The sequence below is a fragment of the Miniopterus schreibersii genome (genome assembly GCF_964146895.1).
Source record: "Miniopterus schreibersii genome assembly, chromosome: 17".
Classification (NCBI taxonomy): domain Eukaryota; kingdom Metazoa; phylum Chordata; class Mammalia; order Chiroptera; family Miniopteridae; genus Miniopterus; species Miniopterus schreibersii.
This window is the reverse complement of record NC_138117.1, coordinates 32,917,488-33,036,811: the sequence shown is the minus strand read 5'-3', so window position 1 is coordinate 33,036,811 and position 119,324 is coordinate 32,917,488. Positions and strand designations below refer to the sequence as shown.

At 38.9% G+C, this 119,324-nt stretch overlaps 2 protein-coding genes across 6 annotated transcripts; one reads left to right on the top strand and one right to left on the bottom strand.

Moving 5' to 3' along the window:
- Nucleotides 1–35,071: 35,071 nt before the first annotated feature.
- NTAQ1 (N-terminal glutamine amidase 1) lies at nucleotides 35,072–49,637 on the bottom strand. 2 transcript variants are annotated; one of them, XM_081116768.1, is made up of 7 exons: nucleotides 49,318–49,611; nucleotides 44,632–44,731; nucleotides 43,606–43,656; nucleotides 39,972–40,120; nucleotides 39,492–39,533; nucleotides 39,205–39,329; nucleotides 35,076–35,923 (listed from the first exon to the last, which is right to left on the bottom strand). In XM_081116768.1, the coding sequence occupies exons 1-7, from the start codon at nucleotides 49,404–49,406 to the stop codon at nucleotides 35,814–35,816; spliced, it is 666 nt and encodes a 221-aa protein (XP_080972894.1). In that variant the 5' UTR covers nucleotides 49,407–49,611; the 3' UTR covers nucleotides 35,076–35,813. The 2 variants fall into 2 exon arrangements, with proteins under 2 accessions (XP_080972895.1, XP_080972894.1); XM_081116769.1 differs by lacking the exon at nucleotides 39,492–39,533 and having other exon boundaries at nucleotides 35,072–35,923; nucleotides 49,318–49,637.
- Nucleotides 49,638–57,477: 7,840 nt separating this feature from the next.
- On the top strand, nucleotides 57,478–111,870 carry ATAD2 (ATPase family AAA domain containing 2). 4 transcript variants are annotated; one of them, XM_081117046.1, is made up of 29 exons: nucleotides 57,478–58,036; nucleotides 66,419–66,567; nucleotides 70,429–70,478; nucleotides 72,627–72,792; nucleotides 73,090–73,192; nucleotides 73,441–73,528; nucleotides 74,915–75,097; nucleotides 75,696–75,813; nucleotides 83,704–83,811; nucleotides 85,705–85,813; nucleotides 86,069–86,184; nucleotides 88,880–89,054; nucleotides 89,921–90,009; nucleotides 93,650–93,809; nucleotides 94,761–94,851; nucleotides 95,471–95,785; nucleotides 97,126–97,258; nucleotides 97,606–97,792; nucleotides 98,428–98,613; nucleotides 100,567–100,702; nucleotides 101,924–102,120; nucleotides 102,679–102,838; nucleotides 104,885–105,007; nucleotides 105,159–105,302; nucleotides 106,827–107,213; nucleotides 108,743–108,876; nucleotides 109,719–109,847; nucleotides 110,552–110,603; nucleotides 111,480–111,870. In XM_081117046.1, exons 1-28 carry the CDS (start codon nucleotides 57,869–57,871, stop codon nucleotides 110,594–110,596), a joined length of 4,149 nt encoding a protein of 1,382 aa, XP_080973172.1. In that variant the 5' UTR covers nucleotides 57,478–57,868; the 3' UTR covers nucleotides 110,597–110,603; nucleotides 111,480–111,870. The 4 variants fall into 4 exon arrangements, with proteins under 4 accessions (XP_080973172.1, XP_080973171.1, XP_080973173.1 ...); XM_081117045.1 differs by having other exon boundaries at nucleotides 111,032–111,870; XM_081117047.1 differs by having other exon boundaries at nucleotides 109,770–109,847; nucleotides 110,552–111,870.
- The last annotated feature ends 7,454 nt before the right edge of the window (nucleotides 111,871–119,324 follow it).

The window sequence follows — 119,324 nt, the reverse complement described above, 5'->3', positions numbered from 1 at the left end:
TTGTATTTGCTTAGCCTTGTTTTTGTTTTTTTTGTTTTGTAAATAAAGTTGCCACCCTGCATGTGCTTGGAAAATAAGTGAAGCAAAATAGGAACTTGGTTCACATTCACACTGAGGATCCGTAAATCCTTAGAGGTTGAACTTGGGGTGACCTGAAGAGGGGAAAGAGGGTTAGGCATGTACAGAAACAGGCCCAGGGACGAGCTACTGATGCAGGGCCTCCTCACGCCCTTCCCTCAACACGCAACTCACGTACCAGCATTTGGAAGAGAAGCCAACTGCTAGTCAGTGCTTCTCACTTTGCCATGTTTGTGCCTACACCAGGGTTTCTCAATTATTTTTTCATTATCACCCTCCAAGAAGAAAAAATTAAGTTGAATTTAAATTCTTCCTAGTGAGAAAAATTAAATACTAAACAATAAAATCTTGTTGGGTAAGGCTGGGCTTTGGAGTGCCACAAACCATTGTAATACTGAGAGGGGTTTTTTGCTCTCCCCACCGAGTCAAGGTCACATTGAGAATGCAGGGCCTACAACTGTGGAGTTAAAAAGCTTCCATAATTTGGACAGCTTTTCTCAAATGCCTCAGCCTTCTTAAAGATGTGGGGTGGAGCTCTGGAAACTTGGACTGTCTACAATTTTAGGGTTAGGTGTTCATGGCCTTCCACACCTTCCCACCAACTCATGACCTCCACCTCCTCATGTTGATCAAGGAGGTGGAAGCTCCTGGGCACCTTCAAGTTTGCAGTCCCTGAAATGTCACCTGCTCTTGACTATCAGCACAAAGCTGGCAAACCAGCTTCGGTTGGACTGTCCACAGTGCTTGTGGTCGCTCACCTTGCCCTAGGCAGCAAGGCGCATGTGTGCAAGGTGACCCCTACTCCAAGTGACAGGGCTACCTAGATGGTGCCTCTGGGCTTTCCCATCTCCTCTGGTGTCATTGGAGGTGGTGTGTGACAGAGTCTAGGGGAATTTTTTTTTTAAAGATTTTATTTTAGAGAGAGGAAGGGAGAGGGAGAGAGAGAAAAGCATCAATGATGAGAGTCATTGATCAGCTGCCCCCTGCACGCCCCCAACGGGATGGAGCCCACAACCTGGGCATGTGCCCTGACCGGGCATCGAACCACGATCTCTTGGATCCTGGGTCGATGCTCAACCGCTGAGCCACAGCCGGCCGGCCAAGGGAAATTTTTAAGGAAAAAAAGAGAAACCGACACTTGTGGTTCTCATCCTTTGGAAGAGGAGAGTAAGAACGAAACTGCAGGTGGAGAGGGAGAGGGAAAGGCGGAGAAATGGCATCTCCGAAGCTGTGGTCTGTGTGAGGGCAGTGGGGTCGAGCACAGCTTCACACAGCATCTGCGTGGGTGCCACGTGGCAGCTGTGAAGCGTGGCCAGAGCCTCACATTCAAGTAAAGTGAGGTAAAAAGAAAATTCGTGTTCCCTGGGCACTAATCATCTATGGAATGTCTGGGCAAAGCCTCCCAGGACAACCCCACCTGAAAAACAAAAACACAGAATCCCTGTGTCAGAGCTGCTTGGCCCACAAGCCAGAAGGGCCATGGCAATGGAAACTGCTGGAAGAGGGAGAACACTCTACTCCCTTTGCTGTACTTACCCACCCCTACCCCAACCCTGTGGCATAGCATTTGAAACTGATGGGAAACATGAAATAATTTGGACTTCCAGAAAAGGAAAGTTTTGTCCAGGGCAGTGTAGGCAGATCAACGGGGATATCACCATGTGGTGCAACTCAAAGTTTATGAGCAATGAGCCTAGAGTGTCTTGAGAATGAACAGCATTTGAGGAGAGGAGAATATGCGAAGCTTAGGGGGGTTCACTTTGTAGCAAGATCCCGAAAAATGTCCAATGGCATCTTAAACTAGATTGCGTTATCACTCAGCGCTGTTACTTCGAGCAGATGGATCAGTCTCATGGGACTGCGAGTGGCAGAAACTTCAAGGTGTCAGTTGTGTGATGACATTTGTTTAGCGATGATGTTTTATATTGAAGTGGCTCAGAAGAGAGATTTTAGATGAGCTGGGTTTATACTGCAAGATTCCACAAGAGCGGGCCTTGCTTGGCGACGGTGAAGTAAGGTACCACGCCTGTGTATTGCATTATTGCCACAGTTCTCATCTTTGCGGATTCAAAAACTTTCACGATGAGCTTGCTATTAACAGAGGCTCTTTGTTCCTGTCATTTTGTGGGAGAAGAGAAAGAGTTTGGAGTTACATTTGTCTGAGCAAGTGGTATGATATACAAGAAGGTCAATCATTTCAAGACATGTTCAACGGTATGTCATCCTTAGTGTTCAATATAATATTTATCATAAAATATGCACCTGAGTTTATACTTTTCTGCCAGGCTATAGGGCAATAATGTCTTGCTATGCAAACACTCTATTTTATGTGTGAATTTTTTTAACTGTAATTTTATGTGTGAATTTTTTCTAACTAAACTATATCATCAGTTTCTATGTTGACATCTGTTGTTTTGGTGTGTTTTTTAATCTGTTTCCAACTCTCTGAGTCTGTGAACCATCCCTCTGACTGGATGCTGGCCTAAAATCCTATTAGTGTTTAAACAGACCTCAGAAACACCCTGAACCTCTAGGCAAATGCAGACACTGACTATTTGATATATCTTGGGCCCTTGATGTCTTCAACAAACAAGATCATAATTCCTTTAAGCTCGTTTTCTGTAGATGCTTTCTTCTCTGTTTCGTTAAGGAAAGTAAACCCTCCATCGTTTTCCAAGGGAAAGCTTTGGTGCTAGAAGGAAGGTTAGAGATGTTGAAGTCTGGCACCCCCTTTGCCTTTCAAGATGAGGTAATGGGGTCAAGAATATTCAGGGGCCATGCCTCAGCCTACCTGGTACTCAGTGGTGGACCTGAGCATAAACCTGTGACTTTCTGAGGCCTTGACTTTGTGCCCCCTACCCCAACACCTGGAGACATGTGACACCAACCTGAGTCTTCTCAAGACCTTCACTGTGGAAGGCAAGCGTGAGGGTCCAGTGTTAGGCATCTGGCCATTACTTTTCCAAACACTTTAAGTCCCTGATTCTTCCTGGAGAAATTCAGGAGCCTCTTAATATTTTTCCAGACCACTGACTCTAGTGAATATAGCATTCTATTGAGTGCAACCTGCTGGCTATAAAGTAAGCAACATGCTTTGACAAATTCATTTTTCCCTGGGTACTTATGTTTTAATTACCAAAGTGGCCCCTAAGAGAGATCATAGCTGAGCAGTCGGCTTGCCTTCTAAAAACTGAGGTTCTGATGATTACCAAGCAGATATTTCCTCTCCCCTTAGGCTAGGAAGTACATCCCCTCCATCGCCCTGTCCTGGGGTACCTGTGGTGGAACCCCATCCTGCAAGCCTCTATCCCCATGGAAGTTTGCTCTCTGCTAAACCTTGTCTTTATGAAGCAAGGGGGGATTATTCCATGAGGCAGCAAGGAGCCAAGAACCACGATATTTAAGACTTTGTCTACTAGACATTTTTCAAAGTGTCCTTGAATTCATTCAGCAAACAAAAGTTCCTAAAAAAATCTCTCAAAACTTAGGTCCTGCTGCATTTGGCCAAAATGGATGGCTGCTCCAAACTCGGAACTCCTTGAAACTCCATCTGCTACAACATTGCTTCTGGAGTTCGAAGGTGACTTTTTCTGTCTTCGGCTATAGAAATGTTTGTTTAATTAATGGTACACAAGTCTGTTAAACAGAAGGCTCAGAGCTCTGCCTTCTTGGAGCCATCTTTATTCTACCAAGTGCCAATCACCCTGGCTAAAGGGGGATATATTCAAGGCCAGGTCCTGAGCTTAGAGGCTTTACTTTTTAAATGAAAAATAGTATACAGGGTTGAACATTGTAACTAAAAGTATAAAGTTAGACCAATTACGTGCAAAGTTGTTTATTTAATATTGTGTGAGCTGAGTCCATCTGTATAAATTATTTGCACACTTTCCTTGCATGATGAACTGACTTTTTTATAGTTGTTTGTACCAGACGGTGGCATATTTTTGTAAAAATTTTTTGACACTGAATTGCAATAAATGTTTTTCCAACAACACACACTGGCGCATTTTTGGTATATATCGATTCAAGTTGGCTTTTTATCATACTGAGTATGTTTATCTTTTGCCTAGCTAGGCTTACATGCCTTCTCCCAGAAATTTCTCATTGTAAAATTTCTAGGCATACGTAGAAAAAGAAGCTACTGCTGAGTACCGACCTGAGTCAATAATACAGCATTATGCTTCAATGGGATATTTCTCTTACTGTTGGTATAGTACAAAGATTCGGGAACAACTAACTTCGAAGTCGGTATCAATTTACTCATCAGCAGGCATTTAATGAACAACTACTATATGCTAGACTCTGCAAGGCGCTAGGACTGGGAAGGTGAACAAGACTGGGCTGGTCCCTGCCTTAATGGAATTTAGGTTCTAGTAAGAAAGAAAGAAAAAGTAGGAAAAGTTTTGAATTTGTAATAAGTGCCATGAAGGAAATAAGCAAGGGGCTGAGAGGCAGATTAACAAGGGGGGGCTGCTTTCGAGAGGCTGAGCAGGCCTCTCCGAGGAAGCGATGCTGCAGCCGAGACCTGAAAGGGGGGAGCTAGTCCCAGAAGGGTGCGGGCACGAGCGTCCCGAAAAGAGGAAATGGCTTGTGCGAGGTGCAGATCATGGTCCTGCCAGACAAAGGTCACACTTAATTAACCCCTGTCTCAAATCCTCAACTCCAAAGTGGTGATGGTTGTGAGGGTCAAGTGAACTAATACATGTTAAGTGCTTGGAGCCGGTCACCTAATATGAGTTCAATTTGCATCAGCAATTACGATTGCCTTAGCAACGAGAGTCTGGAAATAGGGTTAAAAATTATACTGCATTCCCAGTTGGGTGTGATTTGCTCCGGTGACTTGCGTATGGGTGATTGTCTTACTCGATACATTGACTCTAGAACATACCCTGATCTTCCACTAACTCTCCATCAGAAAATGACATAAAATGTTCATGAGAGATAATTTTTTTAAATTTCTGCCAGGATCACAAAATTTCACCATTTCTGAAATATCCCAGGCATTCTTTGCTCAGGCTGTTCCAACCCACCTGGAACACTGTTCCCCTGCCCCTCTGCCTGGTAAGCTTCTCTTGCTCCTCTGGCTACCTCCTTGTTGAAGCCTTCTCCAAGTAAATCTCATCTCCCATAACATTCTAGTCTTATTTTTGGCTGTGTCTAGTACTTAGCACAGTGCCAGGGCTAAATGAATTAATAAACCCATACATCAAATATTCATTAAATGTTTTTAAAGTCTCAGTTATAACCACATATTTACCTTTGGCTAGAATGAGAATCAGCATGAGTTTATGTGCATAGCTTCTCAGTTAAAAATTAATGGTAGCTGATAAAGTAACAAACATAGAGACCCAGTTTTCACTGAAGTTTCTTTTAAGTTCAACTAAATCTTTATAAGTCTAGTAAATTTTCATACAAAATAAGAGGGCCTTCTTTTACTGTTTGATAAACTCAAACTGAACAGACTAAAATTCCTTTAAAAAACAAGTCCTTTAACAAACTTAATAAAAATTCCTTTAAAGATTTTAAAGCTGCAATTATAAATCTAATGAATTTGCTTTTTTTATAAGCACTTCAAATACCTGCTCAGAGAAGCTTTAATCCTAATAAGCAAAATATTCCCCAGTAAAATTCATAACTTTTAATAAATTAAGCAAAAATATATCTCAAATTCTCTAAAGACACTCTAGCATGGTAAAATCAGTAGAATTATTAGACCTTTCCACTTAAAATCACGTCCTACACTAATTATGTATTCTAAATGGAAATCATAACGCTGCTATGGTAGGCAGAATGGCTGCGGAAGATGTCCACATCCTAACCCCAGAGCCTGTGAATGTTATATTATGTGGGAAAGGGGAAATGCAGGTATGATTAAAATTAAGCACTTTGAGACGGGGAGATTATCCTGGCCTATGTGGGAGGGCCCAGTGTAATCACAGGGTCCTTAAAAGTGGAAGAGGGAAGCAGAAGGGTTCATGTGATGCGATGTGAAAAGTACTCATCCCACCATCGCTCCCTTTGAAGATGGAGAAAGGGGCCCGTGAACCAAGAATCGAGAGCAGCATCTAGAACCTGGAAAAGGCAAAGGCAAGGAAATGATTTTCCCTTAGGGCCTGCAGAAGGGAACGCAGCCCTGCCAACACCTTGACCTTAGCCCGGTGAGACCCATGTCAGACTTTTGAACGTCTTGTGAATTTGTGTTATTTTAAGCTACTAAATTCCGTGGTAATTTGTTACAACAGTAACAGGCAACCAAGACAGTTAATCTGACAGATTCTCTAGGGTGCCCAGCAACCCACCTCTTCAAAGCTTTTCTCTATCTATCCAAATTTCCCTCAGACAAATTGCCACTGACCCTTCTGTTGTGTGTCCCACACCCAAGCTGAGTGAGGGTCTGTTTGCAAATGAAAGACACAAGCAGCAAGAGTTATTACCTGGACCTGCAAAAGCTAGGCAGAGAGCTCTGCCAGCCAGTGGTAGGTGTCAAGTTATCTGCTTCCCAGTTTACATGAGGCTGATGCCAATCACATTTCTGCCCAAGAAACATCACAGAGAATCAGCATTTCAAATTCTCTCTGATAAGCAATGTTTATGAAGCAGCAGTCACCTGGACACTGGAACAGCCACTCAGAAGTGTGAGCTTAGTGCTGGCCCTCAGGGAACTTACCTGCCTGGTGGGGGACTGGAGGGTGCAAGAGAATGTACTGTCACCCACAACCCAAGATCCAATGTTCCAAGGGCCCTAGTGAAGTACAAAGTACCAGAGGAATTCAGAGAGGAGGAACTGAGTTCTTGCTTCTGAAAAGGAGGGATAATGTAGGTAAGACACAGACTCAAAACACCTACTGAATCAGTATGAACAGAGGCTCCTTCTTTGGGATCCTGGAGCTGAAGGACCAGAGACCAAGACTTGCCATTCAAGCCCATTTGATGGTATCAATAGAGTTCTTTAAACACTCTGAAGTTTGGGTGGATTTCCCTTTTGGAGGGAACTGAAGCTCTCTGTGTCCCCTGGGGTCCCAATGCCTGAGTCCACCAGTGTTCTAAAAAACTAACAGAAACCCAAATGAAACCCCGGTCCCTTCAAGGAGCCCCATGATGGTTATTTCATGTGTCAACTTGCACAGGCCATGATACCCATTCATTTGGTTAAACGCCAATGTAGAGTTTGCTGTGAAGGTATTTTTTAGATGTGATAAACATTTAAATCAATGGACCTTGAGTAAACCAGATTGCTCTCCATAATGTGGGTGGGCCTCATCCAATCAGTTGAAAGCCCTTTAGAGAAAAAACTGACGTCCTCCCCAGAAAGAATGAATGCTGCCTCCAGACTGTCTTTGGACTAAGACTGCAACATCTGCTCTTCTCTGGGTTCCAGCCTGCCAGCCTGCCTACAAATTTTGGACCTGCCAGCCCAACAACTGCGTAAGCCAATTTATTAAAATAAATCTCTATAGATAAATAGATTTTAAGGAATAAAACTGAGAGGGGGAGAGGTACTATATATCTATAGTTACATAGATACTTGATAGATAGATGCTAGATAGATAGATAGATGATAGATGATATAGATAGATAGATGATAGATAGATAGATGATAGATAGATCGATGATAGATAGATAGATGATAGATATAGATGATAGATAGATAGATAGATAGATAGATAGATAGATAGATAGATGATAGATAGATAGATGATGATAGATAGATAGATAGATGATAGATAGATAGATAGATAGATAGATAGATAGATAGATAGATAGATAGATAGATAGATAGATAGATAGATAGATAGATAGATAGATAGATAGATAGATAGATGATAGATAGATAGATGATAGATAGGGATACACAAGCTGTGGGTTCTATTTCTCTGGAGAACTCTAATATGAGCTCCTAGAAAGAGAACAACGGCAAGGACAGGCTAGAGGAAGGCTTCAGAGGGCAGGAGGGAACAGAAGAAAAACCAGAGGGGGAGCGAAATCTAGTGGCTGTAAGAGGCCATCAGCCAACTACCACATCCTGAGAAATCATATTTGGCAGATGCCAAAGAGTAAGTACAGCCAAACAGTCCTCTTAACCCACATACAAGTGTTTGAGTGGCTCCCCTTCTTTGTACTTTTTAAACTTGTATTCAGTTTTTATTACATTTAACTATTCAGTTTTTCTTAATTTCAAAATTATTCCAAGGAGCCCTATTTCCTTCAAAGAGGCAGCACAGCACGGGGATCAGGAGCGAAGACTCTGAAGCCAGCCTGCCTGGGGTCAGGCCCGACTCCGCTGCTTCCTAGCTGTATCGGACACTGTGCCAAACCTTGACGCTCCTCAGTCCTATACCTGTAAAACGGGGATCTGACAGTACCTGCATCGCAGAATTGCCGTGAGGAGTAAATGAGATGATGCATTTTATGTGATTAATACATTTTGTGTGGTTAGAGCAGTGGTTAGCAGATAGTGAGCTTTACAAAAATATTCCCTATTATGGATCACAACACCACTTTCCATTTTGTTTTTGCAATATGTGTTCTAGGTAGAAAAACCATGTAGACTTCACTGTCTATAAAGAGAAACATGAAGAGTAAATCAATGATACCCCCCCAAATTGTTTAAACCAGCAGTCTCCAATCATCCCATCAGTAAACAATTTTTAAGCATAAACCCAATATATGTATATTTACTTATCTATGCAGTATAGGCAAGAGCTATTATCATTAATATTTCAAAGCATAATGAACACTTAGAATCATTATTAGTAGTGATGGCTATAAATCCATATTTCAAATAGTTGTGATCATTTTGAACTTGCTGGCCAATTTTTGGTCAGATCTCATTAGCTTATCCTTGTTTTTACCTCACACCACAGCAAATGAGGAAGCGAGCTACAGATCAGATCCGAGAGAGACCTTATAAAATAAACAAGGCTGAGGCTCAGATGAGACCGCTAATAACCAATAGGAGCTGCAAGCTGCTGCAGGAGTTGACCTGGAGGTCATCCAGAAAGCCATTCCCAGGGAAGCCACAGCAAGAGCCATATAAGATGGATGGGAGCCAATACTGGGAAAAAAAATATTTTCATGTTTACACCCCAAACTGAGACTTCCCAGTAAGCTAGTTAGAGTCATCATATTTGAGGAGTCCACATATTTATGCAGGAGAGCCAGGTATATAAACCAGTTAATTTTCATATTCTATAATCAGGTATACATGAGTTTCAGCAGAGACACAGTAATATTTAAATTACATCAAATAGAATTTCCTGTGTTTCAACTTTCTCATCTGTAAAAAGGGAATAACAGCCTGGCCAATGTGGCTAAGTGGTTGAGTGTCGCCCCATTCCAAGAGGTCGGTTGCTGGTTTGATTCCTGGTCAGGGAATGTGCCCGGGTTACGGGCTCGATCCCTAGGGCGGGCATGCAGGGGCCAGCCGATCAGCGATGACCCTCTCTTCATTGATGTTTCTATCTCTCTCTCTCCCTCTCCCTTCCTCTCTCTGAAATCAACAAAGATATATTTTAAAAATAAAATAAAAATAAATAAAATGGGAATAATACTAGCACTGACTTCATAGGATGGTTGGTTGGATTAAATGAGCTGTTTTATGTAGAACAGTGTCTGGCACAGAATAAATAGGACACATGTTAGTGTTCAATATTGCAGTTATTATTGTTATTTTTATATCAAATAGCTAGGCACTCTTCTAAGCAAGCTAAATGCTTGATTATCCCAACACTTCTATGAAATTGGTACTATTTATTATTCCCAAGTTACAGAAGAGGCAAGTGGGCGCAGGAAGGATAAGCTGCGGGCTCAGGGCACAGCAGAAGTGAGATTCCAAATTGGACTGTCTACACCCAGAGCCTGCGCTCACTGTGGAGCAGAGGGGACAAGAGTGGCCAATTTTGCTGGGTACATCCGGGAATGCGAAGGCGAAAGTACTTTTTCCAAAACAGCAACCCAAGGGATAAAATGTAGTCCTAAAATAACTTGCAACCCAAAAGTCTGCCTCTGAGCTTTTTTAAAACGTTTGCATGATTTCTTCACTCTCACCACAGTTAGAAAAGACAGAAAGTCATCCTGAGGCCCTGGGCATGCAGATGTGAGGTCGCTGGCCGGTGCCATGGGCCCATCCTGACATGCTGATCCTTCAGCCCTACAGCCAGCTCTTCTGCAGAAAGCTGCGTCCCACTCCTCAGCCAAGGGCCTGGTTTGGTTTTGGATGCCATACCCTCCAAAGGGGAATTTCAGTTCCTCAAAGTGTAGCCTGGGCAAGCTATGCCTGCTCCCCGTGTTTATATAACCATCCCAGCCCCCAAACAAGGGACTCCAGCGCTGTGTAATGACAGGCGTGCTGGCCTGTCACTGGGGAGAAAAACATGGATAACAGCTCCATCTGCCTGTGAAATCCACTGTCTCTTTAGAAGCCTAAGAAAGCTCCTAGGAAAGGAAGCAGCCAGCCAGCTCCCTAACACCACCATTCAAAACATTCATTTTATTAAATAAACAGAATTTGGCTGCCCCAAACTAAGCATGACTATGGCCTTGTAAATGACATCATCGCATCTGGGTAGCATTTTATTAAATGAAGAGGCTCCTATAAAGTTCCCAGCCATATAAATCGCCCCCAAACGTGTCCTTTAATCAAGAACAGCTAGAGTTCAACTTGAGGAGCATAAAAAAGGCATGTTCGTTAATCTATACTTGTGCATTAATCAGGATTTCACATACCAAAACTGTGCTTCTCTTATACACACTAATAAATTGTGAGCTCCTGTCCACTATTCCCATGGAGGCCCCAGCTTTTAATGCTACGTACTCCATTTTATCATTTCTAAGATGAACATTCTTTTCACTTTTAATGTCTTTGAATTCAGGCTGCAATTACAATCCATGGCATCTTAGATTCAATAAAACACAGACCAGTGATTGAAACACATACAGCCCATCAATTCTACCCTTAAATCTCCCCCTACAGGCCCTTGCTCTCCTTCTCCGCTGCTTCCTCCCCCTCTGTATCTTGCCTGGAAGTTTGCAAGAGGTGCTTAACCTGTCCCCTCATCTCCAGCCTGACCCCCGCCAACACATCCACTTTGCTGCCCAACAGGTCTTTCTAGAACACAGAGTAGGGCCTGGGAGGGAGGGTTATGGGGATTATTTATGTTGCCTGCTTATGTTTTCTTTTAAACAATAATATACTCAGAGGCTATTTTGAGAGTTCAATTATGTTTATTTCAAGGAAATGCAAAGCTAATGGAAAATTACAACAGAAATATTTTTTAACAAGAGAAGACACCAATAATCAGCAGGTTACTACACATTAAAAGGTGATACCCTAGAGCCCTGGACAGGCGGCTTTTCATCCTGTACACCAACCAAAAAGGTTGCAGGTATGGGAGGCAACTGATCGATGTTTTCTTACTGAGTGATGGTTACCCTTCCCTCCCTCACTCCTTTAGGCTTAAGGGCTATGAAGTTTCCTGGAATCATTTCCAATGCTGCTATGATAAATTACCACAGATCTACTGGCTTAAAGCAATAAATATTTATGATTTTACAGTTTGTAGGTCAGAAGTCTAAAATGGGTTGGCAGGGCTGTGTTCCTTCTGGAAGCTTTAGGAGAGAATCCATTTCTTTCTTTGCCTTTCCATTTTCTAGAGGCTGCCCGCATCCCCTGGCTCTTGGCCCCACGTCACTCCAACCTCTGTTTCCATCGTCACGTCTCCATTTCTGTCTCTCACCATCCAGTCTTCCTCTTAAAAGGACTGCTTGGTCCCAACCACCACTGTCTTTTATACACAAACCCCAACAGCACTCTTATCCTGTCTCATCCATTCTCCATATAGCAGCAATTAGATCATGTCACTCATCTATTTAAGACACTTTGGTGGGTTTCCATTACGCTTTGAATAAAACCCAATTTCTTACCACGAGGTGATAAGGCCCTCCAGGATCTGGTACCGGCTTTCTTTCTAGTTTCATCTCATCCCACACTCCCTATTATGCTCCAGCCACACTCATCCTCTCTCAGGCCCTTGAACTTGTCAAGCTCTTTCCCACCTCAAAGCCTTTGTATTGTTCCCTCTTCTAGACTCTTTCTCACCGCCAGGTCTTAAGTGTTACCTACTCAAGAAAGCCTTTCTTTACTCCCCCTGCAAAGTGGAATCTGGACTCCTGCCCCATCCCAACTCCACTATTCTATATCTCAATCTTTTATTTCCTTGATGGCACCGTCACAATTTGTAATGATTTCATTTGTTTGGTTTTAATCTATTCCCTTCTAAATTGTAAATTCCATGAGCATGAGGATTATGTCTTATCTAAAGCAGGCCCTAAACATAATTGTTAAATGTAGTATATGGTCATTTCTTAGACTGTAAGAAGCAATAAGAAGGCCAAGGCCAAAGTTATAGACTTTATCATAGTGGCCAGTTCCCTGTACTTGTTTATAAATCTTCTAACCTGACCAGTTGTCACCATCATTGTGTTTCCAGCCCCACCATAACGCCACACATAAGTACACTGAGAAGAGACCCAAACTCATATAATTCTGAAATCAGAAATAAAAATCATAGAGGTATCCAATTCACATTTCCTAAACTGGTATTCTGTGGAATACTTTCCTGGGAGGTATTAATGGGCATATCATGATGAAAGAGCTCTGTGGTCCAATAACTTCGGGAAACTCAGCATGGTGGATCCCCCGAACTGTGTATGCAACACCGCCCATGGGTTGTTAGAGGACTTTAAAACTGTGTTTTCCAAAAAAATTATATGTTCAAAAGAAAATATCAGACAACTTTATGGAAGCAACAGATAGAAAAAAGGGTAAACATGTCAAACCTATATGCATTTTTTGTTGCATACATTTATTTGGGACTAAATATTGGTTTGAGCAATAACCTGAAATTTTAAAGCGTGACCACATTCCTTGTTAAGAGAAGCTAACATAACATATGTCTTCAAGTGACTTTTAAAATCTAGGGGGAAAATGGCATTAACTTTATCAAGAGGCAAATATATTCTTAAGTAAAAAGGATCTCTTCCTGCCATTGAAATAAAGCTTCACAGCATTTATGGAAAAGCTAGCAACAAAGACAAAAAATCTGGTTTCAAAGTAGTCATTTTGTGGATGAAGGTAGAAACCTACAATCTTTCCTTCACCACAGCATTTCATATTTAAACCTTCTATTTTTAACCTGATGGTGGGATTCAAGGCTAATGCTTATGAGATCTGTGTCTAGACAGTTGAGAAAAACAGGAAATGAGTTACATTGTTGTAGCTTAAGAGAATTTAACCTTTTGTCTTCTAGCTCCAAACTCTGCTTGCTTTTAAAAAAAAAAAATCCTCTCTCCCGAGAATTTCAGGGCATTTAAGGAACTATAATCATCCAGGGCCTCTTCAGGGAGCAGAGATGGCTATTTCGGTGGAAAAGGAAATGAGAACATGGGGTTACTGTGCTTGGACCATAAGGCCATTTGGAGGACCATGTTTGCTGTCTTCTTCTGAATTCTAAGTATGTGCTCATAGCTGTCTCTGATCATATGCTCCAAAGGGGCAGAGCTTCATTCTCCCTCTGTCCTGCATGCATAGTTTGATGCTGCAGGACTTAAAATGTTCCCTAGAAGAGCATGTTAAGAAGCGGCAGCTGGCATTCATGGAATGCTTTCTATGTGCCAGGCACTGAGCTAAGCATATGGCATATATTACCTCATTTAATCTTCTCAGCAACCCAAAGATGTGGTTACTGTTATCATTCCCATTTTACCCATGAAGAAATGGAAGCACAGAGAAGTTAAGGAACTTCACAAGAGTAGCAGGACTGGCATTTGGACCCAAATCAATATAATTCTACAACCTCTGTGCTTAGTTGGCATGCTCTGCTGTTGTAGAGCTGTTGTGAAGATTAAATGAGATGATGTACGTAACAAACATATCACAGTTGCTAGCCCATAATAAGCACCATAATTCCTGCTGGCTTTACATGTTTAAGTAAAATAATGCTGTCCTTCAGTATTAAGTAGATGATGCAACTCATCCCCCTATTGTAGGATACATGGCACATTCGCTTCTCGGCCTTTTGGCTAAGATCAAGTGTAGGATACATGGCACTTAGTGCTCCTAAGTAGCTATTGAATTGAAATGAATTGAATAGTGGTGGTGAGGTCTCTTCTCTGACAACCTCAGCTATCTGAATCATAACATAAAACTGAAAGTAAACAAATACTATTAACCCTGCAATATTGTAATGGACTGTTCTCTTTGTTATTGGAAGACAAACAGAACCCTGATTTAATGATACTCATGCATTTACCTTAAAATGAATGTATTCATCATGGCTTTTAGTATTTATACAGATACATGTTGAAATAAATGTATATATTCATATACATACAGATATTTCTTGTCCACTGAGAGGATCTAAACGCAAGGACTCTCCAGGAGCAATGAGCACATCCAGCACCAAGATCTTGATTTCTAAATCCATTCTCCAATAAAAGGAACTAGTGATTTTTAGAGAAATGGTTGATTCCAAGGTCGGGGCAAAGAAAATGCAAGATAAACCTAGAACAAAAAGGAAGTGCCAAAAAAAAAAAGTACTCAAAAATGATGGGGCATATTGAAAGGATACAGGAACCAACTTGATTACTCCTAAATGGCCAAAGCTAGAGTAATTTGAGCAGCAAAATAAATAATGATAATATTAGATTATAACCCATAATAAAATAAATATGCATAACCCCATTCTAATGTAAATAAATAAATAAATAGGAACAACTCTTCCTTACAGAGGAATTCCAATTAATAAATGTAGAAGGCATGAAGGAAATAGAAAGCTATCAATAAGTGAAAAACTGGTGAACTCCAAATAAAGTCTCCACCTTAGCTAATGGTAATATAACAATGTTGGTTTCTTAGTTTTGATAAAAGTGCTATGTTAATATAAGATGTTCACATTAGAGGAAAACAAAACTCAGCAAGGGATATAGGGGAACTCTGCAACTTTTCTGTAAATCCAAAATATTCCAAAGTAAAAAGTTTAAAAAAAAAAGGTTGGACCTACATTATGGAGTGAGAACCATACACAGGTTAAGGGGCAATTAACTTAAGCATAAATAATTTGTTTATAACACTGAATATTACACCTGGGTTTCTCATATAAAACTTGATACACCTCTATTGATATTGAAAATCCTTCATAATACAGAGTTAAGAGAAGTTGTGCAGAGGGAACAGTTGATGCAAAAGACACCCCAATTCACACATGCATACCCACTCCATTAAAAGAAATAAAACACCTAGCCAAGCAACTGTTGAACAAAGCATGCTGTGAACTCATACACAATTGCCATTGTTCAGCCCAAATGAGGTTGCTATTGAATGTCTCTGTCTGCTAGCCTGTGACTTGCAAAAGCAATATCTCTTTTTACTGTGTTTTCTTAATGCAGCATTTAGATCATTGAAACAACAGAACCCTTGGTTTGAACCAAAGTGGGATGTGTCTGGGAAAACACTGAGAAACAGCCCTACAGAGAGGAGCTTCAGGTGGAACACTGACTCCTTCAGAGATCTGGACAAAACTCTCAGCCTTTAAGGCCTCATTCCTTTCATTCTCTGGGCCAGGAAATGGGTCTATCTCATCAAGCATTAGCCCTTAGCAAAGACTAGCAGACACAGAAGGGGTATGGGACCATGATAAGAATAAGCTCACATGGCCCTTGAGGGCAAGGACAATGATTCTCAGTCCCTTATGCATCTCCAAACTCCCAGCAGAGGGAAGGCAGGCACAAACATTTTTGTTGATGCTGCTAAAAGAAAATGAGATTCTACACAGAAACACACATACAGGGACTTGTCTCTCATACACACCTGTATTCCCTTGGCCTGGTTCGTGCCTATGGAGTAGGCACTCAATAATCATTTGCTTGATGAATTAGTTATATTCACCAACTGCTATCCCTTGTCATTGATGACATCTTAAGAAAAGGTATCACTAGATCCCCATTCAATAGTCTCAAAGTTTTATTTACATTTTTGGGATTTTATTTTGACCTCTCCACCTCATTCATAAGGTTATTATAGGCTCTCAAATCTACCTTACAAAAGAAGAATTTTGTGACCTTGCTATTATTTTTCCATCTATAAAGGATAATAATATTTCATGATCTCTGACAAGGTTGCCAATACCATTCAATGGGGAAAGAGCAGGTTCTTCAATAAATGGTGCTGGAAAAAGTGGATATCCACAGGCAAAAAAATGAAGTTGGAACCTTATCATACATCATACACAAAAATTAACTTAAAAGGGATTTATAACCTAAATATAATACCTAAAACTATAAGACTCATAGAAGAAAACACAGGAAAAAGCTTTATGACATTGGACATGGCAATGGTTTCTTGAACATGACACCAAAAGCACAATTGACAGAAACAAAAATAGGCAAATGAACTATATCAAATTTAAAATTGTTTGTGCATCAAAAGATACAATTAACGGAGTGAAAAGACAACCCATGGAATGGAAAAAAATATGTGCAAGTCATATCTGATAAGGTATCCAGAATATATAAAAAACATCTACAACTGATATTAAAATAACCTGATATTAAAAAGGGCAAAGGACTTGAATAGACATTTCTCCAAAGATGATAAAGAAATGGCCAACAAGCATATGAAAAGATGTTCTATATCATTTGTCATCAGGGAAATGCAAGCCAAAACCACAGTGAGATACCACCTCACACCCTTTCTGATGGCTACTATTTAAAAACAACAACAGAAAATAACAAGTGTTGGTGGGGATGTGGAGAAACTGGAACCCTGTGCACTGTTGGTGGTATTGTAAAATGCTGCAACTGAAACAACACATAATGAGTCTGGGTTGGTGCCAGAATATGAAACTGGACACAGTAGGTCCAGGCTGCCTGTCACCACTTAAGCCAATTAAGCAGAGACAGGGTTGAATCATATATGAGAGTTTATTCCAATAGTGTCAGCAGTATGGGGAGAGCAACAGGACTTGTCCACATAAAATCCGCTCTCTCCTTCTATTAGCTGGTTGATTATACAGAGGTAAGGAAGTAAGGCTGCACGCAAAGGGGAAGGTTGAGGAGGATGGCTGCAGGGTCTGTGGTCCAAGTGTCTCCTTCCAGGATCTTGATAACAAGGTAGTTAATTTTCAATGGTGTTAAAACACAACTCCAGCCAGTTTCTGGGGCTTGAGAACTGTGAGCATTCCTGAGGCAAACTCCCAGAGGGAGATCAGGCTCCAGGCTCGGCAACCAAATTAAAGTGCATCCTCTCCTTTGTTTTCAAAAATGCATTTTCTTTTCTGAGCAATGGACCCATCCAGGCCCCAAGGTGTCTCTTCTCTGTTTACAGCTCTGTTTTTCTTCTTGCAGCACATCCTCCAGTTTCCCAGGGGCTGTAGGAAAACTTATCTATAGTTAGTAAGGTGAATAATCATTAAACAACTATCGTCCTATTCCAGTTAGGTTCCCTTCCCCCTTTCACAATCACTGTCAACAGAGCATGATCAACATCTCTCCCCCAACACCACCACTATGGAAAACAGTATGGAAGTTCCTCAAAAAGTAAAAAAGAGAACTACCATGTGATCCAGCAATCCTAATTCTGGATATATGTACAAAGGATTTGAAATCAGGGTACCAAAGACTTATTTGGACACCCATGTTAATGGCAGCACTGTTCACAATAGCCAAGAGGTGGAAGCAACCCAAATATCCATGACAGATGAGTAGATAAACAAGATGTGGTTTATACACCCAAAGGAATGTTATTCAGCCTTAAAAAGGAAGGAAATCTGTCAAATGCCACACAACGGGACTAACCTTGAGGACATTATGCTAAGTGAAGTAAGCCAGTCACAAAAAGACAAATACTGCATGATTCCACTTATGTGAGGTATCTCAAGTAGTCAAACTCATAGAAACATTAAGTATGAGGGACTGAGAGAAGGGATGTTGTTCTTCAATGAGTAAAGTTTCCATTTTGCAAGATGACAAGGTTCTAGAGATCTATTTCACATCATTAACACTATTAAACTGTACACTTAAAAATAATTAAGATAGACCTGACCGGTGTGGTTCAGGGATCAGAGCATCAGTCCATGCACCAAAGGGTCGCTGGTCTGATTCCCGGTCAAGGGTACCGACCTGGGTTGCAGGTTTGCTCCCCAGCCCCAGTCAGGGTGCGTGTGGGGGGCAACCAATCGATGTGTCTCTCTGACATCCATGTTTCTCTCTCTCGCTCTCTCTACCCCCTCCCTCCCTCTCCTCCACTCTCTCTAAAAATCAATGGAAATATCCTCAGGTAAGGATTAACAAAAACAAAAATAAAATAATTAAAATAGTAAATGTGTTTTTTACAATAAGTTGACAAAACTTTAATTCATTGATAATTGGGGGAGAGGGGCATAGTCCCCACTGCCGTGTTTGGGGCTTGGGCCGGGATCTGTCTCCTGAGGCCCTTTCCCACCTCATCCGCTGGCCATCTCCTCAGTCTCTTGCTTCATTTGTTTACCTCTGACTTATAGCCCTTGAGTCTGTCTCTTTCAGTCGCTGTTCTTCTGACCTTTACCTCTCCTTTTCTTCCTTGTCTGCAAGTCCTGCAGGACTTGGTCTTCTAAGTGCTCCAGGGAACCCTCTGGAAACCGGAAACGAACAGCCAGTAATTACAAAATCAGGCCTTTAGAAATATTCTATACTCAAGATACTAATGCCAAGTTTAGTAATGCTGAAACACCTAAAGCAGAAATTGTCATATTATAAAAGCACTTGAAAAATTATTCCAAACATCAAATGACATTTAAACCTCATTACATTAGCAAACAATCTTCTGCTATTATCCTGCACCATTAAATGTGTGATAAAACTTTCATGCAACATCTGGTGGGAATGTAAATTGGTACAAACCCTTAAGAAAAGCAATTTGGCAATATATTTTGAGAACCATAAAAATAGCCATGCCCTTTGACCTATTAGCCCCTTTCCCAGGAATTTGCAAAAAGGAAATTATCTATAAAAGAAAAAAAAGGTTTATGTATAGATGTTTATTTCCAGGTTATTTATGTTACTGCTGTGGAGACATAATCAAAAGACACTTTATTGGTTTTCTCCCACCATTCTCTTAAAATTTATTCAGCTTTATTTTTGCAGGGGGTGGGGGCATTAGGAGGAGAGAAGCCTGCCTCTGACTCTAGATGACCGCTACTGCAGCACCCTGCCCGCTCCGGTCCCTCTCAGATAATGACAGTCTGATGGGCGCTTCGAGTCCCAAACATGGTCCTCATAGAGTCATTCGATGGGCCAGTTCATTACATGAAAAATTCAGTTTTCATTTCAAATATTTCTGCCCCTTCTCAGCTACAGCCTGCAGTTCAGTGCAAGGCAGGGATGGAAAGGGGACTTCTCTGCAGCCGTTTCCTCTCTCCCACCGGCCTCCACATTTCCTCCCCGACTCACCAGCTGCTGTTCTGGACCCCATGTCAAAATGGACAGAAGGCAAAGACGTAAGTGGTTTGGTCTGGAAATATTGTTAATTGGCTTGTGACTACTACTGTTAGCATAGGTAGCTAGCTAGTTATTAATAAAGAAAGGAAGCAAATGGAATCAAATATTAAGCCCAATAAACTAGGGAGCTGAACTGGACATTAAGCCTGATTCACTAGGAAGCCAGAGCACTCACAGGCTCCCCCGGGGACAGCTGCATCTTCCACCAAAGGTACTTAATCCCCAAATGAGGCAGTCTCCCTGGGGGACAACCGGCCCAGAAGCACGATTATCAGAGGGAGGAATAAAACAGTGGGGGAAATGCCTTTGCTAGGGGCATGCACAGTAGAAGCCAAGATGGCACAGGGAGAGTTAAGCATGTATGCAGTTGAAACCAGATGACAGGAGCAAAACTTTAGGGCATGCTCAGTAAGAGCCAAAATTATGACATAGCCTGGGAAAATCTGGGAAAAGAACCGCATTGGATGGGGGACATCGAGCACCAGCCTGAGAAGGCTGAGAAGAGATTGGTTAGTTTGAAAGAAAGCCTGCTCGCTGCCAAGCCCGAGGTAATATAATCAAAGCTCAACAAAGGTCCATCTCAGTAGCATGGGTTTGCTCTTCCTTCGAGCACTCCCTCCCCGTAGCAGCCTTGTGGGCCTAGCAGGTGCGGGAGGGCCCACGTGCAGTGCCAGTCATGGCCCAAGCGCAGCCTTGGCGGTGGACATGCTGATGGAAAAATAAGACACCAAGAAGTTCTGCATGTCTGGGCCCTGCTCCACCTGGGTTTGGTGAGGACATGTGTGGGCTTACGGCCCCGGAGACTGGACTTATTCCATAGTGAGACAGAGCTGAGCCATCTGGTCATTGATGAGACACCAGGCACCTGGGGGTGGTCCTTTGTTTTGTTCCAATTAATCTCACCACCACCCTCTTCCTTCTATGCATGCGTCCCCAAAATGCTTTTCTCGTGACGTGTTAGAACCCTATTTCCACTGGCAACACTACAGCTGAAAGCTGACTTCACGCTCACTTTGCCACTGTTTAAAAAATGCTTCTCTCTTGTGGCACTTTTCATGGAATCTTCGGAGATTCCATCTTTGGCAACCTCTCCAGTTTTAATCCTCAGGACAAGGGAGAAGCATTTCATCCCAGCTGCCACTCCCCTGCTCTGCCCCTCATTCCCTGGCAACCCTCTCCATTTAGACATTGTTTGAGTTTCTCCTGGAGGGGCCTCTCGAGCAGGACTTAAGTGACTCCTGCTGGGAAGGGATAAACAAACTGCACGGGTATGCAGCTGAATAGAAATGAAAAAGAATGAACTACTGATACATACAACCACATGGATGGAACTCAGGGATGTTCTGCTGAGTAAAAAAAGCCAATCTCAAAAGGTTACACACTGCGTAATTCTTATAGAACACTCTTGAGATGATAAAATTATAGTGATGGAGAACAGATCAGTGGTTGCCAGGGGACAGGCTTGGCTGGAGGGTCTGACTGCAAAGGTGCAGCAGGAGAGTTTCTTCACAGTAATGGAGTAATTCTGTATCCCGATTGTGGTGGTGGTGATTATACACATCCACAAATCTATACATGTGACAAAATTTCAGAGCAACACACACATGCATGTAAAAATTGATGAAAATCAAATAAAGGCTGTAGTTTAGTTCATAGTATTGTACCAATGTAAGTATCAATTTTCTAGTTTTGCAAATGTGCTATAGTTTTAAGATGTTATTGGAGAAAACTGGGCCAAGGGCACACAGGAACTCTGTTTTATTTTTGCGACTTCTTGTAAGTCTTGAATAATTTTTTAAATTATTTTTTCAAATGGCTCGTCTAGTTCTCTTTCCCAGGGGGGCCATATTCTCACCATTTGCCCCAACAAACACTGGGAGGGAAGAACTAAACCCCACCCTCTGTGTCCTGCTGTCACAGGCCACTCTAGCCAGTTCTCTTTGCCACCAACTGTAGAAATTATTTTTCAAGCTCAATATGTGGTCCTAAGGAAGCCCCCATCACACACTGTCAGAGGAGGACCAGCACCCCCGCCTTCCCCCTGGGGAGTGAGGGAGGAGTCACAACATGCAATGCTCTCTCCAGTAGCATCTCCACAACCCCTCCCCATTAGTGTATTCAGTCTGGCTGTGGGGGTCCAAGACTTCGACAACAGGTTCATGAGAATGCCCTGATGTAATGGATGCTGTGGTCTCTGCCCAGATCTGCCGTCAAGACTGAGGCCCACATTGCCACTGAGTCTCTCTGAAAATTGCTCTAAGCCAAAGAGAACTATCTCACCCAACATCATGTCCCCTTCCCAGGAGCAATGTGCATCCATGACTGGTCCATGTACAGGTATAAAAACCTGGCCTCCTTGCCTCAGTAGGGGACAATTCTGCAAGACCATCTCAGCTGCAGAATTAGTGGAGAGTCAGCAGAGGCCTTTGTGGTTACTGCATTGAAGTTCAACCAGCCCAATCCTACTTCCTTTGTTCCCCCACAGGTGCTGATCCCCAGACACTGCCCAATAAACTTCCTGTACACAAGTTTCCATCACAGAGTCTTTTCCTGGGAACCTGGCCTGACACTTGGTGAATTCCATATATGATGGATGGTAAGTCTCACTCCCACTTTAGAATCTGATAACTACTGAATTGGTACCTCAGTCAAAATTGAGGGGGAAAAGTCCCACTTAGCACCGTGTTATATTTATAATAGTAACAATCAAAGAGAAATTGATTAATAAATCATGGCAAATCAATTTCATGAAATATTAAATAGCCAGTAAAAATTATAAACATTTTGCAGCTAAATATCCCAGAAAAATGACCATGATCTAATTAAGAGAATACAAAATTGATTCTGCATTAGAAAAAAAGCAACAAAGGACATCTTGGGGATATTTGGAGAAATTTGAATATAGACTGTGTATTAGATAATATTGTTGCATCAATGTCTTCTCATTAGGCAGAAAAATGTCTTTATTCTTAAGAAATCCTGCTTAAGTATTTATAGATAAAGTCTCGTGATGTCTGCAACTTGCTTTCAAATGGTTCACCAAACAATCATGAGTGACTGAGGAAGGGAGAGAGAGAGAAAGGGAAGGAGAGGAATGGGGAGGAGAGCAAGGGGGAGAGAGAACGCAGACTACTCACTCCCTACATGGTCTTATTCCCATTCCTGTGTGTAATGCTCCCCCTTGTGTACCAAGAGAGCAGAACGCAGTCATCAAAATGCTTTCTTTTAAAATATATATATTTTTATTGATTTCAGAGAGAGGGGGAGAGGGAGGGAGAGAAACATCAATGATGACAGAGTCATTAATCGGCTGCGTCCTGCACGCCCTCTACTGGGGATCGAGTCCACAACCTGGGCCTGGGCCCTGACCAGGAATCAAACCGTGACCTCCTGGTTCATGGGTTGATGCTCAACCATTGAGACACACCAGCTGGGCTCAAAATGCATTTTAAAACTGCCCTGAACAGTGGTAACACAAGACCCCAAGACATAAAGAAGGTCATCACAGTGTGGCATGTTTTAATGTACTCTTTCCCCCAGTTTGCTCTCCATGGTGTTAAACTCTGAGTTTCAGTTCTGGTGGAGGGAGGACATGGTTGGCCAAGGGGCGGGGAGGAGAGTACCTATAGCCTTGCCTGGGAAGGGCATAGGCCCTGGAGTCACACAGCCCAGGGGCTGAATCCCACTTTGTCCACTTATTAGCCAGGCGGCCCCTTTGAGCACCAGCTTCTCTGTGAGTTGAAGCAGGAATAATAATGGTGCCTGTGTGAGAGGGTAAGTGGCAGGATTAAATGAGATGATGTAGACCAAAACACAGCATAGGGACTGGCCATGGTCTCATTAGAGTTCGATAAGCATTACTCAATTATTATGACCTATTAACTCTTCTTCAGGAGGCTCCTAAGAGTCCTAGTGCTTTAGAAGTCCTAGTGCCTTGAGGAGCATAATTTGAAAAATACTGTCCTAGAATATCTGAGTTGTAGACTTTACTCTGGAGAATCCATCCAGTGTTTTTCCAACAAAGCTATTAACAATCACATATTAAAAACAAAAAATAAATTTTAAAATTACCCTTCGGGAATACATGCACTGAAAAGGACTATTTCACCAGATTTACCTTCCCTCATAGTGATTTCCAAGAAAATGGGCTTTTTGAGTTCACCAATTTTGCTGCTCAGATTGTGCCTCCTCTGGGCCTTTGGCTTTGGACACTGTAATCATGGTCTCCTCCAAGGCACCTCACTCTCACACCCACGTCAAGATGCCCAAAGCAGACCTTGCAACAGGGACTGAGGCCCTGTAGGGGAGGGGGATCGACGACACCTGCTATACCTTCCGGAAGCTATTTTGGCGGACAAATAAGACGACGAAAGCCCTGAGCAGAGTACCTGGCAGAGCATTAAGTGCGCCTGAAGGTAAAGGTAGGACAAAACGCCTCCTCAACCCACCCCTGGATGACAGAGCATGTTAAGCATTTTCTCCCTGCTTCCCTTTCAACCTTCATCTCCTACAAACCCTAACGAACCCTCAAAACAAAATCTGTCACATCCATCCTTCCCCCGCCCCCCTTTCCACAGCAGCCTCCCTAGTCCTGACCTCCATCCGTTTGCACGTGGAGCCCTTTTCCCTCTGGTCTCCTCTCTGCCAACCCCAACCTGCCAGCCCAGTTCAAGGACACTGCACAATGCTAGCTCTCCCCATCCCTCCCGTTTAAGAGCTTGCCACCAAAGCCCAGTTTTCTTATAAGTTTATGCCCTGAATCTCATCTGGTGGTTCGAGGCTCTCGGTGTTGAAGACGCCCACATGCCAGACAGGCCACCCACTCCTGTGCTGGGTGCTCACTTCCATATCCCACCCTGTTCCTCAGCTTCAAGACCAGCGTGGGAAGGAACGCCCTGATTTTGCCTTTGGACTTACTGCAGTGTGGCCATTCTGGAGTCAGAGCCAGGTTCAAAGCTCGTTCCTCTTTGTATTAACTGCACTCCTTTGGACAAGCTGCCCATGCCTGTCCTCTCATCTAAAACAAAGGTATAATAACCCCTATAGGGTTGAAGTGAAGATTAATAATTTTATACACAAGCAGCTTTAGGCAGTGCCTGGTACAAAATGAGTGCTATCATTCTGGGTTCTCACAAGCTGTCATTTTCAGATTCTTAAATCGAGAGATCACTAAGGTTTTGTCTCTTTGCACGAGCTCATGGACTTCCTGAACCTTCCTGCACCCAAACTGCAGCTCAAAGCCACATTCAGCCCAGAAACACGCCAATTACCAGCACACACAGCTCCTCGGCTGCTTAAAGGTCTCACTCTTACTCACAGCAGCCGAATCAAAGGTTAGACCTGTTGAACAAACGACTAAAAGCAGTAATAGCAAAACAACTGGGGCATGTTTTCTCATTCCCCAGCCTCTCGCCACCTGAACGTTCCCTTCGAGTTCTGTCAGTGTGGCCAGGCCCGTGTGGCTCAGTTGGTCACGCATCATCCGGGTACTGAAAGGTAACTGGTTCAATTCCATGTTTCTCTCTCACATCAATGTTTCTCTCCCTCTCCCTTCCTCTCTCGAAAAATTAATAAAAAATATATTTTTAAAAATTCTGTCTGTGTGTCTCACACATCCTGGCTTTTCCTGCAAAAATAAAAAAAAAGTTGTAGTACAACTGGAACTACAGCCAGCCTCTGAAGCTGTACCTGTTAAAAATTGTGTTTGTTACAAAATAAAAATAATTTTTTTAAGTTGTGTGGGTAAATGTGTGAGAAAAGGTGTGATTTATTCTTTTTTTTTTTAATTCTATTTTTAATAAGTAATATTTCCACAGGGCTCACAACTCTTAAAAACACAGACAAAGGTGTGAGGACATTTCCCTCCCCCCTCTGACCCCAGCCGCCCAGCTGTCTCCAGAGGCAACCAATGTTTCCAGTTTCTTTGGGATATTGGACATTCTTTTAGATATTCTGCACAATGCAAGCACACACATTTATAGTGTGTGTGTGATACGGTAGCTTTATTTTTTTTTCATTTTTATTTACTTTTTTATTGAACCTATTGGGATGACAATGGTTGATAAAATTTTACAGGTTTCAGGTGCAGAATTCTATGCTACATCATCTACATTCTGTTGTGTGTTCACCACCCCACGTCTCCTCCCATCACCACTTATTGCCCTATACTCTCTTCTACCTCCCTCCTGTTTCCCTTTAATACCCACTTTCTCACTTGCTCTTTAAACTTAACTTTACTAAATATTCAATACATGCAACAGAATATAACACAAGCTTAAGCCAAGAGAAGAGAAACACCACCATTCAGCATAAGAAATACAACCTTCATTTATTTCATAGTTTCTTCCCCAGTAGTAGCATAATTCATTTCATCAATTCCCATGGACGAGCCTCTAGTGGTTTCCAGCTGTTTGTCGTCCACAATGCTACATGATCAAGTCCTACCCGAGGCATTACCAGGTCAAAGGGGACGTTCATAGGTCATTTTTAGAGTTAAATATCTGGATTGCCCCCCATAGAGATTGAACCAAATTGACTTGTTCATTTTTATAAATCGCCAAGAAGCCTAGATATTCAATAGCTGGCAAAGTCATTTAAGCGACAGAGCTAAGAGGATGGGAAAGCAGAAGGAATCTCTTTAAAATGACAGTTATTGAGCTGTACACTTGAAGCCTATATGGTTTTGTGAACCAATATCATCCTAATAAATTCAATTGAAAAATAAAAAATGACATTTAAAAAATAAGCACTAGCTTTTCTTTTTAACCCTGAGGTAATCATATATAACAACCCTGGCTTCTCCCTCGGAGCTTGATGGAGTCCAAGTATACGCTTTTATTCTGGTTTAATTCCCGTAAAGACTGATAATGCTAAGAACTGACCAGAATAATTCTTTCCTGCAATGAGGTAATTATTGAATCGAGCTCCGTAATACTTCTTTGCAACTTTGTTTACTTTAAAATGTCTAATGCCTTAGCTATTTAAGATGTGTATCTTGGCTTCCCAGTTTTGAAATAAAAATCCCAGCCATATATAAGTTCACTCAACATTCAAAAGCATTAGGAGCAAGCAGGATGGCTATTCACTAAAGTGTTTATCCCTAAACACAGCCACTGTCGGATTATAGGACACTTTGAAACAGAATTTCACAGCCGCTGGAATTTGGCATTGAAGACTATGTAACAAGATACAGAGAGTAAAAGTAATGTACTCAAAGCCAACACTGCTCTGTTCACAAATCCACTTACAGCAAAAGAAGCGAATCCATGTACTGGTGATGACCCAGGATTCTCTGGTCACGTCTCCATAACCCAGAGTAGCTAGTCTCTAGATGGCAGAATGAATGGCCCATGGAAGGCTGAGGCACAGCACCAGCTTGGAGACAACACCTGGTGACACTGGGGTTCTGTCCTGTAGGATGTTCTCTGAGCCAGTGATGGTGCTGCCAGAATCCATGGGTCTGGGCACCAAGGGACAGGAGTGAGGCATCTCTGGCTGCTACACCTCATGACCCCTCTCCAGATGTTTGCTTCCCTTCTCTGTGACTTTGAACCAAATCCCCTTCAGCTTCAAGTAGCAAGAGTGACTTCTGTTTTCTGAAACTGAAGCCCGACTCGTGTGCTTACTGAATCAGCATCTCTCAGAAAGGGGTCTGAGCATCTGATTTTTGTTTTTTTAAACAAACTCTCCAATGAATCTCAAGTTCCCAAAGTTTGAAGTTCACTGATAAACATTCTTTGCAGTAACTACAAGGTAGTTACTTCAAGTGAATAGCTTTAAGGAGACTTCTCCCAGGCCCTGGGGAAGCTGGATGCTCCACTCCGGCTCCACAATAGAGAACACCACTCTAGTGATGGGAATTTGATTATGGAATGCAGGGAGGGGGCACTGGGAACTACGTAAAATGATTGGTGGCAACTGGACCAAGAATGGAATGACCTGGGTTCGAATTCTGCCTCACTATCTATGTGGCTTTGGATAAGTTACCTTAATTCACTGTGCCTTGGTTTCTCCACCCGTAACATGGAGAGAATCTAACTTATATTGTTGTTTTGAATATTAAGTACGTTAATACCCATAAAAGACTATCTGGCATATATTAGGCACACAGTAAATGTTAGCTACTTAAAACACTTTACTGCTCAGAGTAAGAAACATTCTCTCTCTTACACATACACACACACACACACAATCCCATTTGAGCTCTTTAAAATGGCTCTTGCCCTGGCTGGGTAGTTCAGTTGGCTAGAGCATCATCCTGATACACCAAAGTTGCAGGTTCAATCCTCAGGGCACATCCAAGAATCAACCAATGAATGCATAAATGAGTAGAACAAATCGATGTCTCTTTCCCTCCCTCTTTCTCTCTAAAGAAATCAATAAATAAAAATTTTTTAAAGTAACTCTTAAGGCAACCAAGGCCCAGAGAGGTTAAGTGACTTCCCCTAGGTCACACAGCAAGTAATTAACAAGAACACATCTATAATGGGGACTAAGGACATAAACCTGATTTTTCCTGTATTCTGAGTGCAGGGCCTAAGTCACACACAGCTCTATACCTTGTGGGCCTTGAGGGGGAAGTGATTCATCCATTGCCTATAGTTCTAGAAACAGCGTGTGCTAGAACAGTGTGCCTGTGTTAACATTTTGCCCCTCAATTTCTTTCCAATGTTCTTCCCTGAAATTGCACTAAGACTCCACGTCCCCATGGAAACCTAAGGAAAGACTGACTATTGACTTAACTGAAATTCTGCTACAACTGCTTCTTTGGTAACAAATGGATGTTATTAAAAGCCTGGCCCCAACAGACACCTGCTGTAGCTCAGGGCCAAAGGCACATTTTCCTTGGACTGAGAGGGTGAAAGAGACAGTTCACTCTCCAGTGCCGGGGTATAGTAGCTTACAGGAAAGGGGGGTAATGTAACCTGAGCCCCAGCTGTCAGGATCAGACACATGGCAAGGTGCTTTCCATACATACAACGGGAGGCTGGAGTAAGGTGTCCACTGAGAGTGTGAGTGACACTAATGAAATCATCCTGTGATCATCTTTGCCATCTGCAGAACTCGTTTGTAATGTGCTTTCCAGACCAAAAGGTGGAGAAGTGGGGCTTGGCGTTGAGGCTTGAAAGATTGCAAAAGAAACCTGTTTGAAAAAGGACAGTACAATCTAGTCAAAGGGATGAATTCAAAGAGCGAGAAATTTAGCAGCACTTTTCCGGCATGATCCAGAGATCCGGTGGAGGGAGACTCGATCTTCCAAACTCCTTTGGTGACAGGAATTGTTCCTTCATTAACTATTCGAGGGCTATTTGTTGAGTGCCTACTCTGTGTTCTCCTATACCAGGCACCAGTATCAGGAGGACACTAAGGCAGAGAGAGAGCTCCCAGTCTAGTGAAGGGAGCTAGAAGGCAGGCTTTTAAACAAATAAATACACAAGACAACTTCAGTTAGTGGTAACTGCTATAAAGGGGAAAAAAAAAAGGTAGTGAAGTAGCCTGATACTGATTGGGGCAATCAGCTTTCAATAATTGATCAGGGAAGGATCAGCTGAGCTGGAGATTACCTGACTGTCACGGAGATGTCAGCCAAGAGAAGATATGGGAAAGATCAAATCGAGGCAAATAAAACGTGAGGTCCCTAAGGAAGGAATGAGCACGCCCTGCTCAAGAACAGACTCCGAAATGGGGGAGGCAGGACAGGAAATGGGCCTGGAACAGTGGGGCTGGAATCAGAGGCAGCCACAGTCCAGGCCACACAGGGCCTCGTGGGCCCGGGTAAGAGCAGTGGATTTTATCTTTAGCACGTGTTGAAGCCATTGTAAAGTGGTTGTTGGCTGTTGTTGTTTTAAAGCAAAGGAATGAGATTATCGGATTTTTTTTTTTAAAGATCACTCTGCCTGCTTTGTGGAGAAAACACTGCAAGGTGGGAAAGGGACAGGAAAAAGAGCAGGGAGTCCAGGATGGTGCCAAGGCTTCTCCATGACCTGAATGACTCTGCAGGCTACCCAGCTGTCTTTCCTCCATGTCGATACTGAAGGACTGCTTAAACCAAGGATGGAGCTAGTCAAAGGGAGAACCCATAGAGCAAGAACTGAGAAGCATTTGTCCTGCATAAGAAGACTGGACCTGGAGGACAGGTCTTTGATGTCTCTGGTGCTCTCCTTGGAGGGGCAGAAACGTTAACTTGTTCATCATAAAGGAACAATTGCATGAGGGTCAGACATACACAAGTCTCCCTTGACCCATGCCCCCTTTAGCACTGCCCCATTTCTCTGCTCCTTTTACCATATCAGTTTCCTTTCTCCCATTCTCTCCTGAACCCATTTCACTAGCCTTCTTTCCTCTCCCTCCAATGAAATTGCTCTGAAGACCCCTAAAGACATTGCCAGTCAATGGTCATCTCAGTGCTCAGCTTACTCAACTGATCTGCACCATTGAACGTGCTGATCCCTCTCGCCCTTGAAACACTGTCTCCTCAGGGCTTTCCTTGTTTCTCCCCCTCCCTCCCTGACCGTCCCTGCTGTCCCCTTTCTGACGCCTCATCTCCTGACATCTAAATGTAGGAACTCTCAGACCTCTTCTCCACCTATGCTCATTCCCTCAGTGATCTCACAGGCCTGTGTCATGAAATACCATCTACTAACCGAGGTCTCACAATTTTATATTCCCAGCCTGAACCTCTCCCGAATCCATCTCCTTTATGCAACTATTTGGCATCTCCTTAGACATTTAGGTGGCTTCTCAAATTTAACATGTCCAGAATAAAGCCCCTGATCTTCCTCTCCAATACTGTTCCACCCACAATCTTTCCCAACTCAAAGGGCAACAACCATCCTTCCACACAGAGTTTAAGTCCATTTTCTGTCTGCTCCACCAAAATGTGAGCTCCATGAGTGCAAGGGGCTTGTTTTCCTCACGGCTGAGGCACCGGAGCAGGAAGAGTGCCTGGCTCTCCGCTTTACTTGCTAACGAGAGTGACGTGGCAGCTCTCTGTCCCCTCAACCTGAGCACTCTGCATCTGTCTTCTTTTAGGACAGTTCTGTCTTACTCATCAGGACCTAACTTTACAAATGGTAGGCATGTACTAGATGCTGGGTAGATAAATGGATGGATGGATGGATGGATGGATGGATGGATGGATGGATGGATGGGAAGGAGGGAGGGAAAATGAAGGAAGATGGAACCAGCTTCCTTTCAACTTCTCTGTTCTCCAAAATTTATTCAAGGCAAAGGAGAGACTTCCTCTCCCCTGAATTGTATGTAGCTGGTATGGCCCAGGCTTCCAGCCACCAGTGAGTGTAAGCCTGTCACGTTTATAGTCATCCCAAATCTTGATGATTTAAGCACACATTCCCCAACACAAAGTCCAGCTTCTTAAACAAACATCCTCCACGAATTTCTGCGAATCCCCAGCGGGTGCTTACTATTGTAAGCTGAATGTACTCAAGCATGCACGAGCATGTGAATCCTATGCAAGGTCATCTTCTATTTCAAAGTCCTGATGAAATGGGGATTTTGAGAATGGAGAATCAGAGCCACAGCCTAGAGTCCCACGCTTCTGCTCCACTGCTCTGAGCTAACCACTCAGCCACCAGAATTCTAACCTCTGTCAGACCACTGCTCTCCTCCTACTGCTCCAGAGCCCCAGGACAAGGTTCCCACAGAGACATGCCAGGTCCCTTGTGACACAGTTCTTTCCTTTCATTCCTAGAAGACAGGGCTTTCAAGAGGGTGAGGGAGTGAGGTCAAGTGTGCACTGCATGCAGGGGAAGCAATGAGGAGGCATGCCTCATACTGTACCTCCACCAGTGAGCCCTCTAATCTCCAGGCCTCGTCATCCAGTCCGACCCCTCAGCCAGATGTCTTCTATCCTCAGGTATCATTTTTGCTGAGGAACCTGTTTTTCTCTCATCTAGCAAAGCAGGCTTCGAGGAACCCTGGTGCATCAGACAGGACTTGATGTGTCTGAACCCTAAATGAGGACAAGGTTCATTTGGCTTCTTTCCCACAAGGCATTCCTGAACCTCAGGCAAAACAAGAGATACAGACAGGCATCTGTTTTCAGGTTTCCTGAACATTCTGTGAAGAACAAACATTGTGGGACTCAGGGGGAGGCTTGCATGAGCACACAGAGAACCTAACTCTACGTGGTACATCACAGCCTTATTTCCGACCCAGTCAAAATACCGTTACAAGTGTTTGAATGAGCACTGTATTATTTAGAGAGGGAGGGCTGAACTGCTGAATCAAGAATCATCAATAACTCTGTAACTTTAAAAAAATAAATTTTTGCATCTTAATGAACAGTTCCATACTCTGCTTTTCAGGCAGGTATGCAACTCGGCTCCATAGGGTCATTCAGGAATCCAGGCTGATGGTGGCTCTATCTTCAGTGGATAACTTCCTAGGTCATTCTAGTCATCACTATTCCACCCATTAGAAAAGAGGGGAAGGTGCGAAGGAGTAGGCGGGCAATGTTCCACAAGTCAGCCCAGGAAGTGGCCACATCTTTCCCCTTACAATGATGGGAGCCTGGCCACATGCCGGCCTAGCTGCAAAGGAGACTGGGAAATGTGGTACCTGGCACAGGAGCTGCAGACCAGTGTAACTCTTTACTCTAGAACACGGACAGCAAATTACAGCCCAAAGGTGAACTCCTCAAGCCCCCGGGTTTTGTAAACAAAGTTTACTGGAGCACAGCCACACCCATCATTTTCATACTGTCTATGGTGGCTTTACCTGAACAGTCAAGACAGAGACCTTAAGGCCTTCAAAGCCTAAAACATTTACTATTTGGCCCTTTATAGAAACATTTGCTATCCCCTTTTCTAGGAAAAAATACAAACAAGAATGGATTTGGTGGGACGACTAGCAGTCTACACTTTCAAAATGTCTCTCAGAAATTGTTACAGACACACAAGGACAGCCCTAGCTGGTTTGGCTCAGTGGTTAGAGTGTCAGCCCATCCACTGAAGGGTCTTGGGTTCGATTCCAGTCAAGGGCACATACCTCATTTGCAGCTCGATCCCAGCCCCGGTCAGGGCAGGTGCAGGAGGCAACCAATCTATGTGTCTCTCTCACATCGATCTCTCTCTCTCTCTCTCAATCTAAAAAGCAATGGAAAAAATATCCTCAGGTGAGGATAAAAAAAAAAAAAAGACACAAAGACAAAAATATTCCCTGAAGCATTTCATGCCATACCAAAAGACTAAAAACTTACAAAGGACTGTTAAACGATGGACCATGCATATCACAGAATACATGTAACCTTTAAAAAGTATGACAAATTTCAACATATACTGATTAGAAAAATACCCAAATATATTAACTTCAAAAAGTAAAATGTAGGACAGTGTATTTAGACTGTTAGCATTTGTGAGGAGAAAATAAAACAGAATTTAATACATAATACAAATATGCTTACATGGGCATTAAAAAATTCCTGGAAGGATATGAAAGAAACTGAAAACAGAAGTTGTTCCTGGGTAGGGAAGTCAGAAAACTGAAGGACAGAGTGGGGGGACGTTTACTTTTCACCATATACCCTTTTATAGACTTAAATTTGTACAGTGTGCACGTACCATCTATATTTTAATTAAAAATTAAACTGAGAAAAACCACATACACAAAAGAGTTTGTCATTATTTCCACTGTTCTGAGAGACATAATCTTTCTTAAAAGCCACAGCAATATCTTCGATCAGGAATAGTCAGTGCTGACCCGGGAACCACTTTATATTACTGTATCTGCATCCCTGCTCCACTGTATGTCAGATTCTCAGAGATATACCTAGCTTATTTCTCTTATTTTCATAGTCGACTTACAAATTCTATTTTAGTCCCCTGCTTTTCTTGAAAGTTCCTCTTTCCAGGCAGTATTTATTCAGTTCTCTCACACAAAGAGAAGCAAATCTAACCTCAGAGAAAAATTAAGCACAGAAAAACAAAAGTAACAATTCTTAAGCCTGATAAAATAAACAACTTTGAAGAAAAATCTTGTAAGAAAACCAACCCACCTTTCAGTTCAAACTGACAGTGATCCAATTCACACATGCTGAAGAGAAAAAGGAATCCACTGGTTTATGTAACTGGAAAGTTCAAAAGTTGGAGCTGGCTTGAAACACAGAGAGATCCAGGAATTCAGAAATGTCCTTGGAGCTGTGGCTCTGTTCTCAGCACTGCTGGGTTGCACTCTGCGGTCAGGCCCTTGTCCTGTGGCAGCAAGATGCCCACAGAATCCCAAACTCCCAGGCCCTTAGCTTAGCAATCCTGATGGAGAGAGACTGTCCCTCTCTGAACTCAACACAGCAAATCTGGAGAACACTGTACCAGTCCTTCTTAGACTTGTCCAAGGCTGGGGTCCAAGTCTGGCCCAGCTTAAGTTATATGCCTTTACCTGTGGGCCACCAGGACTATACAAAATGTGCGAAGAGGGGTTCCTCCAAAGGGCACTATAGGAGCGCTAGATAGAGAAAACAACAAACGTTCTCTATTGCTTCTAACAAGTCAAGACTATGGCCCCTGGATAGTTTAACAGGCTTAAAACATAAATCTTGCTCCTATCCTGGTTAGAAGATGGGGACTTTCAATTTCAAGGCAAGGTGGTTGAGAAGTTCAAACTGCCAGACACACACTGTCTGATTTATCTGCACTAGACATAATTTTGAATACCAGATAGAAAACCTGCTTATACATTAGCAAAAAAAACAAAAAACAAACAAAAAACTAAAAATGCAATTTGTAAATCAGATAACCATCCTTTGGTCCCCCTAAAACATTTTGCTCAGGACAAAGTATTCCCATGGTACAGCCTGCCAAAATTTACCTTCTTCATTTTAGTCACATACTTTTAAAATCAACATCTGAAGGTCAACAAGATATCCAAGTTTGAGGTCTATACTTAGCTCTAAATTATAAAATAACTTATTTGTATTCCTCTTACAAACATTCATTCACTTTCTCCCAGAATCTTCCTGGCCGGCTGAACCAAATGGATACATGATATTTTCTTACACTGGTTGATCCTTGAGTAAATGATTTCAGTTGTCCCTCCACAGAACAAGGCAGGAAATTTATATTAAATTAAAGTTTCTTAATAAGCAGAAAACTCATCTAAGATCCAAAGCTTGGAAACCCTTGCTGTAAGAAATTGCTTTTCTTTTTTTAAATTCCTCACCCAAGAAAATTTTTACCATTGCTTTTCAGAAAGAATATAAAGGAGAGAGACAATGAGAGAGAGAAATATCGATGTAAGAGTCACATCAATTGGTTGCCTCCCACATGTGCCCCAACCGGGGCCAGGGATGGAGCCTGCAACCGAAGTACATACCCTTAACCTTCCAGAATGGAACCCAAGAGCCTTTAGTATGTGGGCCAATGCTCTAACCACTGAGCAAATCTGGCTAGGGCAGAAACTGCTCATTTTTTACAGTAGAATAATGAAGGCATGAATGAGAGCTACTGCTATATGCTGGTTTAACGCCAAACATTTTATTTAGAATTATATGATTAAAGCCAAATTTCCGACACATCTTTAAGAAGGAAGGTTGATAAATGTATTTTAAAGCAATGGTTCCCATCTACAACTGAGATATTCTTGGGCATCTCTCAGATGATCAAAAGTGACACAAAATCTTTAAAAACAAAATTAATTTTAAATCCATTTTATTTATTTTTTTTAAAAAACATACAAATAGGCAAACAACACTCAAGCCTGAGAGGGCTGCAATCCTTTTAAAGAACTTAATAGTCCAAAAAGACTAATACTTACTGCTGATTCAGCTCACAATATCAGCCCTCTTCAAGCAGCAACACAATCACTAGCAAACATCGTATGGCCACCTTTTATGGGTATTAGAGATTCACTGTGCAATGAGCCACAGCCCTGCCCTCCAGGAGCTTACAGTGTAGCTAGAGAAAAACGAAACACCCAGAACAGACACAAAGTCTACACATCAATCACAACAAAAGCAATTACTGGCATAATTCATCACATTTTAACAAATGAGCTATAGGACCATCTTGGCAAATATACACTGTATCAAGTTTCAACCTGACATATAAAAAAGATGTTTTTATTTTTTTGTTCATTCATGTTTCAAATAAATTGAATTAAAAGAGGAAAACACAATTCCAAACCAAATGTACCATGAAGTTTACTGTTCACGTCCCAGCACTGCGCCACGGCTCTGGATCCAGATGTCAAGTTCAGTAGTTTTGACTGCCAAAACGATGCACAAATTCAGACAGCGAGTAAACGGCTCCCCACCCTACCTCAGGATCCATACTGATAAAGTCATTCAGGTTCATTTTGGAATCTAAAAAAACACATGAAAGAAATATCCACTGAAAGCACAATTTTGGTTTAACAGCAATAAAACAACCCAGAAGGCCAAATGGGTAAGGGTTCAATATCACTGCTGTGGTATTTTTGTCGCAAATGTGTAATCTCAATCTAATCATGACAAAACGTCACACAAACCCAAAATGAGGGATGCTCTACAAAATCAATGACCAGTACTCCTAAACCTAATACCCTGGGTCTGGGAAAAAAAAAAAGAGTGGGAAAACTTGCAAAATTTAAATAAAGTCCATCAGTTAATACTATTATGTCAATATTTTTGTATCATTTATATTATTTTCTTGGTTTCAATAATTACAATACAGTTTATTCAGATATTCAGAATCTGAGTGAAGTGTATATAGGAACTTTGTCCTATTTTAGCAAATTCTCTAGAAGACTAAAATTATTTCAAACTAAAAAGTTAAATAAAAAAATGCATGAATAACCAAACTGCCAATTTACAGGAAATTCAGAGGATACAAAAGAGATACAATTACAAATAAATTACAAGAAAACAAAAATGAGTTGGAGCCCTTGCTGGTTTAGCTCAGTGGTTAGAGCATCGGCCTGCGGACTGAAGGGTCTCAGGTTCAATTCCAACCAAGGGAGCCTCAGTTGCAGGCTCGATCCTGGCCCCAGTCCCGGCGCATGCAGGAGGCAACTAATTGGTGTCTCTGTTACACTGATGTTTCTCCCCCCACCCCCCTTCTCCTGAAAAGCAATGGAAATAGTATCCTCAGGTGAGGATTAAAAAAAAAAAATGAGTTGGAAAGGACTCTATATATTATAAAAGTCCATCCTTACAACAAAAACAGCTAGATAATCAGCAACACCAGAAGTTTTGCTGAAGTCATAGGAGAGCTGGGGATGCAGGCAGGCCAAGGAACCGGAGATAAAGGAAAGACAAGAACCTCCAAGGAGAGTCGGGGCGGAAGCTCTTGCTTACCTAGGACAGATGCCACACTCCACATAAGTTGGTAAGTAGGTCAGCTAAAATTTTTAACAAATTGCTAATGGAAACCTCAACTTCTGAAATACGATATATTTGTTTTCTAGGACTTTTCATTATAATTCAATAAAAAAGATTACTATCTTCAAGTATTCTTACTTAAAATAGGAACGTATAAAAAAATGAAAGTTTCAAAATTGTTAAAAGATCAATGTGCAACAAATAAGATTTTGCCCATAATCTCCCCACGAGGCCCAGTAGCTTTGGTTTACATAATACTCGCCCTCAAGCTCAGCTCCAAATAGCCAGTGTTACTGTAACATACCTGAGAGCAAGAAGATGAGAGGAATATGCAGACAAGAGGCAGCAAAGGGCTCAGGAAGAGAAGACAAAATTTGGTGCACTCTATATTCAGCCCAAGACTTGGGAAATGTCCTTAAAAATGAGTCATCAGCAGCTGGTGCTGGAACTGAGTCTTTAGGGCAAGGCTATAAGACTGTAAATCTCAGCTTCCTTCTTATCAGGAAAAGAGTTCCTGTCTTTAAAATACATTAAATGCTGAATGGAAAACAATGGTCCTGCAGACGCATGGCCATGAAAATTATTAAGTATACAGGCTTTCACAATGCACAACATGTTAAATGTACTAAATTTTAAGTCATAGGAGTCAATAAATGAAAGGGACCAAGTAAAGTCGCTAAAAAAATATCTAAAACATGCATTAATTTAAGGTTTGATATTTTCTTGAACCTTTTTTTAACATTTTAAAAAACACTATTAATTAGCTAGAAGTGATTCCCACTTCCTACCACTGGATGTATTCCTGTGATAAATACAAGGTTTGAAGTCATGAATTTACCAAGACAGAACATTACAATGTGGTTAAATTATTACATGAGAAACCAATATGTTCACCCCACACTGCAGAGCAAATTCCTTTTAGTTTCAATTTCAAATTCAGGAGGCCCTGATGAACCCCCTCCAGATTAAAAAAAACCTCCTCAAGCACAGTGTGCTGACCCGGCTACTTTCTAGCCACGCACCTTAGGCAAAGGGCTTAACCTTCCTACACCTCAGTTTACTCATCTATGCAATGCGGAAAATAAACTTGACTCGTGAGTTGTGGTGAAAAGTAAATTAAACTAATGTGTAAAAGGGGTGGCACAAAGCGTGACACATAACAGCACTTATTACAGGGTCATAGTCATCAAGCCCAAAGGAATGACTCGAAGAGGACCAGGGTTGATGGACTGGTATTTACAGAACGCCTACTACGCACAAGGCTCTGAATTAGTGCTCATGTCTACGAGATGGGAAGCTGCCAAGGCACATTGTCCCAGACCACGCCCTCTAGAGCAGGCTGTCCAAGACTGAAAAGTAGACCTATGAAGCCCTCTCCTAACCAAGGAGCGACCCACTTCTAATGCTGAGCGCTGGAAGCAGGCTGGTGGACCAAAAAGCAATTCCAATATAAATTTTAAAAATTACAAGAGCCTTTCACAGAGAACCTCAAAAATCAAGGGTTTGAATCCTCCTAGTTCACTCCCTTCAAAGATGCCAAATATATTGTTACTTTCTGCCTTGCTGAACTTTGAATACTTCTGTCCCATTTTTCCGGCTGTTGCACAGCTTATAGAGCACTTTCACACCGACAGCATCAGCCATGTGATGAGATGACCTCATCAATAAAAGGCAATGTTGTGAATTACTCTCAACCATGAATAATGTTTCAACCCATGTGAATGCCAAACAATAGTAATAGGGTGAAGAACCCTTCATCTACTCAAATCTCAAGAAATTATTAACTGGACTGATGCCTAAAGGCCCATAAATGAAATGAGTGGTACAATAAAAGCTGCTAGCTCGCACCTCCTCCATAATGCAGATTTTATTCTAGTGCCGGGGAAATGACATTTCATACGTCACAAGGATGCACTGGTGATTTTTTTTCACCATAACATGAAACCCTACCACAGCAAGGTGCTACTAGTCCCACTGTTAAATGACACAAACAGGCAGATCTCCTGAAGGCCAGTGTCCCAGCAGTATGTACATCCAATGCTCTAGCAAGTGTCACAGTCTACTCCTTAACAACTTTCCTCTTCTATGAGTTCTTATGCCTTCCAGTCCTGCTCTCTGTGCCTCAATTTCTGAATCTAATAAATACACAGAACTATAATTCATCTTACCTCCTTACTATTCAGGGAGTTTACCCAAAGAACAATGAGATTTTTGTCCTTGGTTAAGGGAAAATGCTGATCCGCACAGGGACTGGAAACCCCTCTAAGGAAGCATCTTTGGCTCACCTCCAGTTTGAATGCAGGGATATGATGGAGGAGGCTCTCTCCAGTTCCCACTGGAATCTTTCATGTGAGATCGGTCAGAAGCAAAATTCTTCAAATAAGAATCTGCACGGATAACTCTAAATTTCCTGCAGATAAATCAGCATTCATTTATCTCAGGGAGGTATCACAGTTGAAATTCGAACTCAATTTTTACATAGACTCATTTTCTATGACATGCTGACATGCACAAAACTATGCAGGCATTTTTGTACTATTAGTAATATGCAAATATATGTGCGGCTCATTACCTGTTAAAGAAGCCATGAGAAAGGATCAGATGAAATCCAGAACTACAAAGGCATGAAATACATCTGGTTGCCATTATTTACTCAATTGTGTATTGGACAAAACACATTATTTTCAGGGGCTGCCATGACAGCCTTCTCAATTTTGGTACCATAAGGCATCCCATTCCCACACCACAACCCCCTACACACACACCCAAAAACAAGAGTATGAGAGAAATCCCCAAGATGACTAAGAAAATGTCTGAGATCTTGTCACACATGTTTTTAAAAGACCACCAACCTTTTATATGATGGACAACCTTTAAAACGTTAAAATATTTTTAATCTTCTGAGTAGCACATCATTCTCAAATATCAACTCAATGGTGATGCCAAGACAAGTCATCTTTATAAAACAAATGCAAAAACAAACAAAACAACTCTATATAATTGTCAAGGTCTTCCTTCAGAAAGTAAGAAAACTCACCATGAATTTCCTCACCTTCTAAACTGTGGATGGATATCCTCATCAGACTTAAAGGCATCTTCCACATAAGCATCAAAGGGACAGGGAAACGGCAGGACAGTGTCAAGATCATAAATGAAGCTCTGTCCTCTGCTTGAAACATGCAGCAAGACAACATGGTAATCCTAGACGTAAGAGTTGCTGAAGTTAACCAAGTTACTTTGTGATGGTGAACAAGGCCATATACGTTACATGTAATGCATATATAGCACCAAAAACAGATACAAGACGAATGCAGCCCTTTATAATAGCAAAATAAAATAAAGCAAACACAAAACACTAAAAATAGACCAGATGTCCAGTGACAGGAAACAGTTAAGTAAACAGCAGAAATGTTCATATACATTTTACCTCAAGGAATCAACCCTACAGAAAAAAGGCCATACACATGGAAAGGTATATATTTATATATATTTATATTTATATTTACATTTATATTTACACTTACATTTATATTTATATTAAGAAAATCTCTGCAGCACTGTGTATAACAATGGAAATTCAAAAACAACCAAAAGTCCACCAAGAGGAATATGGTTAATAAACCATGATGTAGCCACAGGATGGAATACTATGCAGCTATTAAGAAGATTTTTGCAAATTTACGTGGAAAGTAGAAAAATGTCGATGCTATATAGCTGGATGAAAGAAGAAAAATTGCAGAATATGTGTATTATTTTTAAAACTACATGTATATAAAGACACACATGCACAGTCAGAAGGCCAGAGAAAGTCTGCAAGACTATCTTCCAACTCTTAACAAAGGGGACTGTCTGAGAATAGTCTGTAGAGGGGAAGGGGCCTTTAATTTCTTGTTCTATACTATATTTGTAGTTAAAAGAAAGAAAAATGTTGGGTTTTAGTTTTTCAGGAGTTTTTTTAGTCACCTAAAACCTCATGTGTAACCATTAAGGAGTAAAGAGAGCTTCATGCGCACAGTCACAGCGTGTATGCGAATTCTCTCTCACTCCCAGACACCAGGCACCGCTGGAAGGGATGTCAGGGAGGTTATCACGGGATGGGAGGGCAGTCTACTGCTCTGAGCTCCTCAGCACAAAGATGCTGTCACAGAGAACAGCACTGCGAGATAAAAAGTTCAGTCACATTATGCAGTATAACTTCATAGTATCATCTTACATTTCTAGTACTTTAGAGCTTACAAAGCACTTTCTCAAATGTTATTTCATTTGACTCTGTGAGGTGGGAAAGATAATTAATTCACTGAGACTAGAGATGCTGAACCATCAGAGCCTAAAGTGCTTCCTCTGGCTCCAATTCTATCCTCGTAAGGCAGAAATAGCATCAGAAATGGATGTTTATTCCCTGTCCTCCCCCTAATGGATCGGAGCCTCCAGATATAGATGAGCAGCAGCTCCCCTGTAACAGTCCAGTTTCCTTCCCCTGGGCTTGTTCATCCTGTTCCCCTCCACCTGCAGCAACCTTCCCCACCGCTCTCCATACCCATCGCTCAAGCTCCTCCTCAAAGGCTTTCTTCCCCGTAAGTCTGTTGTATTTTATCTTCGCCCATCCCCTGCCAGCAGCAGTCTCTGCCTTATCCAAAATCTGTTTCTCTCTTGACATCTCCTAACTCACGTTACAGTTGTTTAGCAGTGCACACTCCCTATTATTTGTGGAAACCATGCTATTGAAATATAGACACAAAGGTGAGAAAGACAGCTCCTCGCCTCCAAGGAGTTCCCAAAGAAGTGAGCAGGAAACACAAGTCAGCTGTTGCAGGAGTGAGGATGGCATAGAGCGGAGGAGGTGGGAGAGCACACAGGTTGGGCTGCCGATTTAAACCTCAGCCCTTCCACTTTCCAGCCTGTCTCCTCTTCTATAAAACGGAGGCAACTGTAACATTTACCTCAGAGTATACCAGGAGAACTAACTAGATTGTGTATGTAAATGTCTTTTTACTTTTGGTAAGTGCTTTTTAAAAAGGGAGACATGAGCCCAGCTGGCGTGGCTCAGTGGTTGAGCACTGACGCATGATCCAGGAGATCGCAGTTTGATTCCCGGTCAGGGCACATGCTTGGGTTGCAGGCTCGATCCCAGTGGAGGGCGTGCAGGAGGCAGCTGATTAGTGATTCTCTCTCATCATTGATGTTTCTCTCTCTTTCCTTCTCCCCTTCTCTGAAATCAATAAAAACATATTGAAAATAATAAATGAATGAATGAAAGAAAAGGGGGACATGACCATGAGTCCTTGCCCTGCGAGTTTCCCTAAAAAAGCAAGACCATGACTCAAAATCAGCTGGATGGGTCAGCAATGAGGATGACTTCTAGGGCAGATGACAGTTTGCAACAGCGGTTATGCACTGTTGCTAACAATAAAAGCTAACTCTTCACCAACACCAGTACCAGACACCTGGATAATGCTTCATGCATTATTTCATTTAAGCCTCACAACTCCACTGATCAGAAAGGACACTGAAAAAAGAGGGTAAATAACACATCCAGTTCACACAGCCCATCAATGGGAGACTGGGGCTTAACGCCACTGTGCCTGACTCTAAACTCGCGCTCCTAATTCAACTCTGCTGGATTTGGGCTTTAGTGTCAGAGCAACACATCATCTACTCATGAAAGAGGCAAGAACGTGAGCTCCGTGAAGCCAAGGATTTTAGCCTATTTTGTGCCTGGTGTATAATACATACCCAATAACCATGTTAAATAAATCAATGAAGCCAATTTAAATGATATCTTATTTTAAGTATCAGAAACTAGATGTCTGTTACATTATCATGAATGGAGTTTTTCTTTTACTGTATCTTCATGTTTACTAGTATAAACAATTCTGCTCTTCAGGGGGCCAGGTTAAGGTGACACACAGATGCGTACTGGAAAGGACCTGGGCCTGAGACCCAGTTCTGATCAGCTAGATGACCTCGAGCTGCTCGCTTTGCCTTTCTGGCCTTGCTTCTCCACCTGAAGAATGAAGGGGTTGGAGCAGATCTATGTTTTTCCAATGCCAGTCATGTTCACTCAGGAGTTTGCCAAAAACGCTAATTCCTGAATCCTTCTCTAGATCAACTAAATCAGAAACCTGAACACTTTTTTTTTTTAATTGATTTTGAGAAAGAAAGGAAGTGAGAGGGAGACAGAGACAGAAACATCGATGTGAAAGTGAAACATCGATTGGATGTCTCCTACACACCCCCTACTGGGGATCGAGCCTGCAACCTGGGCGTGCCCTGATGGGAAACCAAACTGGCAACCTTTCAGTGCATTGGATGGTGCCCAACCAAATAAGCCACACTGGCCAGGGCCCTGTACAGCATTTTTAAGTTTCCAGATAATTCTCATGTGCAGCTGGACTAGATGTTGCTAAAGTTCTTTCCAGTGCTAAAAGAATAAGAATCTGGGAAATCACAAATATATCTGCCACACAGATCATTTAAAACCATTCCTGTAATAATTTCAAAATTAAAATAAACATGCCTATAAGTGCTTCTACCTTAGGCCAAATAACATCTATTCTCAAGTGAATTTATAATTATCATAGCCTTTCTCTACTGCCCTATCATTTCTGCTCTACCAAAATATAGAGACCACTCAGGGGTTACAGTCCTAATAAGGCATCAGACGCTCTCTGTGTTGACCATCTTACCCAGATCACAGGTCCATCTCCAGGTCTTGCCTGCTGCTTCCAGATAGGTATCTACAAAAACAATAAATTTCATAAGCCACGATTTTAATTAAACCACTACTAAATTCCTTAAAGCAAAGCATACATGAAAAATAAAATATTTTGAAGGAACCAACAATTGAAGTGAAAGAATGAATGGGTAAAAAATCCAAATATTTCTAAGTGTCCTTAAAAATGAAAAAGCAAAAATTAATTATATGATGGTCTTTGGAGCATAGAAAGAGACCTGAATGAGAAATGAGAGGCCTAGCAGATTCAAGTCTTGCTTTACCACTTAATTATTCATGAAACCTCCCTGAGTTTCTATTTCCTCATTTATAAAATGGAGACAGCTGTCTGAAACTTCCTAGGGAACAGGGTTCCCATTATGATCAAATGAGGTTAACCTTGCGAACGTGCTTTATAAAATATGAAAGGCTTACTATATATATATATAGATATAGGTAGATATAGACAGATATCTATATCTATATATATATAGAGAGAGACAGATATGTTTTTATTGATTTTAGAAAGAGAAAGAAAGGAAGAGGGACTGATAAATACATCAATAAGAGAGAAACGTTGATCAGCTGCCTCCTGCATGCCCCCTACTGGAGATCGAGCCCGGAACCTGGGCATGTGCCCTGACCAGGAACTGAACTGGTGACCTCTTGGTTCATGGGTTGATGCTCAACCACTGAACCACACTGGCTGCGCATGGACTTACTTTTTTAAATACTTCATACATGTTCACTATAGTTCCATTTAAACTTCTAAAGAAAGGGGATTTAATCTGTGTGAACATACCATCATACATTTCCCTACCTACAAGTGAGGGACTAAACTCTACTAACTGAACTGTACCCTGGAAGGAAAAATAATCTCATCCACAAACTTTAAAATGTTGATATATTTTATAAAGCACATTTAAAAATAGTATTAAGCCTGCTCTATATTTAGCTTCTAAATTTCTTGTTTTCTTTCTGCAGTCACTCACCAACTTACCATCTTCCTCTCATTAGATATGAAGACAGCGTAACATTCTTCTAAAGGGTACTGGTTATGGTTCTTGATGTGTTCACAGAGCTTCCAAATATTTTCTTCACTGAAATAAAATAATTGTTAAATTAGTAATTGTTTACTAATTAAGCAAGAACACTGTGTCTTTCAGATCTGAACAAAAGACTGATGATGACATAAAACAGTTGGAAGAGACCTTAAACACCATCTCATCAAACAAGTCACTAACATCTGAACCTCCTCTAAAACATCCCCAACAAGCTGTTATCCAACCTACACTGTGTGGACCCCTCTGCAGACATACAGTTCATTACCTCCCCCAGCAGTGCTTGTGTAAAGAGGCATTTTATAACTGATGAGATGCTATGTCAATATTCTATAAGCCCTGGCTGGTAGCTCAGTTGGTTAGAGTGTTGTCCCGATAAGCCAAGGTTATAGGTTCGATCTCTGGTCAGGGCACATACAAGAGGCAACCAGTGAATGCGTAAATAAGTGGAACAACAAATCAATGTCTCTCTCTCTCCTTCCCTTCCTCTTTTTCTCTCTAAAAATCAATTACAAAAAAAAAAAAAAAAGAATGTTTAATACTCTATAAGCATTGGATCCAGGAACTTGAGATACAGCTGGAATTGCAAATCAGCTATGTAAAAGGTAAGAAGCTTTGAACATCCTGACCTGAGTGTCTGCTTTTCTCATCTGTAAAATGGGTATAATCACATTATATTATAAAAATATTCAATACATCTTAGTAACATCAGTTTCCTGCTCCCTAAAGAATGGGACAGGATGGGTGTGCGGGGTAGTAGGGCTCCTGAGTGGAAAGGATCAGGGCAGTTGTGTGATATGTCTAGTTCTTTTGGAGGAAACCTCTGTGAGCGTGATTCCTCAAGTCTCTCTGGTAGGGAAGAAGTCCTGACTTTCAGAAAGTTCTTTCTCATACTGAATTGAAATCCATCTTCCTACATCTCTGCCCCAGACAAAACTCCCTTCTATATGAGAGGCCTTTAGTTATTTGAAGCAGTGGTCAAAACTGCCTAAGTAAAGCAATGCCCAGTGTCAAACCAAGGTACACTTGTAGCCACAGTCACACTCTTGCACAGGCAAGCAGTCACTGCTGGCAGTACTCACAGCTCAGCCTCTGGGTTCCTTTTTCTAGTGAGCCACACAGTACCTTTGCTCAAAATGAGCTACACCAACCAACACTCTGCTCACACACGTTACTCAATCTGTCAAAACCTGATTTCCAGCCACCTACACCATGCTACCCACAAATGAAGCAAGGCACACACGGCACTGAGGGAAATAAACACTTTCAATTTACAAGTCTTGCCCTTGTCTCAATGTTTCATACAACCAGGCTTAAAGCAACAAAGTTGAACTTCTGTATTTTTCTCCTATGACTTTGTTTTTATCTAAAATACCTAAGAAACCTTATGGAAAAAGTGGCAATAGAAGTAACAACAGATTGCTACTAACTACTTCAACAGGACGCGTAGTATGGAGCAACAAAAATGTACTGTTTCAATGGGGCATATAACATGTAGTATCTAACATTTTTTAAATCTGGACATTCTAAGACCAAGTTTTGAGAAGACATTTGTCTGTCTTGCCTATAGACATTCTGGAGAGTGGACCACAAACATCTTCAAGAGCCTGTGATGTACAAAACTCTATGCTAAGTGCTTGGAAGATATGATAAATTAGAGCTTACAGACAGTGAGAGGAGACATACAGATCCATAAATAAGCAAGCATCCAAGGCCATAAAAGATGCATAGAGAAAGCACAGAAGAGGGAATCACTAATTTTAAGGCACGGGGGAAGATGAAGGCGGGACAGGTCAGTTGTTTTTTCTTGTTTGTTCCCCCTCACCTCATCCCAAGGACACACACAGGGTTAATGCAAAAAGTTCATTAAGCCGTATGTACCATAAGCACTACTGGTAGGCTGAACACATATGTGGTTTGGACACATTTAGCCTATTTTTTCAAATATGTGTAAATGTTACACAGGAAAAAACAATTTAAACATGAGATACTGAATTTATAGTCCCTTCTATTGTCCTTTTTCTTTCAAGAGTGCAATTAATATCATGTCGGAAGATCTCATGAAACTTTTGATGTTACTAAAACAAAGCGTCTCATATACTTGGAAACACTGGAATAGGAAGAGCCCCAGATGTAATGTAAGTCCTGGCACCCATTTAACTGGTTTAGAAAAAGTGGGGAATGATGATAATAATTTCTCAACCTGTCAGTTGATTATTTCGGCAGCAGAAAAGCTAACAAAGCAGCATTAGGGCCAAGATTCTGCAAGGGTTACTGGTGATGGGTTTTGTCAGAGAAGCATACAGACAGGAAAAACGTTCCACAAACCACACAGTGCCACACAAATACTGACCACTACTATCATCATTAAACTGGGTCTTCAAACATAAGAAACATCTGACAGAAGCTTACAGAAAGAGAGGTGGCATTTATTTCAAGTTAGAACTCACAGGGGCAAAGGCAGTAAGGTGTACCAACCAGGTATGTTCAGACAAGGCAAAGCACTGGTTCTCAATCAAAGGCAATCTGGCCCCCAAGGGAAATCTGGCAATATCTGAAGACATTTTTGGTGATCACAAATTGGGAGAGGATGCTACAGGACTCTAGTGAGTGTAGGTCAGGGATGTGCTACCTATCCTACAATCCGCAGGACAGCCGCCACAGCAAAGAATTAACAGTCTCAAGGTATCAACAGAGCCAAGGCTGAGAAACCCTACAGTAGATCAGAGAAGGCAGGTTCAAAATGAGGTTGGAGGAACAGAACGGTGAGCAGATCTTAGAGGACTTGCTATACTCAGGATATAGACTTTATTGTCTATGCCTCTATTCCTCAAAATGTGATCGATGGACTCAGATTCCTCCACTATGCTGCTCATACATCCAGACTCTGGGGTGGGACCCTAAGAGCTGCATGTTTTACAAGCTCCCAGGTGACTCTCCAGCACATTCAAATTCAGAATGGCCTTGAGCAGAATGGCCAGCTAAAATTAAAGACCAAGAACAGCTGGGCAAAAAGGCCTGTAAGAAAAAATTGAAAAAGGCCCCCAACAGCTAGCCAAGGAGAGTCTGGCCTATGGCTGAAGGAACTAAAAGATGAACTGCTGAAGAAACATTCATCTCCTACCATTCTTCCACCAAATCGCTCCACTCCAACTGTGCCAGCCTCCCTGTTATTCCTAGAATAGTCAAAGGGGTACGTCCTTCTCAGAGCCTTTGCCCCTGCTGTTCCCCCTGCCTGGACTGTCCCACCAATATCCACAAAGCACTGCCCTCTTCTTCAGATTTCTGTTCAAATATCACTTTACCAACAATGTCTTCCTTAAATATCCCAACCGAAACACAAAAACCAGGAGATCTGATCAGGGGCATTGTCTGTTTTGTTCACTGCTGTATTCCTAGTGCCTAGAATTGTGCATTACACACTCCAAGTGCTTAATAAACATTTAGTGAGTGAATGAATGAATGAATGAATGAATGAAACAATGAATGGACATTAGGGACAGGAACTAATAGGATTTTGGTGAGAGGCTGGGAGGAAACTAAGTGCAATAGTTAAGCATGGACTCCAGCATTACAGAGGTGCCAGTTTCAGGACTACCACTTGCTAGATGTGTCATGCTGGGCAAACAACACGCTTCTCTGTGACTCATCGTTTTCATTTAAAAAATTAGGGATATGATAAGAGAACCTGTGTCCTAGGCACGGATGGAAAAACCTGGCACTGGGCCTGACCTAGAGTCAGAGCTGAACAGAGCTCTTGATGGCACTAGATTGGTGACCAGCTGGAGGGAAAGGCAGTTTTAGATGGCCCTGAGGTTTCACAACTGTGCAGGGACTGGAGCGCGGAAGAAGTCCCTACACGGGCAAGGGAAGAGCAGGCGTGTGGCAGGAGCGGTGACTCAGCCAGAGGGGGCCTAGGACCGGCACGACCGGCGGAGTCCAGGGCCAGACTCTACCTGCAAACCCCCATTCCTTCACTCACAAGCCACGCGGCCCTCAACGTTACTTCAGTGCTCTCATTTTTAAAGTGGGGATAACAATGGTACCCGCCCCGAGGGTAATTGTGGGACCTCAATGAATTCGTTCACGCAGACCATCCAGCACAGAGCTCGGCAGAGAGCAAGTGCCCCGTAAGTATAACCCTTCTCACAAGGACACGGCGGTGGGAAGACCACGGTTGCGGGTACACGAGAGTCTGGACTGGATGCCGGGCTGCTACCAACGGGTGACCTGCGTAAGTCATTGCGAAACCTCTGTGCCTGCCTTATCTTCCAAAATTAAAACGACCTTCCCATCAGTGTGAAACCACGCAGGTTTCGGCAACCTCCAAAAGGCTCTGTCCGGTCCACCCTCCGCCTCCAGCCCCCCGGCCTGGCCCTCAAGCACCGAAATCTGCTGAGAAATGTCCCAGCAGAAGTAATGCGCCGCCGACCCGACCATTCCACGAGAAACGCGCCTGCCCCACCCCCACCCATGACCGCGTCCACTCCGGAGACCGGGGCTGCCCGTCCCGCGACCTCCTCCAGCCAAACTAGAGGAGCCGCCAGTGCCGACCCCGCGCGCCCGGAAGGGACCGGAAGGGGCGGGGCCCCTGCGACGCCGGGGCTGCGCCCGCGCGCCCTCACCAGTAGCAGCTGTTGTAGACACAGGCGTCCCGCGGGGGGCTGGCGGGCTGGTACTGCGCGGCTGCAGCGTCGGGGACGTCCCCCTCCATGGCGGCTCGGACCAGGGCTTGGGCCGGGGCGGGCCGTCTAGCGCAGCCCCGCGGGCAGGCTTCGGGGACGCGGCCGGCGCAGCGCAGCGCCCCGCGCTCCGGTCAGCGTGGGCGGAGCCCGGGGCCAGTTCCCGAGCGGCGGAGCCTGCGATGGGGAGGCGGGGCCTGGGCGGGGAGAGCGGCGCAGCTTCCCGGCGCACGGCCCGGAGGGCGGTTCAAGTTCCGTCGGGTGGAGCTAGAGGCTGAGTGGGCGGGCCCAGGGCGGCCCTGCGGGCGCGGCACGTGCGGTGGGTTCCGGGAGGGTGGAGCCAGGGCCAAGTGGGCGGAGCCGGGGTGGGGTGAGCGCCTTGAGTTCCCAGCGTGGAGGGCTGCGCGATTCCAGGTAGGAGGAGCCAGCCCGGTGGGCGGGGCCAGGGGCCGGACTGGCGGCCGGGTTCCGGGGGGCGGGGCCGGGACGCGGGGGGCGGTGGTAAAGGCGGGTGTCTGATTAGCTGGGGGGGCGGAGGCTACGGACCCGCCACCCGGAGAGGAAGCTGGGGAGGAGCGGAGTCGGTAAAGCGCTGCGCCCTGGAGACTCCGCGGGGAGTCGGAGGCCCTTCCTCCAGCCTGGGGCGCGTTGCCAGCCGCGGGGGCCCCGGAGGAGACGCTGCGGGCTGGATGCGTGCGAGCGGAGCGGGAGAAACGTGTGCGGAGAGCGACGCTTTAGCGCGTAGGGCGCAGAGTACGCGGGATCCGGGGGAGAAGGGGGCGCTGGGGGATTCGTTCTCAGTACGTCCGCATCAAGAAAGGTTTTAGACAGGGATGTCACTCTAAAATCTCACCGTATTATAACTTAAAAAAAAAAAAAAAAGAATTGCATATATTGGCTCAGAAGGACACATGGATTCCTTGATAAAGTAAAAAAAAAAGTTTTTAGTCCGCATGGTACCCATTTTGTGTTAATCACACATTATTACTTGCTGGCAATCTGGAAGGAAAGATGCCAAATTGTTAACACAGTGATTATTTTTGGTGAGTGAATGATATGGAGGATTTTCACTTTACACTTATAGTTCTCTGAGTTGTCCGTATTTGCAATGAACATATAGAGCTGATTAGGGTACTTCCCATTATAAAAACCAGAATTCTTGGTTTATAGGCCATCTACAGTAGGATTTCCCCAACCTCACGAGTTCTAAAGCCCACAAATCCTGATGACTTTGAGCATAAGTTCTTGCAACAGTTATCAATTTACTGCCTCTCAGCTCTGAATACTCGGTTCAACATAGGCTCTATGATAAATAACGGAATTCTTTTAAGCATTTCTCCTTTCAAGGGAGCACAATGTTAAGCCTTCTTATTAAAGCATGTTACAGGAAAAAGATTCCTGCAGTTTCTGGAACAGCGCAAAAGTTTGGAATGTGGTCTATTGTAATAACTATGTATGACGCCAGGTGAGTACTGGAAATAATCAGAGGGAACATTTTGTAAAGCATATGATTGTCTAACCACTATGCAGTACACCTGAAAGTAATGCAAAATATTGAAAGTAAACTGTAATTGAAAAATAAAATTTTAAGTTCTTCTAAAAAAATAAAATTCACTTTTCCAGGAAAAAAAAAAAATCACTTCAAAAAACAAGTTTGGAGTGTGACCTTAAGAACATCCAGTGGGGTCTGCCCAGCCTCAGGCCCAGACTGGGTCCCTCTGTGACCTTACAGCTTTAGCTTGGCAATAACCTTTCTGCAGCCCTCTTGACACAGAAACCAGAGTCCAGGGAGGCCTGCAGGCAGCAGGATACCACTTCAGCAAACCTTTCATGGCCTGCACATAGTTACCTGTGGGTAGCAAGATCACACACTGAGCAGTCTGTCCTTCACCTAGCTTTCCCTGCCTTCTCGGCCCCCTCCATTCCCCCAAGGCATTCTGAGGCCTCCCCCCAAGGCATTCTGAGGCCTTCTGCCCCTGCTGGCCCCCAGACTCCTATGGTATCTCCCACCACTAGTTGGTGATCACTCCCTTCTACCTACTTCTCTACCTTGCTTAAGAAAAGTTAAATGAGAAGAATTTATTGTGATAAAAGTGTAACTATAAGATATAAGGAAAGTCTACATGGTACAAGGCTGAGGAAGAGTACTCAAGAAGGACAAATTTGAGAGGGGTTTGGACCTCATTAGAGATGGTGTGGGTTGGTTACCCGTAGCTAAGAAGTTTACTGGTTTACCCAGGCGGGAGATGGTCTGGAGTGACTGGGCAAACAATAGAGAAGGGGTGAAGGATAGCCAGCAGTGTCTGCCATAATGTGCTTCTTTATGCTTTAAACTTTATTTTATAAGAAGGAATTACTTTTAAAATTAAAAAAGCTAGATCATATTTTAAAAATTCATATGATTTCATGGTAGAGACTATAAAGAGAGAGATGGTTTCAGAGGAGTTGAAGGTGTTTAGGACCATATTCTGACCTAACTCCAATGATCTGGATAAGGGAGAAATCAGAGACACACTCAAAGAAGCCACTGCCCAGTGAAATCAAGTTAATGGGCAAGGGTTTGGAGAAGGGACACATAAGGTATAAAAAGGGCGCAGATGTGAAAGGGGAGAGTCAGGAATTCTACAGCACACAACACACTGAGGTTTAATAACAAAAGATCTTATTTTTTATTGAGAGGGGGTATTTGTAATGCTTAATATTAGGGGCTAGAAGAAAAAGGAAGAGATAACCCCATTGCTTGGGATCCTACAATAGATGATAAGACAACTGAAAGAAAACAGAAATAGCCAACTATTTTGCCCTATCAAAGATGATCCTCAAGCTGTAAAGGATAAGAAAAATAGTACTAAGAGGAAATTAAAGTCAAGGTAAGTTCAGTGGTAGAAAGCACCAAGTTGCCTTAAGTGAGTTAAAAATCTTCAGACCCAGATGGGTTATATCTCAGGATACTGAAAGTGCTTTAGATTATCACCCCAAAGCTTTTCTTACGGATCTTAGAAAATATCTTGGAGGAAATGACATAAGACTAAATATAAACACTGTCCTGAATTTCATAAAAGGAAGAAATGTGTATCAGACACTATACCCTAGTGAACTCGATACCTATTCCCAGGATGGTTTGTGACCATGAAGAAAGGTGATTATTTAGGGGCCTTTAGTGGTTTAACAAAGCTCATTTCATGTCAAATGGACTTCATTTCAAGTTGTTAAAAGAATTAATTGATTGTTGGATTATAGTACAAACAGAATATCATTTGATTCCAGCAAAGCAGCTGGCCCAGTTTTATTAGCTGTGACTCTTTATTTGTTTAGTTAAAAGCCAAGGCAGAAAAACTGTTTATTAGGTCATTTAACAGAGCACTAAAGTGCCTCTCACAAAGAGTGAGCTGCAGAAACCAGGGTCTCAAGGGACCAGAAGCAGAACTCACCTCTGAGGCCTCCTTTCTTCCCCTGTCAGTCTGCTCCTCAGTGCTTGGCTTCATTCTCAGGTGGCTTCCCTTCTCACTGTGGGAGGATGGCCACTGGCAGCCCCATATTCACATTTTCCAGGCTTGGCAACCCAGGTGGAAAGACAAAACTTCTTTTTCCTCATAGCAATCACAGAGAGTGACTTGTCCCTTTATTTTTTATATTTCTGTACTCGAATTTTTCTCATTAGTTTTTAACAAATTTTTATTAAATATATCAACATTAATATAAAGAGTTGCATGGACATACTGTTGCTCACTTAACTGTTGCCCAACTGTTGTGCATTAATTTGTTTTCAGATCCTACTATTATAAATAAAGCCGCAGTCAGCATCTTTACACATAAATCTTGGTCCATGGCTCTGATTATCATGTTAGGATGGAGTCCTAGAGATGGAATTCCTGGGCCAAAGGTTTTAAATATTTTCCAGGTTTCTTTTTTTTAAAAAAAAAAAAAAATCCGTTTTTATTGATTTTTAGAGGGAGAGAAGGAGGGGGAGAGAGAAACATAGATTGGCCGACTCCTACATGCACCCCACCTAGGGATTGAGCCCGCAAACCGGGCACGTGCCCTGTCCAGGAATCCAACTGGCGACCTTTTGGTGCATGGGACGACACTCAACCAACTGATCCACACCAGCCAGGGCTCCAGGTTTCTTGATACATGTTGCTATGTTGCTTTTAAGAAAGGAGCCTATAGCTAAGAACTGGAAACAAACCAATTGCCCATTAGTAGATGAGTGGATAAAAAAGCCGCGGTACATTTACACCATGAAATACTATACATCTGTGAGAAGGAAGGATCTCTTACCCTTTGGGATAACATAGATGGACCTGAAGAGTATTATGCTAAGCGAAATAAACCAGTCAGAGAAAGGCAAGTACCACATGATATCACTTATATGTGGAATCCAATGAACAAAATAAAATGATGAACAAAACATATCCAAGCACACTGAAACATGCAACAGATGGGTATCTCAGAGGGAAGGGGGAGGGGGAGGGATTAATCAAAGAACTTAGAAGCATAGCCCATGGGCAAAGATAGTGTGGAGAAGGCTTGGAGAGGGGCTGGGAGTAGGGTGGAGGGGGCCAACAGGGGGGTGGAAAAAAGAGGGGCCTCTGTAATACTTTCAACAATAAAGATTAAACCTATTTTTTTTTAAAAAGAAGGAGCCTATACCTCAATATTACATGGAGCATTATTATTCTAAGAACCAAAAATATAGGCATAAAACGAGCATTCCCATTGTTATTTTAATTTGCACTTAACTGATTACTACTTTCCTGTACTAAAAGGGATAATTTCAGTATAAAACAGAAAGTCCAAAGACAGCAATGTACTATGGGAGCTCTGAGGGGAGCGCCTCACCATTGGGGGTAGATATTGGGCTGGCTTGGAACATAATACTATTACTCATCTTACTTAGAATGGGGTGGGAGGCAGGCATAGTCCCAGGGCCCTCTGCCATGGACCAGTCCATGCCTGTGGTATTAGGGGAGGCTGACTAACGATTTTCCCTCTTTTGTGGAAAATCAATTAGGTTAGCCATAACATTTAAGTAAGGTCAGATTTATAACATTCCTGAAAGAAATCCCTGTGCAAACTGATGTTTACTTTCTAACTTTGTTACCAGAAAAACAGAAAGGGACCCACCTATGACCTCATCTCAAATGAGGTAATGGAATTATGATTAGCTCTTACCTCAGCCCTCTTTTCTGTCACACTTGACCCTCTTTTGCAGTCAGGCAGTGTGGGAAAGAACCTCAGTTTCCTCTTTGCTTAAATCAGGTCACTCCTATCTGCAATAGCTAAAGACTGGAAAAGGAAAGTACTACCTGCCAAAGACCAATTCCAGATCACCTCTAAGTTTCCTAAGGATGCTGTAACAAATTACCACAAACTAGGTGGGGGGAAAAAAGCACACAGAAATTAATTCTGTCTCAATTCAGGAAGCCAAAAGTCTGAAATCAAGGTGTCAGCGGGTTTGGTTCCTTCTTGAGGCTCTGAAGGAGACTCTATTCCATACCTCCCTCCTAGCTTCTGGTGGCTGCTGGCAATTCTTGGTGGTCCCTGGTTTATTGATGTGTCACTCCAATTTGTGCTTCCATCTTCACATTACCTTCCCTGAGTGTCTCTGTTGTGGCAAATCTCCCTCTCTCTTATGACACCAATCATTGGATTTAGGGTCCACCATAAATCCAAGCTGATCTCATTTTAAGATCTTTAATTATATCTGCAAAGACCCCATTTCCAAATAAGGTCACATTGATAAGTACCAAAGTGTAGAACTTGGACATATCCTTTTGGGATACAGCAGCCAAAGACTGAAGCAAGTGTGGTAACTCAAGATTGTGGGAGAGAGAATAAAGGAACAGGAAGGCTCTTTGGCTCTGTCTATGGGTGTTCTGAAATATCCATTTCTTTGCTTATTTTAAAAGAACTAAGATGACTGTTATAACTTCCGTGGACATCAGTTTGGTAGTATCTAACAAAATCACAAAGGCATATGCCTTTTGGGTGGAAGTTTTTTTTATATGTTTTTATTGAGGTATAATATGGGTAAAGAAAAGTGAGTATGTCAGAAGGGTAGACTATGGGACTTTAAATATTGTTCTTTCCTCTTCCATTGATATTGGGTAAACAACCACTTAAAGCTGCTTTTATTTTAAAATTAATATATATTCAATGCAAAGTCATAAAAATTGAGGAAAGTACAAAGAAACTACACAACAACCATAATATTACCATGCAGAAATTAGCCATTCACATTTTGTTGTAGTTTCTTCTAGGCTTTTCCCAATGCAAATATATACATATACTTTTAAAAAAACAAAGATGGAATTGTATGGTCCTATATCTTTGTAGTTTCTTAACAATTTATAATGCATTGTGCAAATATAATTTTCCATATAATTAAAACTTTCCATGTAATTAACAGTTACATTCATAATTTTTAATGACTGTATATCATTCTTTTTAAGTGAGGCCTCCCTGAGGGACATTAAAATTGTTTTCAAATTTTGACATTATGAATAATTCTGTGGTAAATATTTTTTTATATGTATTTAAATTATTTTTCAATTGCAGTTTACAATCAATATTTATTTCATATTAGTTTCAGGTGTTGAAAACTTTTCAAAGGTAAAATCTTTAAATGTAGAATATCTAATAACTCTGTATCTTAAATGTGCATCAAAAGGAATTCCTGATATTCCCTACAAACTTGCTTTAGCCGTAGCCTTCTCCATCTAAATGTAGCTTCATCTTTTCATTAGCTCCAACAAAAAATCCAAGCAAACAAAAAACGAAACATTGGAGTCATCCTTGACTCCTCTTTCTTTAATGCTGAAATCCAATTAATCAGAAAATTCAGTTGGCTCTTTCTTCCAAATATATCCATAATTTATAACCACCATTCCTCATTACCTGCACTGCTCTCACGCTGTGTCACCATCATCTCTTGCCTGGATAACTGCAGTGGCCTCCTAACTAGGGTTGCCAGGCTTAGCAAATAAAAATACAGGACACCCTGTTAAAATTGAAGTTCAGATAAACAACTTTTTAAAAATATAAGTATGTCCCAAATATTGCCTTGTCCATGCAGCAGCCAGAGGGATTCTTTCAAAACGTCAGAATAAGTGACTTCTCTCTTCAAAATCCTGTGATGTCTTTTCATCTCAGTTATAATAAAAAAGTAAAAAGCCTTACAGCCGAGGCCCACAGCCCTGCAGGATCTGCTACCAGCAGCTCCCTTTCCTTTTTCATCTCACTGTCCTCCACTTTCCTCCGCTTGCACTTCTCTTCTCCCAGATATACCTTATATCCTTTAGGTCTTTGCTTATACTTCCAGGTGAGATGTTCCCTAATCACCCTGTTTAAAATTGCCCACTTCCCCTTCCTCTTCCCTACTGTATATTTCGGTGACACCACCTTTTAACAAACATATCATTTAGTTTGTCTTTCTCCTTCCAGAATTTAAGTTCCGTGGGAGCATTTTTGCTTTTTGTTCACCGCTGCATCCCCAGTGCTTAGAATAGTACCCAGCACATAATAGATAGTCAATAAATATTTAATAAATGTCGAATTAAGTAAATGTAGTTATCCAAATCAATAAATAGCTTTTGTTTCTGTTTCACTAGAACACTCACGCTCTGATCATTCAGCATGTTGCTATTTCAAAGTAGTCAAGTAACTGCTGTGTTCTTAAAGAAGCCATTTTTTCTGTAATTCTATAACAGTAACAAACATTTAGAAGTGCAGACACGGTTCTAAAGTATAATAATATTTCAGAACTTTAGGTGTTACAGTTAAAGAAAATTAAGACCCGGAGAGGTGAACAGTTTGCTCAAGATCGCACACGTGGGCTTTGGCAGTGTTGGGTACAGAACCTGTGCTTTTAACTCTTTTTCTGTTTTCTTTTGAACTTGTTTTGGTCACGCTATCAGTTACAAGCCTGCGTGGATTCAAGTCCAAATTCAGCAGAGGCCAAGGGCTTTACCTCCCGCCGGGCAAGGGCTCAACATTTCGAGTTTGAATCCTGCTCGAGAGAAGCTGGAGGCAGGTGTCGGAAGGGGCCGCGGGAGCCGCCTGGCCTCCGCCAGCCAATCAGAGCGCGCGGAGCCCCCCCGCCCCCCCCGACATCCTCGCGCCAAAATTCCAAACGGGACTTTGGTCCGCTACCCGCCATCTCCCTCCGCCGGGGTCAGCGGGCCGGAACTATGTAAGAAAAAGAAGAAGGCGCTCTCCCGCCGGCCCGCTCAGGTCCTCAGCATTGCGGTGCGGGTGCTCCCCAAGTTCGCCCGGAGTCCTCCGCTCTACAGACGCGGGGGAAAGTTTCGAGCCCGCCGTCGTAGCGTGGCGGCGTGGGCGGGCCGGCGGCGGAGGGATTCCGGGCGCGCGCTGATGTTGCGGGAGCCGAGCTTGTGGCGCCAGAATTCAGAGCGCGGAAGAGCCTGAGCGGCCGCTGCCTGCTGCTCGCACCAGTCTCCCGGCGCGGACGCGGGGCCAGTGGCGAGAGAAGATGGTTGTCCTCCGCAGCAGTCTGGAGCTGCACAGCCACTCCGCCGCTTCGGCCACGAGCTCCCTGGACCTGTCCAGCGAGTTCCTCAGCTTGGAACCGATCGGCCGGAGGCGGCTCCGCTCGGCCCGCGCGGCGGAGCAGTCCGCCGTCACCGAGGCCGCCGTGGGCGTGAGTACCGGCCTGGGCCGGGCCCCTTGGGCCGGGCCGGAGGGGCTGCTCGCGGCCCGTTGCCCGGGTGGGGTCTGGGGGTGGGCAGCGCGGCCGGGGTGACAGTTGGGGGGGCGGTTGGGAGGAGTGTTGTCGAGGACGGGTAAAATGGAAGGTTCCTTAAGATCGGAGCCCCAAGGGGTGTGGGTCGGGTGAGGAGATCGGACTGCCTGGAACAGGGCAGAGCCGTTACTGCCCACTTTTACGCAAGAGGAAGCTTAAGCCCTCCGGAGCTGAAGTGCGGTTGAGGGGCGATCCTTAGTTTGGGGGGCTGCCCTACCCCCCACCTCACACACTTCGCCCAGGCTCCAGCTCTAGGTTCGCATCAATCGAATGCAAGACACATGTACTGACTGTTAACTGTATGCACAGTGAAGGTTTTAGGGCCCACGGGGATAGAAAGATTGTAATTCCGGTTCCCCGACCTCCATGTGTGATCCGGAGAGGTTCCGTAATGAGTGCACTGAATAAATACTGTACCAGGTTGCATAATGTGGAGGAATGGAGACCAGCATGTCACACACAGCCGCTTCACTCAAGCCTCATAACAGCTCCATGAGCATGGGGAGTTAAAATACTTATCTTGTAGGGGAAACGGACTTAAGAAGGTAACCAGTAAATGGTAGCTCTCAAATTGGAGCTTGGATTCTCTGCTTCCAAAACCTTTCCCTTTCTAGCTATCGTGCTGCAGTTATAAACAGTGTGTGTAAGGGAAGTTTCCAAGGGGGTGGAGCAGTCAAGTCTTCCCGAAAGACCTGCTTCTCCTTGGAGGGAGGGAGTTCCTCTGCTCCCCACCCCAGCAAAAGGCACAAAAAGGCACAGGTGGAGGGTACAGCATTAACAAAAGGTTGGAGAAATTGAGGAAGCAACACTAGTAAAATTAAGGCAGCAGGAAGTTCTCTAGTTCTGTTGAAGGGAGGGTAGACTTGGGGGTGGGGAAAACAGGGCCAGAGAGAGGGTTGGAAACTGGCAGTCTGAGTGAGAGGCCAAGGAGAGGTGGGGGGGTGTGGCGGGAGAGAGTGACAGAACATAGTTAAGGGGGTGATTGCAATCTGAAATGAGTTGTCAGTTTCGGTTATAGATGTCCCATACTAGTTGCTACTCTACCGAGGGCAGTGGAAGAGTCCTGTTCAATCTCTGAATTGTAAAAACAGTTCCCTGACTTTCAGGATCTGTTTTTCTATCACGTGCAGAAGTTGGTAGAGATCTGAGGAGGCCAGACATTTCTGCACTGAACTCAGGTCACTTTATTAACCTATGTTCAAAAAAGCTAATTATTTCCGTAGGTATTTGTTGAATGTTTATTATCTTCAGGACAATGCTAGATCCTGTGATGGTAATAATGTATTGAGTACAGGCTAAATAACATAGGTGCTTAAAGCAGCTGTTAGTTTTGAATCTCAATTTACCAATAATCAGCAGGTTTCTACATGTTAAAAGGTGATACCTGCCACATGGGTAGTGAGAATTGAATGTGATCATGCGTGTAAGGAGGTTACCTGAACACTTGGCATATACTGTAGTGAGGACTCAGTATTGTGTGTTATTAAGACCACAGTCAATTTTAGTTAATGGCCACTCTGTCTTTCCAGTTCCTCAGGCCAAAAAACTTAAGAGGCATCCTTGATTCTTCTTTCATTTTGTATTAGCAAACTTTGTTGTCTTGCTTTCACGGTGTATTCAGAATCTGACCACTTCTCAGCTCCTCTCCATTGTTGCCATGCTGATTCAGAACATTAATGCCTAGATTATTAAAATAGATTCTTGACTGGCCTCCTGTTTTCCACCCTTATGTACGAATGTGTTGTTGATTGTCCTTGCTCTAACAGAACTTAGTCTAGCAGAGGAGACCTAACAGCAATACATATACAGAGATTATTTGCCATAAATGTCGTATCAGTGGCGTGTGGGGGTTGAGCAGTTAGCACTCAGCTAGTTGTAGGGTAGAAAGGACGTTTTTCCCAGGCCTGGATTTCCGGTAGGGATTATATCTTTTTGTGACATAGTATTCCTCTCTTCTGTAAATCCCCTGTGGACCAAGTGAGCCAGGGATTGGATCAAAAGAAATGGATAATCCTGAGGAGCAGTGTATTCATGTTGACAAAGCCCACCAATGTCAAATACGAAACATACCTTTGTGATTAGACTATTTCTAATTTGGGAGTGTTACATTCAATACATTTGATTAAATTATAGCTTGCTTTTTACATCTGTCATGTATTTCAGAAACTTAGCACCCTGATTATATTTGGGTCTAATTGTATTTCCTAGCCTCCTCAACCACAGTCATTGACAGAGCATTTCTTAGGGTACATTACTTTTAAAGATGGTTAAATTTATTCATATTCATTAACTTGGATTTTTTTTCCATCTAATCTCAGAGGCTGACTTTATCTTCAAGTTCTGAAGGTACCTATCTGTAGTCATCTGTTTATTAACAGCATTCTACATTTTGAATGTGATCTCACTCAACTGGGCTTAAGGACTTTTTTCCCCTGAGTTGTATGGATTCTCTGAATTTTTTGTTGTTTTAATTTTTTTTTAACTTTTACTTGTGTCCTACCAACCTTACGAGTTTGGATGCCCCCTCTGTGTTTTCCTCTTCCTCCAGAATTAGACTAGCCATTGTCTACTTCTATGTTTTCACAGGCCTGGGGCTCTTTGATTTATTAAATTTAGGGTTTTCTCTTACACTGAAAATTTAGTTAAGGATGGATAGTAAGGAATTTGTTTGGTGATGATTGTATGTTACTTTTGGATTGTGTTTATGTATGCTTTTTATTCTGTATGTTGTTAGGTAAAGTAAAACATGCTGTAGCCTGTAGAAGGTACCTTTTTTTTTATTGTATATTTATTTAAAAGTTGGAAAAGATTATTCTAAAGTCAACACTGATGTGTACAACATATGGGAGATTTTTTTAAAACTTGAAGCATAACACAACACAGAAAAATGAAAGTGTACAGTTGAGTGAAGTATCACAAAGCATGGATAGGGAGATTTTGACATGTGTCGGTGAATGTTGTTTCCTAGAGTTGGTTGACCTGGCTGCTCTGCATTTGAGAGAGCATACTTGTTTTGTCTGACCCTTGATTTTAGGTTTGGAAGTTGTAACTTTTATAACAGCGATCTGATGACATAGTGTTTAGAATGGATTATAGTCAGCAAAGCTGGAGTTTGGAAGACCAGTTAAAAAATTATATTAATTGTATAGCACTTGCTATATGCTAGGCAAGGCACATAATACACACACACACACACACACACACATTTGCCCTATAAAGTAACTTATTATCTTCATTGTAGATAAGAATACTAAAACACAGAGACCTTATGTAACTTGGACAAGATTATACAGCGTAAGTGATATGTCAAGAATCAGTCCTAGGCAATCTGACTTAGTTGGGGCCCTTAATTAGTACACTATTATTACAACAGACCAAAGCAGAGAAAACTAAAGTCTAAATTAAGATGGTACTAGGAGGAACGGAGAGAAAAATGCCAAATAACATAGCAAGATATCTGCATGTTGTTCAGATGCAGGGAGGAAAGGCAGTAGTATTTCCAGCTAAAGGGGTGAGCAGTAGATCATTGGGAATACAATGCCAGAGTTTGGTGAGAGATTAGCACTCTGTATCTTAGGTGATAGTTGAATCCTTGAATGTGAGTAGAAAACATAGCAAAACACAAAAATATTTAAGATCTGGAGTAGTGGCTCTATTAAGGATGAGAAGAGAATGAATTATGTAAAAAGGAAGGAGTATCATGTAAACCAAAGGATCAAAGCATTTAAAGAAAGGAGTGATCAACTCCATAGAAAGCAATAAGGTAGAGCAGAGGCCTTTGGAATTAGCTATTGGGAGATTGTTTTAGATCCACTGAAAGCACTTCAGAGGTAGAAACCAAATTGTTGGAGCTCCTGGAATAGATTGATGGTGAGGAATTGACCACACCTATGTTTGAAGATGAAGCTAAGGAGGGATATTACAACTATATTGTGCATTAGAATATGCTGCTGTTCAAGGCTTTCAAGGAGCCCAAAGTCTGGATGAATACACTTAATGTCAGTATTATCACTATGATTTAAAAAATCCCACTTAAATCTCATTTCTTAAATTGGTACTTGAATTAACTAACTGACCCCTTATAAATAGTTTTTGTTGAAAGCTTTAATAAGCTTGATTTTCTGTGGGAAAACAACATATTAGAATATTTCTGTTATGCAGCAGTGTCTACCTTGAGGGAAAACTTGTTATTCTATTGTTGCACACTCCTTGTACTAACTTACTGATTCTGCAAGATTATAATAGACTTAAAATCTAATAGAATGTATATTTCTTCTTTAAATACTTTTAAAAACCTTCACCCACGGATATGTTTATTAATTAGAGACATCGATAGGTTGCCTCCGGTTTGTGCCCTCACCGGGAATCGAACCTGAAACTTTTTGGTGTATGGATAATGCTCCAGCCAGGTGAGCCACCAGGTCAGGGCCCTCTTTTAACACTTTTAAAGAACTATCAGTACTCTCAATATGTAAGTAGGTTTTAGCCGAAGAATAAATGAGGACACTACATCTCTAGGTTTAGTTTTCAGATTAAGTATGTTTTCTCTTTGTTTTTTACTTCTTAGAAAAATTTTTTTCTGGTAGTGCACGTTGTAAAAATGTAAAAACTAGAAAGTGAAAGTCGCCATTTTTATCATTCAGTGTTAATTACCGTTCTGAGTTGGCATTTAACAACTCTTGAGAATTATTTTGACTTAATAACTGCACTAGTTTCCTTCAGAAATCAAATATACACATGATAATTGATCTATTTATGACACATAAAAATTGCAGATAACCTAAGTGAGTGCTGTATTAAGCAATTTGTTAGATTCGTGTAATGTGTGGAATACTATTCATTCATTTAAAAAGATTTTTAGAATAATATTTCATAACATCAGAAAATGTGTTACTAGAAAAAAGTTACAAAACATAAATATTATTATCCCAGTTTTACAATCATGAATATGTTTGCATAGGAAAAGAATGCTTTGTACACCAAAATGTTAACAGTGGTTATTGTGAATGCTCATTTCACTTAGCATAATATCTTTTATAGGAAACATTTTTGAAAGTTACTGATATTTTAAAATTCCCTCATATATACCTCTATATAGATGATTCCCCCAAAACCTGTTTTTATTTTTTTTCTCCACACTGTTAAGGAGAGCCTTTCTTTATGCGTAGTGCTTATTTAGGAAGGATAGACTAAGCAACTCACTACACAAATGAAAGATTCACTTATAACATTAAAACCTGTAAGTTTCTCAAGAAATCTTTTTTCCTGTGGAAACATACTTTTTTATTATCCCCAGGAATACGGTGACATTTTACTTTCTTTTTTATTAAAATACAGATAACATAAAATTTACCATTTTAACCATTTTTTTAATGTATAGCTCTGTAGCATTAGTACAGTCACATTGTCCTGCATCCATCACTGCCATCCATCTCCAGAACTTTTTCATGTTCAAAAACTGAAACTCTGTACCCATTAAACATTAACTCCTCATTCTTCCCTCCTTCTAGCATCTGGCAGTCACAATTCTGTGTTTTGTTTCTATGAATTTGATGACTTTAGGAGCCTCATATAAATATTTTCACCAAAAAAATGCTTATTTTACTGTGTTCTTTTGAGAGTTTCTAAATTTTTTTTAGCTCTGTATTCTATTGTACATTTTTAAGCTGCTAAGTTTCTCCCACGCCAGCTGGTTTAAAGAGTTACAAAGGAGATCATGTCTATCATCTTTTTTTTTTTTTTTTAATATATGTTTATTGATTTCAGAGAGAGGAAAGGAGAGGGAGAGAGAAACATCAATGATGAAAGAGAGTCATTGATCCATTGATCAGCTGCCTCCTGCATGCCCTCTCCTGGGCATCCAGCCTGAAACCCAGGCACGTGCCCTGACCAGGAATCGAACTGAGATCTCGCCAGTTGGGCTCTATCATCTTTTAATGTTGTCATTAAAAAGTAAAACTATTACATCAGACTTTTACAAGTATCCACTGGAATCTAAAAACCATAGTTATTTGATACCTGTTTTAGAACATTAAAATAATACATGAATAAGCTTTTCTAGCAGTCAGAAATTTTACCTTGATTCTTTTTCCCCCTCTTTTAATTTGTATTTCCAATCCACTTAATCCACAACATTTTATTTTGATATATTTTTATGCTTTAAATTTGTTTGTTGTTATACTTTTATACTGGTAAAACAAAATATGAAAAATATCCCTACTTTTCTATGCTCACAAGGCTCCGATATAAAATTTTTGTGTATTGAATTATCATTATCAATATTGAATTGATCAAAATAATGTAAACATTTTGATTAACATGATTAAGCGTAGAAAGTAAGATTTAGGATTCATGTGTGAAATCCTACCCACCCAGTTCATGTATCTGTAGATAAATCTTATTGCTGTAGACAGTGTTTGACATTAGTTCCATAGTTTTTATAATTTTAAGCACTGAGAAAATGTTCATATAACTAAGATAGTAGTGAAAGTTTTGTTTAGCAGTGCTGTTCAGTTTTTTTGGCTTTTATGCCAAAAATCATATGCCAAAATTTATTTTTAATGGTCTCTTAGCTTAATTAGGTCCTTTTCAATTTTACTGAAAACAAAGAATTGGAAACTACTTACCGAAGGTAAGGATTTTGTTGGCTAGCTTAGTCGTTCAATTACTTAACACCTACACTAATGGTTTTCTTTGTTTGACTTTAGGAAGGTTTTTAATGCCTTGAGGCAGTCCACAATAGTAAGATTCAGGATTAATGAGAGATAGGGTCAATGAAAGAGAATGCCTTGTTAGTTATGGTTGCCTTCTCAGGCAGGTCAGTTTTAAGAAAAAGTACCTGTGGAAGATCAAATCTGGAAATAGATTCCCTTCAAATTTTCCTTGGAAAGTCTTATGTTACCTTACACCCATCCAAGATGTAAGTGTTTGTTTTAAAAATAATACACCTACCTAAAAGTGTAGGTATCTTTTTTTCAAATGTCCTAAATACATGGGTGGGCAAAAGTAGGTTTACAATTGTGAGTACATGAAACAGTTTATTGTGTATTATTATTTATTTTTTATTGTATTATTATTTGAATTATAACTGTAAACTTACTGTTGCCCACCCCTGCATTGTATAAAAGTACACTGATAAAAGTGCTAACAAATCATATATGCCACTTAATATTTTATTAAGGACTTGTCCAGTTCTTACACAAATCCTTGTGGTGTACTATACATATCTTTATTTACCTTGTGAACCAATCACATATTCTGCCCAAAACAAAGTTAAATGACAAAATGTCTTGATAAAAAAATGAAATAACTGGGTAAAGCTGGTGGGGGGCAGGGGGGATTAATTTTTTAACGCTGCCTGATTTTCTAAAATTATCAATTTTCATAGTAATAAAGCATTACATTATAGAGTTGTTAGGTACTTTTGCCTTCTCTTCTAACGAAAAGTATCCTTTATACGAGAGATGTGTATCAAGTTTTGAATAGTTTGTGATAGAACCTCTGTTGCCAATGAAGCAGCCCACTAACTTAGAGTCCATTGTGCAAAAATAAAGTTACAGCCTGGTCAGTGTGTCTCAGTGGTTGAGCGCTGACCTAGGAACCAAGAGGTCACTGGTTTGATTCCTGTCAGGGTCAGGGCACATACCCAGGTTGCCGGCTCAATCCCCAGTAGGGGGCGTGCAGGAGGCACTCGATCCATGATGTTTCTCATATCTCTCTATCCCTCTCCCTCTCTCTGAAAAATCAAAAACATATTTAAAAAAAATAAAAGTTATATAAAACTCTGGTTTTTACAACAAATTAATGTATAAATTAATGTAAAGCAGTCTTTGAATTCAGTTGTTTCATTATCTGGGTGAAATAGATAATAAAAACTCCTTTTTATCTTCCAAGCCAAAATTATAATTCTGATATTTTAGTTATTTTAAGATTGCTAACAGTTATTGTGTGTGTGTGTATCTTTCTAATTTCTGTAGCCTTAAAATAAAGGTGTACTTACTGTTATGAACTTTTTTTCCAGTGGTAGAAAACTTCACTGTCCAGACTACTTGTTGTGAAAAAGAACTATAAGCCTCAATAAGTCTTACATTAGCCATTTCATAGACATTGCTGATATTTACCGTAAAATCATTGTTCTAGATAGTAACTATTGGGGCAATGTAAAATGATTCTGAACAAAAAGCAGTTGTACAAACTTGTAATCAGAGAACACTCTTGGAGTAGTTTAACTTGGGGCTTTTCACTAAAAAACATAGGTGACTTTCATAATTTTTCTTGAAGGATGGTTCTTCAGTTAAGGAAGTTGAAACCTACCACCGGAAACGTGCTTTAAGGACTTTGAGAAAAAATGCACAGAATTCTTCAGATTCTAGTTTTGAAAAGAATATGGAAATAACGGAGAAACATGCTAATGGCAGGCATTTTACAAGGTAATACAAGGTATTTGAATGCTAATTCAAAATAGGTTTAAATAATAATTTAGGATTTGCATTTAATTTTTAAGTGTATTCTTGACTGGTCATTGAGATCCCAGGGTAATAAAATGCAACTTATTTGAAATAAAATTGCCACAAATGAGTATTATTGAATTAAAAATTTAATATGTGCACAGGTTTGTTTTTATTTTCATGTTCAAAGACAGTGTTTGTGAAATGAAACTGACAAGGTTGGTTGACTTGTTCATGGTATGTGGTTCTGCTTCATAATCTGTACAGTGCCTTTATTCAAAACAGTAGTTATATTTTTGATGCTTGCTATCAAGTTTTTAATCAATTACAAGTCATCTGTGAATTTCTGTGCGTTGGTGTGCTTCTAAAGCAGTCTTCACATAGAGGCAGAACATGATTTTTTTTTTCTAGTCTAATGGGACTAGATACTTTTTACACATTTAAATTTGTTTTTCAAGACCCCTGAGGTAGGTGGCATGGATCCCATTTTAATACTCAAAGAATTAGTTTGAATAAAATAAGTAGTTCATTGAACTTGGGTTTGTTTGATTTAGGGAAGATTTAGATCTAACTTTTAATTAGCTGAAAGCCGTCACTTTTCTCCCCACTTTGGTGGGCCTAACATGGTGGGGAAAGTTCCAATTAGAATGAAATTTGATGAAATAATTGTTTTTACATTAGTTCTCATAAATTACTCATAACTTAGAAGACTAGAACCCTTCCACTCTTAAGTAGAATTTTTATTCTTATTTTGTGTAGTGGATTTTCCTTTTAAGTTTTGTTTTGTTATGGGTTTTTTAATCCTCACCCAAGGAATGAGGATATTTTTTCCACTGATTTTTAGAGAGAGTCGAAGGAGTTGGGGAGAGAGAGAGAAGAACATCAATGTGAGAGAGACACATTGATTGGTTGCCTTCCACATGTGCCCCTACTGGGCCTGGGGGTAAAACTTGCAACCCAGGTATGTTCCCTTGACTGGGAATTGAACCCACAATACTCTGGTGGGCAGGCCAACACTTTGAGCCAGGGCTTAAGTTTGTTTTTTTGTTACTGTTATTTATTTTTTCAGTTATTTGACACATCTTTTGTCACATATTTTTTTAATTTGCGTCTTATTTCATCCATTATTTATGGAGTTTTTACTGTATTTCATGGAGTCTAAGATAACAGCAATTGAAAGACAAAATTTATGAAACAATAAAAAAGAAAAAACATAGCCTAAGACATATTCCAGTTTCATAGATGTTAAAATGGGAGGAAATGTACAACTTTTAGAATTGATGAAATATAAGTTACCCCAGTAGTATTTCTGAAACTTGAAGCCTTCTTGGGGTAGGGGGAATGATCCATGAATTCTCTATGAGAATTTTTAAATTTATTTTATGATCTGAAGAAAAAAATAAGTATTCTGGATCATCTAAATTGCTACCTTATAGAGAATAGCCAGACCCTGTATTTGTGTTTACAGTTAAATTGGCACCAAGTAGTGCTGCTTTAGTTACTTCAGGTTCATGAGATAAGAACTGAGTCTGACCTTAATATATAAATTCATCTGCTTCCAAGATAATGTGATGACATGCTTGCTATTCAAATGAAGGTTTGAAGCACTTCAAATAAAGAGAAGTGGATGAATTGAGTCATCATGAAACATAAACAAGCAAACATAACATACCAAACTCAAGAGAAACAAAGTCACTAAGACATTCACATAGCAAACTGCTATATTGTTTCACCAAAATCTCATTATGTTAATATTTTTGTTGAGGGTTGGTTTTATGGTTTTGTTTATATTAAACATAAATGAATTTGTATACCTAGTGTGGCTTGTACATAGTTAAAAAATTTAATGTTAGAAGTCCTCAGAATTTTTACCTTTAAAAGGATCTGGATATTATTTGAGTTTGTGAAACATGGTGTCGGGCTTTATGCTCAAAAGGTTGTAAAGGAATGTTTTGAAGCTATTAAAATGAGTGCTTTTTAAGTTGGATTTAAAGATGAGTGAGTTGGTTTTTAAAATTAGGTTCCTTCTAAAATATATTGAATTTGTATTTTTTAAATTATTTTTAAATAGCAACTTTATTGAAATATAATTTAAATTCACAATGTTGTGCAACCATCACCACTACCTAATTTCAGAATATTTTCATCACCCCAAAAAGAAGCACTGCCCATTATACCCCAACTCCAGCCCCTTGATAGCCACTAACCTACTTTTTATCCCTTAGACTTGCCTATTCTAGACATTTTATATAAATGCAATCATACAATATATGCCCTTTGTGTCTGGCTCCTTTCACTTGGTATATTGTTTCAAAGATTCATCTGTATTGTAGCATCTGTTAGCACTTCATTCTTTTTATTGCCAAATAAGATTTCATAGTATGACTATATCACATTTTGTTTTATCCACTCATTAGTTGATGGACATTTGGATTGTTTCTACTTCTTGGCTATTATGAATAATGCTATAAACATTAGTGTACAAATTTTTAAGTGGACATAGAGTTGCGTTTTTTTGTTTATTTGATTTGTTTTTGTATATACGTAGGAGTTAATTGTTGGGTCAAATGGCAACTGTTTTAATGTTGAGGATCTGCCAAACTGTTGGCCAAAGCAGCTGCACCATTTTACATTTCCACCAGCAATGTTTGAGGGTTCCAATTTCTCCACATCTTCACCAGCACTTGTCATCATCTGTCTTTGGTTTTAGCCTTTGTAGTGGGTATGAAGTATTTTATTGTAGTTCTGATTTGCATTTTTTTGATAGGTAATAATGTTGAATATCTTTTCATGTGCTGTCCACTTGTCTTCTGTGGAGAATTTCTGTCTTTAAAAACATTTTTCTGTATTGAGATCATTATTACAAGGACTTTTATATAATGATAACATCAGGATCTACTTGTTAAGAATTATATAAAGTGGCCTATAGTATTTTTTAATTCTTTATATAATTACCCTGTTTCTTATCAAGGTGACCCTTTTGCTGCGTAGTTTGCCTAACTGTAGTAATCTCTTCACTTTCTTTCTGTATCCCCCACTCCCTTTGTTTTCAATCTATTTGAGGCTCAAAGACCAAGAGACTAAGACTGTTAAAATATACAGAAAGATTTGAATAAGTGCTTTGAGGGCAGGATCTATATTTCTTTGGTTTTGGAGTTCTTAACTAGGATCCAGTAATTAGGGTTTTCAGGGGACATGTGAAACCTCTGAAATAATGTTTAAACTTGTGTGTGTGTGTGCAGTTTTCTAGGGAGAAAGGATCTATAGCCTTCATTAGATTTGTAGGGGTTCAAAGTCCAGGCACCTGTTTTTGTAAATTGTTCCATTGCAATACACCCATGCCCATTTATTCTGTTTATGGCTGCTTTCCCGCTTCAGTGTTAGAATCGTTGTGTGAATGTTTGTGACAGAGCCTATATGGCACACAAGCCTAAAATACTTATTATCTGTTTAAGAAACAACTTAAAACGTCTATAAGGGGAATAGTGATCACCTTCCTCAATAGACAAAAAGAAAAGGAAAACACCCCTTTAATCATTTGTCCCTAGCATCTAATAGGAACCCAGTTTATAAACGTAGACCTGCATGGTATGGGTGGGGGCTCTTTTTATGAGAAAAGTCTGTAAGTCTGTTTCATAACAGGTTTCTCAGACTTTGTTTAGCCATAATTTATATAAGCATAAATATTCTCAAGCTATTTATTCAGTGTTTTTTAGGTTTTTATGTATCTATGGGTATTTACTTTCCAAGCTGGTTTAACTTTTTGTCCTAGTTCGAATATTATGAAATATAGGATTTAAAATTATGTCAATTATTTTGAATTATTTAATATTTTTTCAATAGGCAATTGGCCAGACAGCAGGCTGATAAAAAAAAAGAAGAGTGCAAAGAAGGTAAGTTAAACGCATTTTGAATGTTTAAAAAATGTAATTAATATTTTGTTTACAAGTATATTGACATATATACAATAAACTTCCTTTATTTAAAGTGTACAGTTTGCTTGGTTTTGACATAGTATTCTGTGAAACCATCACCACAATAAGGTAGTGAAGATAACCATCACTCCCCCCGCAAGAAATTTCCTCATGTTCCTTTATTATCCCTTCTGTCCACCCTAACTCCTCTCCATGCCCTCTACTCCCCAAAATTCTGAATGTCCACCAATCTTCTTTTCGTCACTATCAATTCATTTGCATTTTCTAGCATGTTCTACTTATAATTCTATAAGCAGAATTATATAATGCAGCCTGTATTCTTTCTTGGTCTGCCTACATAGCATAATTACTTTGAGAATCATTGATGATGTTGCTTTTTGTTCCTGAGTTGTATTCCATTATATAGATATACCACAATTTGTCCTGTTCCCCCACCCCACCAATTTTATTGTGAAATTTATAATTGACATACAATGTTGTGTAAGTTTAAAGTGTACAAGGAATGTTGATTTGATCACTATATATTGCAAAATGATTACTAACATAGCTTAGGTAACACCTGCATCATGTCACATCATTACCGTTTCTTTTTAGTGGTGAAAACATTTAAGATCTACTTTCAGTGGCTTTCAAGTGTATAATACAGTATTATTAACTATAATCACTATGCTATAGATTTCCAGAACTTACACATAGTTGGAAATTTGTACCCTTTGACCAACATCTCTCTTTAACCCTCACCTCTCAGCACCTGGCAACCACCATTTTAGTTTCTTGCTATGAGTTTAACTTTTTCAGATTCCACATATAAGTGATATATGGTATTTCTCTTTCTCCATCTGACGTATTTCACTTAGCATAATACCTTCAAGGTCCATCCATGTTATTGCAAATGGCAAAATGTCCTTCTTTCTCATAATAGTTCATTGTAGTATATACAGCGGTTCCTCAAATAATGCCACTTTGTTTAACATCGTTTATTTCTTTTCCTTTTTAAAAAAAAATTTTTTTTTAATTCATTTCAGAGAGAGACGAAGGAAGAGGGAGGGAGAGATAGAAACATCAATGATGATTCATTGATAGGCTGCCTCCTACATGCTCCCTGCTGGGGATCGAGCCCACAACCTGGACATGTGCCCTTACTGGGAATCGAACCTCGATCTTCTGGATTATAGGTCAATGCTCAACCACTGAGCCACGCCGACTGGGTTCTTTTTTCCCCCCTTTTTAAAATTTTCATTGATTTCTAGAGAGAGAGAGAAACATCAAATGTCTGCCTCCTGTACGCCTCCTACTGGACATCGAGCCTGTAACCTGGGCATGTGCCCTGACCTGAAATTAAACCTGCAACCTTTTGGTGCACGGAATAATGCCCAGCCAACTGAGCCACACTGGCCATGACTAACCTCATTTCTTTTTATTGTTTTTTAAATATGTTTTTATTGATTTTTAGACAGAGAGGAAGGGAGAGTGACAGAGAGAAACATCTATCGGTTGCCTCCTGCACACCCCTACTGGGGATCAATCCCATCACCAAGGCATGTACTATGACCATTTGGTTCCTGGGTTGACACTCAACCACTGAGCCACACCCCGCCAGGCTAACCTTGTTTCTTTATGACATTGATGAGATGCTATAGGAACTTAACTCTTTAAATTAATTAGGCTATGGTAAAATTGGTTTCATTATGTGTCATTTTGCTTAAAGTCACAGAACCTATCAAAAAGTGTGTTACATGAGGATTTACTGTATTCCACATCTTTATCCATTCATGGACACCTAGGTTGTTTCCCACAATTTCTTTATTCATCTTTTGTTGGACATCTGGGTTGTTTCTGGTTTTACACAATCACAAAACTGCTTTAAACATTTGTGTCCAAGTCTTTGTATTATATATCTTTCCTTTTCTCTTGAGAACAGAATGGCTGGATCTATGATAGCAGTATGTTGTAACTTCATTTTTGTTTTCTAATATTTTAATAAAGGTTAAGTTCAGGATATTATAATTTTGTTAAGTGAAAGTGTAACTTTTTAGGTGTTTATTTCTTTTATAAATGCTATTATTTCAAATCTTCCCATTTATTTTTATGTATACATCTATGAAGACAAAGTGATTCCAGTTACTCGGTCATTGAGGACTAGAAACATTGTTCAGACTCCAGAACACTTGCATGAAGAGAATGGTGATGTTGAAGTTCGCCGCAGTTGTAGGATTAGAAGTCGTTATAGTAGTGTGAACCAGTCCGTGCTATTTGACAAACTTATAACAAAGTGAGTAAAAATTGTTTAGATTAAGATAATTTAGTTGACAAAACTTTTTGTTGGGGAAGAGTCATAAATTTTGACTAGCCTGAATATTTGCATAAAGGAGAATGATTACTAGAGGACTTTATGATTCCATATATATATTTAAATTCTTTGAAAAAATGTAAAAAATATTTTTATACAAGTAAATCAAGAAGTAGAGATATTTAAAATGCCAACACTCAAAGAATACAATGGAAGGGAAATTAAGTTTTTAAAAATGCACTATTTTACAGTTTTAGCTTATATCAATTTTTTTTTAAGCACTGCTGAAGCTGTACTTCAAAAAATGGATGATATGAAGAAGATGCGTAGACGGCGAATGAGAGGACTGGACGACTTGACGGTGTTTAATGAAACAGAAGAAGTAAGTATATTCTTCCATCAAGAGGATAATTTAATAACCTTCAGTTTAACTTTTTCTATAGTACCTGTCCATTTTTGGTTAAATTGATCATCTTATTCAGCATTTGTTTGATTAGTCGCTAGTTATTGCTGGAGTTGTAAGAGTTTATAGCTGTAAATACCTTTATTTTAAGTAAGTTTGGAAGGTTGTACTGAATTTTTTAAATAAGTGTACTAAAATGTTAATGGCTTTTATTTAAACATTTTTAGGGGAATCTTAATATGTACACAAGAGGAAAACAAAAAGGTATTCAAAGAACTGATGAAGAAACAACTGATAATCAAGAAGGCAGTGTGGGTTAGTCTTTTCTCCTGTTCTCTCTTTGGGTTTGAATTTGTGCTTTTATTTAGTAGGATGTAGCCCTTCTATTCAGAAGCTGTGAAATATATGGTAGTTTGGGAGAGATCAGAGGATTGGTCATAATTTAGAAGAAAAAAATGAGGACAGGGGAGAGCTTAAAAGGTTGGTATGTTTTGTTTGGGAAAGTATTTTATTATTTTTTTAAATATATCTTTATTGATTTCAGAGAGAGGAAAGGAGAGGGAGAGAGAGAGAGATGTTCATTGATCGGCTGCCTCCTGCACGCCCCCAACTGGGGATCGAGCCCTTAACCCGAGCATGTGCCCTCTATGGGAATTGAACCCTGATTGCCTGGATTCTAGGTCGACACTCAACCGCTGAGCCATGCCTGGCTGGGCTGGGAAAGTATTTTAAATCAACAAATCTAAAGCAAATAAAACTGGTTTGTTTGTGTAGTACATCTACAGACAACACATATATCTCTCTACCTATTTTAATTTTTAAAAGAAATTATTAAAGTTTTGCTATTCTGTTTAGAACTTATTACTGTACTCTGTCAGAATTTTTCTTGAGTGAAAACCAGTTTTCTGAGATCTATTTTAAATGTTTGTTGTTTTGAGTGATAATAAATTTGCCGTTATGTAAATCAGTGACAGCCAGAGGGCTGGATGGAATGTTCAAACTTAAATTTAAAAGGCAAAAACTAAGCGAGGAGATACTGAAATTTGTCAACATGTTATATGTACTTGGCAATATTAAGTGTAATCACCTATATTAATGAAATTAGCAGTAATACCATAAACTTTAGTTTGGAACTTAGAGTACTTTGTTTTTATTTTATTTTTAAAATTTTTATTTATTGATTTGAGAGAGAGAGAACAAAACACCGATTTGTTGTTTCACTTATTTATGCATTCATTGGTTGATTCTTGTATGTGCCTTGACCTGAGATTGAACCCGCAACCTCAGCATATCAGGACGACTCTGTAACCAACTGAACTACCCAGCCAGGGCTGACAGTAGCCTTTAAACATTTTTCTCTAGTTCCTTTTTTCTTCCTCTAGTTTTTTTTAATTCTATAATTTTTTTTGCTTCATTTAAAAAAAATCTTTAATGTTGTAAAAGAATTTGATTTTTTATGTAAGAAGCAACCAGTGAATGCATTTGTGGAACAACAAATTGATGTTTCTGTCTCTTCCTTCCCCTCTCTCTAAAATGAATCAATAAAAAAAAATTTTTTTAAAGAAAGAATTAGATTCTTTCTGTGCATAATCTAGAAGTAAATACATTTTAACAGAAGGGTCTTTTCCTCAGTTCCCCTATGTTAAAAATTGTTAACATTTTGGTGTGAGTATCCTGAAAGTAAATATTCTTAAACTGTAGAATCATCTGAAGAGGGTGAAGACCAAGAAGATGAAGATGATGGTGAAGATGAAGATGATGGTGAAGATGAAGATGACGGTGAAGATGAAGATGATGATGAAGAGGATGGAGAAGAAGATAATCAGAAACGATATTATCTTAGACAGAGAAAAGCTACCGTTTACTACCAGGCTCCATTGGAAAGTAAGTACGAATTTTTTTCCAGGAGATGTAATTATATTACCTTTGTTGTTACTGTCCTTCATCTTTTATTATTTTTTAGTCTTTATTTTGCATAATTCTCATGGCTTTTGCCTTTCTTAACCTATCCTAAAAGTGTAAGAAGTCAGGTCTTCCAAAGAGAGTTAAATTTTAGCCTTAACCAAAGCAAATGATTGGGCTGTTTTGAAATTTCATGTCTGTCTCTAATTATTTTAGATTTCACAGCTTTCTACTTAATTTGTCAGTTTATATAAATAGGGCTGCTTTTGATTTATGTTAAAGTTGTACCTCAATACTTATGAGCATATACATGCAGGGCTGATAATTCAGCTGTTACCTATCAGTATAATCATAAAGGTTATTTATGGCCAGTATATGTTTGGTTGTTGGTGTCTGTACTGTACATATTTTCAGTAGCAACCCTGCAGACATAAATGATTTAAAATGTGATCTGTAGAATATTTTATAGTATATATGTACTAGTATTTTCATGGAAGGGCAGCACCTTTATAAGTATCTGAAGAGCAAAATTACCTTCAAACGTATTTATACATCATGTATATCTAACTCCTTTTTTTAGAACCTCGTCACCAGAGAAAGCCCAACATATTTTATAGTGGCCCAGCTTCTCCTACAAGACCAAGATATCGATTATCTTCTGCTGGACCAAGAAGTCCTTATTGTAAACGAATGAACAGGTTTGGTTTTGAAATAGTGATTGATTTATGACAACACAATTGTGGCTATGTTAAGGTAGGAAGATTCTAGAGTCTTAGTATTGGAGCTATCAGGATAGAATTCTAGAATCATATTTGGGACAGTAATTAACTTTGACTTTAGTGCTCTAATTTCTACTACCACTGACTAGTTTTGCTTTTGCTTCCGCTAATAGGAATTGTTAGTAACTACCATGGTAAAGTAGTTTACTCCACTGTTCCACGCTTTAATAATAGAAAGCTACCTTTGCTTCAGTGTTTACTGTATTCTTGGCTTGGTATTAAGCATTTTATTTAAGTAGACTGTTTGCTGTAATCTTTATGTTAAGTTAGGCATAGGTTTAATCTTGTCTTCATATACTATCACAGATATATTTTTCTATGATGACAAGCATTCTAAGTTACATAGCTTCTAGACTTCTCATGACTGACCATCTTTTTCTGGGTCGATTTTAAAAATTTCTCTTACATACATAGTAGGAAGATTAATTTTCTTTGACTATTTAAATTATTTGTGGGTTTCTTTTTCTTCCACATCCCAACACTTGTTGCTTGTCTGTCATATTTAAATCCAAAGGTAATTCTTATTATTTCCTCATTCTCCCGAGTAATAAAAGGTTTTCCGACCTATTAGAACTTTCTGGATAATAGTAGCATGATAGTAGTTTGTGAATGAGAGCTTGTTGGTGAAGACTAAAAAGGAAGGAAAAAATGACACTGGTTTGGGAAATGGCACTTTTTTCCTAATAGTAATTTGCTTAGAAGTAAGACTGAAATCCTCTGAGACTTCAGCTATTTGAACAGTTCTTGGAAGCCTGCTCCTAAAAGCAGATTATCTGACCATGTTTTGGTCATGGAAGGCAACACCTTTGTAAGTGCTGACAAATTTCCTTCCTTCTAGGAAAAATATAAAACACAACTGTGTCCCTGGGTCTTTTAATTTCATTTTCAGAGTGCCCAAATCACAAGTGTACATTCCAGATTTTTTGTGTCATTATCCCTCTTCTCACAGCTAGAGGACCAGGAAGGCAAACTCAGCCTGCCATGGTGGTTCAATATAAATTGCACTTGAAAGGAGGCCACACTGTCGGTACTTTTCAAAAGCCCCTTAGAATATTGTTAAAAACTGATATTTTGATAGTGAAATTTAATGATCTTCAGAAAAGGAGAGTAAGGTGTATTGCTCCCTGGAATCCCCAACAATTATAGGTCCCAGGGCAGCTTTTGATTGCTTAATTTAAGGGACAGGCCTCTATTTGATTCAGCAGAAGTGAGAGGCTGGCAGTTACTCTGAGATTTAATTTCTTCTCTCATCTTTACTGGATGTATGTTTCTGGAAGTAACATACTTGTTGACTGACTACTTCTACAGTCACCACCTACAGTGTATGTTGTAGCAGGTAGGAATTTTTTTACTCCTTTTGGTTCACAGAGTAATTTTTCTCTATATAAAGTGTCTCACATTGTTGTATAGCTCCTTGGGTCCAGGGTGTCTGCCCCCCTGCCAATTATTTAACAAATGTTTGAGTACTACCATGTGCCAAGTAATATGAATATAAAAGTGATGAAGCCAGGATTCCTGCACTTGGATATCATAGACCTAGTGGAAGATCCTGACATGTTTAAAGCATGAACTAAGATTTAAGCTGAATCCTTAGAGTCATATTATTTGACTTGATAACCTTCTTGGTGTTGGTTTTGATAACTCTCTTTAAACTTTTCTTTTTGATCAGAATTTTATTGGGACATAATCCACATACATATAGTTCACCCATTTAAAGTATACAGTTCAATAGCTTTTAATGTATTCACAGAGTTGTGCAGCTATTACCACAACAATTTTATATTTTAAATTTTAAAAAATATTTTATTATTTTTAAAATTTTTATTGATTGATTTGAGAGAGAGAGAGAGAAACATCAGTTTTATTTTTCCATTCATTTATGCATTCATTGGTTGATTCCTATATGCTCTCTGACTGGGAATCGGACCTGCAACCCTGGTGTATGGGGATGACACTCTAACCAACTGAGCTACCTGGCCAGGGCCCACAATAATTTTAAAACATTTTTCTTGCCTCAAAAAAACCCCTGTACTCTAGTTATCACCTCCCCCACCCCCACCCTGCTCCTAATACTTCCCCCCAGCCCCAAGCCACCACTAATCAACTTTCTGTCTTTATAAATTTGCCTATTTTGGGTATTTCATATAAGTGGAATCTTTTGTGACTGGCTTCTTTGACTTGGTATAATAGTCATCCATACCTCATTCCTTTTCATTGCCAAATGAGATCCCATTGTACAAATATACCATATTTTGTTATCCATTTATCAGTTGATGGATATTTAGGTTGTTTCCACTTTTGGCTGTTATGAATAATGCTACTGTGAACATTTGTATATAACTTTTTGTGTGGATATATGTTTTCATTTATCGTGGGCATATACCTTGAAGTGGAATTGCTGGTCAAATGCTAACTGTATTTAATGTTTTGAGGAAATGCCAGATTGTTTTTCAAATGGCTGCCTCATTTTACATTCCTACAAGCAGTGTACCAGAGTTCCAGTTTCTCCATGTGCTTCTAGCACTTGTAATTATCTGGCCTTTTATAATACCCCTTTAAACCTTTTTTTTTTCCCCCCTTCTCAAGGTGGTGTGAACATCTCATTTTTTTCTAACAACCTTAATGATAGTTTGCTTAACCTTTTTAGTTTTTTAATCAAGAGACCAGCTTCTATTTATAGTTCATGTTCTCCTGCAGCTACTTAGGCACAGAAACAGAGCACACATCTAAAGAATCATTTGAACAATGCTTTTAGTATCCATGGCAAATGGTTAAGAAACCTTTCAACCATAGTGCAGGAGTTTCCAAGGGTCTTTTGGCAACCTATAGCAGAGCTTCAGGAATCCTGCCTTTAAGCAGGATTTTCTTTCTTCCTTCTGGTTGATAACCTCTAGTCATCTAAGGATTATTCTTTAGCTTCAGTCTGCAGTTTTTGGAACAAGCCTAGTCCCTTTGAACAAGAAGATAACACAATAGCACAGTTGCATCACCAGTATTCCAAAGTATTCCTTCCTTGTCGAGGAACTACAACTGGTGACTCTAGGTGCTCTAGTTAGGTTCACAGTGCTTGTCCATTCGAAATTTTCCAAATGTTTTTGGTAAAATGAAAGAGAACCAAATGTGGGCATGTGTATTACAATCTTTTTTAAACTGAAATAATGGCCTTTTTACGATAAAGTAATTATAAAGAACCTGGACCCATGACTGGGATAGCTTAGGTTGCCAGCTCAGTTCTGCCACTTATTATTGACTTTTGGCAAGTTACTTAACCTCTCTATGCTTCAGTTTTTTGACCCATGGAATGGGGATAATAGCACCTATCTCATAGTATTGTGAGAATTAAATGACTTAATACATGTAAAGCTTTTAAAGTAGTATCTGACACATATTAAGGGCTACATGTGTTATTATAACTATAATGTTTTAAAATAATCCCTACTAACGCACAGCCTGGCGTGGCTCAGTGGTTGAGCGTCGACCTAGGATCCAGGCGATCGAGGTTTGATTCCCGGTCAGGGCACATGCCCGGGTTGAGGACTCGATCCCCAATGACTCTCATCATTGATGTTTCTATCTCTCTCCCTCTCCTTTCCTCTCTCTGAAATCAATAAAGATATATTTAAAAATAAAATAAGTTTTTAAAAAAATATAAAATAAAATAATCCCTACTTGTAAATCAAATGTTGGAAACTTTATGACAGTTCACAGAGTCTTGTTTGCTTGTGGACTGTCATACTTTACTGGTTTATGAAATAAACAACTGGAAATCACCAGTATAGTAGTGCATAGAATGCAAATTTTTGGAATAGACAAGCATGAGTTTGAATTCTGACACCATCATTGACTAAGTCTGATATTTTGAACAAGTTACTTAAACTATGAGCCACATTGGCTCTGATTGTAAAATGTGTCTACCAATAAGTACTTTTCCAAAGTTTTAATTAAGATTATATGAGATACTATGTCAACTACTTGGTAAAAGAAGCACTTAATAAATGTTAAGCCCCCCCTTTTTTTAAATTATTTTTTTAATTTATCTTTATTGTTGAAAGTATTACAGATGTCCCCCTTTTTCCCCTATTGACCCCTCCTCCCCCCTCCCACCCCTTCCCAAGGCCTTCACCACGGATTATGCATATATGCATATAACTTCTTTGGTTAATCTCTCCCCCCTTCCCCACCTTCCCTCTGAGAATCATCAGTCTGTTACATGCTTCCATGTATCTGGATCTGTTTTGTTTGTCGGTTTCTTTTGCTCATTAGATCCCACGTATAAGTGAGATCATGTGATACTTGTCTTTCTCTGACTGGCTTATTTTGCTTAGCATAATACTCCCCAGGTCCCTCCATGTTGTCTCAAAGGATAAGAGATCCTTTTTTTTTTTTTTTTTAACAGCTACATAGTAATCCATTGTAGAAATCTACCACAGCTTTTTTATCCGCTCATCTGATGGGCACTTGGGCTGTTTCCAGATCTTGGCTATTGTAAACAACACTGCTATGAGCATAGAGGTGCATATTTTCTTTCTGATTAGTGTTTCAGGCTTCTTAGGATATATTCCTAGAAGTGAGATCACTGGGTCAAATGGCAGTTCCATCTTTAATTTTTTGAGGAAACACCATACTGTTTTCCATAGTGGCTGCACCAGCCTACATTCCTACCAGCAGTGTAGTAGGGCTCCCTTTTATCCACATCCTCCCCAGCATTTGTTGTTTGATGGTATCCTTTCTGGTAGTGTGAGTTGGTACCTCATTGTCATTTTAATTCGCATCTCTCTGATGATTAGTGACATTGGGCAATTTTTCATATGCCTCTTGGCCATCTGTATGTCCTCTTTGGAGAAGTGTCTACTTAGGTCCTCTCCCCATTTCTTAATTGGATTGTCTTCCTTTTGTTGAGTTGTATGAGTACTGTATATATTTTGGAAATTAATCCCATATCAGATGTATCCCTGACATATATGTTCTCCCATACAGTGGGTTCCCTTTTTATTTTGATGCTGGTTTCTTTTGCTGTGCAGAAGAACAAAGTTGGAGTGATCACAATACTGGATATCAACTGTACTACAAAGCCACTGTAATTAAAACAGCCTGGTTCTGGCACAAGAACAGGCATACAGATCAATGGAACAGAACAGAGAACCCAGAAATCTACCCAAGCCATTATTCTCAATATTTGACAAATGAGCCTGGCCGGAGTTGCTCAGTGATTGAGCATCAACCCATGAACCAAGAGGTCACGGGTTCAGTTCCTGGTCATGCTTATGCTTTGGTTTTGGGCTTGATCCCCAGTAAGAGGCGTACAGGAGGCAACTGATCGATGTTTCTCTGTCATCGATGTTTCTATCTCTATCCCTCTCCCATTCCCTCTTTCTAAAATCAATAAAGATATATTTAAAAAAAATTTTGACAAAGGAGGCAAGAGCATACAATGGAGTAAAGACAGGTACATGCAAAAAAATGTACCACCGTCTTACACCATACGCAAGGAGAAACTCAAAATGGATAAAAGACTTAAGTGTAAGTTATGAAGCTATAAAAAATCCTAGAAGAAAACATAGGCAGCCAAATATCAGACATCTCACCTAGCAGAATTTTCACTGATACAATGAGTAGGGCAAGAGAAACAGGAAAAAATAAACAAATGAGACTACATCAAAATAAAAAGCTTCTGCACAGCAAAAGAAACCATCAAAATGAAGAGGGAACCCACTGTATGGGAGAACATATTAGCCAATGATACATCTGATAAGGGGTTAATTTCCAAAATATATTAAGTACGCATACAACTCAACAAAAGGAAGACGAACAATCCAATTAAAAAATGGGTAGTCCCTTTTTAAAACTGTGAACTTCGTCTTAATTATATGTGAATGCATACTGAATTTACATGCAATTATGTGAATTATATGACTACAAGTTAGAGTCTCCTTGTAGTATTAATATTAATGGTAATATTAAATAAATTAGTTTTTTATATAAAATTTCAGACTTGTACTATATAGTTTTACTTTCAGCCTGATCACAAAAGTGCTTTGGATATGCTTAGGTAGGTGGACAGTGGAGGATTATTTCCTCATTATGTCTGTGTTTCCACAACCCTTTTTCCAAAATCCTGGGTCCATTTGTGTTTCAGAATTTTTAGGAGGGATTTACAAAGGTAACATGCAAGATAAACATCTCCAGTGGTATCTAGGCCAGCAATGCTTAGTGAAGTATGTTAATTCTTTCCTGGCCGGTGTGGCTCAGTGGTTGGCGCATCAGCCTGCAGACTGAAGGGTCTCAGGTTTAATTCCGGTCAAGGGCATGTGCCTTGGTTGCAGGCTTGATCCCTGGCCTCAGTTGGGGCTTGTGCAGGAGTCAACCAATCGATGTGTCTTGCGTAGATGTTTCTCTCCTTCTCTCCCTTCCACTCTCTGAAAAGCAATGGAAAAAATATCCTCAGGTGAGGATGAAAAAAAAAATTAAAATACGTTAATTCTATAGCAAACATATGAATAATCATAGTAAGTGGGACAAATGGAGTCTGAATTGCCTTTAAGACACTTCAAATCATGCTTTGCTAAATGTATAATGGAAAAGCTTGTTTTCAGAGTTTTTTAGGTACAAGATTTTGGACCTACGTTATGCAGATGATTGTGAACCTTTTATATTTTTGGAAATACCTACTTACTGTAATTGCACTCTGACACAGAAAAAGCTCTAGACCCTGAGCCAATGGAATAATTAAAGGTTTTCCAGCCAGATTATTATTATTTTTTTCCCTCCCCTGTGGGTCTTTGGTAATTGTCCAAAGGTACAAGAAGTGATCACAAGAAGTGATTTAAAAATTATTTGAATATTTGTAGCATTTGGGATCTTATTTAATACTATCAACCAGGCTAAAAATTTGATTATATTTTAATGTTTTTGGAAGTGAGAGAATTGAGAATTATATGATACAGGTTTGGTAACTCATTTACATTTACATAGCGGTTAAGTGGCAGTTGTGAATTTAGTTAATGATACACTATAGATAAAAAACCATCTTATTCATCCCTATTTCCTAGCATTTTTAATTAATTTATTTTTAATCCTCACCCAAGGATATTTTTTTCATTGCTTTTTCAGAGAGAGTGGAAGAGGGAGGAAGGGAAGGAGGGGGAGGGAGAGAGAGAGACATTGATGTGAGAGAAACACATTGATTAGTTGCCTCCCACATGTGCCCCAACTGGGCTAGGGATTGAGCCTGCAACTGAAGTATGTGCCCTTGGCTGGAATCGAATCCAGGACCCATCAGTCCGCGGGCCAACGCTCTTAACCACTCAACCAAACTGGCTAGCACCCTAGCATTTTTTTTACCCTTCTTGGTCCCCTCTGGTTTACATAAAAATTCTCATGTTCTCCTTTTAAGGGTATTTGACATTTTAAAGTAGTTGATTCCCTTCCAAATATAAAATTATATATATTATAATATTGAAAATAACTTTCTAAAATTGCAGTCTCAAAGATTCTAATACTCTTTATTTCACCTTTCTTTGAAGATAACATTTAAGAAGTTACGCTCCCTAGAGCACGTGCTGTCTTAGTGAATGTTTGATGGTCAGCTCTACCACAGCCTTTTATCTGTTTTCCTCTTCCCCTCACTTATCCAAGGCTTTTTTATTCCTTCAGAAGATTCAGCCAACCAAGTTTACTTTATTGGTTCAGCAAATGTATTAATTTTAGGATAAACCATTTTGGATCATTAGGTATTTCTGATGTTTGCATCTTATGCCGTTTTCCCCCTACCCTTCTTCATCATGATTTTAGTTTTCTTCTTTACCTCAGGCGAAGGCATGCCATTCACAGTAGTGATTCCACTTCTTCTTCCTCTTCTGAAGATGAACAGCACTTTGAGAGGCGGAGGAAAAGGAGCCGTAATAGAGCTATCAACAGGTAAGTCTTATATTGATTCCTTTTAAAACTACCACCTTTTTTAAAAAAAAGTGATGAGAAAGCTTAATAATTTGGGAATAGGAACAGCTTGACTGATTAAAAAATTATACAACAGGTTAATATATAAAACCAGAATGCTATCTTGTTTGAAATATCTAGTTGAAACTAATAACAGGTTAGGACATGTTTTCTTGTGTAGCCATTACACAGCTCAAAATGGTGCTTGTTAAACACTGATTTGAGGAAATAATTTTTTTTCTTTTCAAATACACTCCTTTTAAAAAAAGTAACACATTCTTGTAGAATGCTTAAGGAAATTAAAGGGTTAACTTATTTCATAACTCCTTGTAATATAAGTTCACATTTACTAATCAACTTAATTTGAGTCTCAATAATTATATAAAGTTGGGCAAAAATTGTTCACATTTTACAGATGTGGGTGAATGATTGAAAAATGAAGGTCTTTGATTCTAATAATATGTTCTTAGAGTAGACCACAAATGCTTAAAAAAGTAATTGGAACATAATAATTGAATGGGCATGCATATCAATCATTCTTTATATCCTAAACTTTATTCTTTTATCACATTAAATCTACCCTATTCAATATAGTAGCCACTAGTCACATGTGGCTATTAAGCACTTGAAATGTAGCTAGTCTGAATTGAGATATACTATAAGTTTTTATGAAAAACACTTTTTGAATTCCAAAGATTTAATAAAAGAAGAAAATGTAAAATAGCACAGTTTTTAAAATTGATTTTTGCATGTTGATAATACAGGATTTTGGATATATAGGGATAAACTATAGTATTAAAATTTTACCTTTTTTTTGTTTAGTGTGGCTAATAGAAAATTTTAAATTACATTTTTGGCTTGCATTTCATTTCTGTTGGACAGCAATAAGTTAAATCATCAGAAAGCTATATACTTAGACTGCTAGCATTTTTCTTTACTTTCGTTCATAGAAATATGCATTTAATCCTATGGATTTTTATATTCAGTTATATTTCTATTAAGAATTACTTAAGGCATATTCTTTGAAAAGCTGCTATTGAAAACTTGTTCATCTTAGATTTCACAGTATAAATTTCTCATAGAGTTTGGAGATAGCAAGAATTGTCATTTGGAGTGAGCATGGTGCTTTCACTTGTGTTTAGTTGCAGCAGTTATTTGCTTACGCATTTTTGTACAAGTTATCTTAACTTCTAACATAAGCAGTTTTCATTTTTCCATCGATAAAACAAGCAGGTTCTTCTACGCATATTCTTTGTAACATGTCATAACTGTTTTTGAAAGTAGTGATTCATTCTTGCTTGAGAGGGTTGATGTGGATCTAGATGCTGGTGGACTGGGACGATTTTGCTGAGAGGTATTATAGCAGAATTGTTGCACATCTGGAGACACACTGCTTGGGTTTGATTTCTCATCTGCCACTTACTGATTTGTGATCTCGGGCATTTTAGTTTACCTTACCTGTGGCTTGGTTTTCTTTTAAAAGAGGGAAAATAATATCTACTTCATAAGACCGTTGGAGGATTTAATGAATTAATATATCTATTAGACACGATCATTGAAAGGTGTAATGTGTACTGATACTGTCTGAATTCTCAACCATGAATTACCTTACAGTGGTGTGTGGCTTCTTGAAAACTTATTTTCATTTGATTGTATATCTTTAATAATAAAGCTTCAGATATAACTATTTTCTAACAAGTTCTCAACCTATATAGAAAATGAGGAAGTTGAAATACATAATCTTAAGATTGCTTTAGTTGAAATTAAAATTTTTTTTTTTAATTCTTAAGAAAAATGCCCCTATTTTAACATGGCATTCGGGGGAGAAAGGTGAGTTGATGATTTTGTTTGTTTTTTTAAATCTTTTAAAAACAGGTGTCTCCCACTAAACTTTCGGAAAGATGAATTAAAAGGAATTTATAAAGATCGAATTAAAATTGGAGCAAGCCTTGCTGATGTTGATCCAATGCAGTTAGATTCTTCAGTGAGTACTGTCCTGAAATGTGTGCTTGAACTGTAATAGTGTTCTTTGTTTTAGTTTCGTTTTAAAGGTTTTTTTTAAATCAGAAACTTTAATTTTTTTACAGACTTTTTTCTGTTGTTTTTTTTTTAAATCTTCAGGCTACAACTGTGATAGTGTTATTCAGTTGACTGTGTGTAGGCTGTTTATAGTTTAGGGATAGAGATTTTAATTTTGACTCCAAATCTAAGATTATCATTGTTTCCCTTCCATTACCAGGTACGATTTGATAGTGTTGGTGGTCTGTCTAATCATATTGCAGCTCTAAAAGAGATGGTGGTATTTCCGTTACTTTATCCAGAAGTCTTTGAAAAATTCAAAATTCAACCTCCAAGGTAATATAATTATACATTTTATTTTAGCCAAAACCTGTGTTATGCTACTATTGTCCAGAAAGATAATGCTTCTCTGTTGAAATTTTTTAGGTCTACAGTAATTTGTACATTTTTCCTGCAAGGTCCTGGGTGCTTTGAATATTTTTACTTAATGTTTAACATGAAAAATGTTTCAAAATTGATTCTACATTAAAAAAAAAAAAAGATTCTCCATGGTTTTTCAAGTATTTAGTGAAATTCTTCCAATACATACTTTATTCTCAGTTTTAAAATTTAGTTTACATTTGTATCATAGTAATACATGTACATAATTTAAAATATTAAATTACACTGTAAGTCTTTAAAGAAAGGTAGTAGCCCCCTCCTCTACTTCTCTGCATTTCAGTTCCCACCTCTATGGAAATATCAATTTAAGTCAATTTTTTAAATTAATAAACTTTTTTTTCTTTTGCATTTTAAAAGTTGTATCCTATAAAACAATAACAGTTAAAACATTGGTGAATTCAGTGTGGTTTTAAAATTTATTTTTCAGTTACCGTTGACACACAGTGGTACATTAGTTTTAAGTGTATAATGGAATATTACTCTGCCATAAAAATTTTTTTAAATCAGATATTAAATAATAGCATTTCTTACAGGAAATGTTGGAAGTATCTAGTTAAAGTAATTTAGTGAACAAACTCCCTGAATTTTTTCCTCTTTATTTCTCCTCCTTTACAACATGCATTTACTCTCAAAAATCAAATATGTGATTGTGCAAACTTATTTTCATATATATTCTCTTTGTATTTTAATGGCTAAGTAATATTCCATTATGTGGTTGTGTCACATTTTATCTGGTTTTGCTGTTGCTGGCTATTTAGTTTTCTCCTAACTTTTCATTATCACAATGTCAATATCATGAACATCTCATTGCTTCTTCCTCTTTGTGTGAATTTTTAAATTTCTTCTTTAAGATGTAGTCTTGCCCAGCAGGGTGTGGCTCAGCGGTTGAGCGTTGACCTAGGATCCAGGTGATCGAAGTTCGATTCCCGGTCGGGGCACATGCCCGGATTGCGGGCTCGATCCCCAGTAGGGGGCGTGTAGGAGGCAGCCGATTAATGACTCTCATCATTGATGTTTCTATCTCTCCCTCTCCTTTCCTCTTTCTGAAATCAATAAAGATATATTAAAAAAAAAAAGAAAAAAGATGTAGTCGTATGCCCAGCTGGTGTGGCTCAGTGGTTGAGTGTTGACCCAGGAACCAAGAGGTCACTTGTTCAATTTCCTGTCAGGGCACATGTCCAGGATGCAGGTTTGATCCCCAGTAGGCGATGTGCAGGAGGCAGCTGATTAATGTTTCTCTTTAATGATGTTTCTGTTTCATTGATGTTTCTATCTTTCCATCCCTCTCCCTTCCTCCCTCTCTAAAATCAATAAAAATATTTTTTTTAAAAGTCAACCAAGCCCTAGCAGGTTTGGCTCAGTGGTTAGAGCGTCAGCCTATGGACTGAAGGGTTCCAAGTTCGATTCCGGCCAAGGGCACATACCTTGGTTATAGGCTTGATCCCCAGCCCTAGTTGGGACACGTGCCGGAGGCAACCAATTGATGTGTCTCTCTCACATCGATGTTTCTCTCTCCCCACCCTTCTACTCTCTGAAAAAAGCAACTAAAAAAAAAAATCCTCGCATGAGGATTAAAAAATAAAAGTCAACCAATTAAGAGAAAAATGTAATCTTACAAATTAGATTGTTGGTTTAATAGATACGTTTTTAATATCTGTACCTGCCTTGGTTTTTGTATGTTGAAATCACCGTTGTTTATTCCATTTGTTTGTCTAATTGTTTTCTTACCAGGTACTTTGTATTTTAATCTGCATTTGATTGTCCCTATCTTACTGCTTTTAACTTTTAATAGATTTCATTCATCACTTGTGACTTTTTTCCCTGCCATTCTTACTCTGTCATTTCTGTTTTTCTGGGATTTTCTTTTAAGTGTTTCTTTTCAAGAGTAGTTACTTGATGATCTAAAATTGATTATTTCATACTACTTTGGTAGAATTTAATTTATGACATGTTCTATTTCTACACCTTTTTTACATTTCTATTAACAATTATGATTATAGTCCATTTTCTCAGAATTCTCTCCCTAAGAGCAACAGATAACTTTGGAACTGTGTGAAAAAGCGGTAGGTTACCGTATGGCAGTGATGCCACAAAAATTAGTTTAAATTATTTACATTGTCTTAGTCCCTACCACCCACCCACCATTATTTCTTTCTTCTTTTATCTTTCTCTCCTATTCAGTTCCAACATATTTTCTTACAAAACTTTTGGTGTTATATTATGAGACTGAGACCAAAGATTGTAAACTATTAAGTCTTTTAAAGTGTAACTTTTATGCAAGGAAAAGTAATATGATGAACATAATGAATGAATTAAAAAAATAGGTTTTACATTTCATCTTAGCCAAAAAGCTGAGAAGCAATTAAAAGAAAATATGTTTTAAATAAAGGGTTTTATTTATTTCCAATATTAATCTTGTGATATCAATATCAGTTCCCAGGTTTTAAGCTGTGCTTTGTGAATTGAAATATTTCATTTCTCATTTACTTTTTTATTCACTAATTAAGTGCACTCATGAAATTGCTTTGTAATTTTGTCTAAATAGTCTTTTTAGTGTAGTACTAATAAAATAATACTTATTCTTTTACAGAGGTTGTTTGTTTTATGGTCCACCTGGAACTGGAAAAACTCTGGTTGCTAGAGCACTTGCCAATGAGTGCAGTCAAGGGGATAAGAGAGTAGCATTTTTCATGAGAAAAGGTGCCGATTGTCTAAGTAAATGGGTAGGAGAGTCTGAAAGACAGCTACGTTTGTTATTTGATCAGGTATGATATTAAAACTTACCTATCTAGATTTTTAATCAATGTAGGTTGTAAGTATGTAAGAATTAGATAAATCTTAAATTTAATTTTCATAGAACAAAAATTCAGAAGAATTACTCCAAACATACAATCTTCCTAGATTGTTTTTCTTTGTGTATCAAGATAACACTGACCTAAAAGGAACAGTTTTATAGTAAGAAGAGAAAGGAATAATTGGATCAAAGTTCTTTAGACTCTTAGAACCTAGAAAGAGAGTGGTAGTTTCATACTTAGGAAGACAACAGTAGTGAGTTATATCTCAATAGACTATTAGTTCTGCCCTAGACTGGCTTTAACTTTACATCCCAGATTGTATTGACAGCACATTGTGAGATAATACATTCTGATCTACTAAGGCATATTGCTGCAAATGCTTTTAAATCTCTTTATGGAACTCATTGAGAATAATTTTTGTTTTAATTTTACTGAGGTTTCAGCTTTGTTTTTAAACTTTGGCATTTTTCTAATTGTTTCCCCATCCTGACATGTAGGGAAGGCTATATCACTTTCTGTTCTTTATCTTGTTTTGACAGTTGGTCTTTTATAGATTTTTTTATATGTCCCAATAACTATAGCTGTATGAAATCTAAGTTATATAACCAGTAAAGTATATATTTTGAATATTTCTAGTTGAAATGCAAATAAAATTAAACTATATGTTATAATTTAGCCTGAATCCTTAAAATATAGTTCTTGGATTTTACATTTAGGTTTATAACTTATAAATTTTGTAAGCAAGTTGGAATGAAAATGGATTAAAGGGTTTATATTAAGTCTGCATATTTGAAGTTTTTCATGATAACATGCAACCACTGGAACCTACTTTCTAGGCTTATCAGATGCGTCCATCAATTATTTTCTTTGATGAAATCGATGGTCTGGCTCCAGTACGATCAAGCAGGCAAGATCAGATTCACAGGTAAAATTTGCTTGATGACACTTCTGCCTTTTTTCCTGTATTCTGAGATGTATTGATATTGCATGAGAAATAGAATGGTTGGCTAAATGGTGAAAGAAACTTTACAAACCAGTAGTTTCCTTTTTTTTTGGTAGTAAAACCCCAATATACTGTATAGTGGAAAAAGAAAAAGTGAACATGTTCTGGATGGCAGGGTATTCTTAAGCATAGCATTACAATTTTGGTTACGCTTTTTGGCTCTCTGGGTGGCTTATTCGGCAAGAACAAGCACCTTACAAAAGGCAGCTAAAAGGGAGCCAAGAAGAAAGTGGTTGACTCATTTTCTAAGAAAGACTGGTATGATGTAAAAGCATCAGCTGTATTCAACATAAATATTGGAAAAAACACTTCACGAGAACTCTAGGAACCAAAATCACATCTGATAGGGTCTTGTTTTTGAAGTGAACCTAGATGATCTGCAGAATCATGAAGTTGCATTTAGAAACTCAGGCTAATTACTGAGGATGTCCAGGGCAAAAACTGCCTAATTTCCATGGCATGGATCTTACCTGTGACAAAATGTGCTCCATGGTCAAGAAATGGCAGACTATGATTGAAGCTTATGTTGATGTCAAGACTAACAAGTGGTTATTTGCTTCTTCTGTTCTGTGTTGGTTTTACTAAAAATGGAAGACCTCTAATGCTCGGCATCAACAGGTCTGCCAAATCCAGAAGATGATCGTGGAAGTTAAGACCTGAGAGGTGCAAATGACTTGAAAGGAAGTGGTCAGTATATTGATTCCAGCTGGCATTGGAAAAGACACAGAAACAGCTTGCCAGTCTATTTATCTGCTCCTTGCTGTCTTTGTTAGAAAAATGAAATGCTGAAGAAGCCCAAATTTGAATTGGGAAAACTCACAGAGCTTCGTAGTGAAGGTAGCAGTTCTGGAAAAGCTACTGGAGATGAGACAGGTGTGCAAGTTGAATGAGCTGATGGATATGAGCCCCCAGTCCAAGAATCTGTCTAAAATTCAGACTTTTAATAGTGACAAGTAAAATATACTATTTGTGATGTTTTTAAAAAATTCTTGATTACAGATTTAATTCGTGATACAAACTTAAATTCCCACTGGCCACTGAAGTAAGGCAAATGAAATGAGTGAGGCAAGCCAGTGGTAAGAGTGGGGTTGTGGTGGGGAATGTGGCCAAGTGTTCAGTCATAAAAGCATAACCAGTTGTTTTTATCTCCTGCCTCTTGAAATGCAGAAGCACTTCAGACATGAAAGTTAAATTTTCTCTTTCTTAAATTTTATATTAAAATTGTTGAATATCTTTTAAATCTTGCCAACCAGTTCAGATGCTTTTAAGACATTTCCTGAGCCAAACAAATATGTCCTAGTGCATGACTAGTTTAAACTATTTAAATTGAATCTCCCGTATGATAAGCTGTTTACTCAAGGGAGCACTTTTCCTTAGTGCCACTGCCTCAACTCAGTCCCAGTTCGTTTTCAGTTTTTCAGAGCTTCTTTTCTAATGAGTCTCATACATTATCTGTAACTGCTTAATTAATTTGGGATACCTTAAAGCAAATGCTTGCAGGCCTTCATATATTGTTTTTTATTGTAAATGACATAAAAGAGGAATAAGAAATGACAGTATTGTTTTTTATTGTAAATGACATAAAAGAGGAATAAGAAATAATGTAATAGGTAGGTTTTGACTTTTCTAATACCTGACAATATTTACTGTATTTTGGTGGCCTTCTTTGACTTGATGCTCTACAACTTCATTTGTTGCTCTTAGTAAAAAATGGACATGTCAAGTACTATGGTGAAAATAGTTATGTCTGTACATGTCCTACCAGTAATCATACACACTTTTTATATAGGACACATTTCATCACCACCCATACTGTATTGTGTTAATAGGGAGAAACATTTGACAATACTAACATCACTTTGCAATCAAATAATTGAGAACTTACTATATTTTGGAACAGTTGTAAAGGGATTGGAGTAATTTTAGCAAGCACATGCCATTTCAAATATATATATTTAAGAGAATTTAAGTGTACAAGTAATTATGTTGATGCATTAGAAAATAAGATTTTAGCCTAAGAAAAAGAGGATGCAGATATAAAATAAGTTCAATTAATGCCCTAAAACCTTTACTTTGAATTAAAAATATTATGATTTCATGATAAATTTTTTTTTAAAGAAAATAATTACTAGCTCTGGACACTAAATATGTCTAGAAGTAATCACAATTCAGTAGCAATTCGTACCCCTAGCCACCCACATTGTGGGCTCTAAATACTAGCATTCTTAGGATAGATGATAGATTGCAGAACTGAGACAAGAAATAAGCAAGACAAGTCTGGAACACCTCGTCATGCCTGGAAGCAAGGAGGCAATTGAAGACTGTTAGGGTCTTATCAGAATGAAATAGGAGCCAATTTTGAAGGAGTTTCCATTGGCCAAAGATAGAACAGTTTGAACATCAAAAATAATAATGAGTACTATAGATTGAAATGCATAAAGTACATTTAAAAGTCAGTTTTTAATGATCTTTTTAAAAACTCATTGGTTACTCTGAGGTTGCTAAGACGGTGACTCATTACTCTGAAAATTGGATAAAGAAAATGAATCAAGCATTTATTTTTCCTGTTTTGTAACCATGATTCAGGCCATGAATCAGGGTAATTTCATAGTTGATGAAGTAATGTTCTTTATGGGAAAATTATAGTTAATAAATGCAAAGGAAATTATTAAATTTAAAAAATCAGCATTTTGCAACCAGTTATGAAAAGGTGAATCTCTACTTATGGTTTTCAACTGGTGATTTTGCCCCCTAGGCGACATACGTCTGGAGACATTTTTGATTGTCACAACTGTGGAGTGGGGAGGGGAGCACTTGTCTTCTAGTGGGTGAAGATCAGGGATTCTGTTATATCTGAGAATATACAGGACAGCTCTCCACCACAAAGAATTACCTGACCCAAAATGTCAGTTTTGCTAAGGTTGAGAAACAGTTATCTAAGCAATAACTATCAGTAGCTGCTAAAACAGTAAGGTATAAAGGTTCACATTCAAGTTTATGGTGAGTGGAGAAAGCTGACAATACCTCCCTTAAACCCAACTCACTGATCTTAAGTGAAAGCCTGGTAGTATGTACCTCCTGAGGTATACTGTAGGAAACACATGGTATATTTCTATGAAATATGCTATCCCAAGTAGTTTAACCTGTGTTCATTAAGCTTCTGGATCTGATTACAAGTTGTATTTTGGAGTCTTTTGTTTGATAATCTGTATGCAGTGGAACATTTTGTAATTTTAGATAACTGTCTACCTGGTACTTACTAGTATTTTTTGATATGCCTTCTTTGCAAACTCTGAAGTTCCTTTGAAAAATGGTGTTTTATGAAATGGCTTTCAGGATCCATTCATGGCATTCTAAAGGCCCTCTATGTTTTCTATTGATTTTTATTTGAACATATTATTGAATATGTTATTTTACAAACTTTAAAAAAAAATCTATTGAAAGTGGTGAGATACCCTAAGAAGATTAGTTCACATTTAATGTATTAACTCTTACCCAAAAGAAGAAATGATATATTCAACATCCAATTGATTAACCTTTTCTCTCTCATTTTTAAATTTAGTTCTATTGTTTCCACACTGCTAGCTCTTATGGATGGATTGGATAGCAGAGGAGAAATTGTGGTCATTGGTGCTACCAACAGACTGGATTCTATTGATCCTGCTTTACGAAGGCCTGGTCGCTTTGACAGAGAATTCCTTTTCAGCTTACCTGATAAAGATGTAAGAATTTACATCTTAACAGCACTCAAATTGGACAAAATTTGTTGCCCTTATCATGAACAAGTCTTGGTACTTTGAAAATTTGAAGGCTGAGTTTTGTATGTTCTAAAGCAAAGTTGTATGATTAACACCCAAATATGTATGTATGTATTTTTAGGGAGATATTACTCTATTTAAGGAAAATAAGTCAGATAATTTACTATTATTTTTTTATATAAATAATGCCTCCCTAAAATTACTCTTAAAATTCTTTAAATTTGAGAACAGCCTTTGGATGTTAATCATGCAACTTTGTTTTGCTTCAGACCGCATGGCCTAATGAACAGTCAGTCCTTAGCCAATTTGTTAGCCTTGGCTTTTTCATGGGTACTACCATGTTATTTTAAAACCACTTAATCTTTTTGAAAACCAAGCAAGAAAATATGGTAGAGCTGTCAGTACTCTTTTTAATATATCTTTATTGATTTCAGAGAGCGGAAAGGAGAGGGAGAGAGAGAGATTGAAACATCAATTATGAGAGAGTCATTGATCGGCTGCCTCCTGCACACCCCTCTACTGGGGATTGAGCCCGCAACCCAGGCATGTGCCCTGACCAGAAATCGAACCCCGATTGCCTGGATCCTAGGTCAATGCTCAGCCGCTGAGCCACGCCTGGCCGGGCTGTCAGTACTCTTAAAAACAGTTCTTAATATGTACCAGGATGAACAATAGTTCAGTAGTTATTTACTTTCTCTCATTCTCATGTATGATAATGGAACTTGAGTACTATAAATGTACATCTGTTTACTATAAGTTCCTTAAACTTTTACAAATGCTTCTTTTTTTACTGTTTCATATTTTTTAGGTATTGATAGCTAACATTGTAGATAATTAAAAACATACTAAATTGAAATTCTAATCTGAATAGCGCTTTTTTATTATAGATGTTTAAAAAAATGTTTTTATTTGTAGGCTCGGAAAGAAATTCTAAAGATTCACACAAGGGATTGGAATCCTAAACCACTGGACATATTTCTAGAAGAGCTAGCAGAAAACTGTGTTGGTAAACATTGCTTTTAATCATTGAAAGAAATATATGCATTTCAAAGATGGAACAAGTTGTAGTCTTGCAAGGTTATAGTTAAAAGAAATACAAGGTTATATTTGTTTCTCATCTCTACCTGTTCTCTTCCTACAAAGTTCCCGATATGAAATAGAGGTATTTGACAAATTGGCTGTTGGGGATTTTGAGAACAAAGTAGACAATAATATCTATCTTTTGCTGTTTACATTTTTCTAGTCATCCTGTTGAACATTCTGCATATATTTCAGGTAATTCTCACATCAGTCAGTAAAGTAGGTAATGCTATCCCCATTTTACAGATGTAGAAATGGCTGACAGAGCATAAATCTCCAAAGCTCATACATCTAGGAAATGATGAACTGGAATTTGAACCTTTTCTGTGATTTTAAAACTCTTGCTCTTGACTTCTATGCTGTATTAGTGTTTGCCTATTTCGATCACAAAAGTTGATTTGTCAGTGGTTATCACCACCATATAGGCCTTGTTACTACTACTAAATATTTTGCTGCTATATTATTAGGCTGATTCTTAATTTTAACCATGATTATGCTAATAAGGTAGTAGTTTACTTTTTTTCTTTTTTTTTTGCCTTGGATAGGATACTGTGGTGCAGATATTAAGTCAATATGCTCTGAGGCTGCTTTATGTGCTCTGCGTCGACGCTACCCGCAGATCTATACCACTAGTGAGAAACTACAGTTGGATCTCTCTTCAATTACTATCTCAGCTAAGGATTTTGAGGTAGCTATGCAAAAGATGATACCAGCCTCCCAAAGAGCTGTGACATCACCTGGGCAGGCACTGTCCACCATTGTGAAACCACTTCTGCAAAGCACTGTTCACAAGATCTTAGAAGCCCTGCAGAGAGTGTTTCCACATGCGGAAATCAGAACAAATAAAGCATTAGACTCTGGTATGAAATTTGATTGATTATATAGTTAATTTTCATAATCAGTAAAGCTAGATGTTTTACATATCCCAGACATGTTTCTTTATACACAGCCTCCTGAAAGGAATTTGGTCATGCTTTGCATGGATATTTGAAGGAACTTTACTTCATGAATTGCCCTTAACTTAATCTATTTTAAGTTTGGAATGCATTTTTATAGTTACAGTAGGTCTTCAAATAACATAGATTTGTTCAACATTGTTTCATTATAACAATGGTGAGATGCTATAGGAACACTCTTATTTATATCAGTTAGCTTATGGCAAAATTGTTTGTTTTTTAGTCAGAACCTTTTTTTTTTAAAAAAAATACGTTTTTATTGGTTTTAGAGAGGGAGGAGGGGAGAGGGATAGAGAGATAGAAACATTGATAAGAGAGAAACATCATCGATCAGCTGCATCTGCAAGCCCCTCACTGTGGATCAAGCCCACAACCGGGGCATGTGCCCTGACGGGAAATCAAACTGGTGACCTCTTGGTTCCTGGGTCGAAGCTCAACAGCTGAGCCACGCCAACCAGGCAAAATTGTTTTAATACATTGTTTTGCTTAAAGTCACCTATTAACTACGTTAAGTGAGGACTTAACTGTTATTCGTATCTATACAATATTTTTGATTCTCAAAAAAATGTCGTTGAAGTATACTGATGTGCTAACTGAAGCATTACATAAAAATTTGCTTTGTGCCCTGGCCAGTGTGGCTTACTGGATAGAGTGTGGGCTGTGTGGGTTCAATTCCTGGTCAAGGGCACAAACCTGGGTTGCTGGTTCAATCCCTAGCCTGGGTTTGCATAGGTGTGGGAGGCAACCAATCAATGTGTCTCTCTCATATTGATGTCGTCTCCCCCCCCCCCGAATTTCTCCCCTCCTTCCCTTGCTCCCTTCCACTCTTTCTTTTTTTTTTTTTTTTTAATAATTTTTATTTTTGTTTAAAGTATTACAGATGTCCCTTTTTCTCCCCAATGACCCGTTCCCCCCCCGGTTCCCTCCCCCTCCCCAGTCACTCTCCCCACCATTGTCCGTGTCCTTGGGTTGTGTATATATGCACATAAATTCTTTGGTTACTCTCTCCCCGTCAATCCCCCAGCCCCCCTCCATCCCTCTGACATTTGGTCAGTCTCAACTATGCTTCCATGTCATTGAATCTATTCTGCTCGTCAATTTATTAAGTTCTTTAGATTCCACGTTCCCTTCCACTCTTTCTAAAAATCAATGGAAAAAATGTCCTCTGGTGAGGATTAACCACACAAAATTTGTTTTGCAATCCAGAAAAGTTACTAATGTACAATTTTTTGTTTGTTTTCTAGATGTTTCTTGTCCTCTGCTAGAAAGTGACTTGGCATACAGTGATGATGATATTCCATCAGTATGTGAAAATGGGCCTTCTCAAAATTCCTTTAATAAGGCAAAAGAAAATCTTAATTTTCTTCATTTGAATAGGTACGTTTCCATTGCAAATGAATATATATATATTTTTTTGGTTTGTAAATTCCCTAAAGCTAAACTAGATGGTGGTTGTAAGATAAAAGATTCCAACTGATGTTTTGTTCTGTTTTGTTTTTTTTTAATTAAAATATTTTTTAAAAAAGGTTTTGTTGCTGCTATTGTAACTATAGTAGAAATGCCACTGTATAAGTATTCTTAAAAATCTGTGGAGGTTAATGTTAGCCATGCAATTATGATTAGCCAACAAAACATTCAAAGTTTTTGACTATGTAAGTTCATAATTGGTAATTTGGGAGAAAAACTTTATTTTTCTAAAACAGCTTATCACTCATTTATTTCAGAAATGCTTGTTATCAACCTATGTCTTTTCGGCCAAGAATATTGATAGTGGGAGAACCAGGATTTGGGCAGGGTTCTCATTTGGCACCAGCTGTCATCCATGCTTTGGAAAAATTTGCAGTATATACATTAGACATTCCTGTTCTTTTTGGAGTCAGTGCTACATCTCCTGAAGAAACGTGTGCCCAGGTAATTCATTGTTGCCTAGACCTGTAAGAAAAAGGAGGCTTCCAGAGACAAAATCTAGAATTGCCTCATTTTTTTGTTTGTTTACTGATTTGTAACTTTAGGTTTAAAAAATAAAACTAATGGATAATTTCTTAGTCATTAAAGTATATGGGTTTAAATCTCATTTCTGCCACTTAATGTCTAAGTGACCTTAGGAAAGTTATTAGATCTTTCTGCCTCACTTTCCCCATTTACAAAATGGAGATAATAGTATTTACCTTGTATTGTTGTTGTGAGAATTGTGCTTAAAACAGTGACTGCTGTGTTGTAAGTACTCAGATATTCTGTGCTGCTTCTGGTTTTGCTATTTAAATTTTTAAATGAAAAGTTTTTAATATGTATTTTTATATTTAACCTTGGTTATAGCAGAAAGGTCTTCTATATTTCTTGAGTTGTTTTCTAATTGCTTAAAGCAATTATGTTTTCTAACGAGACAAAACATTTATAAGCAAGATTGTGGGATTAGGGGAAGCAAAAATTTTAAAAATCTGATGGATTTATGTTATAATTCTGGGAAGTTAAACATTGTTCCAGACAAATAAAGCTAGCATTGCTGATGCTGACTCTAACTGAATGCAAATTTTTTTCTGTACTAGATGATTCGTGAAGCTAAGAGAGCAGCACCAAGTATAGTGTATATTCCTCATATCCACTTGTGGTGGGAAATTGTTGGACCAACACTCAAAGCCACATTTACCACATTATTACAGAATATCCCTTCATTTGCTCCAGTTTTACTACTTGCAACTTCTGACAAACCCCATTCTGCTCTACCAGAAGAGGTAATTTGTGTGGGGGAGGGGAACTATTATACTTAAAAAGAAAGTTATTTGTATTAAAATAAGAACTTGTAAGAATTCCAAATGCTTCAGAAGTTAATAAAATGATAACTTTTTTATCAAAGATATCATTGTTAACTATTGGTATATTTGCTTGTTAGGCAGGATGGTGTATGTATATGTGTATGTGTATACTAAGGTAACATTATAAATTATTTTCTCTTCCAAAAAAGAAATTATATGATGCGTACTATTCTGCAATTGGCTTTATATTTTTTTATATATTCTTCAATACATAAGCCTTACTCTTTTTAAGAGCAACATGGTTTTTTCCATTGTCTTGATGTACCATAACTTACTTATTTAAATCCTTGTTCATAGATATTTGGTTGTTTTCTAGTTTTTTTCTATTGAACTGCTACAGTGAACATCCTTGAGTTTTATTTATTCATTCATTCATTCATTCATTCATTCATTTTGTATCCTTGGGTTTTAATTTGTGTGAGCATTACTATGTGGTTTCTAGCATTCACTCCTAAAAGTAAAATAACTGTAGCTTAGTTAAAGTATGCACATTGAACATTTTTTTTAAATCCTCACCCAAGGATATGTTTCTATTGTTTTTACAGAGAGAGGAAGAGGGGGGGAGAGAGAGAAACATCCATCAGCTGCCTCCTGTACACACCCCAACTGGGAATCAAACCCTCAACCCTTTGGTGCATGGGAAGACACTCCAACCTACTAAGCCACACCAGCCAGGGCCAATTGAACATTTTTGATAGTACCAAATGACTATCCAAGTTTACACCAATGTAGACAACTACCAATAACAAAAGTTCATGCTGCTTCTGCCTGGAGTACTCCTCTAAATATTTTCCTAGCATGATGCTTTATTCTTCTCAGGTCTCTGCTCAGATATCATCTCAGAGAGGCCTCACTGATTAGTTTCTCAGTTGCAGCAATAGCTCCTCTGCCCATCACTCTCTAGAAGTACAGTACTTACTGAGTGCTTATTCTGTCAGGAGTTATTCTCGGCACTGGGAATGCAGCAATGAAATATGTAGACAAGGATTTGTATCCTCTTAGGGTTTACATTTTAGTCGAGGGGGAGACAAATAAATATATAATACTAACTTATTGTTATGGAGAAAAATTTAGCTAAGCAGTGCCAAAAGAATGTGGCAGGATGCCAGTGTTAAATAGGCTAGGCAAGGCTTCACTAAGAAGATGACATTTGAGCAAAGACCTGAAAAATGTTAAGGTATCCTTATCCATATGAGTATGCATGGGACAAAGATTCCTGACAGAAGAGAAGCAAGTACAAAGGCTCTGAAGCAAAAAAAGTATGTTTGGTGTGTTGGAAAAATAGCAAGAAGCGTAAGGTGGCAGGAGCAGAGTGAGTAAAGGGCAGAGTAGAAGGAAATTAGGTCAGAGTTGTTAAAGGACCAGATGATGTCCCTCGTGGCTCTGGTTTTTATAATTTTTTTTCTTTTTTTTTTTTAGAGAGTGGGAGGGAGGTAGGAGGGAGAGAGAAATATTGATTGGTTGCCTCCCAAAGCACCCCGATGAGGGCTGGGGATTGAACCTACAACTCAGTAGGTATATGCCCTTGACCTGGAATTGAACCTGTGACTCTAACCACTAAACATACTGGCCAGGGCTTCAACCTTTATTCTTATTGAACAATTTCTCATTCTCATACCTCTCTTTGGGCTGTGAAAAGGAATTGATTTCAACAAAACCCTTTAAGTAAAATATTACCATGTCAGTTACCAGAGTCTTAAGTTTTAAAGAAGATCTCATTTTTTTTGGTTTTTAATTTGTTACATACCTGTTTTATTCATAAAATCAGCATATGTAAAAGATTTGTTTTAAAAATCATTTCTTTATTAAGCAATTTAGATTGTCATAAAAAATGTGTATACTAATGTACTGTTGCATTTACTTATTTTTAAGGTGCAAGAATTATTTATCCATGATTATGGAGAAATTTTCCATGTCCAGTTACCTGGTAAAGAAGAACGGGCAAAATTTTTTGAAGATTTAATTCTAAAACAAGCTGCTAAGCCTCCTATATCAAAAAAGAAAGCAGGTTAGTTGCTATATCAAAGTTAATATATAATAATTTTGATAAAGTGGGAATAAAATATTAGTAATGGCCTTATAATAATATAAGCTGAAAACCTTGGTATGAGGCTGATACCTCTACTGCTTAAAAATCTGTTTCAATTAAAATAGACTAAAGTTCTTAAAGCCCACACAGCCTTTCAAGTATAGCTCCAATCTGTGTGTGCTTTGAGCCTGAATTCATAATATAGCTCAAATCTGTCTTCCTAAGTCCATTTTTGGCATTTTTGTTAATGTACCATAACTTATTGAGGATATCATTCCAGACCTTTTATATGCACATATCCATTCTACTCTCACTTACCCCCACTTCTTTCCTTACAAAGCATTCTATCTTTAAACCATACGGGCATATTTCTGCCTTCTCATAAGTTCATTCATGCTTGCTCTCTGTCAGTAATGCTTCTGTCCTCATGCCCCATTTCTGCCTAAGAAACTCCTTGTTCTCCTAGTATGACTCAGTTTTCCTTCCTTAACACACCTAGGCAAATTTAATTTTATATTCTTTCTTACTAATATGATATTACATTGATGTTGTAATTATGTCTCTTACTCCCTTAATAATAGATTGCCAACTTATTGGAGCGGTACTCTCATATTCCTATTTTTGTCCCGAGTACTCAGTACTCTTGAAACAAAATGAAACTTCTGTTATATTTGAAACATACCAGTTTTTCATTAGTTCAAAAATTAACTAGTAAAGACTTTTTTTAAAAAAAATTTTTAAATATATCTTTTACTGATTTCAGAGCGAGGAAGGGAGGGGGGAGAGAGAGAGAGAGAGAGAGAAACATCAATGATGAGAGAGTCATTGATCGGCCGCCTCCTGCACGCCCCCTGCTGGGGATTGAGCCCACAACCCAGCCATGCTCCCTGACCGGGAATTGAACTGCGATCTCCTGGGTCCTAGGTCAATGCTCAACCGCTGAGCCACACCCAGTAGGCAAGACTTTTTAATAGTTAGAACATTTTTTGTCCTGGCAGTGACTTGGGAGTTAGCATTCCACATTACATGTTACCAGTTTTTGCTGGGGGGGATGTAATCCACTTCAGTATTCCAAAGCCTGATTCCTGGTACATGGAAGGAGGATAAGCCCCGAAAGCCTGGCTACTATGTGCACTGAATCATTTATCACACTCGATATGATGGGAGGGTAATAAACTGAAGTCTTCCATTTGTGTGAAGTTTTGCAGGCCTTGGAGGTACTTCCAGTAGCACCACCACCTGAGCCAAGACCATTGACAGCAGAAGAAGTGAAACGACTAGAAGAACAAGAAGAAGATACATTTAGAGAACTGAGGATTTTCTTAAGAAATGTTACACATAGGCTTGCTATTGACAAGCGATTCAGAGTATTTACTAAACCTGTTGACCCTGATGAGGTATTAATTTAATCTTTGGATCAATGTGTTGTAAACTCTAATGCTTCAAAACTAGAGACTATTTAAGTAGTTTATGTGGTTCTCTGCCTACACTCTGAACTTATTTTTTCTATATGGAAATGTACGAAGTAATGTCCTAAGCATATGGAAACTTCCAGAGCTGTCTAACACATTTTCCTTTCCTACAGAGCATAGACAACTAAATTTGTCTGCTCAACCCAAACATTCTAGAGGCAATTTGTAAATGTCGTAATGCTATGTATTATTATTACATACACAGTTAGAGTGAGCTGGAGAGCGAGCTTTTAAGTTTATATTGAAAGATGGATGGTGTTTGGTTGAGGAAAGAGGTATAGGATGATACTGGAGATATAGTCGCCCAAGAATAAGAAAAAATACAAAATAAAACAAGCCTCCAATAGAGTCAAAGATTTCATCCTAATATATTATCGTTTCTCTTATGTATTTATTCTCTCTTCTATATTGCCTGGCAAAGAAACTTTTAAGTTTAGAGTTAACTTAGTGACTTGGTGACTTGGTCATTTGCTTGAATTTTAGGTTCCTGATTATGTGACTGTAATAAAGCAACCAATGGACCTTTCATCTGTAATCAGTAAAATTGATCTCCACAAGTATCTGACTGTGAAAGACTATTTGAGTGATATTGATCTAATCTGTAGTAATGCTTTAGAATACAATCCAGATAGAGATCCTGGAGGTAAGCATTAGTTGGGGGGTTTTCATGGGGTGGAATGGGGGTTGCTAACTAAAAGGGTTGATTTTATGTCAGGTGCTATATTATAAACATTTTAAGTTCACAGTGCCATTTAGTCCTCCTACCAACCTTAACCCTTAGTTTACAATTGAGGAAAATGAAGTTTTGCCAGGTTAAAAAAAACTTATTAAAGGTTATACTGCCAGGAAGTGGCAGAGGCAGAATTTGAATGCAGGTTTCTTTCACTCCAAAATCTTTGTGTTTATTACATGATATGTCCTTTAATGAGACACAGCATTGCATAGCAGCTTAGCTTGTTTCCTTTGTATATCAATGCTCTTAAAGTGGAAAAATAAACACACTCTGTAATAAAATAGGTTTGAAAGAATTTTTTGGTTATGACCATTGTAATTTTTATTACAAAAGTAATACAGTGTAATACCTGCTAATATTTTAAAAACTCCATTTTCTTTCTTCAGAGGTGGGTGGACAGTTAAGTTTGAGGATCTCTTTCCGGACCTTTTATATGCATATACCCATTCTACTCTCACTTACCCAACCTATTAAAAATAAAATTTATAGTCTTTAAAACTAAATTTATAAAGTATAATTTTTAAAAATTATATATTTGTTTATATACATAATGCATTCAAATATCTGTATATTTGAGATAAACTTATTTCCAAAAATATTTTTTCTCAAGTGCTTCTTTTTTTTTTTAGCTTCCTCTTGTTTTAATGGATGCAGTGTCCTTAACACTTTCAGTGGATAGTGTTGTGTGTGTATTTTTTCTAAATGGCTACATTTCCTCTTACATTTTATTTAATTAATTTTTTAAATTTATGATAGTATATTTTTTAACAGTCTGTTTGCTGCATTAATTCTCCTCCAGTACATTGACTTTTACAGTTGGTAGTGCTTATAAGTTAGATTGATTAGCATAGGGACCTACTGAGTGTGATTGAAAAGCTCACCTGTCTTCCACTTCACTTTCCCTAGGTTTTTCCCTATAGTTCAGAGTTTTGGTGGTAAGCAGTGGGAAACAGGGCTACCAAGATGGGAATGCCCCTTAACTAGAAGGAAGGAAGCATTTACCATGGATGCAGAGGGTTTTTTCTTTTTGGTTGCAGTCAGGCTGCTGCTGCTTCCCTTTCTGTCCATGTGGCAGCCTAAAATTATCTTAGACCAGTTGTGTTCAAATTATCAAGTATCAGAATCTCCTAAAGGACTTGTTACGATGCAGATTGCTGGACCCTGTCTCCAGGGTTTCTGATTCTATAGATAGAAGGTAAGGCCTAAGAATTTGCATTTCCAATAAGTTCCTAGGTGATTCTCGTGCTCCCACACTTCAGAAACCAATGCTTCAACCTTGCTCTTCCTTTATTCAGACCCAGATGCCATGTTAGAAGCCCCCTCCGACATCCCTTCTGATATGGTACCTGTTGCTGTCAACTGACTTGGGTGTGAATATTGCAGCCTACTGTTCTGTGAGAGGGACTTATACAACCATTCAGTCAATCTTGTATTTTCTTATCTGCCTTCTGCCTCAGCATATTCCAGTTTACAGTAGGTAGACTCAGTTTAGGATTTTTTCCACTGTTTCCTGTGTAGGGTGCTCTTTCATGGTCTTTGCTTTATTTCTCTGTCAATTCATTAATATTCTTTGTATCTCTTCCAAAATGATTTTACATTCTGGTTCACTAATGACACTAATAGACTTCCTTTCTGTTTTGTTTTTATTTGTTTTGTCATTATGTTTAGTTTTGCTATTGATTGATTCTTAGATTTTTTTTTTTTCTTCCTGATATTTCAGAGGAATCTGGATAGGACATAGCAATAAAATTGTTTGGATTTAGTCTGCCATATTGAATTAGATATGCAGAACACTAGATTAGCACAAAGAAAAGAATTATGCAATTTTAGTAACTTACTATTCATGATAAAACTAAAAAAGGAATTTTAATGGCTCCAATCTTAACCCAAAATGTTGAGTTTACTTTTGGTAAATTATTAAAAGGAGAAATTTTAAATCCTTTATTCATTTCTCAGATCGTCTTATTAGGCACAGAGCCTGTGCTTTAAGAGATACTGCCTATGCAATAATTAAAGAAGAACTTGATGAAGACTTTGAGCAGCTTTGTGAAGAAATTCAGGAATCTAGAAAGAAGAGAGGTAGGAAAATTACTTGGCATCAGAAAAAGATACTTTTGATGTTGTGCGAGTCCCTTTTTTATTATTTATTTTTTGTGTGAGTCCTTTTAATCCTTCAGGTAATTTTGAAATATGGAAAATTGATTTGATGTTTCATACATCTATTTATAAGGTTGTAGCTCCTCCAAATATGCCCCATCTTATTACCATGTGATGCCAAAGCAAAATTCCACTCCTGCTGGTGATAAAAGATCAGATCCAGAGCAGAATGAAAAGCTAAAGACACTCAATAGTCCTGTGGCTTGCAGCACTCCTGGTAAGTGAACTTGGGTAATTTTTACTTATGAAATTGTAACCTTTATGCTCTTCCAGTGCCATTTACACTCTCCCTCAGTTTCCTTTATTTATATTGATGTAGTGAATTACATTGATTTTGTTAATATTGAGGCAGCTTTGTATTCTTGAAATAAATCCAGGTTGTGATAATGTACCACTTGCAGTCCCAGTTCACCTTCATCTAATTGTGGATTGACTTGATTTGAAACTGATTTTCATTTCCTTAAAATCCTGGTCATTTCCTATTCCTCCTTATTTTTAGGATATAACTTTTTAGGGTATACCAACCCAAAGCCTGTGGATTTTCCAAAGACCTCCCTTCCTTGGTAGGCTCTTAATTCCATTTTTTGTTCTTTAAGCCCCATGAATGTGATACTGTCAGCTTCTTAGCCTCTCAGCTCTTCATTTGTTTTCCCAGATTTGTCTTAATTCCTTATTACATCTCCAATGCTTTTAAACAGAAATTTTAAAAGTGTGTGTGTGTATTTTACTGGGCTTGGAATTTTCCCTTATTGTATTGCAGGTTTGTCCATTCTGGGCTAATTGCTTTGAGATAGATAGAGTAAGCCCTGCTTTTGTAAAAATGGGAGAGGCAGGAGGGAAAAGAAGGATGAAAAAGGCAAACTAGCAAGAGACCTCCACTACCAGAAGCTTCTCAGTCAAATCAGCCCTAAGCAAGTGTGTGTGTGTGTGTATAAATAAATAAATTGTGGACATGAAAAATGACTCCCTTAAAGCAATTCATTCCATCTATGTACCCAGCAGGATCACATACATTATGCTCGCCAAAGACACATACAAGAATGTTCATAGGACAGATACTCACAGTAGCCCAACACTTGGACCAACCCAAATGACCATCTACAATAGAATGGAAAATGTGGATTATTATACAGCAGTAAGAATGATTAAACTTCAACTGTATTTAACAGAATAGATGAATCTCCCAAGCATAATGTTACAGTATGGTTATATACTGTGTCTGGTCTAGTTAGAAAGTTTAATCTTTTATACCTTAGTTTCTTCATCTGTAAAATGACATTGATAATGGTAACAAACCTGATCAGGTTAAAGTGAAATTGCAATGACTTTTATTACACATGAAGGACTTTTAGAAGAGTTCCTGCTATATGGTAGGCACTTAACTGTAAGCCATTTTTAACCTTGCCTTTTCTCTCTAGTTCATTCCTCAGACTACTGCCAGTGTTCTTTGTAATACATGCAGCACGCAGATCATTCATTGCCCTCCTTAAAAGTATTCAGGGTTTTTTTAAAAAATTATTCAAGGTAAAATTCAAACTCCTCAGAATGACAAGTCACTCATTGCCCACTTCTCTACCTTCTCATAGCACTATATACTTCTGTTTCTGTATTTCAGCCATTCAAAACTACGATGGTTCTCAAACACTCGTATCCTCTTATATCTCAGGAGGTATCTCCCCCACTTACTTAGACTTTAGAAAATTGTTGAATATTCTTTTATCTTTCTTTCAATTCTCTGAAGCTCAGTTGAAGAGAAAAATTCGCAAAAAGTCGAAGTGGTACTTGGGCACCATAACGAAACGAAGGAAGATTTCACAGACAAAAGATGGTAGCCAAAATGTCACAGATGACAAAGTTGAGAGCGATACAGAGGAAAATCATGATACAAGTGTAGACCACATCGAGACTGGAAACACAGGAGAGTCTTCAATGGAAGAGAATGAGATGCAGCACAGTGCCTCTGAAAACAAAATAGATTTGGGAAATAACTCCAGTACCTGTAGTATGGAGAATGAACTTGAATCTGGGAAGGCTGCTGCATGTACAGAATTGAAGAAAGATAAGGTTGCATGCAATGGAGATGCTTTTAGCTCTCAAATAAATGTTTCTGATGAAAATGAAGCAAAAGGTAAGTCTCAAACAACTTACTAATTTTAAAAAATTTTTGCTCAGAGTTCTTAAGTGACTAATTAACCACCTCAATTTAGTACTTTGCCCTTGTCTTTCATAGTGCAGGTGTTAATTCATTAGGAAAGATAGCATTATCTTTGTTCAATAACTATTAAGCTAATAGATTACTATCGTTAAAAGCATACTATGGCATCAGACAGAACTGGATTTGAGCCCCTAGTCCACTACTTAGTAGCTTGTGACCTTGGGCAAGGTTCTTGACCTATCGACCTCAGTTTTCTCGTCTGCAAAATTGGGGTAGGTAGTTGTGGGTAATGAGACATTTTGAGGGTTGAATAAAATAATTCATCTAAAGCATGCAGCAAAGTGATTTGGCTCTGCAGTTTTTAAAAGCTGGCAGGATACCCTCTCATTTTTAAGCAAGATAAGCAGTTTCCTGTAATTCTTGATGAGTGGTGTAAAACAACTGTAACTCCCCATCGTTCCTCTATTCATATTGTAGGTTAAGTCCAAGATTATATATATTTTAATCCTGCTTCCAATGTTTTTCACTGAGAATTGTCTTCATCTGGATTTTCTTAGATCTTTGGAAGTAGATTTGTTTGATCTTTGGAAAAGGCAAACATTATTTGGTCTTACAAAGTAAAAAGCAGAAATAGGGTAAACATTTATTTTGGTCAATAATAAGTTAATGGGGCTGGTTTTCTTCAGTGGTTTATATGCTGTATGTAAATCTTTTTCAAGGACTGTCTTGAAATGGGTTCCAGTGTATTTGAATAATCATAGCAGAATGGACTAGGATACAGCCTTTCCAGTATGGATAATTTAAATGTTAATCTTCTGACTATGTAATTTAGTATGCTTTGTTTGGGTTCAGAGTTGTTTTATATTTCTTTTATTATGATCTTTAAAAGGATACTATTTAGTGTGACATATACTTGTTTACATATCAGGGGATTCGAGTTCTTTTCTGGGATTATTATAACAAGGTATTACAAAGTCTCTTCACCTTTCGGCCTCATTTTTCTTATCTATCAGTGAGAAGGTTGTTCTACATCAGGGATATGCAAACCTTTTCTGTACAGTGCCATATACTAAATTTTTAGCCATACATACAAGTATCTGTCACAACTACTCAAACCTGCCACACTTATATGCATATGTAAAATGGGGGTGGTTGTGTTCTAATAGAACTATTTATAGTGGTAGGCCAGATTTGGTCTGTGGGTCGTGGTTTGTAACTCCTAGATTTACTGAGGTCCCTTCCAGCTCTTGAATTATGTGAGTCTTATCCCTAAGTAGAATATAGTTGAGGATCCCCTGAAATACTCAATTTGAGAAATACTTCTCAAATGTTCTTAACTTTTGAGTGTGTAAGTGGCAGCATCTTAATCTTATAGGAGAATCAGTATACTAGAATTGGTATTTGTGTTTTAGTAAATATGTCCTGCAATTTAATCTGCCTAGTATTTATTTTAGGCATTATAATGTCATGAACCAAATAATAACTTTAATTATTCATTCTAGAAAGGTGGATTCTGCAAATGACTCAAGCTAGACGTTCCCAAGTAGAGCAACAGCAGCTCATGAGTGCTGAACAGGCTTTGGCAATTCTTTCACAGCCTACACCTTCACTTGTTGTTGACCACGAGCGATTAAAAGTATGTAAATTGAAATTGTAATGCTGTCATTGTGCAGCTTAGTAATATAACCCACCAAAAGAGGACTGCAGTATGGTATATTGTGTCAATTTGGCATGTGATAAATAATGATCTTTTATGAAAGGATAAGTTTGGTATGGAATAACTTTCATAAATGTGGTGGTTGGAGGTAGCTAGTGTGTTGATATTATAGTTTTAACAGGCTCATCTGCATTATTTATCCCATACATTGTTTTTATGACTGTTACCTATGACTAGTAAGTTTTCACTTAGCCGTAATGGCATGTTTTATGAGGTAATAACATATCCTGGTAGGGCCAGACTTAAAGAATCACAGAAATCCAGTAAGTCCAGTTTAGTCATGAGAAAAAACACTAAGCAGATGGAAAATCCTTTTCCATCTGCTGTAAGAAAAAGAATCCTAAAGTGGTGAGGTAATTCATCAAAATATGTTCTTTCTCTTTTGTTTCACATAATGATATTAGTTATTATATACTTTTAGTGCAATAAAATACCCTGCAAAAATATTGCTCCCCCCCCCCCGCATTAATCTAGTTTGAAATTATTTTTTAATTCGTCTGTAGAGATTTATGACTAGAATTGAAATTGGCAACCTCTTTAGCTGTAATTTTTAGGGTGGGAGGTACCCAGGGCAGAGACCAGGATCATAGGATATTGATAAAGTTAACTACAGCCAAATTACAGAGTCACTATCAGAGGCTGCCGTATCGTATCAAATGACTTGGTCCCCTCTCTGGTTTATATGCTAAAATTCTCTAAATCTTCTAAATTAAAATATCTCATAGAATTTATCTCTCACATGTAAACACATTTTCTTTTAGAATCTTTTGAAGACTGTTGTTAAAAAGAGTCAGAAATACAATCTTTTTCAGTTGGAAAATTTGTATGCAGTAATCAGCCAGTGCATTTATCAGCATCGCAGGGACTATGACAAAACAACACTTATTCAGGTAAACTAATCTGTATAAGAAATTAACTGATTTTGTAAGAATTTTTAAAGACCATTGTTTAATATGTGTAAACAATGGAACTATATAGTATCAGTAAGTTATGGGAAAATCTTTATTTTCTGTATGTATTAATGAAGATATGTAGCTCCTTTTTAAGATATACCTATTTGTTTTTACTTAATCTAGCTTTACTGTGGGCATTAGAGTCCTAACTTTTAAAAACAGATACTAGAAAAAAGAAAAAAAATAACCAACCAACCAAAACAGATGTTGGATGATACCTATATAGTATAATGTAAATTTTACTGGTACCAACTAGATACCTACTAGTATATATACAGTATTCAGTATACCTACTAAAGTGTACTGGGGAACCTATGTGGTGTAATATGTACTACTAGTACCCATAAAATATTAATATCTATAAATACATCAGTACCTTGATTATAACTATTTGAATTTAACATAAGATGATCGCATCTCAGACTCATTTAAAAGGGGTTTAAATAATGAAGTTCCATCAGTGATCTCAGTTTATGTGATAGTCTTAAATACTGAACTAAATTTTTGTTTTCACTATACTATATATACATGAGTAATAAATTCTTAAGGGTGTTTACTGAAGAAAAAAATAGCAATAGAGTAATGTTTCTTTAGCTGTCTATATTGAAACTTACTACTTTTCCTTTCTACCCTTTATTTAGAAAATGGAGCAAGAGGTAGAAAACTTCATTTGTTCCAGATCATGATGTCATGGTATCGAATATTCTTTATATTCTGTTTTTATTTAGTTCACCTTTGTCATGTTCACTTAACTGATGCAAGATGAAATCCTGCATCTTTAAGGAAAAAATTAAAAGAGTAAATAAAAATTATTTAAATTTTTTTAGTATTTATGTACATGTGTAAATTACAGAGATAACTGAAAGTACTGGGAGTTTGACTGAACAAGGCACTATGGTAATCGTATGGCATGGTGGCATATCAGTAATTGAAGTGTGGACAACTCTTAATAGAAAGCTATTGATAGCTAATGTTTTATGGCGCTGAAGAATAATTAGTGACATGACATTTTTTGTTTAAAGCACTTTTAATTTTACCCTTCTTGTAATAGTTTCCTGTATGAGACTAGAAACTTAACTATGATGTCTTGCCAACCTTTTTGTTGTCTTTGTTTTCTTCAGTGCCCGTCTCTCATCTGCCCTTCGCTTTCCCTGTCCATTCACGCAAAATCCAGTTGTTCAGGTCATGATTTGCTAGAGGGCCCCTGACGATTCCTAGCTGCACCACAATTCTGTACTTGAATATCAAAATTAATGCTTTTTAGATAACATTTTTATAAGCCTAATTTGGGTTAATATTTTAAATATTTTTAGTAAGTTTTATAACTATATGCAACAAACATGTATAACTACTTTGTTGAACAGCTTTTTAATAGCACAAAGTTTTTATATTTGAAAAATGTTTATATCCTTTCAAATTTGTGTTTAGGTTATATTCTATAGATATCTTTGATATACAATTATATAAATATTATAAATTTTGTAATAATGATACCAAAAGTACATTTCTTTCTTAAAGGAATAAACCATTCACCACCATGCTTATTCTTTTTCTTTTTCTTCTTTTTAGGAGCCACCCTAATATTTGTAAAATAGCTTCTGTTGAAAACTTTCAAAAGGGATAGGGAGTAATAATCTCAAATGAGAGATTCTGGATTCCAATAGCTCCAAAGTTAAGCTGCCTTTTGTTGATTTATTTGAATATTGTATTTAAAGTGTTCTAAAACCCGGTAAATCAGATACCTTAATAGATACTTTCTTCAGTAATGCATAAAGCAATGCCAGTCATTGACAACATTTGAGTATGTATATATTCCTGGATTCATACTCACATACATATATATGCTTATTTTTATTGAAGTTTATTATAATTTATTCCAGATACATCTTTTATAACTAGGATTTCATTTTGTATGTATAATTTCTGTAATAAATTTTAAATGTGAAAATTGTTTCTCAAATTTGTCTCTATTTCATCATTTTTAAATGTCTTAAAGATAATTCAGTGCAAAACAGGTGCAAAATTTATTAGTTTATAATTTATAATACTATTGACATTGGAATGTTTATTATGTGGTATAGGTTTTTAGCTACAAAGACTACTGTGCTTCCTGTCCTTTTCATGACATATTGACATATTGTCTACAGACATGGGAAGTAGTAGTATTGTCTACATTCCTGTGTAGACTTTCAAAACCATGCTGAAATAGCAAGCCTGGAATGTGTCTTTCTCATTTTTTGCTTGAAAGTGCAGTCAGTCTATAATAATTAGGCAAGAAAAAGAAATAAGAGGCATCCAAATGGGAATAGTAGTAAAACTATTCAAAGATGATATATTATATGTAGAAAGTTCTATAGAGTCCACAAAAATCTGTTAAAGCTAATAATAAACGAATTTGGCAAAGTGGCAGGATAGAAGATCAATACATAAAAATCATTTGTGTTTCTAAACATTAGCTATGAACAATACAAAAATGAAATTAAGGAAGCAATGCTATATATTACAGTAGCATCTAAGACAATGAAACACCTAGAAATAAATTTAACCAAGGAAGTGCAGGACTATGCACTGAGAAGTACAAAGTGTTGCTGAAAGAAACTAAGACCTAAACAAATGGAAGGACATTCTGTATTCGTGGATTGGAAGACTTAATGTTGTTAAAATAGCAATATTCCCCAAAGAAGTCTACAGATGTAGTGCAATACTTATTAAAATCTGAATGCCCTTTTTTGCAGAAATAGGAAAGTCAATTCTAAGTTCATAATGGAATTGCAAAGGACCTTGAATAGCCAAAACAGTCTTGAAAAGGAAGAGAAAGTTGGACTCACACTTCCTTTCCCATTCCAAAACTCACACAAAGCTACATTAATAAAACATGTGCCCAGCCGGGCATGGCTCGGCAGTTGAGCGTCGACCTAGGATCCAGGCGATCAGGGTTCAATTCCTGGTCAGGGCACATGCCCAGGTTGCAGGCTGCAGCCGATCAATGACTCTCTCATCATTGATGTTTCTCTCTCTCTCTCCCTCTCCTTTCCTCTCTCTGAAATCAATAAAGATACATTTTTTTAAAAAAAAAAATTGTTTTAAAAATAAAACATGGTACTGCCTTAAGGACAGACATCATAAACCAATGGAATATTCTTGAGAGTTCAGAAATAAATTCATATATCTATGGTCAATTGATTTTTGACTGTGGTGCCCAAGACCTTCCAACAGGGGAAAGAATGGTGCTGTGAAAATTGGATATCGACATGCGGCTGCGCCTCTATTTCACACTGTATACAAAGTAATTTAACAAAAGGGATCAAAGATCTAAATTTAAGAGCTAAAACTAAAATTCTTAGAAGAACACAAGGACAAATCTTTATGACCTTAAATCTGGCAATCATTTCTTAAATGTGTCACCAAAAACACTAGCAACAAGAGGAAAATTAGATAAGTAGGACTTGATCAAAATATAAAACATTTGTGCTTTTTCTACAGATACTATCATAAAAGGGCTATTTGGTTGGAGCATCGTCCCGTACACCAAAAAGTTTGTGGGTCTGATCCTGGGTCGGGGCTCGTATGGGAGGCAACTGATCGATGTTTCTCTCACATCTCTCTCTCTCCTCTCTAAAATATAAAAGTAAATAAAATAAAATATACACAATAAAATAAAATTTAAAAATAATAAAATAAAATATATAAAATGAAATAAAAACAAAATAATAAAAAATAAAATTAAAAATAATAAAATAAAAAACATATCCTTGGGTAAGGATTAAAAAAACAACAATAAAAAGAGCCAATGGATGTAATGGATGTGGATGTTTTGATGACTTAACAGTTTTGAGGACTATTGGTCAAGTATTTTGGAAGATGCCCCTCTATTGGAATTAGTCTTTTTTCTGCACTGGAATTTTGGAAGTTCACAAAAGTAAAGTGATCATATCAAGGTCACCTGTTATCAGTGTGACTTACTACTAACTATTGATTGACCTTGATCACATGGCAGAAGTGTTTCTCATGTTTCTCCAATGTTAAATTACTTTTCCCCTCCCTTTTTATACTATACTTTGGAAGATTACCGTGCATAGTGCATTCTTAAATAATGGGGTTATGCCCTCCCTTTGCCTTTTTATTTTTAACTGATTTATCTCAGGGATCCCTATAAATATGTACTTTGGTACTGCGGTTATTTTAGACTCACATCTTCACTACCCGCCGCCCCATGCACACGGTACTTTTTTGCACAAAATAATGCACTTGAGATTGCCCCATAATATGAGGGACTTTGTTAAGATTTGAATGTTAACTACTTTTTGCTGAGGGATAATGTGGGAGTAAAAACTCTTTATAATGGGACATTCAGGAAGAGAGTGCTAGTTTGCCCCCTAAACCATTCTCTCATTCCATGTCACAAAGTCCTGGGCAGTGTATTTTGCTGGGAAATTATGTTTTCACTCTTGTATTGCAGCAGGATGTGGCCACGTGGCTAAGTTCTAGGCAATGAAATGAAAGGGCATAATTTCTGGGAAAGCTCTTTGGAAGGGAAGGGGGAAAGCACTTTCTGCCCTTCTGTGCTTCCTTTTTTCCCTGCTGCCTGGGAAAAACATATATAAGAATGGCTGGAACTCCAGAAGCTGTCTTGGACTATGAGATGACCTTAAAAATGGAACCCATGCCCACTTTCTCAAGAGAGAAAAATAAAGGACCTCACTTATGATAACTTTAGAGTATTGTTATTGAAGCCCTTAACTACATCTGGGCTTATTTGACAGAAATATACCACCTCGTTTAAACCGCTGTTGGGTGGATCTCTATTATTGACGATGGAATGCAATTCTAACAAAGGCATAGAGGATACATGAAGAGTTGGGGGCATTATTTTTGGTGCTTAGGGTCTCAAAAGGTCTTATTCAGAACTTGCTTCTTACAGGAAGTAAAAGCTAAATGAGGAGTCATGAGTCCTTGAGCACACAGGTGGCACGTTCAAATGGCCTTGAAAGCTTTTCTTAGATGGTCTAGAAAAATGACAGGCTAGAAGCAAGGCACTCAAAAGGAAGCCCTCAGAGGCATTTTTGTCAAGGAAAGCTTAATAAGACCTTGCTTGCTAATACAATGCACATTAAAGATAATTCCATAGTTGTGAAGATAAACTCCCAGAGGATTAGTGGGAACATTGACAGCAATAGCAAAAAGTTGCTAATTTCAAGGATGAGTTGAATGCAGTTAGAAACATCTTGATTTTCAGGTAGTAGTGGGATGCTGGGGAGGCAGAAGAGAGTACGGTTTTTATAGTCCATGTTTTGCACATAATTTTTATGGAAGGCGAAAAAATGGCCACCCAAAAGATAACTTCCTAATCCTAAGCTTGGAACCTGTGAATGTTTCTTTCTATGACAAAACAAAAAAGGAGAGAAAGTCCTTTAGGTGTAATTAAGGATCTTGATTATCCTGGATTATTTGTGTAGGCCCTAAATACAATCATGAAAGGGAGACAGAATGAGATTTTAGAAGAGAAGGCAATGTGACCATCAAGTCAAAGGATGGCGTCATACAGCCACAAGCCAAGGAAATCTGGCAGCTATCCACTAGGATCTGGAAAGAGCAAGAACAGATTCTTCCCTACTTCCTCCAGAGGAGCGCAGCCCTGCCAACACTTAGATTTTGGCCTAGTGGTACTGTTTGAGCCTCCAGAACTGAAGGACTTAAGATTTTCTGGAAGTAATGCTGCTGAGAAAGAACATCCTTCCCTTTGCGGTGAGTCTTCCTCAGCAGATAAGGAGAGAGGAGGCTGTCATGTGAGAGTGAGATGGAGATGAAACGTTCTGAATTGATTCTGTGTGAAGGGGAATTTCTCACCTTGATGTAGGAGTGCTCCAAGTTTCAAAGCCATGGGAAGAATGATTTTTGCTTTTCCCCCCGCTGGTTTGGGTTTTGGTTTTGGTCAGGGAGAAGGACATGATTGGAATAGGGCATAGCTGGTTGCAAAAATACTTCAAACTACACTTACTAAGGGGACCAGGGACTGCCATTTTGCTGAACCAAATGTGCACTTACTAGGCTTTCCTACTTGACCACTGCAGCATTCCATGCGGCACAACACATCTTCCTTGAAACTTGTTTCCCCTCCTGCCTGCTGTGAGGCAACCAAATGAGCATGTATGATTTTCCCTCCAGATTCCAGGACTGCTCCCCCACCTCTGCCCGCCTTTTTATGGCCACCTTCCTCTCCTCTTAATCTTCACGTTCTTGAGCTTCGTCCTGGGCTCTCTCACTCCACTTTTTCTCCAGGTGTTGTTTCCCACTGTCAAGGCTTTAAATACTACCTGTATATCAGTTACTCCCAGGCCACGCCACTCTTCTAAACTACACACCAACATACTTTGATCTTTTCCCTGAAACCTGCTTCTCCAGAGTTCCTCTTATCAAGAAATGCCACTACCATCCATCCAAATGCTGAAGCCAGAAACCCAAAGCTTCCTTCTTCCTCAACTTCAACCCATCACTAAGTCCTGATTAGAAAAATAAAAAACCTCTCTATTCTCTCCATTTTCTCCACTGGCTCTCTCAACCCACTGCAGTCACATGCCTATACTACTGCAAGAGCCTCTGGATTGGTCTTGCTTTCTACTCTTGCCCCTGCCATCCATTCTCCACCTAGTAGCCAAAATATTATTTTAAGGAACTTAGATCTGATATCATTTGCTCATACTCAGTGCTTCCCATTGCAGATTCTTTTTATGGCTGCTGCCTACCTCTCAGCTTCATCTTCCCACTCCCCTCCACGCCCACAACACTCTGGCCACACCTACCTAGCCTTTTTGCTACCTCTGGGCTTTTCCACATGCTGTTCCTTTTGTCTAGAATGCTCTTCCCTTCACCAATGCATGCCTAACTCCCATCTTTAATTTCTCAGTATAAATGTTACCATCTCAAGTAGTTTTCCTGGCCCCCAATTAAGTATAATTTTTAAATTAAACCTATTAAAATAGATTTCCTATTTTAATCTCATTCACTCCCCAATATTCTTACATAACACTTTTAATAATTTGTAGCTATGTATGTTATGTTTACTTAATGCTTGTCTCACCACAAGATCATAGGCTTTTTAAGGTCAGTAACTAAGTTGGTTTTGTTTTATGATTGTAGATCCAACACTTATTATAGGAGGTCCGTAGTTGGTACTAAATAAATATCACTTGACTTAATGACTGGGTAATGGATGAGAAGAACAGAAGATTAAGGAGCAGATTAGGAAAGTGGAGGCCCATGAGGGCTATGGTGAAGGGAAGCCCAGACTTCAGAAAAGGAGTGTGGGACGTAGCTAATTGCATCTAATTTTTTTTAAAGATACAAAATCATCTCAATTATATTCTTAGAACCTGCTTCTGCTGGATTTATCCAATTCCAAAGCTATAAACAAATTTTCACTTTGATTTGTTAATAGTTGATTGTTCACATATAAGGTGCCCTCATGGAGTCCATCTAATGAATGATTCTTAGCTGTGCATAGTCAGTACAGTGACTGGAAAGACAAAGGTTGTGGGGGTCTTTCATATTTTTATTAACTCTGGAAACAAGCACAAAATGCCAAGGAATAGATATTTATAAATATATATTTACCTATTTAAAATAAATTATATATAACATAAATTTAAATAAAAATTTTTTTTATTATATTTAAATTTTTTATGTATAGTGACCAGAGCAGCCATTGGTTAAAATGTTGAATTAAGAACAGATGGGTTTAAGATTATTTTGGTTGCAAACAACAGAAATTTTCTCTGGCTAGCTTTAGCAAAAAGGCATATTTTTAAAAGCATGTAAGTTACCACATGGATGGTCAGAAAAACCCAAAGTGTGGAGAAAACCAGGGCTGCTCCAAACCCTTGCAGAAGTTCTTACAATAGTTGCTATTAATGTGACTCAGCAGAGACACTCAGGCTCAGTGGTTCCCTGTTTTAGATTTCAAAGTTTCCCCTAACGAAGAGTTGGATTGGTCACAATGTCCCTGTTAGCCATGGCCAGAGGCCAGGGTCACATAACTTAGACATCCCTATAGGAAACCCCCATTATAAGGAAGTGTGAACCCAGCAGCCACCCTGAAAGCTGCTTTTCATCAAGGTTAACAAAGCCACAGTTTACTGACATAATTTCTTTCCTTTTTGAATATGTTTTTATTGATTTTAGAGAGAGGAAGGGAGAGAGAGAGAGAAACATCAATGTGAGAGAAACATCAACCGGTTGCCTCTGATTGATTGAATCTGAAACCTGGGCATGTGCCCTGCCCAGGAATCGAACCAGCGACCTTTTGGTGCACAGGACAATGCTCAGCCAACAAGCCACACTGGCCAGAGCTACTGACAAAATTTTAAGCGTGCACTTGAGTCATAATTAACACATATGGTGACCTCTCACCTTGTGTGCCGTTTCCACACAGTATCTTACTTTAATCCTTAAAACACCCATGGAGGCAAATTCTATTATTTTCATTTTACAAATAAAGTAACTAAGGCTTAGATAGATTAGGTAATTTACTGAATTTCACACACGAGTGGCAGAATCAGGACTTCACTAGGCCTGTGTGATGGAAAGCCACGTTCTTAACCACCTTGCCTGAACAGAGAGAGACTCCTGGCATTCAGCCTTCTGGTATGTGCCGTTGGCAACCTCCTGCAAACATCTGTAACCCCACCTGAGGGTTTTTTGTGGCCCATACTGCACGTGAAGGGAAGTTAACATCCCCAGGAATAGCTGCCAAACAGAGATTGGAGTTAGTGAGTGATGCCCCAGCTCCCCTGCCCCTTGGGTGGGGCAGCTCTGAGATGTTCTGCATTTTTGTCTCTAAGTTTCCCATTTGGTCGAGCCCCGGATCTCAGAGCAATACCTGCCTGAAACTGCACTGTTAGCCCCGTCCCCTTCCCTCTCTCACTTGGCTTCCCTGTTTGTACTTCTTGGCTTCCCCTCCCAAATAATCACTTGTTCTCACATCATTTACTCAGGGTCTGCGATAGGGAGAACCTGGCCTAAGATACTCACTTCCTTTCTAACGTAAAAGTAGAAAAATATGAAAGGCCCCAACAATAACTATACGTCTTTTTAGGTTTCTCAGCTATTACTGAACTTCACAAACCAGCACTAATTTTATTGTGACAGTCTATTTTCAAATTTCTTCCAATTTCCAAGATTGTCTGAATTATTTTATAGCAATGTTAAATAATGTTTTTTTGTTTTCTGTTTTTAAGAGGAAAACTCTGGAACCAGCTTCATGTTTAGGCTATGTAATTTTAGTATGCAAAGGTTGGAAATAAAATCACTACATTTGAGCAATCAACCCTGCCAACACCCGAGCTCTGGCTGGTAGTCAAAGAACAGCACTTAACATGCAGTGAGAGGGCTCTTGGAATACTACTACCTTCAGAGCAC

What these genes read in the sequence shown, in the direction of transcription:
- NTAQ1 (XM_081116768.1), bottom strand. Translation starts at nt 49,406, where the DNA reads ATGGAGGGGGACGTCCCCGACGCTGCAGCCGCGCAGTACCAGCCCGCC. An exon ending in GTCTACAACAGCTGCTACTG is followed by an intron (nt 44,732 to 49,317) that starts GTGAGGGCGCGC and finishes ATTTTATTTCAG; the next exon opens with TGAAGAAAATATTTGGAAGC. An exon ending in GAGATGGACCTGTGATCTGG is followed by an intron (nt 40,121 to 43,605) that starts GTAAGATGGTCA and finishes TCTTACGTCTAG; the next exon opens with GATTACCATGTTGTCTTGCT.
- ATAD2 (XM_081117046.1), top strand. Translation starts at nt 57,869, where the DNA reads ATGGTTGTCCTCCGCAGCAGTCTGGAGCTGCACAGCCACTCCGCCGCT. An exon ending in CTACCAGGCTCCATTGGAAA is followed by an intron (nt 75,098 to 75,695) that starts GTAAGTACGAAT and finishes TCCTTTTTTTAG; the next exon opens with AACCTCGTCACCAGAGAAAG. An exon ending in TATATCAAAAAAGAAAGCAG is followed by an intron (nt 100,703 to 101,923) that starts GTTAGTTGCTAT and finishes ATTTGTGTGAAG; the next exon opens with TTTTGCAGGCCTTGGAGGTA.